This window comes from Leptodactylus fuscus, chromosome 6 (assembly GCF_031893055.1).
Source record: "Leptodactylus fuscus isolate aLepFus1 chromosome 6, aLepFus1.hap2, whole genome shotgun sequence".
In the NCBI taxonomy this organism is placed as follows: Eukaryota; Metazoa; Chordata; class Amphibia; order Anura; family Leptodactylidae; genus Leptodactylus; species Leptodactylus fuscus.
Window position 1 is genome coordinate 144,683,537 of NC_134270.1, and position 144,179 is coordinate 144,827,715.

At 44.7% G+C, this 144,179-nt stretch overlaps 4 protein-coding genes across 8 annotated transcripts; 1 reads left to right on the forward strand and 3 right to left on the reverse strand.

The window, feature by feature from the left end:
* Positions 1 to 12,702: 12,702 nt before the first annotated feature.
* BLCAP (BLCAP apoptosis inducing factor) lies at positions 12,703 to 19,534 on the forward strand. 2 transcript variants are annotated; one of them, XM_075277449.1, is made up of 2 exons: positions 12,703 to 12,798; positions 18,597 to 19,534. In XM_075277449.1, the coding sequence occupies exon 2, from the start codon at positions 18,624 to 18,626 to the stop codon at positions 18,885 to 18,887; it is 264 nt and encodes an 87-aa protein (XP_075133550.1). In that variant the 5' UTR covers positions 12,703 to 12,798; positions 18,597 to 18,623; the 3' UTR covers positions 18,888 to 19,534. The 2 variants fall into 2 exon arrangements, with proteins under 2 accessions (XP_075133550.1, XP_075133551.1); XM_075277450.1 differs by having other exon boundaries at positions 12,781 to 12,802.
* A 7,865-nt stretch (positions 19,535 to 27,399) lies between these two features.
* Positions 27,400 to 63,221, reverse strand: SRC (SRC proto-oncogene, non-receptor tyrosine kinase). Of its 2 annotated transcripts, XM_075277451.1 has the most exons (13): positions 62,945 to 63,221; positions 44,649 to 44,886; positions 42,318 to 42,417; positions 41,135 to 41,149; positions 40,926 to 41,024; positions 40,246 to 40,349; positions 35,496 to 35,645; positions 32,175 to 32,330; positions 31,018 to 31,197; positions 30,860 to 30,936; positions 30,625 to 30,778; positions 29,445 to 29,576; positions 27,400 to 29,369 (listed from the first exon to the last, which is right to left on the reverse strand). In XM_075277451.1, the coding sequence occupies exons 2-13, from the start codon at positions 44,884 to 44,886 to the stop codon at positions 29,161 to 29,163; spliced, it is 1,614 nt and encodes a 537-aa protein (XP_075133552.1). In that variant the 5' UTR covers positions 62,945 to 63,221; the 3' UTR covers positions 27,400 to 29,160. The 2 variants fall into 2 exon arrangements, with proteins under 2 accessions (XP_075133552.1, XP_075133553.1); XM_075277452.1 differs by lacking the exon at positions 41,135 to 41,149 and having other exon boundaries at positions 62,945 to 63,220.
* A 13,359-nt stretch (positions 63,222 to 76,580) lies between these two features.
* On the reverse strand, positions 76,581 to 84,300 carry MANBAL (mannosidase beta like). 2 transcript variants are annotated; one of them, XM_075277486.1, is made up of 3 exons: positions 84,250 to 84,300; positions 81,783 to 81,939; positions 76,581 to 78,204 (listed from the first exon to the last, which is right to left on the reverse strand). In XM_075277486.1, exons 2-3 carry the CDS (start codon positions 81,930 to 81,932, stop codon positions 78,097 to 78,099), a joined length of 258 nt encoding a protein of 85 aa, XP_075133587.1. In that variant the 5' UTR covers positions 81,933 to 81,939; positions 84,250 to 84,300; the 3' UTR covers positions 76,581 to 78,096. The 2 variants fall into 2 exon arrangements, with proteins under 2 accessions (XP_075133587.1, XP_075133588.1); XM_075277487.1 differs by having other exon boundaries at positions 84,283 to 84,295.
* Positions 84,301 to 110,447: 26,147 nt separating this feature from the next.
* Positions 110,448 to 136,717, reverse strand: RPN2 (ribophorin II). 2 transcript variants are annotated; one of them, XM_075277465.1, is made up of 18 exons: positions 136,661 to 136,717; positions 132,338 to 132,531; positions 131,596 to 131,691; positions 131,337 to 131,512; positions 122,411 to 122,486; positions 121,522 to 121,656; positions 121,255 to 121,431; positions 120,218 to 120,336; positions 117,837 to 117,942; positions 116,247 to 116,338; positions 116,041 to 116,155; positions 115,258 to 115,452; positions 115,081 to 115,167; positions 114,855 to 114,950; positions 114,578 to 114,653; positions 113,354 to 113,483; positions 112,979 to 113,048; positions 110,448 to 110,902 (listed from the first exon to the last, which is right to left on the reverse strand). In XM_075277465.1, the coding sequence occupies exons 1-17, from the start codon at positions 136,668 to 136,670 to the stop codon at positions 112,997 to 112,999; spliced, it is 1,932 nt and encodes a 643-aa protein (XP_075133566.1). In that variant the 5' UTR covers positions 136,671 to 136,717; the 3' UTR covers positions 110,448 to 110,902; positions 112,979 to 112,996. The 2 variants fall into 2 exon arrangements, with proteins under 2 accessions (XP_075133566.1, XP_075133567.1); XM_075277466.1 differs by lacking the exon at positions 112,979 to 113,048.
* Between the last annotated feature and the right edge of the window lie 7,462 nt (positions 136,718 to 144,179).

Sequence of the window (144,179 nt, forward strand, 5' to 3'; positions counted from 1 at the left end):
GCTAAGCACACACATTCAGCTCTACTTCATCGGGCTAATAGAATGCATTGGCCAGCGCTGATTGGCCAGAGTACGGAACTCGACCAATCAGCGCTGGCTCTGCTGGAGGAGGCGGAGTCTAAGATCGCTCCACACCAGTCTCCATTCAGGTCCGACATTAGACTCCGCCTCCTCCAGCAGAGCCAGCGCTGATTGGCCGAATTCCGTACTCTGGCCAATCAGCACTGGCTAATGCATTGTATTGGCGTGATGAAGCAGTGCTGAATGTGTGTGCTTAGCACACACATTCAGCTCTACTTCATCGGGCTAATAGAATGCATTGGCCAATCAGCGCTGGCCAATGCATTCTATTAGCGTGAACTGAGTTTGCACAGGGGTTCTAGTGCACCCTCGGCTCTGCTACATCAGATTGCTACATCTGATGTAGCAGTGCCGAGTGTGCATCAGATGTGTAGTTGAGCAAAACTGACTCAGCACTGCTAAGTCTGCATTCGCATAGGAATGCATTGGCCAGCCTTCGGCCAATCAGCGCTGGCTCTGCCGGAGGAGGCGGAGTCTAAGGTCGGACCTGAATGGAGACTGGTGTGGAGCGATCTTAGACTCCGCCTCCTCCAGCAGAGCCAGCGCTGATTGGTCGAGTTCCGTACTCTGGCCAATCAGCGCTGGCCAATGCATTCTATTAGCCCGATGAAGTAGAGCTGAATGTGTGTGCTTAGCACACACATTCAGCTCTACTTCATCAGGCTAATAGAATACATTGGCCAATCAGCGCTGGCCAATGCATTCTATTAGCTTGATGAAGCAGAGTGTGCACAAGGGTTCAAGCGCACCCTCGGCTCTGATGTAGCAGAGCTGAGGGTGCACAAGGGTTCAAGTGCACCCTCGGCTCTCCTACATCAGAGCCGAGGGTGCGCTTGAACCCTTGTGCAGCCTCGGCTCTGCTACATCAGAGCCGAGGGTGCGCTTGAACCCTTGTGCACACTCTGCTTCATCAAGCTAATAGAATGCATTGGCCAGCACTGATTGGCCAGAGTACGGAATTCGGCCAATCAGCGCTGGCCAATGCATCCCTATGGGAAAAAGTTTATCTCACAAAAATCACAATTACACACCCGATAGAGCCCCAAAAAGTTATTTTTAATAACATTCCCCCCTAAATAAAGGTTATCCCTAGCTATCCCTGCCTGTACAGCTATCCCTGTCTCATAGTCACAAAGTTCACATTCTCATATGACCCGGATTTGAAATCCACTATTCGTCTAAAATGGAGGTCACCTGATTTCGGCAGCCAATGACTTTTTCCAATTTTTTTCAATGCCCCCGGTGTCGTAGTTCCTGTCCCACCTCCCCTGCGCTGTTATTGGTGCAAAAAAGGCGCCAGGGAAGGTGGGAGGGGAATCGAATTTTGGCGCACTTTACCACGTGGTGTTCGATTCGATTCGAACATGGCGAACACCCTGATATCCGATCGAACATGTGTTCGATAGAACACTGTTCGCTCATCTCTAATAAAAACCACTGTGTAGACATGCCATGATTTCCAAAACCGTCACTGTAACAGAAAGTCCGCGGAGGAAAACTCAATGAACTTTCTGTCTAAAGCTCTGCGGGAAGAACCATGATGCATTGCCACGGTTTTTCCCGCAGTGCTTTATTGCTGCAGGACGTCCCGTGGGGCCTTAGCCTTAAGGTAAATTTACTATTGTGGTTGCAAAAAGACACTGGCATAAATGTGAGGTATCTACTCTGCCGATTTTTTTTTACAAAATGGCAGGATTTACCAAAAAATATAAAACATAAAGTTGCAATTACTGGTATAAATCTGGTGCGCCAAAATTTTCTGACACTAGATAACTGGTGCAGTTTGTATCAAAACTTCTTCATTACATCTTGATCCTATCACAAGGATCTAAACTGAATGCTGAAATGGTTAAGTTGGTGCAGTCTCTTCCCTCCCACCTGGAGAGCTGCTGAGGTAGAAAATCACAAAATGTCACTCTCCGCTGTCGTATTGCAGGGAATATACCGCAGTCCCTAGACTTCTAAGTCTGTGTCCAAGTGCCAGCGCCTGGAGATGTAAGGCTAAGGCTACACAGCGACTATGGCCAGTGGCCACGACTCTCATCGCCATGTCAGTCCTCCATTACCAGTGACTCCAGTTACTTGCTTTGGTGACAGAGTCGTGTGGTGACATGATATCTAACCTAAGGCCCTATTCACACTAGACGTATGAGTTGGATCAAAAAGAAATACCAATGAAATCCATCATTGAGGAATAAATAGCTACCAAGCTGGACAATGGAGACGGCTGTAATTATACGACACCAGAAGCCCCATGGCGGCCATTGTTATTATGCCATTGTTAGGTCCTGAACTGGGTCAGTTAACGGTAATAAAGAGTGATCCAGTGACATCAAACAATACAACGTTCATTGCAAGTTTTCCAATTAGCCTGGAAAATGGCGATCATCATACAATCCTTCTACATATAAAATAATAATAAAACCCACACAACAGAAGGCAGTTTAAGGAATGCCATCAATTTAACACACGGACCGGAATGGAGGCGTCTTAACAAAAGGCACTGTACTAAAATTGATGACTTGTAAAGCAATTTACGTAAATACGCCAAGCAATTTACTCCTGTAGAGAAGGAGTACAAAAGGAATAATCAAAGCCAGTGTAGTTTACATCAAAGGAGGCGAGAAATAGGTGAAAAGAGAGACACATTAAAATCTAACTCACAAGCTTCATTTATTACTTAGAAGTAGGGCAACGGCAAGATCAAAATGGCAGCGCGGCTGATCCTCAATAACGCAGAATTAAACACAAGAAAAGGGATTCATTGCCAAAAATCATTATTAGAAAAAGAACAGAGCGAGCTGAGCTGTGAAAAGTTGGTGTGATGTTCAGGCTGTGCCAACTACCGGGATATTCTGTATTCCAGGATGCCCAAAAAGAATGGCACATGTGACGCACTATAGGTAAAATGTAGCCCCATTAGGGTACTTCACATGTTGGAATTTGCTAGGGATTCTGCTCCGAAACTGCGTCCCTTTTTTTGTTTTTTTCAATAGGAGACAGAGATTGCAGCAGGAAGCTGAAAAAAAAAATTAGGATACTGCTCTATCTTGTCATGGATTCTGTGGCTTAAAGGGGTACTCCCACGTCGCATACTTACCCGTCTTCGTTCCTCTAAAATCTTCTGTCTTCCGGCTTTGGCTCGTCATTGGTGGGCGGGGTCACATATGCAAAGCCAAGCGGCGAGATGCTGCCGGCCCTGCGTGTGCGCTCATACACCAGTCTACCCTTCACAATGCAAATACAGACCCGACACCCTGCGGGTCTGTATTAGCATTGTGAAGGCTAGACTGGTGTATGAGCTTGCACGCAGGGCCGGCGGCATCTTGCCGCTTGGCTTTGCATATGTGACCCCGGAGCGGAACAGCATCGCTTCTGCCGCTGCTGGCTTCATGCAGGGCAGAAGCATAGCGATGTGCCTGTGCCGGCGTCTAACAGTCTCCAGCATACGCCTATTACAGCGGATGCCGGGGAGTTAGATGCCGGCATAGGTGAAGCCAACAACATCGCTATGCTTCTGCCCTGCATGAAGCCAGCAGCGGCAGAAGCGATGCTGTTATTCCGCCCCCCCCCCCCCCCCCCCCCCGGAATAGCAGCATCGCTTCTGCCGCTGCTTGCTTCATGCAGGGCAGAAGCATAGCGATGTTGCTGGCTTCACCTGTCCCCCCAAAGGGTAAACTACCCCCCCCCCTCCAGGCTCGCTCCCGTGCACTTAGCCCCTCCTCCCTCCCCCCTGAGAGCAGCAGATACATCACTTGACTCAGGAGCAGCTAGGTCAGGGCTGTGGCCACAAAAAAATGAATAAAGTGATATAGTGGCCAAACAAAGCAGTTTTGCTGAAGCATTGTATTTAGGAAAAGTCTTACATTCACATTTACAAGCATTATAGATAGGATCCTTGTGACGGGACAACCCCTTTAAGACCCCCTTCTGGTTAGGACCATTCATCTAGGCATATTCAACGGTGAAAGCCACGATGGAACGCCAATCCGTCATGGCTAGACCACGGCTGAATACAGAGGCAGAAAAGCTGAGGAGGCGCCTTTAAGGGGTATCTGGCTCTGATTTTAGGCAGATTACACCATAAAGTCAGGCCCTGATTCCGCCTCCCCTTGTATGTAATGGGAAGTAGAGATTGCAGCAGGACACTGAAAAAATAAGGGTCATGTTTAGAGATGAGCAAGTACTATTCGAAACTCCCGTTTCGAATAGCACGCTTCCATAGGAATGAATTAACGCAGCCGGCACGCAGGGCATAAAGCGGCTGGCCGCTGGCAAAGTCTGCGTTCCGGCCACTTCCATTCATTCCTATGGGTGTGTGCTATATGAAATGGGAGTTTCGAATAGTACTCGCTCATCTCTAGTCATGCTCGATGTGGCCACAAATTTCACAGCTTGAAACACCACACTGGCTAACCCCATATAAGAAATGAAAGACTGGAAGTGGAAAACTAAGAGGAATCTGAAGTTAATGTTCGCCTCAAATTCCTTCACATTTTATGTCATGTGTACAAAGCTTTAGAAATTTGATGCTGAATTTGTCATGTGAAAAATTTCAGGAATTTGAAGATTATTTTTAAAAAAACAGACGAGGATTTGGATGCTCAATTTTGCTTTTATTGGGCAGGGACAAATTCCATGTCAAATTCTGCATCCAATTCCGCGCAGACGGTAAGACTGAGGCCCCACGTTGCGGAAACGCAGATTTTTTTGTTGCGATTTTTTGAGCCAAAGCCAAGAATGGCTACAGGAGGAATGGGAAATCTATAAGAAGATCTTATACTTCTACCTTCTGCTCAATCCAATCCTGGCTTTGGCTCAAAAAACTGCAACAAAATCTGCAACAAAAAAAAGCTGTGTTTCCGCACTGTGGGGCTTCAGCATAAAGCTCCGTTCCCACAAAGTAACGCACTGCGCATTCAGACACATATACATGTATACACATTCAGAGCCCTCAAAATGGATCCCATTCACTTCAATGTGTGCCGGCTCACGCGCGCTACACATTGAAATCAATGGGTTAAAAAGCCTCCCATTGATTTCAATGTGTAGCGCCTGTAAGCCGGCACACATTGAAGTGACTGTGATCTGTTTTGAGCGCTCACACTCTGACACGTGTATACGTGTCTGAAGGCGCGGCGCGTTACTCCATGGGAACAGAGCCTAAAGGTGTATTTTCTCTTCAAACCCCGGGGGGAAGTGTAAAAAAATAACAAATATTCATACTCCCATTCCTTCACCTCTTCTGGGTCTCCTTGAGGCATGTGCTGCTCTCTTGGTCCTCATCTGGCCTGTTCCGGCCTCCTAGGTGATGTCACGTGCCCAGGGTCACTGCTGACGCCTTTGATTGGACTTTAGCGGTCACATGATGGTTGAAGAGACGCCAGAGTATAATAATTTCACTTTCTGTCCTATATGAACAAGTTGAATCGAGACAAACCAGAGGGTCAACTTGTCCAAACCCAAGATGAAGCAAATCTGTATAGGCTCGCCCATCTCTAAATTAGGCTCAAAAGTGTCCTGGCAACCAGTGGTACGAAATGTCCAATAACCTCGGGCAACGGAAGAGTTAAACCAAGACAATGGTGATAAACACAGAGAAATTTGAAAAAGAGATACAGAATGAACCTGTGGAAAGTCAAACACATTGTGTCTATCCAAATAATGGAGGAGTTTCCCTCCCTCCCCGTAGTAATCTAACTCTCCGTAATTCAATCATATTCATTCTGCACAGCTTATTAAAGCTGCACCATGACCAATGGCATTTCACATCCAGTAATAAGACTGTAGCGTAATAACCATGTTATAGAAAAGACGTCGGGCGTAATGAGCCTCCGCCAGTTATCTAGTCAATTGGTGGGAGCTCATGGGGAAGGACGGTGTAAACACTTGGCTATACACATCAATGTATCCCTGGCCCTGGAATTTCTATTACTTTCTTTACCGTACCAAAGATTCTGCAAAGTAAATGCCATAATTGGAGTTGTAGCTAGGATGTCCATCACCTGGGGCAAAGAATTTGTTTGCTGGTCACAACTGTATCTAAATACCCTGGACAAGACAGATGCTTATTGCCCCCATTCCTTCTAAGGGTAAGTTCACACGGGGTTTTTTGGATCAGAAACTGAGGCGGAGGCCGGCTCAGGTTCCGATCCAAAAAACGGGTAGCCACGACTGAAAGCCGGTGCACTGCACCAGCATCCAGCCGCGCATTCTGCTCCGGATTAGCCCCAATGAATGGACCTAGTCTGGAGGAGGGTGTGTCTTGAGGCCGAATCGCGAGGCGAAACAGCCTGAAGAATGCGAATCTCGCTGCTTTTTTTCTGGGAGCCAGAATAAACTGCTACTGGAAAAAAGACCTGAGCGGCTCCCGTTGATTTCAATGGGAGCCGTCTTTTTGGTCAGGGTTTTGAGGCAGATACGGCCTCAAAACCCTGACCAAAAATCTCCGTGTGAACTTACCCTAACAGAAGCATACGGGAACAAAAACTTGCCATGCCAATCTCATGCCTCCCAGTTAGGGTAAGTTTACACAGGGTTTTTTGGACTGGATTTTGACGCGGAATCCACCCCAGAATCCAGCTCCAAAAAACGCCTCCCATTGACTTCAATGGGAGCCAATTACTTCTTTTTTACGCTAGCGTTTTTTTGCCGCTCGTGGAAAAAAGAAGGAACCTGGGCTTTCTTGCCGCGGATTCCGCAGTGGAATCCGCCGCAGCGTGCGCGGTGCGAACACTCCTTCCTGGGCCTAATCTGGAGCGGAATGCCGCGAATGGATGCCATTGCACTGGTATCCTTTTTGGACCAGATTCTGAGGCGGCCTCCGCCTCAAAATCTGGTCCAAAAAACTCTGTGTGAACTTACCCTTATATACCCCTAAGTACCTGCCGCAGTCATCTCCTTGCCATGACCCTGAATGCCTTGTCTGGGGTCTCAACAGTCCATCCCCAATAATCTAAAGGGTTATTAAATTTTGTGTATTGTACTCATTGCTCAATAGCAGCATACTTACTAACACCAGGTCACACTAGCAGTCGTCTCTCCATCATTCTGGTCCGCATGGAGACCTGAACGATGGAGAGCCTGTCCTCCATAGATCCGTGGACCTCATAGACGATAATGGGGTCCACTGGGTATCCGTTGGGTTTCTGCCACTTTTATACTGAAATCAGCGGAGAGAAAAGCGCAGGACTTTAATTTAGTATACAGGGCCTAATTGGGGTCTGAATTCAGAGTGTCTGGTCTGAGATCTGTGCCTATTTAGGGGTCTGGTCTGAGCTGTGTATTTATTTGGGGTCTTGTCTAGGATCTGCATTCATGTCATGTTTTAGATTGGGTTCTCTCTCTATCAGCAGGTCTGGTCTGGGGTCTGTATTCATTTCAAGGGTCTGCTCTGAGGTCTGTATTTATTTGGTGAGCAGATTTGGGGTCTATAGTTAGACATAAAGGGGCTATATGTGTTTACGGGTCTGGGCCTGTATTTATTTAGTAGCTCTCATCTGGGGTTCATCTTTGTTAAGGAGGTCTGGCGATTCATATGGATGTCTCTCCTTCCTTCCCTCTAGATGAGGATAGCGGAAGCTATAGATTCTTCCAGAAGAAGAATACATACAGATATCTGGATGGATCAGTAGTGTATTCACTTCTACAGCCTGGGCCGTGCCTGTCTACTTGACCGGTATATATTGTTCTCTGTGTGATCAAGGAGGCACGTGAACAAATAAAACACAATTCGCCACGACACATAAGGGCTCATTCTCATCTGCACCCGGGACTCCGTTCTGCAGTTTTCCGTTTCCTGCACAAAACAGGGGCAGGAGATGGAAACCTGCTGGCATCTTTCAAACTCATTCACATACCTCCCAACTTTTGAAGAACAGAAAGAGTGACGCCGCAGCAAATTTAACTCCGCCCACTTTTAGGTTGACTCCGCCTATTTTCATTCATTTTTCATGTGCCCCTACACAGTAGAATCCTCCTACAGTCACCTGTACATTATATGTCCCCACAGTATTAAGTCCCTCTCCTGGTGCCCCTGTTTAAACTGGCGGAAACTAGAGGGGACATGAAACTGGAGCAGCTGGAGGGGGACATTAGCAGTGGGGGTAGCTGGAGGAGGACAATAAATTAATGGCAGATGAAGTGGGACATTAAACTAGGGGCAAGTAGAGGCAGACAGGTCCAGCTACCTTCATGGTTTAATGCCCCCTCCAGTTGTCCCCAATTTAATGTCCCTCCAGTTTAAAGAGGACCTTTCACCATTTTTCACACAGGCAGTTCTATATACTGCCGGAAAGCTGACAGTGCGCTGAGTTCAGCACACTGTCGGCTTTCCCGATCTTTGCCCGGTGTGAAGAGCTTACGGCCCAGTACCGTAGCTCTTCTATGGTCAGAAGGGCGTTTCTGACAGTTAGCCAGAGACGTCCTTCTGCCTCGCGGCGCCAATCGCGCTGTGCAGTGTGAGCGGGGAGGAACGCCCCCTCCCTCCCTGATAATGCTCGTCTGTGGACGAGTACTGCGAGCAGAGGGAGGGGGCGTTCCTCCCCGCTCACACTGCACAGCGCAATTGGCGCCACGAGGCAGAAGGACGTCTCTGGCTAACAGTCAGAAACGCCCTTCTGACCATAGAAGAGCTACGGTACCGGGCCATAAGCTCTTCACACCAGGCACACATCGGGAAAGCCGACAGTGCGCTGAACTCAGCGCACTGTCAGCTTTCCGACAGTATATAGAACTGCCTGTGTGAAAAATGGTGAAAGGTCCTCTTTAAGTGCCCCCTTCATCTTCCCCCAGTTTCATATCCCCCCTCCATCTCTCTCCATTCTGCTTAAAAAACAGTGAGACAAAAGGGTTTCCGTTTTTAAGTGGATTGGGTTTCTGTTTTTTAAGTCCACAAGTGGACCCAAAGAACGGAATGGTTTTGAAAAGTGTCCGGGCGTGAGCGCCGGTGAGCGTTTTATGCTCTCCATGGCGAAACCGTTTTTTTTTAAACTGGACACAAAGTCGGACATGCAGTACTCTGTTTTTAAAAAAACGGTTTAGCTGCAGAGAGCATAAAACGCTCACCGGCGCTCATGGCATGACAGGTTTGCATGCAGAAGACGGAAACCTGATAACCCAGCGTCAGTCCAAGTGTGTCTTTCCAGAGAAAATGGAGACTAATAATGTCTGTAAACAGAAAACCGTTAGTCTTGAATCAGGAAGTGAAGGCATGTACAGAATTAATTAACTGCAGGCTGCCATACAAAAAAAGGACAGTAGGTGGCAGCAAAGATTACAAAGAATACAATCTCTATGAACCGTATGATTACATCTAGGTGAAACGGCACAATCACAGGTGTGAAGCTCGTGTCCCTTGTACACCACATCCATACATCTAATTCCCCTACCTTTCACCTGCCTATACACATACTCCAATACAAGGGAGCATTCACACGGAGTAAAGTGGCACTGATTCTGCCATGATAACTCGCGGCAGAATCAGCGAATAAAGACTCCCATTGACTTCAATAGGTTCCGTTTTCCATGCGGAACACATTGAAATCAATGGGATTCTTTTTATCAGCGCTGATTCTGCCGCGAGTTATCATGGAGGAATCAGCACCACTTTACTCTGTGTGAATACCCCCTAATTTCCACATCCCCGCACACTACACATGTATAGCTTCACTTTTTCCCTTTAGCCACCTCCCAATTTGCAATCTCATGTAAAAATCATTACCCCTCTCCCCTCCCCCACCTACAACATGGGACTGCATGCAGACAGCACTATCCTCTCTGCCTGCTTCAGCTCCATCCTGCAGGCAGTCCCATGAATAAAGCAGCCCTACAATTTATGCAATCCCATGCATTTTAATATAAAAAAACCCCACACAAAACAGGACTAAATATTGTCACGTTAGCCGCTGACTGCTATTTTCAGCGCTGAAAAAAAAAAAAGCCTCCCATTGACTTCAATGTGTCCGGTTTAAAAAAAATGGTTTTGCCGTGGAGAGCTCAAAACGCTCACCGGAGCTCACAGACGGACTTGGCATGACAGGTTTCCGTCTTCTGCCAGTGGGCCCTATGGCTGGGGGGTCCCCATCATCTCTTCTCAGACTCAGTCGACATGTTTCGATTTCATCCTCAGGACACAGGTAGAGTTCAATACGATGGTAAAGCGGGAAGACATCAGCTCACTTCTTCACCTTTCACCCTGCTGTGCCAAAATGGACAGGACAAGACTTAGGAGAACTACAGACACATACCTCCCAACCGTCCCGATTTCCGCGGGACAGTCACGATTTGGGTGACATGTTCCGCGGTCCCGGTTGGAGGGAGGTATGTCCCGATTTCAACTCAGATCTGCGTCCAGAGGACGCAGATCTGAGTTGAACACATATGCGGCTGAAGCAAGGAGCTGACACAGGTCAGCTCCTCGCTTCGCCGCTGCCCGCCTCTCTCACTGACACATGCGGCTGAAAGAAGGAGCTGACACAGGTCAGCTCCTCGCTTCGCCGCTGCCCGCCTCTCTTCCTGACACATGCGGCTGAAGCTGCTCGCGTGCTCGCTTCACCGCTGCGTCTCTCTCTCGCTGACACATGCGGCTGAAGCGAGGAGCTGACCTGTGTCAGCTCCTCGCTTCGCTGCTGCCGCCGGCTCCTGGCTTGTAGACGCGATGTACAAGCCAGGAGCCGGCGGCAGCGGCGAAGCGAGGAGCTGACACAGGTCAGCTCCTCGCTTCAGCCGCATGTGTCAGCGAGAGAGAGAGACGCAGCGGCGAAGCGAGCACGCGAGCAGCTTCAGCCGCATGTGTCAGGAAGAGAGGCGGACAGCGGCGAAGCGAGGAGCTGACCTGTGTCAGCTCCTTCCTTCAGCCGCATGTGTCAGCGAGAGAGGCGGGCAGAGAGCGGCGAGGGAGCAGAGGAGAAGGTAAGTTTAATGTGGAGGTGGAACGTGAATCTGGGGGCAGATGAAGGAGAGGACGGCATGACACTGGGGGCAGAGATGGAGAGGACGGCATGACACTGGGGGCAGAGATGGAGAGGACATGAATCTGGGGGCAGAGATGGGGGACATGAATCTGGGGGCAGAGATGGAGGGACATGAATCTGGGGGCAGAGATGGGGGACATGAATCTGGGGGCAGAGATAGGGGACATGAATCTGGGGTCAGAGATGTGGGACATGAATCTGGGGGCAGAGATGGGGACATGAATCTGGGGGCAGAGATGGAGTGGACATGAATCTGGGGGCAGAGATGGAGGGGACATGAATCTGGGGGCAGAGATGGAGGGACATGAATCTGGGGGCAGAGATGGGGGACATGAATCTGGGGGAAGATAGGGGACATGAATCTGGGGTCAGAGATGTGGGACATGAATCTGGGGGCAGAGATGTGGGGACATGAATCTGGGGGCAGAGATGGAGAGGACATGAATCTGGGGCAGAGATGGAAGAGGGACATGAAACTGGGGGCAGATGAAGGGTGTATATGAAACTGGGGGAGAGATAGAGGGGGGACATATAATTTACGGGTGACTGTAGGAGGATTATACTGTGTGCGGCACATGAAAAAATTAACGAGTGGGTGGAGTCAACACAAAAGTGGGCGGGGCTAAATTTGCCGCGGCGCGCTACGCACGCCGCACATTTTGTCCCTCTTTCGGTTCTTCAAAAGTTGGGAGGTATGCAGACACCTCTGTGGGAACAAGGGCTAGGGGAGTTGCTTTTTTTTTTTGTTTCTGACATGACTTTTGCAGGGGGACCACTAAGGTAACATTATACTGCCTGGAGCCATTAAGTGGTATTATACTGTGTGGGGTCCACTAAGAGGGCACTATATTGTGTGTGGGACCTTAATGGGACATGATATGATGTCATCTCATGCTAACTTTATAGGTCCAAGCTCCATCCACATGTTAAAGGACACGACTGTTGATGGCTCATAAAGTCTTATGTTTGTGTAATGACAGTCACCTCTATTACAGAAGTGTCTGACCTCTGCATAAGCAATACCGCCCCTGCTACCTCTTCTGTCACCCCCTTTACCTCATAGATTGTAAGCTCTTGCGAGCAGGGCCCTCAGTCCCAATGTGTGAAATGACTTTCTTTGTAATGTATCTTTCTGTCTGTATTTGAACCCTACAAATTGTACAGCGCTGCGGAATATGTTGGTGCTATATAAATAAAATTTATTATTATTATTATTATATGGCGACACAAATATTTATTTTTTCTATTTTCCAAAGTTTTAGATTTTTGTTAAGGTGTTAAAAAATAACAAAAGCTACACAAGTTTGGTATCGCCACAATCGTAGCGATCCACAGAATACAGTATATATAACATCATTTTGGCTGCATAGTGAATGCCCTAAATATAAAACCCGTAAGAAAATGGCATCAATGCAGTTTTTTCTATTTTATCTTTGCAGCTTCCCAGTACATTGTGTAGAATATTAAGTGGTTCCCTTAGGAAGTAAAGTTTGACATGTAAAATGTATGTCCTGACATGGCTCTATGAAGATGATGGCTTTAGGAAGCAGTCACAAAATGAAAAGACTTCAGGCTCCAATTGGGTTCACTAACTTACTGCAAGTTCCTCTGTGTGGACAGCAGGTGGCGCAGTCGTCCACTAGTAAGCAGCGGCGTGAGCTGTGACGTCCTGACGCAGGAAGACGAATGACGTGAACTTGGAGCGTTCCGTCTGCTGCGTGTGGGAGCCGCGGCCTGGACTCCAGTGAGTGCGGAGGTGGCATTTATAGGGTTAATGCGGGGATGTGATGGGGACCCGGGTGCGGGGCACAGGGCGGGATCTCAGGGGCTGGGACAGGACGGAGGGCTCGGGCGGTACATGCTGGGGGAGGGGGATGTACAGGGAGGGCAGGAGATGCTGAGTGACAGTGGCTGTAAGGTATTGGGAGACAGGGGCAAAAGCAGAAGTTGTGAGGGGTGTAAAGTATGGGGGATGGAGAGGTCAGTCACTGTGAGGAGGGGAGAGGAGAGGTGTAAGGTATGGGGGAGACAAGTCATGGCCGGAACTTATGGGGGACAGATGGTGGTGGCCATAAAATATAAGGGAGGGGGATGAGGAGCTGTAGCTGTAGGGTGGAGATAGATGGCGGCTGTAAGGTATGGAGGAGGAGGATGAGGGTTATCAGTAAGAAGACGGGTGTCTGTGGCTATAAGTAATGGGGGGGCAAGTGTCATCGCCTGTAAGGAATGGGGGGGGGGGTAGGTGTTGGCGTCTGTAAAGAATTGGTGTCGATGACTTTAGTGTATGGCGGGGACAGGTGTTGGCTCCGCAAAGAAATTGGGGAGGTAAAGGTATCAGTTCCTGTCAGAAATGCGGGGCTAAAGGTGTCAGCGAACATAAGGAATTGGGGGGATGGGGCAGATGTCGGCGTCTGTAATGTGTGGAGCGGACAGGTGTCGATGGCTTTAATGTATGGCGGGGACAGGTATCTGCTTCTATACTGTATGGCGGGGACAGGTGTCTGCTTCTATACTGTATGGCGGGGACAGGTATCTGCTTCTATACTGTATGGCGGGGACAGGTGTCGGTGTGTAATGGCGGGGACAGGTATCTGCTTCTATACTGTATGGCGGGAACAGGTGTCGGTGTGTAATGGCGGGGACAGGTATCGGTGTGTAATGTATGGCGGGGACAGGTATCTGCTTCTATACTGTATGGGGGGGACAGGTGTCTGCTTCTATACTGTATGGGGGGGACAGGTATCGGTGTGTAATGTATGGCGGGGACAGGTATCTGCTTCTATACTGTATGGCGGGAACAGGTGTCGGTGTGTAATGGCGGGGACAGGTATCGGTGTGTAATGTATGGCGGGGACAGGTATCTGCTTCTATACTGTATGGCGGGGACAGGTATCTGCTTCTATACTGTATGGCGGGGACAGGTGTCTGCTTCTATACTGTATGGCGGGGACAGGTATCTGCTTCTATACTGTATGGCGGGGACAGGTATCTGCTTCTATACTGTATGGCGGGGACAGGTATCTGCTTCTATACTGTATGGCGGGGACAGGTGTCTGCTTGTATACTGTATGGCGGGGACAGGTATCTGCTTCTATACTGTATGGCGGGGACAGGTATCTGCTTCTATACTGTATGGCGGGGACAGGTGTCTGCTTCTATACTGTATGACGGGGACAGGTATCTGCTTCTATACTGTATGGCGGGGACAGGTGTCTGCTTCTATACTGTATGGCGGGGACAGGTATCTGCTTCTATACTGTATGGCGGGGAGAGGTATCTGCTTCTATACTGTATGGCGGGGACAGGTATCTGCTTCTATACTGTATGGGGGGGACAGGTATCTGCTTCTATACTGTATGGCGAAGAACGGTATCTGTTTCTATACTGTATGGCGGGGACAGGTATCTGCTTCTATACTGTATGGCGGGGACAGGTATCTGCTTCTATACTGTATGGCGGGGAGAGGTATCTGCTTCTATACTGTATGGCGGGGACAGGTATCTGCTTCTATACTGTATGGGGGGGACAGGTATCGGTGTGTAATGTATGGCGGGGACAGGTATCTGCTTCTATACTGTATGGCGGGGACAGGTATCTGCTTCTATTCTGTATGGCGGGGACAGGTATCTGCTTCTATACTGTATGGCGGGGACAGGTATCTGCTTCTATTCTGTATGGCGGGGACAGGTATCTGCTTCTATACTGTATGGCGGGGACAGGTGTCTGCTTCTATACTGTATGGAGGGGACAGGTGTCTGCTTCTATACTGTATGGGGGGGACAGGTATCTGCTTCTATACTGTATGGCGGGGACAGGTATCTGCTTCTATACTGTATGGGGGGGACAGGTATCTGCTTCTATACTGTATGGCGGGGACAGGTATCTGCTTCTATACTGTATGGCGGGGACAGGTATCTGCTTCTATACTGTATGGCGGGGACAGGTGTCTGCTTCTATACTGTATGGGGGGGACAGGTATCTGCTTCTATACTGTATGGCGGGGACAGGTATCTGCTTCTATACTGTATGGCGGGGACAGGTATCTGCTTCTATACTGTATGGCGAAGAACGGTATCTGTTTCTATACTGTATGGCGGGGACAGGTATCTGCTTCTATACTGTATGGCGGGGACAGGTATCTGCTTCTATACTGTATGGGGGGGACAGGTGTCTGCTTCTATACTGTATGGCGGGGAGAGGTATCTGCTTCTATACTGTATGGCGGGGACAGGTATCTGCTTCTATACTGTATGGGGGGGACAGGTATCTGCTTCTATACTGTATGGCGGGGACAGGTATCTGCTTCTATACTGTATGGCGGGGACAGGTGTCTGCTTCTATACTGTATGGCGGGGACAGGTATCTGCTTCTATTCTGTATGGCGGGGACAGGTATCTGCTTCTATACTGTATGGCGGGGACAGGTGTCTGCTTCTATACTGTATGGCGGGGACAGGTGTCTGCTTCTATACTGTATGGAGGGGACAGGTGTCTGCTTCTATACTGTATGGCGGGGACAGGTATCTGCTTCTATACTGTATGGGGGGGACAGGTATCTGCTTCTATACTGTATGGCGGGGACAGGTATCTGCTTCTATACTGTATGGCGGGGACAGGTATCTGCTTCTATACTGTATGGCGGGGACAGGTATCTGCTTCTATACTGTATGGCGGAGACAGGTATCTGCTTCTATACTGTATGGAGGGGACAGGTATCTGCTTCTATACTGTATGGCGGGGACAGGTATCTGCTTCTATACTGTATGGCGGGGACAGGTATCTGCTTCTATACTGTATGGAGGGGACAGGTATCTGCTTCTATACTGTATGGGGGGGACAGGTATCTGCTTCTATACTGTATGGCGGGGACAGGTATCTGCTTCTATACTGTATGGGGGGGACAGGTATCTGCTTCTATACTGTATGGCGGGGACAGGTATCTGCTTCTATACTGTATGGCGGGGACAGGTATCTGCTTCTATACTGTATGGCGGGGACAGGTATCTGCTTCTATACTGTATGGCGGGGACAGGTATCGGTGTGTAATGTATGGCGGGGACAGGTATCTGCTTCTATACTGTATGGAGGGGACAGGTATCTGCTTCTATACTGTATGGTGGGGACAGGTATCTGCTTCTATACTGTATGGCGGAGACAGGTATCTGCTTCTATACTGTATGGAGGGGACAGGTATCTGTGTGTAATGTATGGCGGGGACAGGTATCTGCTTCTATACTGTATGGCGGGGACAGGTATCTGCTTCTATACTGTATGGCGGGGACAGGTGTCTGCTTCTATACTGTATGGCGGGGACAGGTATCTGCTTGTATACTGTATGGCGGGGACAGGTATCTGCTTCTATACTGTATGGCGGGGACAGGTATCTGCTTCTATACTGTATGGCGGGGACAGGTATCTGCTTGTATACTGTATGGCGGGGACAGGTGTCTGCTTCTATACTGTATGGCGGGGACAGGTATCTGCTTCTATACTGTATGGCGGGGACAGGTATCTGCTTCTATACTGTATGGAGGGGACAGGTATCTGCTTCTATACTGTATGGCGGGGACAGGTATCTGCTTCTATACTGTATGGCGGGGACAGGTATCTGCTTCTATACTGTATGGCGGGGACAGGTATCTGCTTCTATACTGTATGGCGGGGACAGGTATCTGCTTCTATACTGTATGGAGGGGACAGGTATCTGCTTCTATACTGTATGGCGGGGACAGGTATCTGCTTCTATACTGTATGGGGGGGACAGGTATCTGCTTCTATACTGTATGGCGGGGACAGGTATCTGCTTCTATACTGTATGGCGGGGACAGGTATCTGCTTCTATACTGTATGGCGGGGACAGGTATCTGCTTCTATACTGTATGGCGGGGACAGGTATCTGCTTGTATACTGTATGGCGGGGACAGGTGTCTGCTTTTATACTGTATGGCGGGGACAGGTATCTGCTTCTATACTGTATGGCGGGGACAGGTATCTGCTTCTATACTGTATGGCGGGGACAGGTATCTGCTTCTATACTGTATGGCGGGGACAGGTATCTGCTTCTATACTGTATGGCGGGGACAGGTATCTGCTTCTATACTGTATGGCGGGGGCAGGTGTCTGCTTCTATACTGTATGGCAGGGACAGGTGTCTGCTTCTATACTGTATGGCGGGGACAGGTGTCTGCTTCTATACTGTATGGCGGGGACAGGTGTCTGCTTCTATACTGTATGGCGGGGACAGGTGTCTGCTTCTATACTGTATGGCGAAGAACGGTATCTGTTTCTATACTGTATGGCGGAGACAGGTATCTGCTTCTATACTGTATGGCGGGGACAGGTATCTGCTTCTATACTGTATGGCGGGGACAGGTGTCTGCTTCTATACTGTATGGCGGGGACAGGTATCTGCTTCTATACTGTATGGCGGGGACAGGTATCTGCTTCTATACTGTATGGGGGGGACAGGTATCTGCTTCTATACTGTATGGCGGGGACAGGTATCTGCTTCTATACTGTATGGCGAAGAACGGTATCTGTTTCTATACTGTATGGCGGGGACAGGTATCTGCTTCTATACTGTATGGCGGGGACAGGTATCTGCTTCTATACTGTATGGCGGGGACAGGTATCTGCTTCTATACTGTATGGCGGGGACAGGTGTCTGCTTCTATACTGTATGGCGGGGACAGGTATCTGCTTCTATACTGTATGGCGGGGACAGGTATCTGCTTCTATACTGTATGGGGGGGACAGGTATCTGCTTCTATACTGTATGGAGGGGACAGGTATCTGCTTCTATACTGTATGGCGGGGACAGGTATCTGCTTCTATACTGTATGGCGGGGACAGGTATCTGCTTCTATACTGTATGGCGAAGAACGGTATCTGTTTCTATACTGTATGGCGGGGACAGGTATCTGCTTCTATACTGTATGGCGGGGACAGGTATCTGCTTCTATACTGTATGGCGAAGAACGGTATCTGTTTCTATACTGTATGGCGGGGACAGGTATCTGCTTCTATACTGTATGGCGGGGACAGGTATCTGCTTCTATACTGTATGGCGGGGACAGGTGTCTGCTTCTATACCGTATGGCGGGGATAGGTATCTGCTTCTATACTGTATGGCGGGGACAGGTATCTGCTTCTATACTGTATGGCGGGGACAGGTATCTGCTTCTATACTGTATGGCGGGGACAGGTATCTGCTTCTATACTGTATGGCGGGGACAGGTATCTGCTTCTATACTGTATGGCGGGGACAGGTATCTGCTTGTATACTGTATGGCGGGGACAGGTGTCGGTGTGTAATGTATGGCGGGGACAGGTGTCGGTGTGTAATGTATGGCGGGGACAGGTGTCGGTGTGTAATGTATGGCGGGGACAGGTGTCGGTGTGTAATGTATGGCGGGGTCAAGTGTTGGCGGCCATAAGGACTTGATTTTGAGGGATAGATGGCACAAGCTGTTACCTTGCCAGGGCCAGTCTTGGGCTATCGGTGACTCCAGACTTTGACAACCTTCTCTTATTGTCTCCTCAGGTCGTAGATTGAGTCTCCACCGCCATCATGTACTGTTTACAATGGCTGCTGCCGGTTCTCCTCATCCCCAAGCCTCTAAATCCAGCTCTTTGGTTCAACCACTCGATGTTCATGGGCTTCTACCTCCTGAGCTTCTTACTGGAGAGGAAGCCTTGCACCATCTGCGCCTTGGTCTTCTTGGGGGCCCTCATCCTCATCTGCTACAGTTGTTGGGGCAATTGCTTTTTGTATCACTGTAGTGGCAGCCAGCTACCAGATGCTGCCCATGACCCGGCGGTGGTGGGCACCTAGATAGGCCTCACCCTTCCTTTGCCCACGGATTGCTGCTTTTTGCCAGGGGCATGACACAGCTTGCACCATTGTGTCTTGAGGACTATACTGAGACTACAGGGACATCATGTTAAATGAAGGTTTTTGTGCGATGGATCTCCTTTTTTCCTGTTATCATGCACATGGAGGTGGGCAGAGACATTTGCATTACCATCCCTTGGTATTATCTGGCTGGGGAGACTTTTAGTTGTATTTTGGGGGCTCCTCCAGCTCTGGGTCTTCTGTCCATTTTGCTGACAGCCATTTTCTGATACTGCCCTGCTCATCCCATCTCACCAGTGTACATATTCAGGTGGCGTTTTGTGGGCTCCTGCATCGGTGGTGTTGCACATTTTGTAGTGAATTTAATAGATTTGCACTTGTGTATATCGGTCCGGTCCACAGAATGGCTGCCACAAGCGGAAGCAGGACACAAGTACACGTCAAGTCGCTCTTTCACCCCCATAGACAGTGTATGTGTATTCATGGCAAGGCTGCCCGCTGTTTTTGGCTGCCAGTACACTGTATGCGAGGTTGCTGTAGTCCTGTGGGTGTGTATGGACCATCAGATTTTATCCTTTTGTGTTGGGGCGAGACAAACCTGAATAAAGCTTTATTAATCATGACAACGACCTGTGTATGACAATCACTGCTAGCTATGGTCCCTCCAGAACACCCGCTCATGATGGAGATTTTTGTCTAACTTCTGCTTTCGGCCAACAGGGTATTGGTTATTATAGTTTAGGGTTATTTTTATAAAGCACAAAATTGCCCCCTGACAGGGCAGTTTATTTGTTGATGGTGGAACGGACCTCCCCTACCTATGGTAATGCGTGTTAGGCTGAGGCCCCACATTGCAAAAACGCAGCTTTTTTTTGTTGCAGATTTATTTAGGCCAAAGCCAGGAGTGGATTGAGCAGAAGGGAGAAGTAGAAGAACTTCCTTTATATTTCTCATTCCTTTTGTAGCCATTCTTGGCCTTGGCTCAAAACAAACAGAAAAATCTGCAACAAAAAAAGTGGCATTTCTGCAATATGCGGCCTCAGCCTAAAAAGCTGCTTTTCCAGGAGGGTGTGGGGTAAAGTGTGACCTGTTTGGGCATTGTCTCCTCTGTTCCATAGGGTACTGGCCTGGATGGAAGTGTAGAGGCTCACGTGCCCATTGCAGTCACCTGATGGGTACTGGTGATGTCTCTGCTAACCGGAGCTTCCTCATTTCTGGCCCTACTGGTTACAACACCAAATGGAACAGAACAACAGACAACAGGTTGTCTTGATCAGTTGCGAATGGATATGACAATGAATGTGATCTGGGCTTATCAGCTTAGCCATGATGTCCTTATCGTGGACAGGCTACCAGGCATATAACTCGGCCACCATCAGGACATCATGGCTAGGGTTGACTAAGATGCAATTAGTTTGTGTGATCAGGGTCTGCATGAAATATATTTCCATCATTTGCTCCCTAAGGGATTTTATTCAGCTACGAGACCAGTGACGTCCAGGATCTGCGACTACCCGAAAAAGTCTCAACCAGATCACAGCCACCTCTCCATTAAAGTGAGTGTCGTAAAGTGCAACCTTCGGCACTCCAACTGTTGTAAAACTACAACTCCCAGCATGCATACACGCTCTGCTGTTCTTGGAACTCCCATGGAAGTGACTGGAGCATGATGGGAGTTGTAGTTTCACAACAGCCGGAGTGCTGAAGGTTGCTGACCCCTGTCTTATAGGCATACAACTCATTCACGTGTCTGGGCGGAATCTAGATAGTGCTAAGTATGAAGGAGCAGAGCACCCCGAATTCCCCTCTCCCACGTGGTCACTATAGTGTAATGAAGGAATGTTCAAGGAAACTTCCACAATCCTAGGCACGTCTTCTCACCCCCAGAGATGACACATCACTTGGCCTCGCCGTGCCCTGATCTGCTTGGCTTTACAGGACGTGATGCAATTTTTCTGGGGGAGGAACAGAAAAGACTTGTAGTCATCGCCCATGTTCTTGTAAGACACTATCATTACCTTGTATTTCTCTAGTACATTTGGCTGATATGTAACACGTCTTCTTGGTTCAGTTATATAGTTTAGAATTATATTATAGAAATTGCTGCTGCTTATTGGAAACCGTCAACAAGTTGCTTTTAAAAGATTTATGGCCACTTAATACATTGTATATGTGGTGATGTATTGCTGTGGGATGTTCCACAGTAAAAACTTGTTGTCACCTGTCCACAGACTAGATAAGTGTCTGATATATATTATGTGTATGAGCTGGCAGGTGTGAGTATCGCTGTACTCAGATGGACACCATGGTTCCCCTTTACTCCTCCCTCACAGGACATGTTTCCCAGAGTATATATAAGTTATGTGCCAACTCCTTCAGGCTAGTATGAATAGGGTGCAATGCGCTTTTGATAATTCCGCTTTCTTTTATTCTCTGTTTGGATGACACACAACCTCATTCACTTTTCTGGTCCTGTAAAACACAGCGCTGGTGTCTGCCTTCGCCGAAAGGGGCTTTTCCCACTAATGACACTTATCCCCTGTCCTGTGGATAGGGAACAAGGGTCTACATACTGGAGGGGTCCCCACTGCTAGGACAGGGGTCCCGAGTCCCCTTGCAGACCTCCGTTCCCATTCCTTCCATTCTTTTCCTGTGGGTAAAGGGATCCCTATGAGGCCGGAGGCCCACATAGCGAAAACACTGCAGGAAAATCATGGAGTTTTACAGTCAGGGCTAAGTGAATGGGATTCTAGCAAACCCCATGCCCACTTTACAGTAAAAAACGTGGTGTGATTTTGGAAATTGCAGCATATGAATTGTACCTATAGGGAAACCGCTGGCGTCTCCATAACTGAAACAGAAAGTCCGCAGAGAACTTGTCTAAAGCACTGCAAGAAGAAGCGCGATGTGTCACCGCCACGGTTTATCCCGCAGCGCTTTTGTTTTTGCTGTCGGGCCTGTGCCTAAAAAGGATTTTCCATGTGATACATCATCAGTATGCAATCAATTGGGATCTGACATCCATTTTTTTTTTTCCCTCTAGCTGTAAAAATCTGCTACTGACTTCTATTGTAATGAATTCTGCCTCAAAATCCTCCTGAAAAAACAAACAAACAAAAAAACATACCCTATAAGTAAATAATAGGCACCCTGCTCCTCAGACCTTATATTTAACTCAGTGTTTGCTTTCACTTTGTAGGATCCTTATCAGGAAGCAAAGTTCACAAGGGCAATAAACTTTGTGTTAGAATTGGCACAAGGGTTACACAAGTGAAACTAGCACGAGGGGTTACTCAGAACACCCGGCCCTGGCACAATCCATTCCCATGATATAGATTTGTATAGGAGTGCACGTCAATGTGATGGCCGCTGCTGGGGGCCTGTTACATAGTTTGCAGATTTTCCAGCCATTATCACGTTGGTCAGCACATGTGAGATCACTTTACCTGCTGCAGCGTGGCTTAAGGGTGTATTCACATGCAGCAGATTAGTTACAAATATCCTATACATTCACTGCACCATAAGGCCTGTGAGGTTCATTACCACAAGTATTCCGCTGAGGGCGGGTTCACATCAGCGTCGGGTTTCCGTCTTCTGCCCTGAGAAACTGGACAGGAGACGGAAACCTGGCGGTCAGTTTTCAAACCCATTCACTTGAATGTGTTTGCAAAGTGACCGCCATGAGAGTCTTGTGACTCTCCGGCGAAACAATTATTTATTTATTTATTTTTTTAACTGGACACTAAGTCCTGTATGTCCAACTTTGTGTGCGGTTAAAAAAAAACAACCAGTTTCGCCGCGGACAGGCAGAAGACGCACACGGGCGATCACTTTGCAAACCCATTCAAGTGAATGGGTTTGAAAACTGACCGCCGGGTTTCCATCCCCTGTCCAGTTTCTTGGGGCAGAAGACAAAAACCCGCCGGATGGGCTGAAGCGGAGACCGGGCGCAGGTGTGAACCCCCCCCCCTTTACACACTGCAGATGTGTCGTGACTGTCGCACTTGTATGTATGGATCTGGAAATTCTCCATAGCTGGCGCTGACTGCGGTTATGTCAGTCAGCCGGGTCTGGCAAAGGATGCAACGGGAAGGAAGGTGAGCAGTGTAACATCGGCCACTACCTGGGGTATTCCCATGACGCTTGTTCACTAACCTGCAGGCTGTTGTGATCTCTTCACTTCCTGCAGGGTTTCACTTGCACGGGATTGGTTGTAAATGAATTACCACAGTGTGAGGCTGATGTAGCAGAGCTGGATTTGAGTGCGTTTGCATTACATACAGAGGTAATGGACTCCCTATCTCAGCCCTTATCAGCCAAATTAAATTAAACTGACTGATAAAAGCTCAGAAATCCCGCAGCTCTCTCCTCCCCATCTGTGTCATTTAAGTAGCAGAGCTTCTCAAACAGCTCAGAGCTCCCAGCCCCTCCCCCCTGAGAGCAGGCAGCTACATCACTTGACAAATGAGCAGATAATCCCAAGGGTCATAGAAACGGAGTGTAAACAATTAAGTGAATAAATTAAGATAGCGGCCAAACAAAGCAGTTTTGATAAATCAATGTATTTAGGAAAAGTCTTAAATCCACATAGACTAGCAGTATAGATAGGAGCCGTGTGATGGGACAACCCCTTTAAGGACTATAGAACAGACATCCTGGTGTCTTTCCAAGTGTCTCTCATTCTGCAGACTGTCTGATACAGCAGTATACACTCACCGGCCACTTTATTAGGTACACCTGTCCAACTGCTCGTTAACACTTAATTTCTAATCAGCCAATCACATGGCGGCAACTCAGTGCATTTAGGCATGTAGACATGGTCAAGACAATCTCCTGCAGTTCAAACCGAGCATCAGTATGGGGAAGAAAGGTGATTTGAGTGCCTTTGAACGTGGCATGGTTGTTGGTGCCAGAAGGGCTGGTCTGAGTATTTCAGAAACTGCTGATCTACTGGGATTTTCACGCACAACCATCTCTAGGGTTTACAGAGAATGGTCCGAAAAAGAAAAAACATCCAGTGAGCGGCAGTTCTGTGGGCGGAAATGCGTTGTTGATGCCAGAGGTCAGAGGAGAATGGCCAGACTGGTTCGAGCTGATAGAAAGGCAACAGTGACTCAAATAGCCACCCGTTACAACCAAGGTAGCCAGAAGAGCATCTCTGAACGCACAGTACGTCGAACTTTGAGGCAGATGGGCTACAGCAGCAGAAGACCACACCGGGTGCCACTCCTTTCAGCTAAGAACAGGAAACTGAGGCTACAATTTGCACAAGCTCATCGAAATTGGACAATTGAAGATTGGAAAAACGTTGCCTGGTCTGATGAGTCTCGATTTCTGCTGCGACATTCGGATGGTAGGGTCAGAATTTGGCGTCAACAACATGAAAGCATGGATCCATCCTGCCTTGTATCAACGGTTCAGGCTGGTGGTGGTGGTGTCATGGTGTGGGGAATATTTTCTTGGCACTCTTTGGGCCCCTTGGTACCAATTGAGCATCGTTGCAACGCCAAAGCCTACCTGAGTATTGTTGCTGACCATGTCCATCCCTTTATGACCACAATGTACCTAACATCTGATGGCTACTTTCAGCAGGATAATGCAATGCCATGTCATAAAGCTGGAATCATCTCAGACTGGTTTCTTGAACATGACAATGAGTTCACTGTACTCCAATGGCCTCCACAGTCACCAGATCTCAATCCAATAGAGCATCTTTGGGATGTGGTGGAACGGGAGATTTGCATCATGGATATGCAGCCGAAAAATCTGTGGCAACTGTGATGCCATCATGTCAATATGGACCAAAATCTCTGAGGAATGCTTCCAGCACCTTGTTGAATCTATGCCACGAAGAATTGAGGCAGTTCTGAAGGCAAAAGGGGGTCCAACCCGTTACTAGCATGGTGTACCTAATAAAGTGGCCGGTGAGTGTACATCTCCATCCACATATAGGTGTCCAAAAGAAAGCCTGGCCTTAGGCTGGAGTCATACAGGACTTATCAGCTGCAGGGTTATCTAGTTTTTAGTATTGATGGCACATCAGATCCTCAAGGCTCACCGGTGATGGACCTGCCCCAAGACAGTGCAGTTCTTGGTACTGCTTACATACCAGGAGCTGCGCTGCACAACCTATACTGGTGAGTATCAGTACGGCAGCACCATGGTCTATGGGACAGCACTGCAGTACGGTGAGTGAGCCAGGCTGACTGGGTGCAGGTGACCTGTGGGAGTCCCAGGATTGGCCATCTATACTAAACCGCACAACTCCTTTACCTTTAGGACACCTGCTGATCTTGGTCCCGAGTGAGTCTTCTCATTCCTCTAAGGAAATGTTTCACATTTTCACTGCAGAATCCAACCATTAGCACATATAGGTTAGGATCTGTAGCATCTAAACCATGTTCGGTCTGGATTTGTCACTGGGCTCAGCTGGACTGAAGCCTCCTGCACTAGTGTAGTTGCGGGGCAACCAAGTAGACATTCAGTTATTGTGTGGATAGAAGTTATTGCGACATCCACTAGATCGCAGTGAGGAGGTCTCCTGTAATCTAAGGCCTATCCTCCCACAGAGCCCTGCTCACCGATTTCTGTACAGCCTGCCCTGGTAGTCAGAACTTCCGAGCTATTACTCCCTCCTCAGCAGAGATGGAAAGAATCCTTCAAATTACATATTGCCATAACTTTTAGGTAACTGTCTAGGCCTATTGTGGCACCGCAGTAGTTACAGGCAATGTGACGTAGATTTCTGGAAAAAGCCTACCATGGAATAATTGTGAACATACGCATTGGGGTCCTGGGCTCAAATCTAGCCAAGGATAATATCTGGAAGGAGTTTGTATGCTCTCCCCATGTTTGTGTGGGTTTCCTACGGGTACTCTGGTTTCCTCACACACTCCAGAGATACTGATAGGGGATTTAGACTGAGAGGCCTACAGGGCAGTGATGACAATACCTGTACAATGATGCAGAAGTAAGCAAAAGAAATATACCGCCATTTTATTTGTAATATTCTAGCGGTGACATTTGCTGCCTCCGTGTATGTTGAAGCCTTGTGTCATGTGATCCACAACGGACCACTAGGCCAGCACTGACTCTCCAGCGCCCACTGCAGTCAGCCGATCTGTGCAGGATTCCTTATTAGGCTCACTTCCAATTTAATACTATGATATATCCAAGTAATAAGTAATCACTAGTGTAGCTCCAGAAACTCTCTTTCAAGGCTGTGGACCCAGGTAGCATGAATAGCAGATTCTGACTAATCCTATCCACACGATGTGGCGCTACATGGAGTATTAGGGCTAGTTCACACGGGGGCAATGAGCAATACAGTGGTGGTCTATGGAGACTGCTAGCAGAAAAAAGAAGTGACATGACCCTTCTTCAGGCAGATTCCACCTGAGGAAAGCAATAGAAGTGAATGGGAGGCAAAAAACGCCTAGTGTTTTGGGGTTTTTTTGCAAAAAAACGCAACTGAAAACACCTAGCTTTTTTTTTTTTTTTTTTAATATACAGTCTATTCACGTGGGGAGGGGAAAACCACCTGGCGTTTTCTGAAGTAGTTTTTACCAAAAACTGCTCCAGAAAACGCCTCAAAGTAAAAAAAACCCGTTTTTTTTTTTTCGGGACCAAAATAAGCCAGGCGGTTTTTATGTGTGAACTAGCCCTTAAGCGAAGTTCACACAGTTTTTTGGTCAGGAAAAATCTGCTCAGGAAAATTCCTGAGGCGTTTTATTGAAGCGTTTTTCCGCCTGAAAAAAAAAAAAAAAAAAAATCAATGCAAGTCAATGGGAGGCGAAAAAAACGCTAGCTTTTTTCTGAGGTGTTTTTTGACAAAGACTAAGATTTTCCGCCTCCCTTTGACTTGCATTGATTTTTTTTTTTCCAGCAGGAAAACGCCTCAGGAATTTCCTGAGCGGATTTTTCCTGACCAAATAACTCAGTGTGAACTCAGCTTGAGCCTAATAATGGCCTAGACCACGTTACATTGCTGGAGCGTGCGATCCCATTAGAAGATAATATAGAAGACATTGGGAAATATTTTCTTCTATTTTCATTGGTCCAGGGATGAGCAAACAAGCTTGGCTAGTTAGGAATTTTCCCCCGAAAAATTTCAGCTTTGGTTGATCCCAAAATTTTTCGTATTTGCCACCGTCAACCTCTATTAGGCTGTGTTCACACTGAGTTTTTTGGTCAGTAAACTGACTCAAATTCCTCCTTCTAAAAACACCTTACCCTAGGACTGTATGGTGAGGCGTAATCGGAGTCAGTTTCCTGACCAAATTAATTCCTGAGCCAAAACCCTCCGTGTGAACGCAGCCTTATACTCTAAGGTTTTGATCCAGTCCAGGTTTTGGTAACAAATACTCCCAAGCAGTGTTAATCTAACCAAGAGTTATGTTTGGCCAGTAGATGGCGACACAGACCGCCTTAACCCGACCGCGTTCATCTAACATTATACAATAGAAATAAAAAGCAGGAGTCGCGGCGTCCGCCTCTCGTCTTTATTGACCATACCATCAGTAAGCATATTATTGCTATGGACATATAAGCAGTAGTGCCAGTGTTTAAGTATTATTAAAGTAAACCTACCAGATGTCCGCCCCCGCCAAAGCCATGCCTGTCCAATACTGCTGCAACGTAAGGGTTCCAGGTAGATGTCCCCTTTACTTCTAGACATTAGAGTGATCCCATGGCATCCTAAAGGGAAAGCCTGGTCCCCCATACAGATTAACCCTTCCCTGTCTCATATCAAATGACACTAAAAAAAAAGGAAAATCACTCCGATACTACAAACAGACCTGTAACACAACTCTACATACAGTGTATCCGGGCTAGTATTCACAATACGACGCTCTCCCCTTGCACTCAAGTGGTATAGAACCATTAAAAAACATGTACAGTCTATATACATATTTATCAGTAACGCAGGCAGATCTACTAGATTGGCACCTTAAAGGAGGGAGCCGCGTACCACCCCCCTGACCTGAACGGAAAAGCCAGGGCGGGTACCTAGAACGCTGTCACCTTCACCCGTCTCCCTCCAGGATTGGCAATAAAAATCCCACACCTTTCCCATCCCTGAGAAATTGGTGGACTAACCCATACCGTGCTGGCAGAGTCCACAGTTTTGCCAGTGATACAACACAGGGTCAGTCTCGAGGCTCCCATACAACCGCAACGAAATGCATTCGTACCATTATCAAAAGTCCTATCCAAATTAGGCCATTTCTAGGATTGACGCCATCAACCCCGGTCTAGTTCACCAAAAAATAAAATTAAATATTAAAAAAAAAAAGGATTTAGTTCAGCTCCCCATGAGGTGAAGAAATACATAGAGATGCCTGGTGCGGGGCCTGAGGAGGCAGTGCATGACCCAGGGATTCAAAGCCAATCCCTGTGCCAGGCCCTGCACCAAGCATAACACAATAATAAGAGCCTAAAGGAACACTCAGAACACTATAATGATGGGGGAAATAACCGTAACTTAGGAATATCTGATCTACAAATGTAACACAAAGGCCCGCTGGGCTATTCAACAATTTTCCTTTCTGAATTTCTTACTACAAGACCACCTACGAGGGAAAAAGAATAAAAAACATGGCTGCTGTGACGGTCGACAGAAATCGGTAACTGCAAGGGAGTAAGTAGTCAGCGGATGTCTCAAGTCTGACCCTATACAGGGTTAACTGGGGAGGTGGTGTAGTCACTTCATTATCAAAAACATAGCACGACGGTATGACCCCGCGTGGAAGACGGAAGTGGGACTTTGGTCCTCAGAGGAGTCTTTAAGTAGTTTGGAAGACCCCATAACCCTCCCACAAGTATATATATATATATATATAAAAACATGGAATCGGTAGTAAGAGATGGCAGGGCAGTGGTGATCCCTCCTGAGTGAGTTATTTACAAGTGTGTATGAGCGCCCCCATGTGGTGGGTCAAGTCTTATGGAAGAAACGGATGAATTTTCATAGGGGGGGGGGGGGGGGATATAGACATGTATCAGTAGGTAATGTATCGGAAGCAGCCGAATTCTCCGGAACGTGATGGAAAACTTAAGAGCCTCTGCAGAAGATACAAGATGGACATGAACAGAGCTGAGAGCTTGCCTTCTGTCCCAGTAGAAAAAACAAAAAAGTTCTGTCCCGTCCATTTAGTGTCATCAGATCCTCGACAAGGAAACGTGTCGGGTCTGGGTAGTATTGCATCTGTGTCTGCCATAGTTTGATAGGGCTGATCGTTCTCCATCTCTCCTACAGGTTGTCCCCAGGTTGGTATTGGGGCTCGGTAGCCGTGAAATAGTCTTCCAAGAAGGCTTGCAAGTACTCGAAGGTGGGCCGCTCCTCGGGGTCTTTCCTCCAGCACTGCAACATCAGATCATGGAGGGACTCTGGGCAGTCTGGGGGGCACGGCATTCGATACCCCCGCTCTACTTGATCTAGTACCTCTCGGTTCACCATTCCTGATGGTATCAAAAGTAAGAGATTAGATGAGCAAGATCAACAAGGGACACAGTACCTACACGGCTCATACTCACCAGGATACGGAACCCTTCCTTTCGTGGTAAGCTCGGTCAGGAGGATGCCAAAGGACCAGACATCAGATTTGATGGTGAATCGGCCATATAATGCAGCTTCTGGGGCTGTCCATTTAATGGGAAACTTGGCACCTACCAGACAGAAGTGTAAGTGCTTGTGCAAAACCCTGGACAAGCTGCAATTGACATCACCACCACTGGGTGGACACACAGACATCTTATGACAGAGTATCACAAAATCAGGTTTTCTTCCCTAAGTGGGTGATCTTGTGTCACATCTTGAGAGCACAGGTAAGGAAGAAGACATCTAGGTCCTGCACACTACAATGACCGCGTCAGTCCTCCTCCCTGTATTTCCAGTCACATGCAATATACAGGATGAATACATTACTGACTCATGTGACTGATGTGACTCACTGACTAAGGAAATGGCAGATTGTTAAGAGAAAAACATTGGAGGGGGAAAAACAAACAAACCTTGAGACAGTATTAAGGTAGAATTCACTGAATCCCCTACAACAGGGTTACAAGTGTTACCCATTTTTGGGCTGAACTAGGTGAGTTCATAGACAAGCGTCATAACACACAATGTCCGCCTGCAATACTCACCCTCAGTTATGGCCTGTTTTGCTGCAGTTGGGGGTTGTCAATGTATGGGATACAAAGAGCTCTGACTCCCCTTCCCCCATAGATGAGAGACCATGTACAGCTCCCCCTCCCATATATACTGCAAGCAAAATGGGAACTGGCCTGAGGGTCTCTTGTCCTCACTTAGAACAGCTGTGACGCACATACATCGGGTAGCCATATACCCCAAATAGCTCTGGTCTGTAATGGCCGGGACTTCTTTAACCCAATATCTGCCATTAGGGACAGTCACGACTTATAAAAGTGACATTTAGGGGATTTTAGAGCCGCAGTATAACTATGACCACTTTGTTCATCCCTATATTAGGCAGACCACCACCACAGCAGGTACATATACCAGCGAGCCACTGATCGCAGTCCGGCGCGTGCATGGTACACTTGGAATGTTGTTTATACACAGACGTCGGCGCGGTATAATAATACGAGTAACCAGCCGCTGGAGATAAACAAGGCGCTCCATGTAATTACATGCATTGTGTATATAATTACGAGCAGACGGCGAGGGATGAAGATTCGGGGTATGTGCCGATACCTTGCCGGGCTGTGTATTCATTATCTTCAATTAGTCGTGCCAGTCCAAAGTCAGCCACTTTACACACAAGGTTTTCTCCTACTAGGATGTTGGCAGCTCGGAGGTCACGGTGCACGTAGTTCATCCGCTCTACGTAGGCCATGCCGGATGCAATCTGTTACAAGGGTAAAGATAACACATAAGATAGATGCAGTACAAAGACTTACAGCAGGTAACGTGAAGGAAACAGACGTACCTGTGCAGACATGTCTACAAGCTGCGGAAGCCTGAGGTAGCTGCCCATCTCACTCTTTAGAAAGTCCAGGAGGCTGCCTGAGAGCGGAGACAAGGAATGGAGTCAGATACGGGATAAACACTCCGCACCGTCATCTATCTATACGTTACCATACACACCTTTACTCATGTACTCTGTGACAATGTAGATGGGCTCTTCTGACACTACAGCATACAGCTGGACAAGCTTCTCATGCCGTAGTTTCTTCATAACTTGCGCCTCCTGCAGGAAGGCTTCAGGGGACATAGTACCAGGTTTGAGAGTTTTAATGGCCACCCGTGTGGTTCCATTCCAAGTACCTGACAAGACACATCTCAAGGTTAGGAAGACACTGAAAAGCTAGACCATAGTCAACCACGTCAGAAGTGAATCGTGAGAAGAGGATGGAATGGTTTAAAGGGGTTTCTACTATTGATGGCCTCCCTTTAGGATATTAGATCTGCTGGGGTTCAACAGCCAAGAGATCACCTGTAATGAGACAACGCGGATCCCAATATGGTTTACATTCCTACACGGCTCACTTGCCTTAAGATTTGTAGTGGGTTTTAGTACTGCACCTCTGCCCCACTAAAATCTATGGGACAGCACTGTAGTACCTACACCTGCCACTAGAGTTTGTGTGGTAAGTGAGCACCCAAAATATAAACAATACTGGGAGCCATGCTGTCTTGTTAGGGTTCCCACGGGTCGGGCTCCGCAGATCTAATATTGATGGTATAGCCTCCAGTAAAAACCGGGTAACTCCCTTTAAAGGGTTAACCCAATGGAAAACTGTTTTTTAAAGCATTTACTTGGTCGTACTTTCAGTCTTGTCTCAATATACAAGCAAACTCCAAGAAATGCAACCTCAACCAATCACTTGCTGAAAAGGAAACCAAACCCAGGCAACGAGTGGTTAAGTAGGCATTTTCTGTGGGCCAGGAATACGAGATTGGTGAAGACCAGTGAAGCGCACATTGCTCCCACCATAAGACCCCTGCCTGACAACTGCTTTATAGAGTTTCCCAATGACAAGTGTTTATTAGTAGGATATACAACCATGTACTAACTGGTGGGGGTGCCGGACCCTCAGTCACTCACTAGAGAGACCTGGCCAAGGCCCCTTCAGGTTTACCCAGTACTGGAAGACTCCACTATGCAGAAAGCTGCAGCATATACGATAGGGAGGGGAGGGGGTGCTGTGCTTCACCTAGTATTGTGGCCTGCAAATCCTATTGACCACGGGGGTCATAGCCGTCCAGTAATTCTATATTGTGTGTGTATACATAAGACTCACCCATCCATACTTCTCCAAAGCAACCCTGCCCCAGTTTGAGCTCCAGGCGTAAGGAATCCCTTGGTATTTCCCATGCGTCCTTGGCTAGACCCTGAGTCTGGGGCTTCGATGTGGGACACACATTAGTCAGTCGATGACACAAACCATCTGCATGTTCTGAAGGAAAAGAAAAAAAAAAAAAATGTCAACAATTATAGAAATGTTCTTTTGAGCAGAAGCCATGACATAAGGCCCGATCTGTCACACACTGCAGTGACGGTGCCCCAACAGACCCCATTATCTTGTAATGGGATCCGTTGGGGATGGGATGGGATGTCTGTCATGCTGCCACAGTGAATAGTGCTGTATGCAGTGCTCCATATGAAACCTTGTTTTGTTCAAGGGCTATGACCTCCACTATTTAACCAAATCAGCGCCACACATTGTATAGTGGTGGTGTTTGGTATGACAGCTCAAACCTATTCATTTGTATTGGACTGAGCTGTGGCCATGTGTGTCCACTGGTTGCAATGTCACTGTCCTGAGAAGAGGAACATAGTGTCCACACAGCTAGGTGAGGGCGTATTCTTTGCCTCCGAATCCCTGGAAGCCGTGCTCGCTATTAATCATGGAGTCTGAGTATTTTCCGACCCAGACGGCTAGTTCCACAGTGTTGAAGCTCCTATGCCCACAGCATTAATAATAATAATAAATTTTATTTGTATAGCGCCAACATATTCCGCAGCGCAGCATTACCGCACCGTACTATTGTGGTGTTGAGCGTTAACTACCCTGTCGGCACTATGTAATAGTACGCCACAGAGCGCGATGGGTTAATGGATTCTTGGACAACAGATTTATTAGCTCAAGGAGTGGTCACCGATATATAGTCCCAAAAAACCCCTTCACATGTATAATAAAGAATATTTGCTTGGACTGTCATATCACTCAGGGGTACTCAGCCGAATATTATAATATAATAAGCCCCCAATACTATAGCCAAAGCAATGCCAGTGGTTAGTACTATATACACTCACTGGCCACTTTATTAGGTACACCATGCTAGTAACGGGTTGGACCCCCTTTTGCCTTCAGAACTGCCTCAATTCTTCGTGGCATAGATTCAACAAGGTGCTGGAAGCATTCCTCAGAGATTTTGGTCCATATTGACATGATGGCATCACACAGTTGCCGCAGATTTGTCGGCTGCACATCCATGATGCGAATCTCCCGTTCCACCACATCCCAAAGATGCTCTATTGGATTGAGATCTGGTGACTGTGGAGGCCATTGGAGTACAGTGAACTCATTGTCATGTTCAAGAAACCAGTCTGAGATGATTCCAGCTTTATGACATGGCATTGCATTATCCTGCTGAAAGTAGCCATCAGATGTTGGGTACATTGTGGTCATAAAGGGATGGACATGGTCAGCAACAATACTCAGGTAGGCTTTGGCGTTGCAACGATGCTCAATTGGTACCAAGGGGCCCAAAGAGTGCCAAGAAAATATTCCCCACACCATGACACCACCACCACCAGCCTGAACCGTTACCGATACAAGGCAGGATGGATCCATGCTTTCATGTTGTTGACGCCAAATTCTGACCCTACCATCCGAATGTCGCAGCAGAAATCGAGACTCATCAGACCAGGCAACGTTTTTCCAATCTTCAATTGTCCAATTTCGATGAGCTTGTGCAAATTGTAGCCTCAGTTTCCTGTTCTTAGCTGAAAGGAGTGGCACCCGGTGTGGTCTTCTGCTGCTGTAGCCCATCTGCCTCAAAGTTCGACGTACTGTGCGTTCAGAGATGCTCTTCTGGCTACCTTGGTTGTAACGGGTGGCTATTTGAGTCACTGTTGCCTTTCTATCAGCTCGAACCAGTCTGGCCATTCTCCTCTGACCTCTGGCATCAACAACGCATTTCCGCCCACAGAACTGCCGCTCACTGGATGTTTTTTCTTTTTCGGACCATTCTCTTTAAACCCTAGAGATGGTTGTGCGTGAAAATCCCAGTAGATCAGCAGTTTCTGAAATACTCAGACCAGCCCTTCTGGCACCAACAACCATGCCACGTTCAAAGGCACTCAAATCACCTTTCTTCCCCATACTGATGCTCGGTTTGAACTGCAGGAGATTGTCTTGACCATGTCTACATGCCTAAATGCACTGAGTTGCCGCCATGTGATTGGCTGATTAGAACTTAAGTGTTAACGAGCAGTTGGACAGGTGTACCTAATAAAGTGGCCGGTGAGTGTACATACCCTGTATACATATACCGTATACATACTGACAACCACTGGCAAATCCTAACAGCCAAAGTATAAAAATAGGAACAGGTAAGTATGGGATCTGACAAAGAAGTGCTGCTCATGAGGGTGCTGAGAAACAGATGTTACTCCTACAACAAAGACTACGCCACCTAAGTGCAAAGAAAACACTCCTATATGGCATTTACTTCTATTGTGTCTGGAGCCATGGGGGTGGCGGGACAACTACTACTTTATATCCACTTCAAAGGTAACATGAGACCAAGAGGAACTGTAGAGGAACGTCCCTTTAGATGTCAGACAGTAATGACCACACATAAAAGGACAGCCCCACAAAACAAGTCATCTATTCCACTGAACGGTGACAACCAGAGATCTTTATCCTAAATCATAGTTCCAGTGATCCGGCAGACGTAGAGTGTTTATCTGATTCTATAGAGACATTTCACTGCACCACAAGGTCCTGCAACAATTCTGACTTTCTCCATTGTCTATAGCCTGTGAACCAGGGATTACTTGGCCGACAGAGGAACAGCTGATCTGTGTAGGGTCCAGGTGCCAGATTCCGGCAGATCACATACTGATGACCCATCTTAATGAAAAAATAAAATAAAATTTGAGGCTGGAATACCCCTTTACAGGTACATGTATATATAATCATATGACCTACCTTGGCCTTACCCAGTGTAACATCATGTGAAATGTGGGTGCTTAAGTCCCTTTAACAAACAATATGACACAAAGTTTATCCATATGTAAAATGGGAAAAATTGTGATCTCTCTTTAAATGGTAGGACCCCTACCAAATATGAGAACAGGGGTCCCTCATGTAAATGGAGCAGTGGTGTGAATTCATTTCACAGCACTGTACTCCATCAGAGCCAAAGAACTGAATGTAGACTTGGGGACCCCCATTCTCATGATATATGGGACCCCAGTACATACAGGGAGTCCAGGTGTTTCATCTATAATATGAGCACAGAAAAGAGCACCTGCAAACAGCCTTATATACAGTACTTCGTGTGTTCCACAATCGCCCGCAGCCCCCCCACGTGCCCCTTGTTGCACTTACTGCTGTAATAAGCCACCAGTTGCTGGAGGTTGCTGAACTGAGTCCGAGAAGTAATGTAGAAGCCACCACTGTCCAGTTTCCGGATCTTGTAATGCTTCACGTTCAGGCCACGGTTGGGATCGTAGTCGGAGACAGAGAGGCAATAGGCACCTGCAGATATAACAAAAACCTTGTTAGTAGGCGACAAACACACAGAGCATTGCATTGCATACGTGTACTTAGCATGTGACGTAACACTTAAGATATCACTTTGTATTCCTATTAGCACTGGTTTGTGATATCTTCTGCCACGTCACCACCTCCTCTCATGCTATATGGCAGAGTCACATCACATACATACATATATATAGCCTTCAGAACTCTTCACAGTAGTAGAAAACAAGACAGAAGCCTGGTTTATGACTTTCAATCAAAAACTGAGCGGCACATCCATCTTGCTCCAAGGAGAGACAGACAGAACGTGTCTGGCAGAGATCCCAGCTGTAGTATATGTGAGCACTGGGACCCTGAAAGTAGAAAGTATGTGAGGGGGTGCAGGAAGTGACCCCGGAGTTATATAGTTACACACGGGGCTTGTAATTCACTTCGGAGCCACTGCTTAAATACTTTCCTTAAACCTGTAAGAAATACAAAGTTCCTTCCTGCTGTAAAACGGCTCTAGCATCACGTAAAGATGGAAGAAGAGGTTGTCCGATGCAGAAGTGGAATAACAGGGTCATGTGTGGTGTTTAGATAAATTTTGGCCAATCATTTGTGACCAATGTGAAGGTCACATTTTGTGAAGGTTGTTTTGCAGTTTTTTTTAATTTGCCAGATTTGCTGCAAGATTTGTGTCCCTGTCTGACTGGTTGGGTCTGGACCACTTCTTCTACCGAGCTACCTTCCCTACAGAGGAAAAATCATTTTCATGACATAACCCCTTTAAAAAGAGTACTCCAGAACATTTGTCTTTTTCTGTCCACTGTCAACGTCCATTCAGACGTGTACTGGGGCCTTGTTGCTGGAGGTCTTCATGTGACCGACTGGTCTCGGCGGTCACATGAGGCGCGGGACTTCCAGCAACAAGGCCCTGACATGAGCCTGAATGGAGCGTCGGGGACAAGGGAGTATGATGGGTTTTTTTGTTTTGTTTTTTAATTTTACCCTTCAGCCACTCACTGGATTGCTCCAATTTTTGGGCACCCCCTTTAATATTGTTGACCAATTCCTTAGGGTGTATATATAGGGGGGATACTTTATATCAGATCGGTAGGTATCAGACTTGTACACATGTAGTTTGGGGAAAAGGTACCACAAGCGTAGCCCCAATCTAGCGAGATGGGAATGGCAATAGTGTCCAAAGATGTGAGGGACCAGGCGATGGCGTCATGTCAGCCAGAACCTTCTATTAATGCAGCATGAAAAGAAATATATTAGAGCTGAAACTATGCAGCATTCCTCCTGGCTGAGCAATTCCTAACAGGGGTAACTTGGATACCCGCCAGGGACCGCAACAGAAGACTGAAAAGGTTGGCAACACAGTAAAAAGAAAAGGGGATGTGAATGGGGCAGAGCCTGCAGTACCTTTTTCCGCCACTACACAGTGTACAGCGCTATACTGGTTTACGGTGTACTTTAGCTTCTGCACACTGCCGATCTGATACGGATGACCTATGCCACAGATAGTTCATCAGTATTTAGGTCCCAGGACCCCCACCCCAACATAGCAAAAGAGGTATTGGTGCATGATCACAGAAGAAGTTTCCATAACTGGTGCGTTATTTACACACCTTGTCCCCAATGCAAAATGAGATTTTTCCAGGGAGTTAGATTTATTGCAATAAATACAGCTAGAACAAAAAGAAACATGTAACACTCCATCACTTCGGAGTGGCGGCGCTGACGGCGGCACGAAACGTATGAGTCACACAGACAGGCATATCCAGTATATTACCCTGCCTTGTATATGTAAAGACTAGTCCTGAACAATAATAATGTCAACTAAGTAAAAAAATAAAGAATTTAGCGTCTCAATCCGTGTAACTTATTATCGCCATTCACTTCATAAGAGCCGTCACCAAGAACAGATTCTCAAAATATCTCCATTTATTGTCCAAAGCGCCTGCTTTTTGGGCGATTACGCCGGTTATTTATGGGATTTTTTTGTTATTGTGATTTTCCCACACAGTCAAAGAGAACGAGAGTCAGAAAGATTTAGTGTGGGTGAAAAGGAGAATATAAATGTATTGTGACAAATGCAGAGAAATGGTACGTGGCCGAGACCGGGCCCCAGATAGCGACATAGGCGGAACGGAAACGTCGGGTGCACACTAGGTGTCAGATCTACTCCCCATCTAAGAGGAGACATCAAAGTAAAATAGGGTAACAGCGTGAGACAGAGGAACGAAACAAGGATGTGAGGGAATAGCCGGTGGCTTCGTGTCAGCCCCAGCCTCCCATTACTGCAGCATGAAAAGAAATATATTAGGGCTGAAACTACACAGCGTCTCCCCCTAGCATCATCCACAAGAGGGAAGAGGGAAAGCGGAGCCCCGAGGCCGCAAGCAAACACATCGCTTCTAGTTGCTACGGGTAACATGGATATTCATCTCACTGACCCACTTACTGCGGCTCCCCCCCCCCCCCCTTCCTATATGAAATGTGCCCCCTCCCCACTCTGCCAGAGGCAGGCCTGACACAAGGGTGGCGGGGAAAGAGAAAAACACAGGGGGAGATGTGTAAAGTAGGGAAAAGAGGAAGGAGACATTACACATCTCCACTTGTTTTCTAGGAGTCTGTGCATTTATCGCAGCTGCCCCCCCTTGCATCCCCTCCTCCTTCCCCAAACACAACCCACTCTGTTTAAGCTACGAAAACCCAGAGGGAAAAGGGACAGACATAAAATCTGCTCTTCCCGGGCCTCCTCCAATGCAAGATCCAGCACTGGGGTGCGGCCACCATCTTCCTCTCCCCGGCCGCTGCAAATGCAAAAATTGCAAAAGATAGAAAAACATCGAGCACACTTTATAGTGTAGATAGTCTATTCACCTTTTTAGATAATTGTAATGAATGTATCAGACCTGGTGGCCTCTCACCTGGTTTTGGTTGTGACAGCGTTCACAACTCCGTACTAAGGTGTATATGATACCAGGTATGGGGAGCAGCACGTCTCAAAGGCACCAGTTGTGTCAACCGGGGAAACAGCAGAGGAAAAGGGCAGGACGGCGCTCACAGGTCCAATAGCTGATCCTTGGTATCTACAGGGCTTTTTCCTGCAAGATACGCACTTGAGAAAGGGCGTCCAGCCCGAAACGCTGTGATTGTTTGCGTTGTGCAATTCTTCTTATTAATAAAATCTATTGGACCTGTGAGCGCCGTCCTACCCTTTTCCTCTGCTGCAAATGCAAGGGGGGTTATGAATACACACCACTAGATCCTTATCTTTCGTGCAGATCACCAATTGCCAAACACTGTCCCCATCTCATACTAGTGTTTAGGTTTGTCATACTGTTTGGCGCGTCTATGGAGTTTCTGAAACGTTAAAGAATACATAAATCATATTAAACCCCTAAAAGGGGTTGTCCAGGATATACAGAACTGATGCAGGAGGCTGGGGAAGGTAAAACATTACGAAAAAAAAAGCAGCATGATCTGTTCCGAGCAGTCTGGTGTCCCCCATTGTTGTGTGATCCACTGGGGTCTTGTTCTGGCAGATGTCCTCAGCAGTCACAGGAGAAGACCCGGAACATAACTAACATAGGTCACCATTGACATCCTGTGACCACTAATTGGCTAATGTGGTCATATGCAGAACTAGCCCCCGAAGTGGAGGACACCAGAGCACCAGGGACAGGGGAATATGTTGTTTGCTTTCCCTGCATCAGTTCTGTATGTCCTGGACAACCCCATAGAGGGAACCAGTCAACACAGCCAGCGAGGTATGGCAGGAGGAGATGAGCAGAGACGTTTGGTTTTGTGGGGAAAGATTTGGTATAATTTAGATTTCATTCATTTTAATCCCAGCTCTCTTCTATACTTACTTAGGAGTCCAGCAGTCGGTCCTGCTCAGTGACGGCCATCCCTTTAGGAGGGTGTATATGATATCGGTCACTGAGTAGGACCGCCCTCTGGACTCCTAAGCATGGAGCAGGAACTCCATTTTCAGAAAAAGTTTCAGTAGAATTTGTATCATACTTAAAAGGGGTTAGCCGTGTGCTTAAGATCTAAACCTGCTGTAAACGGCACTATAGGTTCCCTACTAATATAAGGTCTTCATCCGCTATGCGCAAGTGCAGCCCCAGTTACGCGTATAGCCTCAGCCTATGACCGTATGGCGCTCCAGTTCTATCATGGCCAGTGATGGAGGATCATGTGACCAGCGGGTCCATCAGCAGCCTCCATTGATTTACATCGCTGATGGCTCATACACAACAGTGCCATTGGGACTGGCTAGTCACATGATTCTCCATCATTGCCCATGATAGAACCGGAGCACATTATACACCAATCCTATACACATAACAGGGGACGGCAAAGGATAGAGCCTGAAGATATCATACTGGTACGTAACCTGCGGTACAATTTATAGTACATCTTGATAGATCTTCAGAAAATGGCCAACCCCTTACACACAGATTATACTAAATCTTTTCTGAACACTATATTCCAATCTTCTCAGCTCCTCCTTCTTACAGATCGGACACCGTGTGCAATGATTTTAATAAAACCTACTACTTTATTTTACTATTACATGTACAGTGATGGGCTTTACCTTTGGTGGTCTCACTCTCTCGCACAAGGAACGTTCCCCGTGGGTTCTCTTGGTTCAGCAGGAGACGTTCCGACTCTCTACGCGTAATCTTTCCCAAGTACCATCTGCAGAGGGGTAAAGTCAATGTGAATGTCTTGACCAAAAAAATAAACGCCAAACTATAATTATTTTCTAAAGAGTATGCAGGGGTAAGGGTGCAAAGGAAGACGTAGGGAGTCCCTGCAAATAATATTAAAGGAACACTGTGGGCAGACGTGATCCACTGGTTTATGTGTACTACGAGAGGGATATCGCAGCGTCATGGGACCTCAGCAGCTCTACATTAGGTTTATCAATTCTGCAAGGAGTCCTCATGTTAAGGGATTATATGGCGAGCAATGTAAGATCCTACAAATTCCCTTTTGCCCTGATAAGAACCTGCATTGCTACCACATTCCCTCCGCTTGCCCTGCTGACCCATAGCAATAAACAACCTGGATCTGCACAAGGTTCACCAAGACAACCAAGGGGAATACTCCCTGAAGACATGCCGGACTATTCGCAGATGCCTCCTACTGAGAAACTGCAATAAGGAAAAGGAGTGGCAATGTAAGCCATTATTATAGTATTTAGGAGATATTAAAAAGCGTATACAAGAGGGTGGGGGTAGACCGGAGAGAGCCGCATCTCAGATCACTCACTCTTCCGCCTGGATGGAGTCAGAAGGAGCCACATAGTTGCTGGGAATATAGCCGGTCTGTCCGGAGCTGAGGGATCGCGCCAGCCACCAGTCACCTTCCCTGCAGGACAGAAAATCTTATTCCTATACGGTGCTTGTAAAAATGGTTACGGGACACAAATGACGCACAATGAACAGACGGGACAACCCAAAACCCATCTAGCCACCTACCTGATGTCTGGCCTCCTACGGTGCAGCATGTGAGAGAAAGATACGCAGGATCATACATGGTGACAGAGAGAAGCGAGAAAAGAGACAGCGAGAGAAAGCGCCCAGAACATGAGCCAAAAACAGGACAACTGGTTAGAAACAGGAAGCAAACACCAATAGACAGGACTGGAATCGGGGAAAATCGGCCAACATTGCATATGTATAAGAGTGGAATACTGTGCGTCCGTATTAAATACTACGTCTACATCGCAACCATTTTTATCAAATGCATCGAAATATATGAAGAAGAAACTTCATAGAGAGGCTACATAAAAAAAAACATGTATTTGTACAAGGGAACCCTGCCCAGTCCGATCCTGCAGTCAGGTGTGACTGGGCTATGTCCTAGTATTATACCAGATACAAAGTGCAGGGAAATATGGAAGGGAAAAGGATTGCAGGATCAGACTACAAAGGGCTTGTTTGCAGTCTGTATCCATGGAGACACATAGCTCTGCATAGTTCTTGCAGCGCTGGAGTCCTGAGTTCGAATCCAGCCAAGGACAACATCTGCAAGGAGTCTGTATGTTCTCCCTGTGTTTGCATGGGGTTCCTCGGGGTAGTCCAGTTTCCTCCCACAAGACATAATGATAGGGAATTTAGATTGTGAGCCCTATATGGGACAGTATAAAGCGCTGCGGAATATGACGGTGCTATATAAGTAGGTAAAATAAATATCTAGGGAGCTTGTAACAATCTTAGACATCAGACTGAGTGCAGAGGACTCACCAGGTACCTGTCAAAGCTGGTCCATCATGTCTCCTATTCTACTTCTAAGGGCAATGTAGTATAGGGTGCGCCATATATGCAGCCATATGGAATTTCATGCTATACTTTACATTAAGTCTGTCCAACCTCAAATTGAACTATGAGTCCATTTTTAATCTATATTGTCTTCATATATAGGACAGTTATCAACCCCATGATCCATAGATCTGCATTACCTAAACACAGTGCCACGCATACACAAGTGGCTGTGCCCGGTACTGCAGCCTTGTTCATTCAATTGAAATTGAGCTGCCTGATCTTAGAAAAGCAAAAAGTAGCCACAAAAATGTTGATGCTGCCACGTGGCGTAGGAGGCATAGTCACCCGGTCAGACTTGATGTAACAATGATAAGGTGGTCATATGTGTCCCACTCACGTGTTGTTGACGATCTGTAGCCGGTCCCCCTTTTTGAAGGACAAGTCTGTTTCCGTACGAGATTCATAATCATAAAGGGCTACGAAGGTGGTGACGCCCCCTGGAGAAGGAAGGAGAGAAGGGAAAGTGAATGGACAGTATTGTGATCGCAGACTACTCCACTGGAAAATCCTATACTTGGTTTACAGCTTTACATTGCATTTAATCAGTAATGACAAGAAACCATTAGTGCAAGACCTGAACCGGTTACAACATTAGGAAAATATTTCCGGTCCTTGGAACCAATCATGTCACTCCTACTCACATGAGACAATCGACTCTTTCAAGCCGGATCATTAACTTTTATTGTTCTGTCTATATTCAACTTAAGTCCACCGAAAGTCTGGAAATTCAGGTTTCAGCACAGCTAAAGGGCTTTTCTGAGAGGTAAATATTGATGTGCGATCCATAGGATAGGTCATCAATATCTGATCAATGAGGGGGGGTCAGAAACTCAGACCTTGTTCAGAGTGCTGCTTCACCACCACAGGCCAGGGCGTCATGTCCTCAGTCGTATGATCCGTTTGCAGCCCTTTCCCATTCCAGTGACTTGGGGCCAAGTTGCAATACCAAGCACAGCCACTACACAATATATGGCGCTATGCTTGGAATTGAATGAAGAGGCCACAGCGCTCACCCAAATGCTGTGGTTTCTTCCAACAGATCTGTGGGCGGTCTTGGGGGTTGGACCCCACCGATCTGTTATTGAGGTCTTGTCCTAAGGATCGGTCATCAATATTTAACTGTTGGAAAACCCCTTTACAAGGCTTCTATGCTGAGACGTCAAGGAGGCGGGGCTATCAGTGATTGACAGATCTCTATATACACAGTCAGAAGGGGCGGTCAATCACTGATGGCTCCACCTCCTTGACTTCTCAGCATAGACAGATCAGAGAAATTCCAATGGATAAATGACCAGTTATAGTTCATCATTCCCTACAAAGCTACTGTATATACCAATTTGCCCATGGAGGCGCTATGGGTGCCAAGCTGAAGACATCACTACAGCCGCACCCTGCAGGCAAATCCATAGGAATTTTTTAATTTAATTTATAGTTAATATATTTATTGAGGGGGTCACAGGGTTTTATGTGGAGGACACTATATTGTGTATAGCCCCACTAATGTTAAAACGGCTCGGGTTGGCAGTATAGATTTTCAGAGCAAGAACCATAGATAGCGAGATAGACAGATAGACAGACAGACAGACAGACAGACAGACAGACAGACAGACAACCAAGTAGTCATGTTAGGTCAGTAATATTGCCCCCACACAATGCAGCTCTAAAAATATAGAATATATTCGGGAAGTGAAACAATTCTTGTTCCCAGTGGGACTGATCCTAAAATACAGTAACAGCCACAGAAGTTTAGGAAGGATTATCTGGGAACACAATGAATTGCAAATAACAGCAGTGGGTCACCAATAGGTGCTTTGTACCCGTCTGCACAGAAATAATCAGCCAATTGTTTACCCTTCCCCCTGCGGTGTGCGGCTGTAGTGTAGAGCGGGTGACTAACAGTGCTACCTTGTACATTACACCTCCTTACTATCTCTGTACCGTCTATGTTCCAAAATGGACTAAAGAGCAGCAAAGATAAAGTAAGACCCCATGCACATGACGGAGCTTCTCATGTGGGGCCAAATTTAAAGTGGAATAGACTGGGATGACACTCAAGTGTATTCCATTACACACTCACCTCTATGGGGTCTTCTGATTCCTTCCATTCTGACGACACGGAGATGGATAGGACCTGCTCTATACTCATTTGTGTCATCAGAACAGAATGAATCACAACTCCCATAGACGTGAATGAATCACGGAATTTACTCTGATGTCACTTCGAGTAGTTCGCTCTAAACTTGGCCGCATATGGGAAGCGCACCCAGTCATGTACATGTACAGGGGGCTTATACTTGGGCACATACATTTCTCAGGTGACTGGGATCACTTTCGTATGGGGTAATAAGCAAACACTCATTTTTGCCTGATTGGATCATATAGGAGAGCATGAAAGCACTCGTACGTCATATCATTCACATCATTGAACATATATAATAGGGACCGATATAAACTGACCTATATGGCTGTATCCGCAGAACTATTATTAACCAGATGATCGCTCACACAATGGACGCCCAACCACCAATCTTTGTCGATCTTATATGTGGCCAACTATACTCAAATATCCATACCAAATATCTCTAGATTCTCCTGATATCTCCACATGTCCTAGATATTTTGTGCCTCCACTCAAGTCAACATTATTAGCTTAAGCCCATGTACACACCTGATAATGGTCCAGTCCGTTGCGGCGAGGTGACAGTGTCCGAAAAGTTGACCCCTCCAAATGGTGTCAGGTCACAGTTGCCCCCAAAAGGTTGGTTCGAAGGACGATGTGAGTCAAGGCTTTTGCTGGGAGTTTGGGAAGCAGAGAGAGAAGGAAATGGTGTATGCGACCCTTCTGCAATATCCAGACTGCGGCTCCGTGGCCCACCTTCTCGTGGCTTGCTTTTCGTACCGCCCATCTGTTACACGGACAAAGAAGTGTGTGAGAATTAAGACAAGGTGCTACGACCTACCCAAGAACGCATCACATGACGACACAAACCAGCCCAGAAGACAGGAGGTTAATTTTCTTAAGAAAAGCCACTAAATTGATATTATTTGAAGTAGTTGGGCATCTCTGGAGCCCCTAAATGAGGTCATGACCTGCCTGGTGAACATGCTAAATGGGATCCACTCCCTCCCACCCCTCATAAAGGAGAGATGTGGAGGTGGGGGAGAGTTAATTGAAAGTCTTGGAATGTGCTGTGACGGCAAAAGCAGAGGAAGAAAGAGAAAGAAAGAAAAGGGGGAGGTTGGCATGGGAAGGAGAAGGGCGAGAGGAGGAATGAAGGAACAACAGGTGGTAAAATAGACGTGATCAGCGAGCAGAATGGAGATGAACAGTGAGTTATTGATCGATAGTGAACGCAAGAAGTCACGGCAAGAGTGAAAGGAGAAGACGTCTGGGAGAGATCAAGGGTACGACACAAAGGACATAAAGGAATCCAGTATACAGAATCAGAGAATTGATTTATTCATTCACATCAGTTCCTGTCCCCGTGGAGCTTACAGTCTCACTTCTCACAGAGACACACTGAGGCAAATCTAATGTGACAACTGTACCAGCTAATCGTGCCCCATCAACCATGCCATGCGCCATCTGTACCAGAGCCGACGATTAAAGGTACATCCACACCGGGTGGATCCGCTGTGCGGGTACTGTGATACGCCGTGGATATCCTGCCCTTCAATTTAGATGGCAGAATATTACGAGAAAGCGGACGAGATTTCACCAAGTCTCATCGACCCGACACAGAAAAAAATATGTGCAGAATCCTAATTCTCCTAATTCAGGCTATGCCTCAGGCCAGGATTGGTAAATTCCCACCAAAGTTTCCAACAAGTCAAATTACGCCATGTATGAATGTACTCTTAAGCTATGTGCCCACAATCAAGTGTGCAGGCCGAGATAGAGCCGATTTTATGGTGGTTTTAGGATAGAACCTACTCAATGATCAATGGACCCTCCATTGGAAGAGCCTCGGCCTGCACACTCTGTTGAGTGTATGAGGCCTAAGGCCAATGTAGTGTTCACTTTCATTTGCAAGAAAATCGGCGCCAGAGAGCCACGGCTGGCCCTCAGTTTTCTTCTGCGAATTTTCAGTTCAGATCAACACAAAGATTTGTCCTGTTCACTGGGACTAGTCTGAAGTAGCCATGTGGATTTTAAGGCCGTGTCATGTGAACTATGGAGAGAATTTGCGCTCTAAACAAGGACAGGTGGAATCATCTCCGGTTATAGATGGGTCAAAGTGTGGAATATGCCCTGAAATACACAAATGTGCCACACGCGCATATCCAGCGTAGCTGAGGATTATTCATCGTAATTACCCATTTCTTGTTTTTCACAAACTGATCGCAAATGATGACCACAAAAGCCAGAGAAAAGGGGAAGTCTGCCATTAAAGAGTTATCTGGGGACAAACAGTCTGAGAAGGATAACCCAGTACAGGCTGAGTAATATATACAGGATAGATAGATAGATAGATAGATAGATAGATAGATAGATAGATAGATAGATAGATAGATAGATAGGTAGGAGGTAGTAGAGTTAACCCAAAATTCTGCAATTAGTTAAACTGCTGCTGTGTGATATCTTATCACAGAAGCGAACAAAACCCAATGAAGAGTCACTGTTGTCTTCTGAGATAAGATATCACGCTGTAGAGGTTTAAATGGTCACTGACTTTTCAGACAACTTGTCTAATTTCATAGAGCATGTGATTCTGAACCAACATATAATGCACTTTAAGGCTGGGTGCACATCTGTACAGAAGTCTCCATTGGAGATCTATAGCGGAAATCTACGAAAATCGTCAAAAAGTCCTGCACAAAGCACCACAACACCAATGAAGTCTGCGTGGTGTCCATATGTAACCGTTATTTTAACACTTAGGCTCTCCATTGTTCAAGTTCCCCCCATGGACCCGTACATTGGAGAGCAATGGTATAGTGTGAACCTAGCGTAAAATTGTTGCTGCTTACAGGCTGCCTGTCCGGAACCTCTCCTGGTTGGAGTACCACCAACTGGCTGCCCTCTGGCATAAGTTTTCGTTACCGCCCCACCTCTCCAAGGTATTGGAAAGTTTGTTAACACAGGTTGAGACTCCTCACCATGCAATATCCCTCCTCTATGACTACCTCCTAAAAACTGCCACCCCTGGATCTCCACCCTATATTAGGTCTTGGGAGTCTGACTTGGGTGTCTCCCTCTCTTGCTGATTGGGACTGATGCTTCCTCCTGTCCCACAAATTACCTTTACCCTGTAGTGCACAGGAGAAAAATTACAAGATCCTGACCCTCCTCCACAGAATCTACCCTGCGGTCCCCGATCTCTGCTGGCGCTGTGGAGCTGCGGAGGGTACCTTCTTCCATGTGTGGTGGGAATGCGGCAGGATCCAACCATTTTGGACCTCAGTGCTCTCTCTGTATGGCAGGGTTTCTGGTCACACCCTGACCCCAACTCCTCAAGTGGCCCTTCTTTCCCTCATCCCAGCTAAATTTTCAAAGGTTAAAGGGGATCTCCTGCGTCACTTCCTCACGGCCGCCAGGACGGTTATCCCACGCCACTGGTGCAGCTCCACATCTCCCTCCCTCTTGGAATGGCTCCAAGAGTTCCTCCTTATCTGTAGCATGGAGGGCCTGGTTGTGAGGGACTCGCCCGACCCTTCCAGGTTTGAAGCCCTCTGGCGGCCGTGGGTGGTGTTTCAGGAGACATCGAAATTCTCCTACCTGTTTGGTTGATGGCCCCATTTTTGTTGCCCCAAGACATCCAGAGCGTGTCCTTTCCTGTTTTGCCTCCCCAGTGACCTCTCTCCCTCCTCTCCTGTTTCACGTGTCTTCCCCCCTCCCATGTCTTGTGATTGTTCTATGTGTTATCTGTCCCCCCTTCCCCTCTAGTTTTTCTGGAGTTGTACCCCTGCTTCCTTTTACACTATTGTTTGGGTGCCCCGTATACGCTCTGGGGGGGGGGGGGGGGTGTTCTTTTTGTTGGAGCCTTGGGCGTGTGGCCCTTTCTCTCTTTGTTTTGCATTAATTCCTGATTTATGCCATGTTCCTTTTATCTCCTTTGAAAAACTTAATAAAATTTGATTACACCTAAAATTGTTGCTGCTTTTTTGCCTGAAAAACCTCCCTTCTAAATTGCAATTGACCACTTTGTTACCATGAAAGTACGTTCCTAGTGACAAGACAGACAACGAGTGCAGATTGGAGGGGCCGATTTTCCTCACAGCCTCAAACGTCTGCAACCTGTCAGGACTGATTCTTGACATCTCACAGCTTATAATGTAATCTTCTATGTACTTCTGGCTGCTTGTGAGGTTACAGATAGGATTTTATTCACAGACAGCAAGCAGCTTTACTGACTGTTCTCATAGATTGCTCTTTTCTTGTGTCTTGTATGGTAGATACTAGAATGAAGGGGGAAACTGCCCCATATCTGCAGCTCAGTGTTTCTGAATCTCCAATGTGATGGTCAATTGGGATTTTCGAAGCCATTTGTTTGCTCTTATACAGTTACTCCTGGAAGAATTACATGAAACCAAACTAGGTATAATAGACAGGGGAGGGGGAAGACTGATCCTTATTTTATACACTGTGGGAAGGTAACAGGCAGAATGCTGAAGTCCGGCTATATCAGCCCCAGATTTCTGACCATTGTGCGGTCCAGGGCAGGTCTGGAGGCCTCAGCTCCAGGTGTGGGTACTGGGCTATAAAAGGCTGAAGAGCCTTACTAAGGTATGCTTTAACTTATTGCAGAAGATCGCGTTAACTCTGCTGCATCTCTATATGGTACAGTATATGGTCCTAAAAATGAGACATTATGTAGGCAACATGAACAGCATTCCAGACAGGTACGGTCTCGCTGCTGCATCTGTCACTCCAGGAAATGCTGGGGGTGCTGTACACTCATACACATATTTACAGGTGAGACATAATTCAGCCATAACGTAATATAGGTTGCACAGGAACACTTATGAAAGCAAAAAGATTCAATCTACCCTCCGCCACTACTGCTATGGCCGACCTTCAGTATAGCACTAGTTCAAGAGCCACCCTGCTAAATTTGGAAGCAGTCGGAAAGACTGGCACGTGTGATAAGTGCAGCGAGGAAATGGACATCACAGCTCCAGAATTAGCACGCCGTAGCTTTAAAGCTGGGAAAGCTTTGTGAGCTGCTATGTGAGAAGGCAGGAGAGCAGGACTAGGCGGGATTCACACACTGCAGTTTTCTTGTCTTTGATATTTCCTAGCTGGATTTTATCACAGATGGCTGCTGCGGATCTCACAACAGAGTAAATGGGATTGTGTGAACATGGCCTGAGAGTCACTATTCTATTACATATTGCTCAGGGAGACTATTTTTCATGGAAAATCTTATTTAGAGATTCATTTATAGATCACAGGCGATTTTATCTAGCGTTTAGCAAACTAGACATACGGAACTACCAAATGCACCGTATAATGCTGTACCAAAGTATTAGGGCTAGTTCACACGTGGGCAAAGGGGAGGTTTTTGACAGCGGAATTCGCTTCAAAAACCTCTCCTTTAACATGGTGGTCTATGTAGACCACTAGCTTTTTTTTTCCTCCTAGCGTTTTCCGCCTGAAGTAGTGACATGACCTTTCTTCAGGCGGAAAACGCCTGAAGAATTGCATAGAAGTGAATGGGAGGCGAAAACCGCGCGGTAAAAAACCGCGCGGTTTTTTTGCACACAAAACCGCGCGGTTTTTTGCAAAAAACCGCGCGGTTTTCGCCTGCAGTTTCTATAGCACATATAGAAAAAAAAAACCCTAGCGAAAACCGCGTCAAAAACCTCGTCAAAAACCGCGTGGAATGCAAAAAACAGCGTCAAAAAAACTCCGAGGTTTTTTACCTCGCACAAATAAGCTAGGCGGTTTTCACGTGTGAACTGACCCTAATGGGGTGGTTTAGACCTACTGACATTACGTGCTATGGACAAATCTGTCACAAAATGCATTTGTCTTAGGGTATGTTCATCCTAAATTGTGCCTGTCCTATACACATAAAAAAAGTGGAAACCTGCAGACCCCATAAACTATAATGGGGTACGTATGTTTTCTGCACATTGTACGCTCGGAACATGTGGAGATCAAACTACTTCATGAACTACTTTTCTCTCCGCGTGACTCGTGTGGACACCACACAGAAAACACATGGACCCCATTATAGTCTATGGGGTCCGTGTGCTTTCATAAGCTCACCGCTTGTCAATGCGTTCAGTATTCCGTTCGGGAGGTCTCCAAGCAGACTCCCCAAACGGAATACCGAACGCAGATGTGAACCAGGCCTTAGCCTTACATGTGATTACTACTACGGATTGCTTGGGGTTTCGACCCTTGCACCGCATTGCATTATGTGAAATCTGTAGCAATTCTGCAAAGACTTGAAGATTTGTCCATAGCATCAAAATTCTAGAATATGTGAAAAATCAAAAAGACTGGCAGAAAACAATTGTGAATGTTTTTCATTGTATTTTGCTAATTTCTGTAATGAAACCACGCACTGCATTTTTGCTGAGTTTTCTCCTTTTTGGCTGGTTTTACACAACCATAATGTAAGTCCGAAATTGAGGGTTTTCAATGGCGGACACATTATATTCAATGTGGCCTCTTACACCACCGGATATTTTATCCGTGGTGTGGCCGGGCCGCAACCGTGGTCCGCAATTTATACAACATGTCCGTAATGGCCGTGAATTGCGGCACTGCACGGACTCGCCCATAGAACTCTATGGGCTAGTGCGGCAGGACACGGACATCTGCGGAGGCTATGTTGCCGATCAGCAACTTGCGGACCGTACATTCAATACAGTCGTGTAAGACCAGTCTTTATGCAGGTAAAATTCATTTACTAGATTCGTAAACTCTCCACCACTACATTAGATGCAGATTTTCCTACGTTCCTCCAGCAGTTTCTTCATACTAGACCTGGAGGTTCAGGTATGGTTGATCAAAATCAAGTCACATCCTTTCATGTCGCTCCGATTCCTCCCTCCTATCCTGACTATAGTAACCAACCCCCATAACACAGGTAACTAGTGGTAAGAACAGGAGAGGAAGGAGTAGGTGGACAGACCTACAGGATTGGGGCTGATTCTTATCATGTGACCCAAGGTTGGACCCAGACCAGAACCCCCAGGGCCCAGCATGAAGAATCCACCAGAGTAAGGAACGTAAATTTAATTTAAAGCTGACCTTGTACGTCCTCTATGGCACGTTATACACCGCAACAAAGCGCCAAATTCAGTGCCTTGTCAATTTTGAAGGTATATCCCCAGTATTGTTAGTTTCGTCTTGGTCAGTGGCGCCGGCCTAATGGCTCCGTGTGAATCCAGCCTCGAGTCTTTTCCACTACCTTTTTCTGGTGGGCACATATCAGTGACTAAAGTTACAGAACCTGAAGCCCCACAGCTGCTCGGCCCCAGTCTGCCCATGTCAACACCTATAACAGGACACCGGGACGCCCTGGTCAGATGTGTGGGGGGTATTATATCCTCTAGCTGTGAGTATCCTGGGCGTCCGATGTTCTGTAGAAAGGGCATTTTTATATGTAACTATGCCAGAAAACTAATAGTTAATATCACAAATTTCCATCTAAACCACCATATAAAATAATACATTGTACTTCTATGTGTCGCCTCCTACTGGTCTCTAATGCATGTGGAACATGGGAACCCTCCTGAACACTTCCATCACAGCACGGCTACGTTCATACTGGTTGGAGACTGTCACAGCGTGCATCCAAAATCGCAAAGTCCAATTCAATGGATCCCATTAATAGGTTAAGGGGGTCCTTCAAACTCCATATTTGACTACTTTTGTAGCCGCCCGCCTATTTGTTGTTCTGGTCCTCCAAGGCCAACACTGCTGTGCCCAGTAAAGATATGTATAACGAACAGGAGGTGAAGACGACTTCTGGACTGACCAGACAAGATTCCTTGGATGTATTCACATGCTGCAGATTTTTGGCATGAATTGTATACAGATTTGCTATACAAGCTCCAGCAGACACCTGACTGTACGGTAGTAAATAAAGCATAGTAGCGGTAACGTTTCAGGTAGTGTAGTAGATTGGAGCCCCGGTGTCCTCATCTGACATGTCCATGTGACGAATTAAAGAAGTGATGTCTGTGGGATACGGGAAGAAGCGGCTGTTCCCCTTTTGATAAGTGGAGCAGGAAGTTTAGAGAGAGTGCTATAAAAATGGCCTCTAAACAAGGTACACAAAAAACTAGGCGGCTGTTTTTCCACCATGCGGCATTACATAGATATTCTTCCCCACAGGCCGTGCAGAGGCGCCATATGGCGGCACACGGAGTGCCTACAGCTCTGTACTAAGGAACCGCAGGGGCTCCGTGCCTTACAGCGCGCCTAAACTCCTGGACAACTTTAGGTTTTCTGGCAGTATTTGGGTCATTAATACACGTATAATATACTTTATTAACAGATTTTGACTCATCCGGAGCTGAAGTCCCCAGTAGTGAGCGGTGCAATGTATACTGAAATGGGGAGGGGGCAGCGGCTCATGTCCCCATCAACAAAATGTCAACTGAACATGCCAAAATCTACATGTAAAAGCGTACAGGCTGCTTAAAGGGGTATTCTGGTCAAATGTGATCCCCTATATGACCGCTGGGACCCCACCAATGACGTGAACTGCGGTGTTTTGAATGGAGAAGCAGGTCTGAAATACAAATGGCTGACACCTCAACGGGAACGAGTGTTGTACACCGGACACCTCCAGCAGTCCCCACTGAAACGAATGGAGCGCTGCCAAATATTTCCAACCTGCAGATCCTTTGAAAATGAAGTGCAACACCACCCACCAGTTCTCAAGATCGGTGGGGGTACCAGGGGTCGGATAATTGGTGTGACCGCAATACCCTGTGTACAAAAAAACCTTTCTAATACTCCTTAATCCACATTTTAAAGGGGTATTATGGTCACAAAAAGGTAGCCCCATAACTGCAAAATAGCCCCAGTTAGGGACTAACTTTTTGTGACCATGATATCCATGAAAATATGGGTGGACCGGACTGAGAACACCAACCATGGCATTGCAGTCACAAGTTACCCTATCTGACCCCCACGCCTCTCATCGCTTCTTTATCTACACACAGCACTTGACTTGCCCGTAAAAATATGGCCGTTATATCCCACAAACCTGGTGGGAACAAAAGAAAAAAAATTACCATATCAGATATTATTTTAGAAAGGATGGTTTTGTGACAACCACACACATACAATCATTACAGATCTTACAACGGTTTGTATGAAGTTAGAAAATTATACCCACTTTCTTTAAGAACAGCGCCCTCACTTGCCCACAGGTTGCATGTGGTACTGAAGCTCCAAATAATTCATTGGATAGGATAGAGTTGCAATACGGCACATTGCGTGATGGCTTCATTGTGTATGTAACTTGTATACTGTGAACGGCTTTACAACAGGACTTTGCACTTTACATATAATTTCCCTATATGTCCAGTGTAAACATACGATACATTCCAGCATGTATATAACACATCACTATATAGACAGCTCGTTATTCATCAAAATCCAGTGACACAACTTTTTGTCACGAGGTGTGACTACCGTAATAGGCGATCTCTTCCCCCTCCGTCACAACACACACATGTTCATACAGAAATTAACCCTAATATAGCCTGCTAGACACTACACCATGGACCGGACTGGGGATGAAGTGTCATGGTGCATATACCAACACAAGGGTCATCTTCTAGTGACCATGCACTTGATAAGAGGTACTTTCATAGACACAAATAGAGTGCAAACCAAAAAACAATGGCACCATCAGCCATAGGATAAAAAGGTTTCCTGAAACTAGGACACATGGTAACTACTCCTGTGTCCATCTCTGTCTTAGGTTTCCAAGAAATAGGCAAGTAAGCCCTCCTTGATGGAAAAGGAAAACTTGCTCTAGCGCCACCTTTAGGAATGTAGCACCCTATAAATCAATGCCTGGTTTTCCTGAAACCTATCTGCATAACCTGGAAATAAAGCCAAGCTGTGATGGATGGCTTCCTCTTGGATGGAGGTATTCTACCTTATTCTCAGATTATGTCACTAGGTTTCAGGAAAACCAGGCATTGATCTATAGGGAGCTACTTTCAAAAAGGTGGTGCTAGAGAAAGTTCTCCTTTTATACCAAGGAGGACTTATTTGTATATTCATTTCCCAGAATTCTTACCAGGGCATGTATGGCGTAATACAATCCGGTACACCCTATGGTGGCCTCAAAGAGGCAACGTCTTCGTACTCAAGACATGTTAACCCCTTCTGACCCTTAGTAAGGCCATACACTTTAGATTTCGGATGGTTGTCCAATTGATGATGGGTAAATTCACACAGCTGATAGCTGGCCAAAAATATCCAACATGGCTGACCTGTTCTCAGCACATTAAAGTCCATGGATAGAATGCTAATGTGTATGGCTGGTTTTAGAGTTTCCCAAAAAGATTCATTTTGGTGTTTAACCAGGGTGTTTTTAGCATGGTTGCCAGGCAGTGCTGGGGGTCCTGGGTGTGAATGTGGCCCAGAACTATGCCTGCCAGGAGTCTGTCAGTTTACCCGGCGTTCACATGGGAGGACCACGTCCCAAAGAAAAAGATCCCAAGTGGTAAATGGGCTTCCTATAAAGTTGATCCAAGTGGGTATAAGGACGCACCTATAGAAACCTTCATCTGTCACCAAATTGCAGCTCTAAACAACTTGAACATTGTCTGGACCAATTTAGGATAAGTTTTGACCCCCCTTTAACAGACTGCCAGATACAGCACATGGCCCTATTTTTACAGTATTTAAAGAAACGTAGCAGGTGCAAACAAGACGACTACACCTACATGTTCTTCACAACTCTGTTCACATCCGCCATGAGATTCTCCATGAGTCAGAACTAGCCAAAAACATTCAGACCCCTACAGGAACCCGGCAGGACTTCTAGATCTTATCTTCATGGTCTTGGATCCAACAGTTTCAAGTCCTTCCTCTTCCTATGAATCATGGTCAATAACTTTTTGATAATGATACGAGGAAGTTGCGATCACCTGACTTCTCATAAGTCAATTCCTCAAAGCAACAGTCACCGGCACATGGGCCAAGGAGTTTCCAGACATTTATCATCTGGTCACCAGGTTCCATGAGCTGAGGAAACAACCCTGTATACAGGGATTGTATATAATGATTAAGCCAAGGGTGAATTGTCCTCGAAGACTGGGATACCCGTCATCTTATTCTCCATCAATACCATTCATCACTATGCCAATTCCTCAAGACTAAAGCATCAGTCACGTATAGCAGATGACTTTTACATGGGTATATATCCGGCCATAACCAGCAACAGTCGAATTTGCATTCATTTAAAGGGTCCTTTTCGCGGCCCAATGCAAACAGTATAGGGACAAACACCTTCATTTACCTCCCCCTTCCCCATTTAGGCTGCATACTATTGGCAAGATGTTACGCAAACAATGATGCCCAAACTGATGATCAATCCACAGGCTAAGGCCACACGTTGCAGCATTTTGTGCCGCAGATTTTGCTGCCAAGAGTGGCTTTAGAGGGATAAATAAAAATGCAGAAAATTCTGCAACAAAAAGAAATATGCAGTTTTTCCCACAACGTATGGCTAACAATGAACTTCTGCAGAGCTTTGCCATGTCTGGCCACAGCCTAAAGTTGCGTCTCCCACCTGAGCCAACATTACGTAGAGAGGTAGAAGCACACTGGGCAGTCATCCAATGCCGAGTATTGGGGACGGGTCCTATTCTAATTCATGTGACCGCTACGCGATAGTCACTGGGCTTTGGACAGTTATCCGGCAAAGTGACAGCTCATGGGGATAGATGTGTCAGTCACGTCAGGTAGGGAGGAGAAGCCGGCCAGCCAACACTTTGTCCTGCGCTCATCCCTTCCTAAAACCTTATTTTCTTCAAATCTCGGCATGTCAAAGTAAAAGACCGTTCTTGGTATAGAGAAAGTCGCTGTTTTACGCTTCCCATAGTTAGGACAGAATGAAACTGATGACAAGGTCCCTTTAAGGAAGCGGGGGAGAATCTGCATTGTTCTTTAAAATAAAGCCATCCATACACATTACATGCCGGTAACCAAACTTGCCGATTTCAGCATTCGGCCAACTATCTCAGGCTTGGATCAGATCTGGTGTGGTTTCTGTTCTTCTAGTCCGGAAGAAGGACCAGCAGTCCGGAAATAGCAAACATGAACGGAGTCCAACAACCCCCCCCCCCCCAAAAAAAAAAGTCATGTTTAAAAGGGCATTTTCATCCAGCGATTTTACACTGGGTTCACACCAGCACCAGGTGACCACTCCATGGGGTCCTTCGGGGTCCGTTCATGTCTGCTATTTTTGCAGTCTCATTTTCCAGGTGCAGACATGAACCTAGTCGTAGACAGATCTGCAAACAAGATCATTGAGCTTTGACCTCAACAGCATAGCCAGGATGTATATTATGTATAGAATCTGTACCAAATACCTGGTCAATGTCATGGTGAGGTAACACTATAGTTATTCTGTTATCAGAGTCTGTTGCTCTGATCCTATCACGGATAAGAGCAATGGACATTAAATGACAGATGCAGACAGAATCATCTCCGTCCAGTGTTTATCTGCGTTCACCTTCATGCAAAAAAAACATGACAGGAGTTTTCTTCCGTCATGTTTTTTACTTTTCTACAGATAGAAAAGGTTTTGCATGCAGGAAGAGAGTGTCCATCTTTTTTATTGCAGAATCAATGGGAGCAGCCACAGACCTAGGGGGTTACAACACTGACCATTACTCTACTACTGTTAATGTCCATTGGTGTTATCCAATGATGGCGACAGACATTAAAGGGGTTATCCAGTTTCTATGATCGATGGCCTGTCCTTAGGATAGGCCATCAATATTAGGTCTGCTGTGCGCTGTTCACTTGGCGTACAAACTCTAACAACGCATGTAGATACTACAGTCCTGCCCCAGTGAAGTCTATGGAGAAACACTATAGTACATATATGCGCCGCTAGAGTTTGTATGCCGAGTGAACAATGCAGCTCTTCCTTGCTACTAGTGAGCTGCTGGGGTCCCGGGTGTCAGACCCCCACAGATTTAATCCTAAGGATAGGCCATCAATCACAGAAACAGGATAGCCCCTTTAATAATGGTAGCGTGAATTTAACCTAAATCTCATATCTATAGTAGATATAAAGTATTGGTGACAATCATCAATTCTCAAGATGTAAGCAGAGTCTCACTGGTAAGACCCCACAAAATGATGTAATGCCACATATGGGAAAGAAGCTTTGACAGGGGTGACCACACAGTCCACCAATCTCTGGTTTATCTGTTCTTATTCCCTTGTCCTATAAACCTTGTATAACATTCAGATTAACCACACGAGGAACAGATTTGGTCCCAGGCATTAGGACAGGGAACTGCGACTTCAATGCCATATTTATAGGGTGCTGTGTGGAAACTAAAATCTGTACCGTTTCCTCTACGGTGAGCCAGACGCAAACCACAGGAAAGGGGAAGAGAAGGGCACTATTCACATTACCAGCATTTATAACATATATGTATGATGAAAGGACACACTGCTCAACATAAACCTGGGGCAGGAGCGTGCAGGACTCCAGCTGTTGGGAAACTACAACTCCCAGCATGCATGCTTGCTCCGCTGTTCGTGGCACTCAGTGGAACATGCTGGGAGTTGTAGTTTCACAACAACAGGCGTACCAAAGGTTATATACCTATAGAAAGTGCAAGCCTGTATACAGTCCTAATGCCATGCAACTGAACGATGAGGTTTTGCACTGGGCCCAAAGGACATGGGACAAAGCTACAATACCTGGTACAGCCTCTAATACAGGGGTCTCAAACTGAACCTAGCAAATGGGCTGCACATAGTAAAATAAATGTAAGTTGACAGGCCCCGTTCCTGAGGTTGGCCCCCAATACAGTAAAATGGCCCCCCCACAAGCTGTCCACCATACAGTGGCCGGGACTCATCACAGCCCTCATACCTTACTGCTATAACATGTCACGTGGACCCGATGCAAAAGAGGCTGCAGAGAAGAACCGCACTCGCAGGTACTGGAAAACCCCTTTAATAATGGGGACAGTGTACACGGTCAAAAACCAGGACAGAAGACTGTAGCCATTTGTGACAAAAGCCATGAGGTTTTACTATGTGGTGCTTGACCAAGCAACACGTCATATATAGAGACCCATATAGTCCACGGGCGCCCTATATAGGTGCTAAAGGAATATCACCACACAATAGATACCTCATGAATCTTCATGGCGCATTCCCGTGTCATTTTACGACAGAAAATATTTTCTGCAGGCGTTTCTACACGTGAACAAGAACTTGTAAGGAAAGTAGAAAGTTAGGACGCTAGTTGGGGATATGCTTTTAGTTTTCAGTAGGTCTTCTACAGAAAGTTACAAGGCTGCGGAGTCAGTAGACCAATAGCCTACAAGTCAGGAACATAGCATGCTATACATCTAAGCCCGGTTCACATCTGCATATGGGTTTCTGTTTGGGGGTCTGCTTGGGGTCCCCCAAACGGAAACCTAATCCGTGTAAAAAAAAAAAAGCAGTTACCTTAGGAAACCTGCGGACCCCATAGACTATAATGGGGTCCGTGTGGTTTCCGCACGAAAAATGTGGAGAGAAAAGTCTTGCTTGAAGGGAAGGGGAACGGGGTGACCTGAACGCAGACAAGAACCGGCCCTAAGTCTGGGTTCACACTACTGATATTTAATGTCACCTAATTCTATTCATCTACAAATGACTGTATATACATAAGGCCACGCAGTCCTCGTGTATCTGTGTATGCCCTAGATGTATACAGACAGCCTCCGCCTGTCATCCTGTCCCCAGGATCTATTACATTGTGTGAACCCATCAGGGACACAATTCAATCATCCTAATGTAAAGCGAGATCCCCATTAAGTGCACATTCAGACGGCACGTACATTTCATGCAGCATCTACAGTACAGGTCAGGACCCTTCAGTGTCGCCAGACTTTGGCTAAGTGTACGGCAAATCACTTACATGAGAATCCTCTAATATACTTTAATTAACCAAAATGTTCCCCTTGGCTACAAAACCAATTCTAAAGAAAGATATATAGGCAATTGTCATAACACAAAGCCGCCGTATCCTCGTCCCATCGTGACCGCAGGCTAAACGGGATATGAATAGACCCAACTAGAAGTCAGCTGACTGTTAGGGTGTATTCAGATTGGGAGGTCGGGTGTGGTTAAAAGTCTACAAAAACTGCGTTGGAAAAAAAGAAGGGAAGAGTTGTGCATTTACTTTACCTGTAAAACATGAGAAATGTTTTTAATCTGTAAAAACTAAAACTGTAGAGGAAAATGCATGAGGCGGTTTCAACTGCACTGTCTGAATACACCCAGAACGGTACCAAGATATCAGGACACAGGTAAGACCATGTTTGCACCTTGGAAAAACAAACCTATGTCAAGCCATATTTCCTGGACCCAACACGGTGTATGGACCCGGACTCCAAGCATCAGTCATGTATGATCTGGGAGGCCTTGCAGCTCCAAGGAACTACTGTCATGTACAGTCTCGTCTTGATCTAACAAGACAGAATTCAGCAGAGATTTCAGAGTGAAAGTCAGTGCAAGGGGAGGAAAAAAAAGAGAAAAAAAAAAAAAGGAGAAAAAAAAAAAATGGAGAAAGAAGCATTATCTTCCAATAAGATATTTTACATGTTCGTGTTCTCACTCGCACAACTGATATATGCAAATTTGGTTGAAGAGTCACTTAAACAGGTGTCCTGAATAGATGTGTGTGTATAATACATACATTATCGATATACGGCTGCTGTATGCACTGCTCGATAACATCTAATTTGAATGGCAAACTCATGTTTCTATCTATGAACCGAAATGTGACACATGCACTGGCACATACGGCAAATGGACGTCCATCTATTTGTATTGTACGCTAAAAAGCTTCCAATTTTGAAAGCAGGAGTTGGCATCAATAAGTCATGATGTGAACATACCCTAGAGGTCTTCAAACTCTGCCATAGACAGCCAAACTTGGCATCCAACTATCTAATGTGTATGGCGACCTACCAACAAACAATGTCCAGGGGAATGAAGGATTGTTGAATGGATGCCAGAGCAATTGGTTCTCCCTGGAGAATTCCAGTCTCTTCACCAAAAACACATGCACACTTGGCTGAACTGATAGTGTGTGTGTACTGGATGCCTGCCGACCACTTGTTGTAAATGTATGTGCACCTTAACCCTTAAGTACTATCAAGGTGTCTATCATAATGATGTGGTGTATGATAGACACCATGACAGTACTTAAGGGTTAATAGTGCTGCTCAATGGTCAGCTTGTGCCGGCTTTAAGCTAGTATGGCAGCTTTACACATTGTACGACTGTGCCGCCACAAGCACGGTTTTCAGGAACCTCATAAAAATTGTGTTTTAAATACAATAAGGTGAGGACGGGTACAGATAGATTTATAGGTTGTAAACTTGTCCTTGCAAAGATTCCTACCAAGTGTCCCTAAACCCATTTGTTGCTTCCTTTTGTACTAGTTACAACAACAGAAACAGATGGCGCTATAGGGTAATAAAAAATAATAGTAATATATAAAAAAAAAATACTCAAAGTGTGTGAAGAAGATGGAAGGAGTTGCTCAAGCGCTGCCATATACAATAAGGGACTGTATATGGCGCCATACTATAGACTTTACATACTTGATCCTTTGGATTACATTTAATGGCAGACATGGACAATATACTTTTTGGAGATTTCAGGGCAGTCTTCTAGAAATCCCCCCCCCCCATGGCCTGCAGCTGGGAGTACAGGAGAGATATGTGCAATACTTCCAGAGAAAAAAGACAAGCCGCAACCTGCCAGGAACACGTCGCTGAGGGGGAGGTGGTACATGGAATATTTTGGCCTAGATAATATCCACAGACCTAAATATCAAAAATTTGGCAGAAATAGGAACCTCAGGTTAGCACAAGGAAATGGAGGGAAACCTAGTACATGTTGACTGTCAGCTCCCGTGCCAAGATGGAGAGTCAGTGAGAGAACGCAAATGACTAATATAATACCGACACGTCATGTCCTTACATCACATACGTGTGCATGAACAACAGTACTGACAAGTCAGTCACACTTCCACATGACATAAAGGGTTGTCATTTAGGACATGGCGCACAGAGCGACCGTGACTGGTGAAAGCGAAGGCGACTTTGTTGCAACAGGTATTGTGCCTACCGTAGGCATGGCAGACGAAGGTGTGCGCAGTGTGACGGTTCTCATGGAAGGAAACTTTGGCGTCATTTGACATTACAAACTTTGTAATGCATTGTATTTCTATGAAAGCTTCAGTCATGAAAAAAAAAGACTAACGTAGACATGCCAGATTTACCACGATTTACCACACATTTTTGGTGCATGCCCGACTGTGCCAATGATGCGCCATTTTCTCCATTTTTCGGAGAACAGCCGGGACACCTCAACCACATAGATTTACTACTGGCATGAACTATATCTGAGATCAATGTCAGTCCTTAACTGGTGAAGATTTTAATTTTAGCGCATGGACCCCTCTACGGTGCACCCGTGTTATATTAAGAGGAGCGTCTCTTGATAATTCAGACACGTCTCGCGCCAGCGGGGAAATGAAAGAGACTGGTGGAGGAAACGCCAGTTTGACGCTGTTTTCACATCTGCCTTGGAAAATCTGTTCCTGTGGTCCAGACACAGAGGAAAAGGAACTGTGAAAATAATGGGCACAAACAGAGCCCTAGGGACCCCCGTTGACTATAATGGAGCCTTTGGGTGTACATTTTTTAATAACAGAAATTACCAGACGAAGACGCTGGTCAGCAATTTGTCATCCAGTGATTTCTGACGGATCTATGCTGGACGGACACCTGGCCCAAATGTGAACCTAGGCTTAAAGGAGTCCCTGCCAAACAGGCTAGAGCTATGACACAAATGGCACGGCCAAAGATCATAGTGTCACACAGTCACCCTGCAAAGAATGATAGAGTATGTAGTAGTGTCACGACCATTGCAAAAAAAAAAACCCAAACCAAATGGTAGTTTTGTGACCACCAAAATGCTATTCCCTTTCATTGGTTGTCAAACAGCGGCCAAAGTCGCCGTACAGCCCTTAGTGCAACAGCGTCAGATTTAACCATCGAGAGACACAAAGGCTTCAAGTGGACTTTGTGAGTAACTTAGACTCTGTGCAGACTATGTCTGATCCCCGCATTTAGCATGTATGCAAGGGCAAAGCTACCGCTATATATATATATATATATATCTCCATTTGCCCATCCAAAGCCTCCGTACATAGGAATATCTGCACTTTCCTGCACCTAGGCCACCTCTATATAACGCATACTTTTATCTTACAGGAGCTCTTTACATGTTACACATATTAGCGTGTACATCACATGTGCGAGCGCTACATACAATCTGTATATCTACAGAACTCACTGACGTATATATGTACATTAGTAAGTCACATCATATCTTGTGTAAATAACGTATGGTTCTGATAGACGGGACGGATCCGTGAGCGCCAGGTATATACAATAGAGAATACCCAGCCATTGTGTCCCCATCCCTGCTGACATATACATAGTGAGGAGCCTCCAGCCATCAGCAGCACTCTCAGTATGGTGAAACTACAACTCCCAGCATGCTCTCCCAGTGTGAAGCAGCCAGGGCATGCTGGGAGTTGTAGTTTTCCCAAAGAGTAGTACTGTACACAGTAACATGCAGCCTGTCTGACAAATCCCACCCTGCCCTGATGAATAGGAGCACAATACAGGGTCTCCAGAGGATGGACAGACACGGGCAGTGACCCCCGGCTGCACAGGCTACCCTCACCCACTGCTGCCCCCATTACTCACCTTGCTGTGACCCACAATGGGGTAGAGGTGGGTGTCCTAGTCTCCGGGGACCCCCCTCACTTAGAGGGGGGTAAGGAGCGCTCGCACGGAATCAATCTCTGCCTGCCTCCCTATCACTTTCCCATTGAGCCCCTGATGCTCGGCCCGGGAAGTTTGTGCCTCTCCTTGGATTGAGGTTCACGCCCGGCCGGCGGTGTCTCCCTCCTCCCGACCGACTGCGCTCAGCCCACCCCCGGGAGGCGGAGATGAGCCAGCCCGTCCCTCCATGTGCCTGTATGACTCAGTCTCTCCCGCTCCCCCTAGTGGCCGTCGCTCGCTGTCTGTGTGCTCTAAGCTATAGGCGGATTTAGCGCGTGTCACTCACATCCAGGCCCCGCCCCTTCCACAGCATCCCTGTGCTGGGAGCTTTCTTTATGTCGTGCTGCTCCTCCCTGCTGTGCCCCTCCTCATCCTCCTCCTCATCATCATCCTCCCTTATCTTCCTCCTCCTCCCCAGCCTCAGCCTCTCTTCCCTCCTTCCCTCATTCTTTCCTAGTGAATAGAAGTGTTGATTCATTTTGAGGCTGACACATCCGCCCAGTATGTAGGCACACATAGGCATCACACTGCTGACACATGACATACAGAGAGGAAGTGGCATCATACAGTCACCTATGTATACATGCCTTATACAGAGAGGAAGTGGGATCATACAGTCACCTATGTATACATGCCTTATACAGAGAGGAAGTGGGATCATACAGTCACCTATGTACACATGCCTTATACAGAGAGGAAGTGGGATCATACAGTCACCTATGTACATGCCTTATACAGAGAGGAAGTGGGATCATACAGTCACCTATGTATACATGCCTTATACAGAGAGGAAGTGGCATCATACAGTCACCTATGTACACATGCCTTATACAGAGAGGAAGTGGGATCATACAGTCACCTATGTACATGCCTTATACAGAGAGGAAGTGGGATCATACAGTCACCTATGTATACATGCCTTATACAGAGAGGAAGTGGGATCATACAGTCACCTATGTACACATGCCTTATACAGAGAGGAAGTGGCATCATACAGTCACCTATGTACACATGCCTTATACAGAGAGGAAGTGGGATCATACAGTCACCTATGTATACATGCCTTATACAGAGAGGAAGTGGGATCATACAGTCACCTATGTACATGCCTTATACAGAGAGGAAGTGGGATCATACAGTCACCTATGTATACATGCCTTATACAGAGAGGAAGTGGGATCATACAGTCACCTATGTACACATGCCTTATACAGAGAGGAAGTGGCATCATACAGTCACCTATGTACACATGCCTTATACAGAGAGGAAGTGGGATCATACAGTCACCTATGTATACATGCCTTATACAGAGAGGAAGTGGGATCATACAGTCACCTATGTACACATGCCTTATACAGAGAGGAAGTGGGATCATACAGTCACCTATGTACACATGCCTTATACAGAGAGGAAGTGGGATCATACAGTCACCTATGTACACATGCCTTATACAGAGAGGAAGTGGGATCATACAGTCACCTATGTACATGCCTTATACAGAGAGGTGGGATCATACAATCACCTATGTACACATGCCTTATACAGAGAGGAAGTGGGATCATACAGTCACCTATGTACACATGGCTTATACAGAGAGGTGGGATCATACAGTCACCTATGTATATATGCCTTATACAGAGAGGTGGGATCATACAGTCACCTATGTATATATGCCTTATACAGAGAGGAAGTGGGATCATACAGTCACCTATGTACACATGCCTTATACAGAGAGGAAGTGGGATCATACAGTCACCTATGTACACATGCCTTATACAGAGAGGAAGTGGGATCATACAGTCACCTATGTACATGCCTTATACAGAGAGGTGGGATCATACAATCACCTATGTACACATGCCTTATACAGAGAGGAAGTGGGATCATACAGTCACCTATGTACACATGGCTTATACAGAGAGGAAGTGGGATCATACAGTCACCTATGTACACATGGCTTATACAGAGAGGTGGGATCATACAGTCACCTATGTATATATGCCTTATACAGAGAGGTGGGATCATACAGTCACCTATGTATATATGCCTTATACAGAGAGGAAGTGGGATCATACAGTCACCTATGTACACATGGCTTATACAGAGAGGTGGGATCATACAATCACCTATGTACACATGCCTTATACAGAGAGGTGGGATCATACAATCACCTATGTACACATGCCTTATACAGAGAGGAAGTGGGATCATACAGTCACCTATGTACACATGCCTTATACAGAGAGGAAGTGGGATCATACAGTCACCTATGTACACATGCCTTATACAGAGAGGAAGTGGGATCATACAGTCACCTATGTATACATGCCTTATACAGAGAGGTGGGATCATACAGTCACCTATGTATATATGCCTTATACAGAGAGGTGGGATCATACAGTCACCTATGTACACATGGCTTATACAGAGAGGTGGGATCATACAATCACCTATGTACACATGCCTTATACAGAGAGGAAGTGGGATCATACAGTCACCTATGTACATGCCTTATACAGAGAGGTGGGATCATACAATCACCTATGTACACATGCCTTATACAGAGAGGAAGTGGGATCATACAGTCACCTATGTACACATGCCTTATACAGAGAGGAAGTGGGATCATACAATCACCTATGTACACATGGCTTATACAGAGAGGTGGGATCATACAGTCACCTATGTATATATGCCTTATACAGAGAGGTGGGATCATACAGTCACCTATGTACACATGGCTTATACAGAGAGGTGGGATCATACAATCACCTATGTACATGCCTTATACAGAGAGGAAGTGGGATCATACAGTCACCTATGTACACATGCCTTATACAGAGAGGTGGGATCATACAGTCACCTATGTACATATGCCTTATACAGAGAGGTGGGATCATACAATCACCTATGTACACATGGCTTATACAGAGAGGTGGGATCATACAGTCACCTATGTACATGCCTTATACAGAGAGGAAGTGGGATCATAGTCACCCATGTACACATGGCTGGACCTCATCACAAGGGCATCCTGCCGATATACATATATACACTAATGTATATTTCTATCATAGGATCTCACCAGGGAGTGCCAGGCTGCCACCGCCTAAAATTATTGGACCATTTGGTATCTAGATCACCTATTTCTAATATCAAGCTTGTAGATAATATAATAATAATAATAATAATGTCAAAAAATCTATAACACAGTAAAAAAGATACAATCAAAATAATATGTAAACATACAGTCAACAATCTATAATAAAAAAGTGAAAAATACATAATAAAGTAAAAAAAAACAAAAAACAATATACAGTGTTGGTCAAAAGTATTGGCACCTCAGCAATTCTGTCAGATAATACTCAGTTTCTTCCAGAAAATGATTGCAATCACAAATTCTTTGGTATTATTATCTTCATTTAATTTGTCTTCAATGGAAAACCACAAAAAGAATTGTCAAAAAGCCAAATTGGTTATAATTCCACACCAAACATAAAAAAAGGGGGTGGACAAAAGTATTGGCACTGTTTGAAAAATCATGTGATGCTTCTCTAATTTGTGTAATTAACAGCACCTGTTACTTACCTGAGGCACCTAACAGGTGGTGGCAATAACTAAATCACACTTGCAGCTAGTTGAAATGGATTAAAGTTGACTCAACCTCTGTCCTGTGTCCTTGTGTGTACCACATTGAGCATGGAGAAAAGAAAGAAGACCAAAGAACTGTCTGAGGACTTGAGAAGCAAAATTGTGAGGAAGCCTGAGCAATCTCAAGTCTACAAGTCCATCTCCAAAGACCTGAATGTTCCTGTGTCTACCGTGCGCAGTGTCATCAAGAAGTTTAAAGCCCATGGCACTGTGACTAACCTCCCTAATGTGGACGGAGAAGAAAAACTGACGAGAGATTTCAACGCAAGATTGTGCGAATGGTGGATAAAGAACCTCGACTAACATCCAAACAAGTTCAAGCTGCCCTGCAGTCCGAGGGTACAACAGTGTCACCCCGTACTATCCGTCAGCATCTGAATGAAAAGGGACTGTATGGTAGGAGACCCAGGAAGACCCCACTTCTTACCCAGAGACATAAAAAAGCCAGGCTGGAGTTTGCCAAAACTTACCTGAGAAAGCCAAAAACATTTTGGAAGAATGTTCTCTGGTCAGATGAGCAAAAGTAGGAAAAGGCATCAACATAGAGTTTACAGGGGGAAAAAAAAGAGTCCTTCAAAGAAAAGAACACGGTCCCTACAGTCAAACATGGCGGAGGTTCCCTGATGTTTTGGGGTTGCTTTGCTGCCTCTGGCACTGGACTGCTTGACCGTGTGCATGGCATTATGAAGTCTGAAGACTACCAACACATTGTGCAGCATAATGTAGGGCCCAGTGTGAGAAAGAGGGGTCTCCCTCAGAGGTCAGGGGTCTTCCAGCAGGACAATGACCCAAAACACACTTCAAAAAGCACTAGAAAATGGTTTGAGAGAAAGCGCTGGAGACTTGTAAAGTGGCAGCAATGAGTCCAGACCTGAATCCCATAGAACACCTGTGGAGAGATCTCTTGATGGCAGTTTGGAGAAGGCCCCCTTCACATCTCAGGGGGGACCTGGAGCAGTTTGCCAAAGAAGAATGGTCTAAAATTCCAGCAGAGCCTTGTAAGAAACTCACTGATGGTTATCGGAAGCGGTTGTGCACAGTTATTGTATCTAAAGGTTGTGCTACCAAGTATTAGGCTGAGGGGGCCAATACTTTTGTCCGGCCCATTTTTGGAGTTTTGTGTAAAATGATCAATGATTTGACTTTTTTTTTTTTCATTCTCTTTTGTGTTTTTTCATTGCAAGCAAAATAAATGAAGACATTAATACCAAAGAATTTGTGATTGCAATCATTTTCTGGAAGAAACTGAGTATTATCTGACAGAATTGCAGGGGTGCCAATACTTTTGGCCAACACTGTAGCTCTTCACCCAGGGCACAGATCAGGAAAGCCAACAGTGAGCTGAATTCAGCGCACTGTCGGCTTTCCAGCAGTATATAGAACTGCCTGGGCCCCAAACCATGAAAGGTCCTCTTTAAGGGACAAGTTGTACTTTTTATTGGTACCAACGTTTGGTAAGTATATCTATTTTTATCACTTCTTATTGCTATTTTTGGGGAAAAGCAAGGTGACCAAAATACATTAATTTGCGTATTGCAGTATATTTTGGCTTGTTGTTGCAGTGTATGGGATAAATAACACCGTTTATCAATAGTGGGGACTTATTCACAGATGGAGATACCTAACATGTTTCTTTATTTTTTGTTTTTGTTATGTAGGTTCCCTACACGTGACAGGAAAGGCAGCCAGGAGGCCGATGCTCAGCATGGCAACCTCTCAGACCCTGCGATCTTATTGCAGGGGATCTGCGCCGTGTCAATCTTGCCCCCGGACCCCTACATGTCATGATTGTTATTGATGGTGCCGTACTATTAATTACTAATTAGTAATAGCATGGTGCGGATCAGGAAGGTGTTAAAGGGGTCTTGTCAATCCCCAGCAGATTTTTCTATACTGATGACGTATCCAGAATCTGATACACATAATGGGGACGTTAATGAAGACTACGTTTTCAACTCCGGTCTTCATATAACCTGCCCTGGTGGAGATTGCACCTAATTCATGGCCCCAGAAAGTGCAAAGAGTGGCGTAAAAACGCCGGTTCCGACAATTTTTGTTACAAAAAGTTGCATATGGGATGCATTTATTTTTGCAACCTGCTTTTTACTCTGTTCCTGTTCCTCCTGCAGACTTTTCTAGGCCACTTCCTTGGATTCGTGTTACTGGGGGAACTAAAGTCTTCGCTTTAAACAATGGCTGCTTACTTGATTTTTCCTAAAATGAAAAAAGTCCCCGTGAACAAAGGGGAAGTGTATTAGTGTTACTTCCCCATGGAAAGATTCTTGCAGTTGTGTGAAGTGTGTGAATTATTCGGAAGTCCAGGTTAGTAAGGTTTGCAGGTTGAGATGTTATAGATGCCAGGATGACAGCTGCCAGAGATAGGAAATTCCGTCTGGAATGTCATTACTTACGTCTCTGGAATTTTACCCAGGGATTAGTAAACCAGTAAAACTGAGTTGCCCAGGTAGCTACAGACACAAATATGCACCATAAATCTTAGCTGCCACAATGACCCTATTCACAGGCTAATCCACCACATTTCTCAAGGGTTTGCTGAAATCTCACACTAAGGGTGTATTTATATGTGATTGTCACTAGAATCTGTTCCCGGCAATCATTGCTATATGCTAAGGGACTGTTCACTTGGAGGAATTTACAACTGATTTTGAGGCACACTTCAAATTCACGTTGGAATCCGTCTCATTGTTTTCTATGGGAGGCAGGGGTGTATCTATAGTGGGTGCAGTTGCTACCTGTCCTAGACCCTTAAAGGGGTTGTCCCATCACAAGGATCCTATCTATAATGCTTGTTAATGTGAATGTAAGACTTTTCCTAAATACACTGCTTCAGCAAAACTGCTTTGTTTGTTCACTATCTTACTTTATTCAATTCATTTTTGACACATCCCTTGACTTATCTTGTCAAAAGTCAAGTGATGTATCTGCTGCTCTCAGGGGGTAGGGAGGAGGGGCTAAGTGCACGGGAGCGAGCCTGTGTCTGTAGCTATTCCTGTGTAGGGGGGTAGTTTACACTTTGGGGGGAAGGGGCCCAAAGTGACCCGGCATCCGCTGCAATAGAGAGGCGGTTGCCGGGGAGGGTTAGACGCCAGCACAGGTGCCTGCAACATTGGGCTACGCTCTTGCCCTGTATGAAGCCAGCAGCGGCAGGCGTTATGCTGCTATTCCGGAGGGGGGGGGGGGGCGCGGAGGAGCAGAATAGCAGCATAGCTCCTACCACTGCTGGCTTCATACAGGGCAAGAGCATAGCCCAATGTTGCAGGCACCTGTGTCAGCGTCTAACCCTCCCCGGCATCCGCCTTTCTATTACAGCGGGCGCCGGGTCTGTATTGGCATTGTGAAGGCTGGGGAACTGACTGGTCTCACCATCTATTCGCTGTACGTCCGATCAGGGCCGGCGTCAGCGCACGGCATAGTCGCCTGTCCCGATATCAGCTCATCGGCGGACGCCGATGAGCTGAATTAAATACATAAGCGATTAAAGCATTAAAGCAGGAGCTGTGTGTGAGATCAGCTCCTGCTTTAAAGCTGTGGCCCGGCGTGCGTGTGTAGGCGCACGTTCAGAATCAGCGCGTACAAAGCAGATCCCATTCATTTCAATGGATGCTGGCATACGAGCACTCCCCATTGAAATGAATGGGCTGCTTTTTTCCCTATTGGTGTCAATGTGATACGCTCCGTTGCATTTATCTGAGGCTGATCAGTGGGTGAAATTTGGGGCAAAAAGCCAGAAGGGCAGAAAGGGGAAAAGACTTTAAGGTGGAAATCGGCCTTAAATTCCTCTTCACTCTCCACTATATCAGCTAACCGTACACTCCATTATTAAGATGAATATATAGTAAATAAAGGCAGGGTTATTTGTCGTGTACAGAGGGAAGTGTCCGGGCTTTATCCTCCTGGTATTACTCCCACTTTATTCTCACTATATTGCCGTCATAGTTCAAATACAGAACAGTAGGTTAGATAATATTTTACCATCAATATCTTGTTTTACAACAGAAAGGAATAAACTCTGCTACCGGTTTCATATGACATGTGCAGGCGCCTCTGATACAAGATGGTAGGACGTGATCACGTGTGGCTATAGGGCCCCTCCAGTTCTAGGGAAAATTTTCTCTTACAAAGGCTAAAATATCTGGTGGCCTCCTTTTTAGTATTTCTACGTATGCTCCAGCGCCATGTTTTATCAATGGCAGTTCGCGAGCGCTGGAAGAAGACAGGACCCGAGCACATCGCTGGAAGAGGAAGCGTGGCTGAAGAAGACGTCAGACCCTGAATGCCCGCCCACCATGCACGGTAGATAAGATTAACATATTCGTTTTTAGGGTTTTATTTTAAAACGGGGGGGGGGGGGGGGGGGGGGTAGTTTAATATAACTTTAGCGGTGCCTGAATAGCCTTTTCAAAGGCTATTCACGCATATGTGGGGCTCTATCAGCATAATTTTGTTGATAGAGCCCCTTTACGTTTCCTACAATACACAGCCAGTCACTGTCACCTTCATTTGCACTGGTGTCATGGATAGGAAAACTGGGCTGCTATAGATTGGAATTGTATTGTCTTTAGCAACAAATCCAGGTTCTGTTTGGGATCCAACAATGATTGAGTTTGAGCATGGAGGCCTTGAAGCTGAGAGCTTCAATCCTGGATTTACTGAGGACTAACATAGTACCCCTATCGCTGGTGTGATGATCTGGAGAGCCATCGCATATGACAGTTGGTATGGGGGACACTAACAGCTCAGGAATATGTGCAGGACATCTTGCACCAACATGTGTTGCCTCTCATGGCAGGGTGGACAACTGTCAGTCTACCACTCACCCACACAGCAAGGGTTTCCCAGGAATGTCTCTGCCAGATTACAACACGTTCTTGGCCTGCCCGGTCATCAGATTTATTGACAGCATTTATGGGGCGCGCTGGTATGTCAGCTTCACACCTATGCGTGTGCTGGATCTGCTGCAACATCTGTGGGCAAATGTGCAGCAGGATACAGAATCAGGGAGACTTGTATGTTGGCCCTATACGAGTAGCAGATCTTCTCTCGAAAGTAGTCACCTACAAGTCTTATTCACTGAGCTATTCATTCAACTGCCTAAAGATGAAGGGGGTATAATTCTAAGGATACATAAGGGGGGGGGCCATGGCTTCCCTATGAGGATGTTAATGGTAGGGTAGGTTAGTTTTTATGGGTAGTAGGGTCAGGATGATGTTGTCCACATGGCGGCCAATGCCAAATTGGCTGGGGAAAGGTAAGTCTTTTGCTCATCTGGAGGGCAATGTGGCGGGAAATTTATGGAATGATAAGTTAGGGGAGCATCTGGCAGAGATATAAAGAGTAACCAGGTAAGGAGGTCAGAAGATACCTCTGAGAAGGGCAGTGACGGGACAATAGTTACACAGCAGGTCCCCACGATGTTTTTAGGACTTGGGGACAACTGCGGTCAGGCTTCTTCCTGAGCTGTCATCTAGTTGCTCGTAAATAAAGCATGGCAGATGACACAAACTTTTGCCAAAAATTGTTGTCCAATGTCTTATTGCTAAGGCTTGTGAGTCCCTAGGGGGTTGGCATGTACCCACATTCTAAAATTAGTGTAGAATTGGTGAACTCTACACATTGTCGAAGGACAGTTCAATCTATTATCACAATGGACAGCTTTTGTTTCATTTACGACCGTATTTTTTCCATCTTCTTGTTGTTTTCGGCACTTTGCACGACTTTCATTAGCAGATAATCCGCTGCTCACAATGGGTAAAACAATTTTGTGCACTGTTGGAAAATCATTTAAGTAAAAGATATTACTCATGAAATGGCACAATTATCATTATTCTCCTCTAAAATGGATTTTTAAGTGGCTTATAAAAAAACCTACTATGTCTAGTATACTATAAACTAATTGCCTAAGTATTCCCTTGTGGTCAACCTGATTTCATGTCATGTATTATTAATACCGCCAGCTTCCCGACAAACAATCTTCTTGGATTATAAGAATAACATGAAACACTTTACTAACGGCAAGGAAACAATACAGCCAGCTGGCATGGGGCCCGAGTAACAGAGGGGCCCATATGAATCTAACCATAGCCATTTTTTATAGGCGTCATACACAAAGCAAAGCAGCATGCATAGACCTTGTACTACAGTATATAAAGCCATACAAACTCAATATACTGCCATACCATGCTCTGACAGGTGGCTGTACTGGGCTATTCTCCCCTAGAAGCAATGCTTTGACTTTGGTGATTGGATTCCTTCTGCTCTATATCGTACTCGATTTCTAGCAAAAAGTATATAAAATTAATGTGGTTGTTCGAGGAGATTAATTTAACTTACTTATGTGGGCCTGAAGGTTCTGGGTTGGTTCTTCCCCCGGGTCACATGATCGGGCCCGGTAACCCCAACACTCCAGGTAGTTATCAATATTATTGGGGACAGCTTTACTATAGTCTGCCAGCCCTACATGGCTCCCATCATGTGACCTGGGGTCAGAAGCAACCAGGAACCCCAAGGCCCAGCTTGAATAAATCCCCGGACACCCCCTTTAAAGGGATCCTATCATTAAAACTAAATATATTGTCCCTAACACGTCGGAATAGCCTTAAGAAAGGCTATTCTTCTCCTACCTTTTGACGTCTTCTCCGCCACGCCGTTCGGTATATAATCCAGTTTTCATCGTTATGCAAATGAGTTCTCTCGCAGCACTGGGGGCGGTTCTCAGCACTCAAACAGCACTGGGGGCATCCCCAAAGCTGCGAGAGAACTCTCCAGCGCCGTGTCCATCTTCCTCAGGAACGGGTCTTCTTCATGGCTGCAAACTTCTAGGCCTCAGGCTTAGAACAAATCCGCCTGTACATGCCCGCCGGCCACAAGAAAATGGCCGCTTACACAGTATTGTAAGCGGCCATTTTCTTGTGGCCGGCAGGCATGTGCAATCGTCTGCCCGAGGCCTAGACGTTTGAAGCCACCGCCAGAAGAACACGCGAAGAAGATGGAGGTGGTGCTGGAGAGCTCTCTCACAGCATTGGTGACGCCCCCAGTGCTGTTTGAGCGCTAGGGACCGCTCCCAGTGCTGCAAGAGAACTCATTTGCATACCATCATAAACCGGATTATATACCGAACGGAGGCCCAAAGAAGACAAAAAACAAAACAAAAAATTTAGTTTTAATGATAGGATCCTTTTAAATTAAGAAAAAAACAGTCTTAACACTGTATGGCCATTCCGGCTATATTCATGCCCAGACTGTCCCAGTCATCTGAATGAGGCTTACAGAAATCCATGTGCTTGCCGCCAATACAACCCTATTCAGATGAATAGAACTGTTTCTCATTCATAGGTATTTCTCCAACAAGTCTGCTACGTGTGAACATACTGTTAAATAGATCAGAAAAAAATTGGGTGAAACCAGGACAAAATAATTACCCATTGCATCCTCGCTGCCCCAGTGCCTCCATGCCAATCCTTCCCACCATTGCAGTGAAACAAGCACATTGATGACATGGGAGCACTGTAGCCATTCATCGTATAGATTAGGACAAAGCTGACCTATGTCATTGCTATATACTGTATGATTTTTATATACATAGGTACAGGCCTGTCTCTTATGGGTGACAAGTCATGAGTATACACTCACCGGCCACTTTATTAGGTACACCATGCTAGTAACGGGTTGGACCCCCTTTTGCCTTCAGAACTGCCTCAATTCTTCGTGGCATAGATTCAACAAGGTGCTGGAAGCATTCCTCAGAGATTTTGGTCCATATTGACATGATGGCATCACACAGTTGCCGCAGATTTGTCGGCTGCACATCCATGATGCGAATCTCCCGTTCCACCACATCCCAAAGATGCTCTATTGGATTGAGATCTGGTGACTGTGGAGGCCATTGGAGTACAGTGAACTCATTGTCATGTTCAAGAAACCAGTCTGAGATGATTCCAGCTTTATGACATGGCATTGCATTATCCTGCTGAAAGTAGCCATCAGATGTTGGGTACATTGTGGTCATAAAGGGATGGACATGGTCAGCAACAATACTCAGGTAGGCTTTGGCGTTGCAACGATGCTCAATTGGTACCAAGGGGCCCAAAGAGTGCCAAGAAAATATTCCCCACACCATGACACCACCACCACCAGCCTGAACCGTTGATACAAGGCAGGATGGATCCATGCTTTCATGTTGTTGACGCCAAATTCTGACCCTACCATCTGAATGTCGCAGCAGAAATCGAGACTCATCAGACCAGGCAACGTTTTTCCAATCTTCAATTGTCCAATTTCGATGAGCTTGTGCAAATTGTAGCCTCAGTTTCCTGTTCTTAGCTGAAAGGAGTGGCACCCGGTGTGGTCTTCTGCTGCTGTAGCCCATCTGCCTCAAAGTTGGACGTACTGTGCGTTCAGAGATGCTCTTCTGGCTACCTTGGTTGTAACGGGTGGCTATTTGAGTCACTGTTGCCTTTCTATCAGCTCGAACCAGTCTGGCCATTCTCCTCTGACCTCTGGCATCAACAACGCATTTCCGCCCACAGAACTGCCGCTCACTGGATGTTTTTTCTTTTTCGGACCATTCTCTGTAAACCCTAGAGATGGTTGTGCGTGAAAATCCCAGTAGATCAGCAGTTTCTGAAATACTCAGACCAGCCCTTCTGGCACCAACAACCATGCCACGTTCAAAGGCACTCAAATCACCTTTCTTCCCCATACTGATGCTCGGTTTGAACTGCAGGAGATTGTCTTGACCATGTCTGCATGCCTAAATGCACTGAGTTGCCGCCATGTGATTGGCTGATTAGAAATTAAGTGTTAACGAGCAGTTGGACAGGTGTACCTAATAAAGTGGCCGGTGAGTGTATATTATGACACATACACATATGAGAATGGATGCCAATTACTAAATAGCTTCATGTAATGGGGGAGGATACGGCTTGTTTATCACCATCATAACTAATGTAACTTATAGACTTTTTGCATAGAAACAAACATTAACCCTGATATATACTGAAAGTCTAAAAATATGTATTTCCTAGAAATACTCAATAATACAAAGAGCATTAGCAGAGAAAGAAAAAATTAACATGACAATTATTACACGTACCTAAGTGGTCTCCTGCCATCTGCCATGCTTCTGCTTACAGCTATTGTTGCTCTGAAGGTCTCCAGCATTAGTAGATTTCTTCCGGAACGCGGTAAAATTGCCATCTGCATTCTTTGTCCTATTCTTCTGATAGACAGGTAACAACAGTCCGTCAGGTATCAGTTCCGTAACTGCATCAGAACCTGTATTCACATGGTGCAGGTTCAAAACCCACTTTGCGCTGCAGGTTTTAGTGGCAATGTATAGATGTGATGTGCTATTAAATCTCATTCACTACACTAGTACTGCACACATTGCATCAGGTAGCCTGCCATGCATTTTGCAACACCCTGAGAGTACACCCTGTGCATCCCCAGCCTTAAAGGGGACGCAGCGTTGTGACAGTGTGTGTGTGACTCAGGTCTCAGAGTTATGTAACGTCAGTCAGGAGGCCTGAGCAGAACAGGGAATTGCGCTAAAGAGGAGAGCAACAGTGTTTTTTAGGTCTGATCACCTCCCCCCGGACCTCCACTTATTATACCTTGGGGCCTGAATAGACCCCAAGGTATAATAATAGCAGCTTTGGTTCGGACGTGTTCAGGTAGAACATCACAAATATTGTAATAACCAAACCAACATGAGCAAAATCACTGTAGGTAATCCAGACTGACGTTCGTTTCTTATTTTTCAATTACTTGCCCATCCCTAATATTTCTTATCTTATATCACTCCCTATCTTTGCCCAATTTTTTTTTTATGAAATTAGGCAAAACCTTGAAGCCAGTGACCCAAGACACCAAATAAAACTCAAAAAAAGCAAAAAAAAAATATTTATTGTTCACAATTAATGAGCTAATGTATAAAAAAAGAGAAGGCGAGGGTATCAAGAAGAACAAGACATGGCTATATACATGAATACGTGTCTTAGTTAAGTTGATGTAGACTAAAGAATTGCATCCGCTGAAGCCTATAGAGATTTCTGCTTTTGGCTGAGGCCCTACGTTGTGGAAACGCTTTTTTTGTTGCAGATTTTGTTGTGTTTTTTTGAACCAAAGCCAAGAATGTCTACAAAAGGATTGAGACATATATAGGAAGTTCTTATACTTCTACCTTCTGCTCATTCCACTCCTGGCTTTGGCTCAAAAAACTACAACAAAAAAAGCTGCGTTTCTGCAACGTGTGGCCTCAGCCTTTCTTGGTTATTTGTCACTGACCGGCCTTAATGCTTCTGACTGACAATGGACATTTTATGAAGAAGTCGGAGTCGGAGTTCTGGGTCATACAAATTCCACTGACTCACATTAGATTCCCGGCGTGCATGCCATATCCATTTGAGATTGTCACCCCAGATTTTATTTAATGCTATGCAAAAAGCAAAATCTGAAATGAAATCCACATTTGATACAGATTTCAGTGCTGATGTTTTGACCAGATCAACAGTGTCATTCACTGTCTGCATCATATCGGGACCACCACCAGTAATAGGAACAGTGAACCCGCTATTATTTATGCCTGTGCTGTGACACTGGGATGTGACAGTGCAGGGATAAAAAATACAAAAAAAAGAAAAACATCACGGAGCATTGTTCTAAATTCAATCTGATCACAATCCATTGAACTGCACTTTGTAGCTTAAAGGGGTTGTCCAGTTTCAAACCAATATTGAGAGACAAATGTTATTGTTTATATGATAGAAAGTTGTACAATTTTCCAATATACTTTCTGCTTGCTGTCATTCATTCTGCTTACTCTCACTGGATAAAAAACAGTCCATGGTCATGTGATCTAGTATATGGTCATGTGATCTACTGTCCATGGTCATGTGATGAACACATTAAACCATGTCTAATTACTGTGCTGCGACTATAACAAGCCGTGCACCTTTGTGTCCATCACGTGACCATGGACTGTACATCACATGACCATGTCTGGTTTTTTTTTTCTTATCCCCTGGAAGTAAGCAGAGATCTATAAAACTGTAAGGAATTGATACAGAAACTATATAGGAAAATTGCAGAACATTTCATTATACAAGCAATAACATCTGTCTCCATATTTGTCTAAAAACTGGACAATCCCTTTAATTCAACAGCTGAGACCTGCGACCTGTAGTGTGAATGATGGCAGGAGTAGTTAAAGCATTTGTTACTCCTAAAGCCATAAAAATGTGTGTAGTGCATCCATGTGGATGGTTTATGTACACGCACGCGAGTGATATCAGTAACACCAAACAGGAAGAGTTGTCATAGGAATAAAGCGACTGTCCATGTTTGATCTATTCGGATGAGAACGTAATAAAGAAAACTGAAAGTCTGGAGTCTTTTCTTCTCTTTCACCGCTTTTTCTTGGTCTCTTTCTTCTGCTTTTTCCCCACTGTCAAAGGAGCCATCTTGGGTTTTTTCAACACTTCATTGCTTTTTGCTTCTGAAGCCTCAGTATCCTGTAGAAGCAGCAAGATAACAAATGTTAGTAACATGTTCCTCCCGGCTTACTTTTCGGGTCAGGTTCCTCTCAATGAATCTATTAGTTATCATATGCACACAAGAAAGCCTGTCAATCACTGTGTAGGACCGCCCACTGGACTCCTAAGCATAGAAAGAGGAATTTAGAGCAATGTATTCCATATTATACTGATTTTTTCTAATAAAACTATATATCAATGTGCTCAGCTCCTCCTGCTCTATAACGTGCCGCCTACAGACTGTATTTTCAATGTGACATACTTGCTATAAGATTTCCTTTTACTGGAATTTAGGGGTCTAAACCATGAAACGCAGCCCGATATTTCGGATAATTATTCCTCCTCCGCCACACTTTACAGCTGGCACAGCTCACTCAGACAGGAAGCATCTGCCAGGCATAAAATCATCTGTCAAAGTGCCAGATGATTCAGTGTGATCCGCCCTCCACCAAAGAACACTTTCCACTCAGCGCTGGCAATGCTCCTTACTCCTTCAGTGGACGCGTGTCACGGCATATAACAATTGTAGGATCGAACATGACCTCTCGGGCATGTACACTCTATGACCCGCATGATACTTCTAACCCTGGCTAGAGAAAGCGTGCCATCAAACAGAGACACTAGGAATCAGTGACTTCTATATACTACTCCATCTGTGGGACTGCTGTCTAACATATACTGGTTGTACTTACGCTATATATGAGTAAATGGTCAATCAGGGGTTCCCAATACATAAAGGGTCACTAACTTTTCACAAAACTTATGTTCAATTCATACAATATCCCTTCCTGAACATTATTAGAAATCACTTTCTTTAAAAAATCTGATGTTTTCTATCCTAAAAACGGTTTTGAGAGTCCGACCACTAGAGGGCTCTTATCTTTTACATCTGACGTCCACTACCTGTTACTAAGTAAATTACGTCCTTAGCAGCAGAGGCTAATGAGATGGGAATGTGAGAAATAGGTAAAGGGACCTGCCGCTCCTTCACAAGCACAAGCTCTGCAAAGGCAATTCTCTGCTCTCGGCTCTGTGCACTGCCCTCTGTATATACTCACAAGCACAGAGTCTCTTCACTAGACAGTGAGATATCACAGCAGAGAACTGCACATGTGATAACAGAGGGAGCAGGAAAAAGACATGCAAGTTAGTAAACTCTTCTGACTCAGCATGGGGATGAGAGGAGAAAGGTGCTTGTGAAAAGATTACGCTTCTGTACGACTACAAACATTATATAGTGTATATACAGTGCATATATCTGCATAACTGGCATGTAAATATATAATATATAGACAAATGAGCGATCCTCATGCAAAGTGTTGCTCAGTAACACCTACTGTCAGCGGTCCACACTATGTATCTGTCCTCTTGCTAAGAGTGAACTGAAAATCAAGGTATAAACAAAATGGGGAGAATATTCTCAGAAAAAAAAAAAGAATAAATGAACACGTTTGAAGGGTCAGACATCACCGGAGACTATACAGGATTTGGAATCTCCATTCAAAACTCAGGTATCCTTTGACATAAAGCAGATTAACACTTTCACTGCCAGGATAAAAACAGTACTAACTCCCTTCACCCATTTATTTTCTGAAAGTAAACACCTAGCATATACAAAAAATGCCCCTCAGTACTTTATACACTTAGGCATGTATGAATCTATGAAGCTGAGCTTTAGGGCTGAAGCACCTGCGTATAACAGAGATAGTGACCCTACTATTATTTATCCCTGTGCTGTGATATAGGGATGTCACAGGGCAGGGACAATGAACACATTGGTGGCAGTGACAAAAAGAGATAAGACTCCAAAGGGTAGATTTGTAATGGGGCTGGCGCCAGCAGTAGCGGCGACTGTTCCATTATTATTATTATTTTTCCACCAATGTAAATACCTGCTATCCTGTACTAGGCCAATATTGTATCACATCACAAGGATAATGATTGCGGGCCTCAGCTTAAAGGGGTTATCCAGCCCCAAACTTAATTTTGATACTGTTGTCCTATCCACACAACACCTGAACCCCGCACCAATCTTCTGTATCGGAAGCTTCTACTGGATGGGCAGTGCGTGCAGCACCATTCCTATTCCACAAGTCCAGTCTACAGCGTAGTGGTGATTCTGGTGAGCTACAGTACCACTACTATTACTTGGTGCCTGCCCCGCTCCTCCATTAACAACTTCCTTTGACCGAGGCTGCTAGTATAGAGGATCTGTGTGGGGTTCAGATGTCAGACCCCTATCCTGTGCATAGGTCTTCATTATGAAAGTTTTGCATGAGGCCAGGCAACCCCTTTAATTGTAAATCCTTAAACCCGAGCCAATCTAATTCTGATGAACCACAGAAGATCCAGGTTTTGAGTCTATAGGATCAATGAGCAACCACCCTACAACTACCTGCAAGCTGCTCAATGCTGATTTTTTATTTAATTTAATATTTAATTTAATATTTTTATAGCGCTGATCAGTGAGTGAAAATTTCTATTCTGACTAATGGAAAGTTTTTGTCAGACATTCGTCTCTAGTGATATCGCTATAGCAATTACTACAGCATGTAATAGATATCGCTAGAGAAGCGATCAGCATATTTTACCCTAAAGGATGAGCATGGAGAGGATCGGAACAGTGTAAAATGTAAAATTTATTGATGTGTGTGTGTGGATAAGATCGAGAGCGGAGTGTCTCAGAACACCAAAGCGCAGTGTAGTCTGCAAAGCTGGAAGCCATTTTATAGACATGAAGACGTGGCTGGGAATAGGAGGAACCACACCAGAAAGATTAAAAAGGAGGGCACCAGATACCCATACAATATGTATTTATTGTGAATAGAGATGAGCGAGTACTATTCGTAACGGCCGTTTCGAATAGCACGCACCCATAGGAATGAATGGAAGCGGCCGGCAAGCAGGGGGTTAAGCGGCCAGCCACCGGCAAAGTCTGCTACATCCATTCATTCCTATGGGTGCGTGCTATCCGAAACAGGAGTTTCGAATAGTACTCACTCATCTCTAATTGTGAAATTTTTAATGTGATCTTGAGCGTTCCTTAATGGACAGAGCTATGCGCAGAATAAGGCTAGGCTCACACTATTATCATTTAATGTCTGTAGCTCTCATCTGTCACAGGATGAGAGCAACGGACATTTAATAACAGATGAAGACGGAGCCCCCTCCTTTGGGTATCCATCTACATTTACTCCAATGTATAAAACATGACAGATTTCTTCCATCATGTTTTTTTTTACTTTTCTGATGGAAGAAGTCATGAACGCAGGACTTTTCCTTCTGTTACAAAAGTAAACAAACATGACAGAAGAAAGTGTCCTTCATGTTATTTACAACAGAGTCAATGGGAACAGACAGAGGGGGCTCCATTTGAATCCGTTGCTCTTCTACAGTTTACGTCCGTTGCTGTCTTCGTGTGATGGATGACAGCAATGAACATTAATAGTACTAAGAACGTAGCCTTAAACAGTTCACTACATCACTGACCCCAGTGCAATATTCTCTGGGATTTGGTACTAAACACCCTAACAAGACTCTTAGTTCATGTAACTCACCTGCTCCTGTGACTTGCTTCCAGGGAATATTATAGCTAAAATGCAAATGAGTTGGAAAATTGCTCCAAGGAAGAGTCCATAGCGAAGCAAGGTCTCTAGTAAGCTTGGTTCTGGGATGTCAGGTGGTGAGAGATCCAAAGGTTCTGGCATGGTACACCTAAGAGCACGAAAAGCGATACGTTAACCCTATATTTCTTTCTATTTAATACATAACCACATTTACTGTATTTTGCCACAATTTTGTGACTATCATTGATGGCAAACACCACAAAACTGGCATGTGTGAACACAACTTTCATGAACTATGATCCATCGTGTCTCATAAGTTTCTGCTACAGGTTACAAAGTCAGGTTGGACCTTGTGCAAATGACTGACCCTTTAACCCAATCTTGTAAGCACTGGACACTTGTTGCAGTGAACTAGTACCCACAATGAGAAGTCCCAAGCCGCAAGGCAATGCATCGTTGACGTCTACCTTCAGTATTGCAGTCATTCTGGTGCTCCAACAGATGGTTAAAAATCTGATGTCAGGGGATGAAGCTTACAAAGTGTGGTACTGTTGCCAAAGCTGCTATGCAGACAATCTTCAACAAGAGGCGCAGCGGATTCTAAATAACACAATGTAACCCATTACAGGTTTTGCACAGGGGTCCAGGAGCTTCAAGTTACGCCTCGACCTCTACCCACAGCCATTGCACAACTACCTAGCGCTACCTTCCTACATCAGATTTAACGCCTTAAGTGTCAGGCCAATATAGGGCTTACAAGAAGACAATTTTAATTTTTTTTTTAATCTTGTATATTGTGGCTGCATGTTAAGTCCAGGGCTATAACAGCCCTGATCGCAATGTGATTCTAATCACTCATACTGCTCAAGGAGGTGCAGGACGACATAGTGACACACTTGGGTTGTAGCCATACTTGCCGTTTAGACCTAAGCCTTATGGGATCGGTGTCTCTGTTGTACAGTCCTGCGAACATTTGCTCACAGCACTGACTGAGCTAACCTTTGGTTGTTATAGCAGAAACGCATCTATGTATTATAACCCGGCTCCAGCCGATCATCTCATGGCTACTGTAATGACAATATATGACCTGGTGCAAGACCTCGTACCTAAACGTGATGCAGTTCAAACGTGGGCAAAGAGGCTGATTTTGACAGCGGATTTCGCTTCAAAATCAGCCCCTTTACAATGGAGCCCTATGTGAACAGCTAGCTTTTTTTTTTCTGTTAGCTTTTTGTTTTCTGCTAGCAGAAAAAGAAGCAACATGACCTTTCTTCAGGCGTTTTCTGCCTGAAGAAAGCAATAGAAGTGAATGGGAGGGGAAAACCACACGTTTTTTTGCAAAAATAAGCGACGCTTTTTTGCAAAAAAACGCGCGGAAAAAAACGCTAGCGTTTTTTTCAGCCCATTCACTCTATGGCTTTTTTGGAAGCTGTTTTTACAAAAAAAAAAGCTCCAAAATAAGCTTGGCAAGGTAAAAAAAAAAAAAAAAAAAAGCTTCCTTGGGCTCGTTCACACGTGAACAAAGGGGCGGATTTTGACAGTGGATTTCGCTTCAAAATCCGCCCCTTTACAATGGTGGTCTGTGCAGATCACCGGGCTTCTTTTTTCCACTAGCGGCGAGCTGCTGCTAGCGGAGAAAAGAAGCGACATGTCCTATCTTCAGGCGGCAGCCACGGCGCGCTGGACCACGGCTTCCGCCTAGCGGCAGCACCCTCCTATGTCGGCTCATTCATTTGAGGCAACATAGGAGGGGAAAGCCGCGACCGCGATGGTCGCGGCAGGCGGGTCTTGACCAGAGAGAGACGTGGCGCCCCACGTATGAACTAGCCCTAATTAGGAAGCTTTTTTTTTTTCAGGACCAAAATAAGGCAGGAGGTTTTTACGTGTGAACTAATGAGCCAATGCTGCGGCCATGATGATCTGTATTTAGAGTCTCTGTGATCCAATAGTTTCCCTGACAAAACAACGGATACCACATTGAAACCGGACAGACCCCAGGTCCATAAGGTACTGGTGGTATCTCTCACATGACGGATCCGGTAAAACACTGCAGGTTGCGTTACGTACACAAGCTTTAAAGCAAGTGTGAATACAGTCCTATAGATGCATTTCTTGATGAAATTTATCATCAATGGCATAAGACGCAGCATCGGGCAGGACAGTCCAGTTGCCGAGGAAAGTGCACTGAATACATATTAGCTCCGGCCCTAGTAACGTTACAGGTGTTGTCCCACCAGTATAGGAGCCATTGTTATATCTGTTTGTACAGCGCGTTGGAATATGTTGGTGCTATAAAAATACCATTATCATATAACCAGCTGAATAGAGATTTCAATAGTACAAAGTAAGGACAATAGAGCAATGCAAGAGGGAAGTATACAGAAAGCCTGCTATAGACAACATGTCCGCATAGGATATCACTAGCACATCTCTACGTACACTGTATCATAATACTTACAGACAAAAGACAGCAGCAGCCCCGGCAGCTCACCTGGAAGGGATTGTACAACTGCAGGATATGACGAGATTCTAAGGACTACAATTGTACAGGAACGGAGCGGCCATCTTGCCTGCGCTCATTCCATGCGGGTCAATTGGTAATTGGTCTCCATAAAAATGGCGGCCGCTCTTCACACGCTCTATAGCCTGCGCTGTGTAGTCTGCAACCAAGGTTACCGAGCTGTACAGATTCGGGGCTGTAAATACGGCAACCTTGGGTCTTAGCAGTAACCGACTGTGAGGAGGCTTGCTGGGCGTTGTAGTGCTACTGAATCTCTACTATGATAGCTAAATACAGATTCAAAAGTGAACATTTCACAAATGTGTATAATGAGTAATATCTATTAATAAACTAAAAGGTGAAGCAGTGACATCATCTATTACCCATATTATATATGCATGATACATTTCCATATTTAAGAGACTGTGACAGTAGCGTCATACCGCCCAACTTTTGAAGAGGAGAAAGAGGAATAAAATGTGCAAAGCACGGCGCTGCAAATTTATCTCCGCCCACTTTTACGTTGACTCCGCCCACTCGCATTCATTTTTCATGTGCTCCCACACAGTATAATCCTCCTACAGTCACCCATATATTATATGCCCCCCCCCCCCCCTCCATGTCTCGCTCGGTTTCATATACACCCTTCATCTGCCCCTAGTTTCATGTCCCCCTCCCTCCATCTCTGTCCCCAGTTTCATACCCCCCCAGCTTCATGTCCCCCTGTTTCTCCCCAGTTTCATGCCGTTCTCCCTCCTTCATCTGCCCACAGTTTCACTTCCCCCCTTCATCTGCCTCAGTGTCATGCCGTTCTCTCCCCCTTCATCTGCCTCAGTGTCATGCCGTTCTCCCTCCCCTTCATTTGCCCCAGTGTCATGCCGTTCTCCCCCCTCTTCATCTGCCCCAGTGTCATGCTGTTCTCTCCCCCTTCATCTTCCCCAGTGTCATGTCGTCCTGCCCCCTTCATCTGCCCCAGTGTCATGCCGTTCCCCCCCCCCCTCATCTGCCCCAGTGTCATGCCGTTCTCCCCCCCTACATCTGTTCCAGTGTCATGCCGTTCCCCCCCTTCATCTGCTCCATTGTCATGCCGTCCCCCCCCCTTCATCTGCTTCAGTGTCATGCCGTCCCCCCCCCCCCCTTCATCTGCCCCAGTTTCATCATGGGCCCCCTACAAACACTTACACTCACCTTCCAACGCTCCCCCGCAGCTCTCTCCGCTCTCTCCCTCATACACATAGTTGTAGGTGCGATGTGACATCATCACATCGTGGCTACAAATGCCGGAGCGCAGCGTTAAAGCAGGAACTGAGCTGTGACAGCTCCTGCCATAAACGCCTATGTATTCAGCTCATCATGAGTTGAAATCGGGACATATCTCCTGCCGACCAGGACCACGGGACAGGACACCAAAATCGTCAGTGTCATCGGGACGGTCGGAAGTTAGCGTATATGGCGCCATATTGCCTAAACGGCCAGATTGTAGAATTTGGTGGAATGGGCTAAAGGCGCAAGACGCTTTAATGCCAGCTCATATGTTCCTTTACATCCTGCAGGTTCTATATAAGACAAGCCAAGGTCTCTGGGCACAATGTAGTAAATGTATTTATGACATGAATTTATGGATGATACGGAGATGTAACAGATCAAACTCTATCTCCAGCCAGACTCTCAGCATTTGTAGCAAGAAGGAGGATCCATTGGAAACTCCCATCAGGGTTAAAACAGGATGGATGGAAGGATGTTTTGCTAAAATAAAGCCTCTCCAAAATACCACCTCTCTGAGAAGACCCCTTTATCTAAACTGGATTTCATATACGGTACATGTTCCTTTTCATTATACTATACAGACTCTTCTATGAGAGCACCTCCTAGAAGACCATTTTTATGCAGTGATGGGTGATTGTCACTGTTAAATATCCTAAGGCCTGGTTCACATCTGCGTTCGGTAATCTGTTTGGGGAGTCCGCATGGGGCCCCTCCGAATGGAATATCAAACGCATTGGCAAGCCCTGAGCTTATGAAAGCACACGGACCCCATAGACTATAATGGAGTTCATTTGCTTTCCGCGCAGTGTCAGCACAGAACATTCGGACAAAGTTCTTCATGATCTACTTTCCTGTCCGCATGACTTGTGCAAAGACCATACAGAAAGCACATGGACCCCATTATAGTCTATGGAGTCCGAGTGCTTTCACTGCTCACCGCTTGTCAATGCATTTGATAGTCCGTTCGGGGGGGTCCCCATGCAGACGCCCTGAACAGATTACCGAATGCAGATGTGAATGAGACACACTGCTAACATATACCATACATATACATATAGGTTATGTCTTGGGTATATAAAGGATATATTGGAATTTTCCCAAATAAAGATCATTCAAGTATCTAAGGTTGAGCTCACATCTGCATCAGAGCCTCTGTCATCGTGTCTGCCTAATAAAAATAAAAATCTTACATGAAAAAAATTATCATCTGCTGCTTTCAGTATAAAAACAATGGACACTCGCTGGACCCTATTATAGTCAATGGAGTCTGTTGGGCTCCGTATGTATCCACTATTATAGCGGTCCGCCTTTCCGTTGTTCTGGTCCTCTAATGAATGTCTGATACAGATCTGAACTGAATGTTATTGGTAGATATGACAGACAATCTCAGACATGGGGGAAGATATGGACGACACAGAGAGGCTTGGGGAGGAGTCCGTGACCTCTAACATGACACCTTCAAGACAGGCACATAGTCGATGACAGCTGATACAACTATTCTGTATTTTTTGTGAAGACACTTTTATGAAGCCTTCAATAAATCTCCAACTTTTTATAAGAAACCTTCAGTTCTATATATTATAGAATATATTATTATATATATATAACCTATAATATACATGTGGGTATGAATTACTGACATCATAAGTTTTTACAGTCACATATCTGTTTCACGTTAGGTTCACTCTAACGTTTGGGTCTCCAGCATTAGGGACTGCACGGGGACCTGAAAGAGAGAGAGTCTGTCTGCTTAATAAGCAGTTACCTGCAGACACCCATGGACCCCCATTGACTATAACGAGGTCCTCCAGGTTTCCGCCCTTGCAGGACTTACCGTATCTCTCTGCTACAATGCAGATGTGAACCTAGCGTTATTGTATATTAAATTCCTTTAATTTCTTTGCTCTGCAAAACAGTCTAAAGTTTCCTAAACTAGAGTTTGCATTAGTCTGCCACCATATTGGCTTTCTGCTCACATGTAATGCTGACCAGACAGTGCTGAGCATAGTTTTTGAGCAGATGAATCAATATTGGCATATTGATAAGGCCACTGCTGTGTGCGTCTTCTTATTGATGTCAAGAACCTCTTTAGCCTACGTAGAAGTCATAGTTGCCTGTTCTGTGCCCTCCATTTTGAGGATATCTGGATGCCAACAGAATTTTATTTGCTGTAGAAGTTGTTGACTGTACTATAAATATATACTGTACATACCACATGGATATGTCCTTCATTTTTTAGTTGGCGCAGTGCTCTTTCCAATCTGACCACACACCTTATGAGGGCCTTTTTCTCATCTTCACCACCTGCACATACAGTTTTACTTATCTACTGTAGTCTGATCAGAGACACAAGTGTTGGACATCCCTGCTTTCATTTGGGACCAGGATTTAAAGACTATGATCTTACCACAAGAATGTAAAATCGGTGCAGTTTGCCCGCTGTCTTGGGTTGTATTTGACTTGAATCTCTCCTTCAGCACATATATTCAGACCCTTACAAGTTCTGGTCACCTGCACCTCAAAAACATCTAGTCTCACTGTGGGGACATCAAAATCCTTCATTGTGGCTCTGACTCTCTCTCATCCTAATTATTACAAATGCAATGCATCTACCTTGTGCCGGTCACTGCACTGGTTGCCCATCCACCACAGAATACAACATAAAATCACAGTCACCCACCAATCCATCCATAGCGCTGACTTCCACACATCTTCTCCCTCGTCACTGTCTACCGCCCTTTACCGTGTTATGTTCTGACAATGACTTTAGACCATACCACCCAACCGTCCCAGATTCAATGGAACAGTCCCCGATTCTGGGTACTGTCCTGCTGTCCTGGTTGATATGTCCTGACTTCAACCAATCTGCCCCTTGTGTGCTCTGGCCCCAGGAGCTATAGGTGCGATGTGGTGACCCACAAGAGGTATGTACCAGCTTCAGCTCCTGTCCTGTACAAACATATTAACAATGTACAAGACTTTTGCAGTGTAAAAAAGGTTGCAAACCTGGATTTTTTGACCTCTTAAACTCAGCTTCAGAAGTGGCATTTTTTTTACTTCGACCTTGCTACTTTTCTGAAAGGAGTCCTGACAAGTTGGCGTAGGTTTTAGTACAGACCGGTGGAGGTTGCACCTGATTTCTGAGGAGGCATGTGCTTTATCATAAATGAGTTGTATCCTCTGCCGGTGCAAGAGATATGAAGACTGGTGTTGAAAACACGAGTCCACAATAACCGCAAGATGCTCAGGTCAGTTGGCTGCAGAAGAAGCCCATATCATTAGCTCGCCACCATAATGGCTTGAAACTTGGTATGCGGTACTTGTGCTGATATGCTGTGTTTGGCCATAGTGCACATGACGACATTTGGCAAAAACCAATCATCACCACTCTGGTCTCCTCTGTCTAAAAGTCATGTTCGTTCAGATTCAACTTGAGGCGTGCTGCCATGTTCTTTTCAGAAAGAAAAGTCTTTCTCCTGGCAACCCTTCCAAAAAAAACCCCCAAACTTGTTTTGTCTTTTTCTGATATTACCGTTATGAACTTGAATATTTAACAATTTAACCCTGTATAGTCTAGGTGTAATTTTTTGGCAATTTCTCTGTGATGTCCACTCCTGGAAAGATTTTAAACTGTCTTGAATATTTTCCACTTTCCATTCCATTCTCCATTTTCCATTCTTACAGTAGAATAATAATTCATCCCAGATTGATGAGTAGAAACAATTGCTTTTCTAAGATCATTGCTAATGTCTTTCCTCCTTGGCATTGTTTACACTTGAATGAATGCTCCAGACCAGCAAACTGCCAAACCTTCTGCTTTTATAGAGGTGGTCAAACTTGCTGATGATCGGTTAATCCAGGCCATTTTATTACTTAACCTTTTAATTCCAATGGAAGCAGTAAGGGTATACTTCAGTTTTCACAAACTGCGTCTAAGTTTTGGCCTAGTTTTTGCTAACTAAATAAAGATACAACATCATTTCATATGCGTTATTGTTCATCTGAGGTTGCATTGGTCAAATTTTAAGATTTTTTATGGTCCAGATGTGTTTTTTCTTTTATTACATCCTGATATGTGAAACCAGAAAATTCAAAGACTGCTATAGATCTTCTGAAGATGGGAAAGATATCAGTGTCCCCATAAGAGTGTAGAGAGAATGCCCCGCTATAGTGAGACGGCCAGAAAACCCATATACATGCGTGTTCAGATGTATCATGCATTCATGTATTTTTCTATAGGAAAGAGAATAAAGTCACTGCCAAACATCTAAACATCGTGGTGGTGGCTTATCTCCCTGCAGAACAATAGGATCGGGCATGTTGAAATCTACCAACCTGATCCTATCTACCTTGACGTTTGCTATTGGGAAATAGTTGTCCGCTATTAGATATTGCTTATACCACAAAAATAGAACTTGATCTTAATGTAGATTAGTAGTAAGAACTTTCTTTAATTGATGATGTAGCATTAATACTAGGGTTGAGCGATTGGGAAAGATCGTATCCTGATCAGCGAATGAGCAAATTTCACGATCACAATCGCGTTCAGTTGGAAAATGATCGAAAATCAGATTTTGATATCTGATAATTGGCTCAACCTCACTGCATATATAATATACAATTAGGTTTGAGCGATCGGGATCGGGTAGGATCGGATCCCGATTGGCGATTGAGCAAATTTCACAATCGGGATTGGGAACAGCTGGAAAATGATCGGATTTTAAAATCGATCCTGAAATCTCAAGATTGGCTCAACCCTAATTAATACACATAGATCCTACTATGACGTCCAATGGCACCGACCTACTCTGTAGCACTGTACAGCAGCAGACTACGTACATTGAGATGAGTGAGTTTGGTTACAATAATACTAAGTATCAATTCACATCACTCTGCTGTAGATAGTTATTATAACTAGAGCTTTTTACAATGAGTCAGTGACAAATATATACCTATTTAATGCTATAGTGAAAAATAAGAGTATTATACCTTGATGGTGAACGTGGCGTACTATATCACGAGATGAGGATCTGTCGCAGGGTATTGATCACAACGAGATGTTTCATCACCTTTCACTGTCACGTCTCTTGTGGCTGAGGCTCGTGCAAGTGGATAATAACCCTATAGACGTCACCCCCTCCTGTTTGATCTCACTCTTCCAAGCACCCCATTCTCCTCCTACCAGGGGACTCCAGGTATATAAGAATGTGGTTTATAACTTGGATATACTAAAGCACATCGACTGCCACGTATTTCATGTGCAGTGAATAACTAAGCAGCTAAGTACCCGGAGAAGAAGAGCAAGCAAGAAAATCACTTGTGCCGAGAATGTAAGTAACTACAACACTTCAGACGTATCTGTCACTTATATCAAATTCTCAATTTTGCTTGATTTTTTCCCGTTGGTAAAGGTATTGGATAGAATCTGAATTTTTTTAGGTTATCCTTATGATCCTAAAATGTGGTCTCTGATAGTTTAGTTTATATATTAATACTAGATCAAAAATCTATAATCCTTATCAGATATTAAATATATGGGGGCAAATCTGTTGTATCAATGGTTAGATTGTAATTGGATATTACACTTCATCATTTTTTTTACTACTTTGGGATTACAACTATAGAGGAGCATCAGTATATATAGGTTCAGTATATATAGGTATAAGGTACATAGGAATAAGGTATATATACTCTATATATCTTATACCTTAGTAAAGAACATTTTTGTAATATATCACTGAAAGATGTCAAGGGTGGGATACCAGTTTATGGTCCCCTTCTGGAATAAATCAGTCCAAAAACTGTCACCTAAACTTCCCTATAGGTCTAGTGGAGCTTTGCCTTTATCTCCTTTATCGTACATCCAGTTCCTGAAGACATTGTGACACCAGACGTACCTGTTGAGACACACTTAAAGGAGCGTTACCTCTATTATGTATCATATGGTGCTGCTTTATTTAGGTGTTAGTCACTGTTCCCTGTTATCACCCATCGTGGTGCCCTTCAGTAAGATTATCCACAAAAATAATCTGTTCTGATGAAAACTACTTTGTCTCACTTATATCCAAGGACCTAATACCTAAATGTCCACATCTTAGGTACTAAGAGTGAATATTTTTATTGGATACCTCATTCTCTTATTTCTATAGTATGGAATCTAAATAAGAACAATATTTTGTTGACATTTTATATGGAAGAAATGCACAAAATTTGTATAAATTATAATTTCTCCCCAATTTTTCTACAATTTTGTAATACATTGCAATCGGTTTAACCAAATATATAAAAAATAGCCTTCCTGCTCTCCTATAGATGTGTACTTTATATAATCTGTGGGGTCGTACACTGATACCTTTCTAAAAAAATCACCTCTTTGAAAAGACCACCCCCTTATCCAGATCAGATTCTCAGTTCTGTAATAAATTCTACATTTAAGCCATCTGATTTGAAAAGACCACCCCTGTTGGAGACTACTTTTAAATACAATTTTGGGGGCTTGTCTCAAAGAGGTTTCACTGAATATATATGTCATATTTACACTGTGGATGGACACTTAGGCATATATATATATATATATATATATATATATATATATATACTGACCTATACTGGTGGTGGAAGTGAAGGTCAATATTCTGTTGTCTGATTGATATATGTGTATAATATACATATATATATATATATATATATATATATATATATATACAGATGTTAATATTTACAGGTTACATATACTGTAGGTATTCCCGAAAAAATACGCAATCTATGAAATACAGGTTACAGTGTAGACCTCACATTCATTGTTACTCATGAGATCCTTGGCGTTCTTATATGAATAACAGGAAAAGAAGGGTTAACAATAGAGATATGTACTCTATCAAATTCTGTTGGCTATAGCTCCGCACTTTCTCTCTCCCGTAGCTGGTAGGTATCACTCACAGGATATTAGTCACTATACATAGGAGCTTTGGCAATTATTTGGTAATTATTCAGACAATTTCTTTGAGAATCTCCCACACATCTGCTTTTGTTTCTCAGGGTGATGCACAGATTCCTGTATCTTGTGTTGCTGCAATTTGGGTTGTATGTTCACTGCTATTTGCTGCATCCCAACTACAGGTAGGTAATTACTAGTCATTGAGAACTGATATCGCTGGCGTGACTTTCTCGAAAAGGAAATTCTTCCCTCTCGATGTTATGTCTGAGATTGGCTGGATCAGATGCCTCGCTGTCCATGGCGGGGTAGGAATTAACCCTAGTCATCTGCATAGAATTACAGAATTGTTTAGCTAGCCTGGCTTTCCTCCACCTGGGGCAAAAGTGGCTTTCGCTGACCTAATCCTGTATTTAAATACCCTGATCACAGCACATTGCTTTTTGGCACACCCAAGACTACGGACACATGCCCACTAGTCCCTGAAGCTGAGCCTCTGTAATAGAATCAAGCTCACATCTGCGTCAGTCTGTCCATTGTTCTGATTTGTCAGAGGAAAGATGGACCGCTAAAATAGTGCATACGTACCAACCTGGTGGACTCCATTGACTATACCAGGCTCTGTTGTGGTTTCTAAACTCAAAGCGGCGGACTATAATAGGTGGGTGTAGGTCTGCCAATTTCAGCTAGACATTGCTACAGAGACTCCAATGCAGATACAGATGTGAACTTAGCCTAAGCCCTCAATTTTAACATCACAGCTGGAAACATGGATCCTCTGTTTAATAATAGGTAGGTCCCCACTTTGGTGATATTTCAGAGTGTTATTGTTAATATTTTTCAAAACATCCCTTGAACACCTTAAAGGGAGTCTATCATTAGAAAATGACCTTTTGAAGTAATGGCACTTTGGAATAGCCTTTAAAAAGGTTATTCTACTCCTACCTTCCATTCTCTTCTTCTCCCCACCGTTTCTGCAAATTAACGTCAGGGAGCACAGGAGGCTTTCTCCCTGTGCTCCGAGCACATCCATGTCATCACCTCTTGCTGCCCCTTAGTCCATTCTCTTCACGCCCCCCTACATCTTCTTCTTATTTTCTGCCTTGCATAGACATCTGATGCTGTTGAAATCCCGCACATTCGCAATCGGCTATGCCCCTTCAGGTTCAGGCAGAGCTGACTGCGCACGCTCACGCTGTTCATGATTTACAAGTGTGTAACAGACCACTGCAAAATGGCAGCTGGAGCATGCGTAGTCCGTGTATAGCACAGTGTGGGATGCCTACACAAGGCAGAAGATCAGGAGAAGATGCAGGGAGGGCGTGAAGAGAATGAACTATGGGGAGGCGAGAGGTGATGATGCAGAGTGTGATTGGAGCTTAATTTTCATAACTGGATTTTTATAGAAATGGTGGGGACAGAAGAGAATGGAAGAATAGGAGTAGAATGGTCTTATTAAAGGCTATTGCAATGTGCCATTACTTCAGAAGGTCACTTTCTAATGATAGACTCCCTTTAAGTACTCTAGACCACCAGAGATAACACCATTAACCATGAGCCATAACCAATGCAAAATATGTAAAGGAGCCACCACTTACCATGTACTATCTATACTGGTGTCTCCTTATGTTGCAAAAAGACTTGTGGGCCCCCTCAGACTCTAGGGCTCAGTAGTGATTGCTGCCTCTGAACCCCCTACAGCTTCGACTCTGCCATCAACCCTTTAAAGGGGTTGTGTAAGATCCAGGCATAATGGATACTGATGAGATGACCTATCCACAGGATAGGTCGCCAGTATCAGATTGGTGGAGATCTAATATCCGGTTCCTACTTTGATCAGCTGATTCAGTTGTCGGATGCCATGTAAAAGGTATATATTGGTTGCTGTATGACTACTTTTTGGGCACTAAATAATCTGTCTGTCTATCCATGAATATGGACAAATATAGGATAGGATATGTGAATCCATCTTAATAATTAACAAATTTGTCAAAAAGTGGACATAAACGGTTGCACAACATATTCCATAATCTGCCAACTGGTATCTGTCAAAAAGCTGTTCATTTTCTCCCCCCATCTTCATTCTGAGCATGTGCAGAGAAGAATGAAGAGGGATAAACAATTGCACAATGGACACCAATGGATTACCATTCATTGATAATCCACTTCTGTCTGCCTTCCATAGACCTCAATGTTAAAAAAATGGATACATTGCTGTCCGTCATGTATTTTTTGGGCAGAGCAAAAATGCTACAAGTTCGACTTCTGTCTCTGTTCAAAAGATCAGATACGTGGCGGAAGTTCTCCAAATGTAGCTGCGGATTTCACCCAATGCATTGTAAAGTTTGAAGTCCATGATGAAAATCTGCAGAAAGAGTTAATATGTTGTGGATTTCCAGTCCTTACTACATCCTTTTACTCATGGATATATTTCTGCAGCATGTGGATGAAGTTTGTTCAGATCTCAAACAAATGAGATCTCTTCTGTCCCAAATCATGGACATAGAAGTTTTACTATTAGAGATAAGCATTCTACATATTGCAGCAGGTAACTATTTATCTTGGAATTTCAACAAAGTATTTTACTGACACTTGTCAGGAGGCTTTGGGACAATAAAACAACAAGCGTTATCCATACAAATGGCAATAAGAAAATTGAAAATAAATTTTAGAGTAACTTTGCACAGTATTATTGTAATAGCAACCCCTATGTAAAGATCTATGTGTGTCATTCAAGTGAGACTTTTGTTAGCCATGCATGTCTAGTAGAATACAGTACAGCTTCTGCTGTATCCTTAGAAGTAGGGTGTAAGGGAATTGCTAGTTGAGCAATTCCCCCAGTGCTACTGCTAAAACCTAAAAGGAAGGAAAAGACAGAGACAGTGAGTCCTAAACTCGACCCTGCCCCTCTCCCTATCTACTTGCCACAACTGTCCTAATGACAGGGACAACTGGGCGACAGTCCCTTCTCTAGATAAGCGTAAACACAAAACGCAGACAAGACGACACAACACAGAAGAGGAGTCAGCAAGCCAAGGGTCAAGGCTAGAGAGACAAAGCAATACCAAATCGTAATCCAAAAGAGTAATCACAAGAAAAGCCAAATGTCAGAAGTCAGTAAATACAAGACAATATAATAGCAAGTAGAAAGCCTAGCAAGTACAGAGTCACTAAAGCTAGCAAGCATGTGTGGGCAGATGACTTGTTTAAGGAAGTCCAGAACCCACCCCGAACTTGATTGTTAGACAGGCTGTCAATCACACAGGTAAGACTAAGACTAACTATTAGAGGAACAGAAGGAAACCAAGGTGAAAGACATGGGTGTGGTGGAAAATAATTACAGATGTGAGGGAATAGAATAGTGTTCAGACAATACAAGAAGAACCTAAAGCAAGGAATCATAACCTGACATGCCTCCTGCGCCGTAGCATGCAGCCAGAGGATGGCGCCGAAGCTGATAGAGGCAAGAATGTTACATAGGGACATTGTTTAGGTTGGTTATAGGCTTTCTTCCTGCTTCTCAGAGAGAAAGACCTGCATAGGCAGTAACATTTATAGCAATCGGTGTATAATGTCTTGATACAATGTCTACTCCCACCTGAACAATCTTTCTTATCTTTGTCCCTGATAAGGAGGAGAGAAATGCAGATATATATAGTATATATATGAAACACACACACATCTATATACATATATGAAAAAAGACTGGTGACATCAGAGGATTACTACACTGCAAAGTCTCAGTATGACGACTGTACCAGAATAGGAGGGGTAAAGGTGATATTAGGATTCCTGTCCAGCACTTGTACAACTCTCCAGAATCTGTCTTTGATGACTCTGTAGCTAAGTGCATCCTCATGACACAGGTCATAGTGTCTTCTCCTGGTCTGTATTTTCTGACCATTGTCGGTTCCTTTCATCATCTGTGTTGAGCCATAAAAAGGACAAACCAATCCAAACCTATTATATGAAGTTCTGGACAGTCATCCACCATATCAATGTTACGGTGCATCAATGGTGGGAAGTACAGAGGTGGCTCATCCAGAGCAATAGGTGAAGGTATCTCTGTTGTGAGAGCTATCGCTTGGTATAAATGTATTCTAGTCAGTTAGTACTATAGGAACCAGGTCCGCAGTCCTTTTATCTCTGTTATAAAGAATATATGGCACTATACACACCTGTATGTAGGTAATAAGCAGAGTTCAGTATCAAAGCCGTTTTTAGAGAACTTTACCAGGAATAGCGGTTCTGTCCCTTGATCTGATGCTGATGACCTCTTCTAAAGATTCCAGGACATCCATATCATTTGCCCAGCAAACCTCTTTAATTTATTTTCTCCCTAGTTGATATTCACACATGGCAGATTTGTTACATGGCACATTTCTACAACTAACAGTTAGTTCCATTCATCTGGTTTTGGTGGATTCATGCAACCCTAACACTTGTAGGATGATCAGGTTATATGGCTGGACAGATGAAGTTGCGGAGACGCTCACAAGCCGAATGTATGACATGTCAGCGCTTTATATGCGGTTTCCATAAAGAAAGTTGTGCAGTCAATGACGTATTATATTAATCCACTTTAATAACTACAATACTACATACATTTACATAACAATGACCCTATATGTTTGCTCTGCAGTTATGACCAGACCTCTAGGTCCAGCAAAAATGTCAATCTTCCAGTGCTGCAGAGCGACCCAATGCAAGACTGGTCACTAGATGAGGCGCAAGGATTTGTTCGAGGTCTTTCGGAGAAAAGGTGACTTCATGGACGAGGGGTGCATGTACTAGATGTCACGAGTATTATATATGCATAATGTATGTAGTTTGGTGTCTTACCTATAGGATGGAGAGACACGTAGATGCCATATTCACCAACACCTATAGAAAATTCCTGGGACAAATTTCAGCCAGGCGATACCTGCAGAATATGATGGGGAAACGACTAGGGTAAGTGTCATAGAAGGCTGGGGGAGGCTTGGAACGCCAAGGATTGCTAACATGTACTGTCTACATACAGGCAAGATGACTTACTATACCCCAGTGAGGGCGAGCTAAATGACAGGACCCTGAGGGATACACTCGCTTCATTTCTGATGAACCTGTAAGTACATACAAGGTTATTAGATGTTACATTGGTGAACATCACGTTAAAAATAGCTCATGGATTTATTAGGAAATTGGAACGTAAAGGGATATTCCAGCAAGTCAAAAATTACTCTTCACTTTCCACCGTGTGACCCCAAGTCTTAAGATGTCACCAGATATATCATTCTGCTCCAGCCACTGGTGCATTTATCATTCAGCATCAATCTGGTCTAAGGCTGCGCTGTCTAAAATGTAGACCCAATGGAAGTCAATGGTAATAATATTGGTATCCCTTACTTTCCAAATGCAATAAAAACCATGTATCAACTGTGAGGAAGACAACGTGGTACGAACCCAACCTAACAAACTCAAGAGACAGAATTTATTAAGACTGGCCGGTCTTCATATTATGTGTGCTGGTGGCAGATGTGGCAGAATTATTAAGAAGTTCTGTCTTAATAATTCTGGCCATGACCATGGAAGGTCCAGTGCACCAGAATCAAAGTCTACGCCAGTCAGGAACTAGCGTAGAATTCAGATATAGCTGACTCCAGTAAATCTATTGGATTGAAGCATCCCTACCATGTTTGGTCTACCTTGATCCCTACCCTGTTTGGTCTACCTTGATCCCTACCCTGTTTGGCCTACCTTGATCCCTACCCTGTTTGGCCTACCTTGATCACTACCCTGTTTGGCCTACCTTGATCCCTACCCTGTTTGGTCTACCTTGATCCCCACCATGTTTGGTCTACCTTGATCCCTACCCTGTTTGGCCTACCTTGATATCCAACCCTGTTTGGTCTACTTTGATCCCTGCCCTGCAATGCCACGTTTCCAACCCCCCTTTTTTTTTGAAGAATTTTTGGTGCAAATGGCCATGGACTAAAAACATGCCCATGTTGTACCATAAAGCAGGACTAGCAACTTTAATAAATTCCCCTAGGAGTCCATAGGGGCACAATTACATGGGTGAACGATTGATCACTGGCCTGTATGATAGACTTTAAGCGTGTAATATATGCTGTACTTTAATGTATGCTGGTTTACACTCTTTATGGACGGATTAATGGAAGTGCTGTTGTTTTTACCCTGGGGCGAGCCGTACTTTGTCGTAATTTTATGTAAACATCCATTAAGAGTATAAACTTGGAATTATTCTCGGCCCATTACCTTTCTGTTCATGACCACATGAGATTCCAAAAATAATAGGAATTGTGAGAAAATAGAAAAAAATGGATGCTTTCTTCAAGGACAGTGCTACTCTTGTCTAAGTGCTATGTCAGCCACATCTCACTAAGACAACACTCTCCATGTCTTATATGGACTTATTGAGTGTCTTACTGGCCAGTCTGTTCTCTGGCTGTATACGCCTTCATACACAATGTCCTATCAGATTTTCTGCTGCTAATAGCCATATTTTGCAATGGACGTGATAATGCAGATAATAGTCTGACCATTAACCCGTTCATTATAACTACTACTGGTATCTTCACATGGAATTCTGCCAGAAGTAACCCTAAAATAGCAAACAAATAGCTGAGAAGAACCCAAGTGAACATAATACAGGAGAATCAGGGTCACTGGACTGCAAACCCAGGTTATAATACAGCTACAAATATCCCTGAGAAATCTGAGCATAATCCAGAAAGCTGTCAGTAAGGGTCGTTTCACACTAGCATTACTAGCTTAAAATAGGTGTAAGCAGGACTTTTCTCTCTGTCAGTTTCAGATTGAAACCGGTTGGAAACCCACGGACCTCATTATAGTCTTCCATGGACCCGTAGAACAAAAATACAAATATTAGTATGAACCTAGCGTCACTAATATCTCATCGGTCATAACACAAACAGCTATTCAGAAGTAGATAGAAGTACATAGGCTCTCCTTACGCTCACTTCTGTAGAGCTGCTGGGGCTGGAAGAATCTGCAGTGTACAGGCAAGGAGCACACAGCACCAAAAGCTGTGAAGAGGGACCCTTGCACCCTCCATTTCCTGTGTGCCATCTTGAGCCTGCTGGTTTCTAAAGACGGATGTTCCCTAGTAACAGGGAGTGAACAGCAAATTAGCTAGAATGGGGACACCTAGTAGTAGCACTTTAGATTTTTCAGGCAGAAAACATCAACATTTTTAAATAAAGTGCATTACATTTTGGTCAAGTATCACATGTTCTGATGAATGGAAGTAAGTCGTCTATTTAAACATATGTCTGGATAACCCCCTTCATAGCAGAGGCTGTCCTGTGGTGACATCCCCTTCAAATATGGAGTAAATAATTTGCCAACAGGAAATTACACCAAATTAAGGGGATTATCCCATGAATCATTTTCAATGCCAAAAGCACTTAAAGTCTTTATATAGCGGTTTCTAGCATATAAATACAGTACTTTATTCAGATTTTTTTGTCATTGGTGCTGCCGCTAGTCTCTGTTGGGGGTGGACTCTGGACAGAATCAGTCCCTTTCTGCTTCCAGCAGCAGATAAATAGTCCTTCTTACTTGCCTCGCAGAGGAAGTCTTCTCAGGTATACCGCCATGTTGGTGCGGTCTTTACTACGTCTCTGACGAGCAGGGTAGAAGGCTATTTCTATTGGTTACTCTGCTGTGAACAGAGGATCGCTATGCGGAGACCTGGCTGTCGGAGGAGCAACTGAGCATTCATGTCCACTAACACTCTTAGTAGGTGGACGTGCACATTGCTATATGCTTTGAACACTAGGTGGTGCCATACTTTGTAAGTATCATAACATGTAAATAGCAAAACTGTTCATTTGTTATGATCTGTACAATGAATGTGATATTTTATGCAAGGTCAGCCCCTTTAAACATGTTGAATTGATATGTAATAACATACATTAAGTTTTTTCAATTGCAATGTACTAAAAATCATAGGTGTGAATTATGTTTCATATTATTATGTATTTGTAACATATTATATTATTATCATCATCATATCAATAGAAAAAATCCAGAATGGAGGGCAGATGAGCCTCAGCCTTTATAGTGACCTGCGTGGATTGCATTCTCTCAAAGGTCCCTTTAAGAAGACGACTTGGTCATGAACATGGCAAACACCGATACAAGGCTTGTCTGAAGCAAGTGTTACGTTTCCTGTGCAGCTCTCTCCGTCACTTTTTTTCCACTGGGTTTTGTTTCACGTGTAAATTTACTTCTTTGTTAAATAAAAGGAAATGCTTTATGAAGACGTCTGTTATTGGCCTCTGGGTGAAATGAGAGGTCATGAGATGATGATAAAAGAGCCCAAAATCATATATGTTATGTTTCAGCAATGCAATGCACAGCATCCCGTCGCGGCTCTCCGCTCCAGAGTAGGCTCAGATGAATGGGCCTAGTCCGGAGGGGGTGTCGCGAGGCAGACACCTGTCTGAAGCAATGGCATGTCGATTCTTTTTTCCGTGAGCGGCAACATCGACCTCCATTCTGAGGGGGCGGATTATGATTCAGCGCCATAATCCGCCCCCTCGTGCCCCATGTAAACTTGCCCTAATAAAACATCCATGGTACTGAGTATAAGTCACACCAATCCAACACACATAACTCTTTCTTATTCCCTTGGCAACATACTCAGTTCAAGATGGACTCATCATTCTTGGTCCCCTGCTTGGTATCTTTCTAAATCTTTCATCCCAGCATGGCTTTCCTCTTGTTACTAGTTCTCAGTATCACTTCCCGCTCATTTCTGGTTCACAACATGGTATCCTTATAAATTATGGTCTTTAGTATGATTCCCATTTTATTTCCAGACCTTACATTGTATCCCTTTAACTCTTGGCCCTTAGCATGGTTCCCCTCTCATTCCTAGTCCCCAGTACGATATCCCTTTAATTAATGGTCTCTCTCCAGTACCCCAACATGGCTTCCCCTATCATTCCTATTCCCCTCCATGACTCCTCTTTCCATATTCCCCCTTTACTGCTATCCTTGACAATACTTGCTGACATTTCATTGTCCAAAATTTGAAGTATAAAGCCTCTCTGGAAACACCTGAAGAATGCCCATTATGGTGTGGGGTATATCTATCTCTTTAGTGGCCCAGTTCCTGACAAGTATGCTCAGCACCTTGGTGACAGATTGAAATGACTGTGACATGGGCTCTGTCCTCCATGGTGACGCTAGTGACTTTTCTCCCATGATGTCCCTTGCAAAGTCCAGTGATGCGGGGCAGCACAAAGCTACATCCATCTTGGTCTCATCCTGTATGTAAGTCCAATATGTGGTCTTTTCAACATGGTTTCTACTGAAAAATTTGCTAAAAAAAATGTTCTATGGTCTAAGGCGGCTTCCATAGAGTATAATGGGAGAAACTGTGTCCATTGAAGAATCCGTCATTAAAGGGGTTTTCCTATTTAAGTCCTGTGGATAGGAAATAAGCGTCCAATCACTGGGAGACCAATGGCCAGTTCACTCGGTCCCCCCTGAGGCCTCCTTGTGAATGGCACACCAATGCGCTTGCGTGACTAGTGCTCCATTCACGTCTATGGGGCCGCCAATGCTGTAATCTCCAGTAGTGTCTGTAGTCCCATAGAAGTGAATGGAGCACTAATTATGCAAGCGCATTGGTGCGCCATTCACAAGGAAGCCTTAAGGGGGACTTTTTTGATCTTTTCGGGATCCAACAATTGGACCCCCAGAGATCGGATGCTTATCCCCTGTCCTGTGTATAGAGGATAAGTGTTCATAACAGGACAACCCCTTTAACATGGCAGATCTTCTCAAAAGAGTCTTCTGGAGATGTTTCATTGTATCAATCTGCTCCGCTCCCCCTGCTCTATAACATACTACCCGTAGAACTGACCACATTTTTAACCCTTAAGCACTATCATGGTGTCTATCATAATGATATGTGTATGATAGCGGTGTATGATAGACATCATGATAGTAAGGATTAAGATTTTGGTATGAGCAACCAGATTCCTGAAACAGATCATCTACTCTTTCTGTTATGGTATCTGAGAACGTGCGTATCAAAACTACGGCCATATATGCTCCTGGTATTCCCAGTCACACCTCGTATTACTAGTGCGGTATAATATACACCGGTATATTCCAGCAGGCAGCATATATATGACACACGGCTGAGAAAGGACATTTCACACCAAAGTCAAAATATTTCCAGGAAACATAAATCCTGGATTTGTCAGAGTCTTATAAAGCGGAGCTGTCAGCAGGAGTGTCCCGGCGGCAGAACTGTAGGTAGCGGTGGAATATGGTAATAGGGGCAGAGAAGACGCCATGACTGGATTTCCTGTTTACATCAAAACCTAGGATGAAGGTATGAAATTGTAAAATAAAATAAAAATTTGTAGCTTTACTCAGTAAACTGAACTGTGCGCCATTCTGGAATTTTTCGGTAAAACAGATCCATGTGCGAGAAGTGGAGATGGGATTAGTGATGTCTTGGGTTACATTACGTGTACGCACTTCTAAAACAGAAAAATGAGTAGAGAGCTATTCACACAGTATGCAAACACCTTTTTTTTGGCCCCCACTTAGTACACAACCTCGGTATTTGGGCCCCTTCCCAGTATGACACAATTTTTTTCTCCCCCTCAATATATGACTAATTTTTTAGGCCCCATACAGTATATGGCTCCCCTTTTTTGTCTCCCACACTATATAATCCCACTTTATTTTCCTCCCGAACAATATATGGGACCCCCTTTTCATGGTGCCCACAAAGCATATGGCTCCCCCCCCTCAGTATTTGATCCCACTGTTTTATGGCCCCTCAACAGTATATGACCGCCAAGGTGCACCCCTGATCATGAAAACATCCAGACTGGCTTGCTTGGATAAATCCCGTAGAGGTGATGGAAAGAGCCGTGTGGTCGCTCCTCCATTCATTCTCCAAGCAGGACAGGGGTCAGGGGAGATAGGAGCGGGTCCTTGAAGGGGAAATTTCTAAGTGTGGGATCCTAATTAACCCTACATAAAGAGAAATGTAAATGAGGAGGAAACTGCCAATGAACTAACACCCTGGGGCAGATTGATGAAGACTGGTGTTACTAATGCCCGAAGCCGGTGGAGGGTGCGCCTCTTATATGACAAGGGACACAACTACTCATGAATGAGGCGCTCCTGGGTGGCCTAAATGAAGGCAAATCTGGTGGGGTTGATGCCCAGCCATTTTCTCGGAAAGGGAACACGATGAAGACGCCACAGATTTTAAAAAGTCGCAATTTTTTGCATAATACCAGAAAACTGATGTACAAGGCATTGTAAATATTGACCACTATTCATGGATTTTATTATAATAGTGTTTGCGCTAAATACTTCAGAATTGCTTAAATTGGAGTATAAAAGTAACAACACTACCCTCATCTTATCAATCTAGGGAACTGCGTCAACCCATGGAATTCATCAAGACTGGTGTATCGTATGGCGGTCATGATCATGCAAATAATAGCATAAACCAATGATGAATCCCCTACTGAGATTTTGTTACTTTTTTTTGCTTTTGCACAGATTGTTTTCTTTGTATCATAATTTAGAATAAGACGCTGCTCCCATCTAGTGGCTTGAGTCTCACACGAGGCTCCTCAGCTCATCGTCCCTTCATGTCAATCGTCCTTGGAGTATTATAGGTTTACTAAGTAACGACACTGGGGTAAAATCATTGGACCAGCCGTCTTGATGGGACAACCCCTTGCCATATGGCTTGTTAGGACATCGTAGAGGGGTCCGTCTCCCCTTTGGTTCATATAATACAACCATATATTCTATGGCCACTTCGTAATTCTACATTTGCCCTGCAGAGATAACAGCTGACCGTCACAGGGCTGGATTCACAATGTGGTATAACTTTATGTCATCGATGAATCCATGGCAAAATCTGCATGTCTTATGTTCATATAATGGAATTTGGTGCTGAATTTGAGGTGGATTCCACCTCAAAATAAGCCCCAAATTCTGCCTGAATCCATCAATGTTAGGTAGACGCTGATTTTCTCCTCTAGGTAATTTTCTTTCAGCAAGCATCATCATTGATCTTCATACGGATTCTGTCTGACAATTGAATGGGAGGTGGAAAAATACCCGACAGGTGCGGAATTGGACGTGGAATTTGGTCAAGTGGAAAAATTCAGCTTCAGATTCCTGAAGCTGAATTTTTCAGCTAGGAAAAATTCTGCCATGAGGACAAGTTCTTACATGGAAAATTCAGCCATGTAATATCAGACTTGACCATGGTCGGTGAGATTATCTCCGATTGTCTCATCTTGGGTCTGTACCATATACAATATAATATAATACCATATAATGATCATTTGTACCACCGTTTGCAATGTAGAACTATATTTGGCACAATCACAATATTAAGAAATGTATTTTCAGAAATTGCACTTGATACATCATCACCTCAATACTTGCAAGTCTGACAGCTAAATCTTGGACTATTATCCGTGACTATATTTATAGACGGTAACTGGTTCACAAGTACAGCAGAGGACAGCACATCCGGCATCTTTATTCCTAAGGGTAACCAAAGCCTCTGAATCAGTCCTTCTTGTTTTTCTAAATCCTCTTGAACTATTTTTTTTTTCCATAAAACTTTGCCCAACTTCAGAGATTAGGAGTAACCCCGAATTTATCCTATCAGTACATTGGGTGTCACATATGGACCGTGCTTGTGCGTGACAATGGTGCGACTTTCAGGGGTCAATTTACTCCACTAATTCAATCTTGTACTCACCCTTCACTCAGGCAAACTGAGAGCAAATTGAATCCCAACACAGTCCACACAGCCCAAATACTTACCACCACCACCTCTTGTATTCAGAATCAATAGGAATCCCAGACATGGACTACTGCTCCCAGCAGTCAGACGCAAACACGTCTTCAAAGAGGTAATGGGTTCAAAGAGCAAACACAAAGTAATACCTGAAAGGGTTCAGTTCTATATATAATAAAAAGTTGATAAGCAAACAGTTTTTAAACTAAAAGGAGAAACACAGAATAAACCTGATAACCTAGAATCCTTCTGGTTCCTTGGAATTTGGAAGATCTCTTTGATGGACTGGACACACCCAGTTTGCTCTAAGATATGACAAAAGCTCCCGGGTATTCACAGCCTCTTGTACGATGAAGCTTCTGGCTTGTGCTTCGCTATGCCCGCTTCCAGAATGCCCCCTCCACCCCTTTTCAACATCTTGAACAAGCTGGGAAATGGCTGCGTCTTGGAAAGCGAGATAGAGGTCTTTGACTGCCAAAGAAGTTGTAAAGCAATAAACTTGCCTTGGCTGTATGTCTCGTCTTGATGGCACGAAGAAACATTTTCAACCATGACATTACTTGTATACACACATACTAATAATAAGAACTCTATGTATACAGCGCCAATATTTTCCTCAGCACTTTACAAATCAAAGGACACCTGAACAGACAATGTGAGCGAGAACTTACAATCTATGAGGAAATAGGGAGATACGAGAGGTCAGAGGGTTTGTGTGATACAATGATCCCGCCATGTAGTAATAAATAAGGTCATATCAGGGCTCGTTCACATCTGCGTTCTGCTCTCCGTTCTGCAGGTTTCCGTTTCTTGCATAAAACAGAGGCAGGAGACGGAAACCTGCAGGAGTCTTTCTCACTCATTCACGGGTGAGAAAACTGTGCGGCGGTGAGCGTTTTATGCTCACTGCCGCGAAACCGGGTTTTTTAATCCGGACACAGAGTCGGACATGCAGTACTCTGTGTCCAGATTTTAAAAAACGGTTTTGCGGCGGAGAGCATAAAACGCTCACCACTGCTCACGGCCGGACCCGGTCTGTGCTTTCCGTCTTCTTGCATGCAGAAGACGGAAAGCACAGAACGGAGACCTGAACGCAGGTGTGAACCTAGCGTAACTAAGGCTGGTCGCAGACGACCGTGGCCGTGTTCAGTGTACTATCCATGTATTCCACCAATAGCACAGTGACCCATTCATTCAATGGGCCCGTACACATGACTGTGAATTTCACGGCCGTTTGAAGTCCGACAGTCTGGGCCACAGCAGGTCTATTCCTGTCCTATTTTCTGGCCCTTGCTTCTGTGGCTCCGGAAAGAGGACCGAGGAAGCATGATCGGTGCATGGGCGGCACACGGGGAACATCCCTGTGGTTTTAATTCACGGCCGGCTAGTTGCAGCACAAGTCATTTGCAACCGGCCTAAAGCTGTATAAGCCATCGCCAGCCAGTATCTGTGAATATACAAATACTAAGTGCATGGGGTGCAGGGTAACTTCTAGGTGGACAGGTCTGGATCTGGGGAATAGAGGAGGAAAGATGGAATGCGATAAGAAAAGTTCTTAGTTGCGAAGGTTTGGAACAATGTGACCATCCCATGTGATAAGACTGACAGATGCGGTTTTGAAGCTGCTTTAATTGGGAATAATCTGATTGTCCGAGGTAAAGCATTCTAGATCACTGGTGCAGCTCAAGAAAAGTCTTGGAAATGGGAGTTGGATGTTTGGCTAAAAGAAGGTGCAAGTCTAAGGTCATCAGAAGAATGAAGAGGACAGTACGGGTGGTAGACATCAAAAGAGAGGAGATGTAGGGAGGTGCAGCACTATGGATGGATTTGTGGGACAGTGCGATAATTTTATATCATATTCTGTGGTGGATTGACAACCAGTGCAGTGACGGAATAACGTAACAGACTGATGACACGTGTATAAACAATACAATTACTAAGGATAGATATCTATACATATGAACAATATAATTCAGTAATGCTCCATACACAAATGGCCTTCGTTCATCACACTGGATTTATTTTCTAGTCATCTTCTATCACAGTCAGCGACGGTCTGCCGGCACTCCGAGCATGTGTCTGAGATAATAGCTCCCAGACCTTAGTAAGGTCATTACAGAAATGGGGCATTTAATGGAATTTCAGACAATTTGCACCCTTTAGTGACATCTCTGGTCAGAATTTAGTTTAAGCGTGCCTAAACTTTCAGATCACTTTTCAGAATAAACTGCCATGTGTCTGTTCTCGAGGAGTAAAAATATTTCTGGCCTTTATACGACTTGTACTCTGTTTTTTAGCAGTTTTCCACTCTGAGCCAGTGATGTGATGATGTCTCCTATAGATAACACATGTAGAACAAAGCAATCTCCGCTCCATTACACTCTCTCACGCAAAACCAACACTATATAAGACGTGACAGAAAAGTACAGAACAGTCTTGATGTGAATAAAGTACAATTATTATTGCGATACAAGACGTACAGTAATTTCCAGGAGCCTCTATCTTCGTCTCTGCATCTGCTTCACTCCTTTCCCCAACGCCCTATCGACTTCCATGCGCACACATATAATCTGATAGTTCAGTTAAAAAAAAAAAAAAAAGTCTGTCTTGGGAGTCCAAGACAAATTTAGTACAACTAAATATCAGGAGTAAGAGGAAGGAATTAAAAGAATTATCTGCTAAGATATAATACAAGGTTTCTTATATTAATTTGTAATATACATATCCAATTATAACGATCCGCCAAGATAACATAACCAAATGCCTAATATTGCAGATTCCCCTTGTGTTGCCAAAACAGCTCTGACCCATCTCTTAAGGAGCTCTGTGGTATCTGGCACCAACATATCAGCAGTAGATCCGGTGTCCTGCAGATTGGGTTGGGGCATCAATAGGTCAGACTTGTTTTTCAGAGCAGACCATGTACGGTCTAAGGTCTATGGTATAAATGTAGGGCCTAATATCTGAGGAATTTGGAGATTAAACCAACAACTTGATCTGAAGCTTGTGTGTTCATGGTAGGCTTAGTCAGTGTCGGGCTGGGGGTCAGCATGGATCCAAGCAAAGCAAGTTCTGATACTACGTGTGGCCGGTCGCCTTACTACCATACTAGACTGGCCAGCCTTAGAAGTGAGCCTTGAGCACTCATGACCTTGCAGTCGGTTCACACTCTGTCCTTTCTTGGACCACTTCTAGTATATACTAACCACTGTATATAGCAACCTAGCCTTCCGTAAAACTTCTAACCCAGGCATGTACCCATCACATCTTGGCTCCTATCAAAGTCACTCTAGCATTTACGCTTTACAAGTCAACCTCAAGAACGAACTGTTCTCATCCAGCCTAACATCACACTCCATGACAGGTGTCACCATATTCTGTTCAACCCAGTGGTTAAATGTTATGGCAGATATACAGTACACATAATATATATTGTGTGCATAGTGTATATTATATCAAACCACCCACTCATGAATGAATAAAAAAAATAAATATAAATGATATAAATCTCCATCATAGTTCACCCTTATGCTAAGCCCCATACTGCGGGACACAGCAACGTGAGGTATTAGCATATAGCTGTAGGATGGGGTTGAGGTCAGGGCTCTGTGCGGGTCATCCTTTCATAGGTTCAAATCAGACCGAGTAGTTTGTATGTGCTCCCTGTGGTTTGTGGGGGTTTCTGCCAGGTACTCCAATTTTCTCCTCTGCTCCATAAACATACTGATAGGAATGTAGACTGTGAGCCCTATATGGGTCAGTGAATGACGACATCTGTAAAGCGCTGCTGAATATGATGGCGCTATACAAGTCAGCCAAATAAATAATGAAGCTTGCTCTGTGCACTGGGACAGTCATTCTGGAATAGAAAAAGACCTTCCCAAAACTAGTTTTAAAGTTGAGGGCAAACAGTTGTCCAAAATGTGCTGGTATGCTGAAGAAAGAACATTTTCCTTCAACAGAACCAAGAGGCCAACGCCTGATAAACTCCACAGCGCCATCTCTCGCTAACAAAGTGGGTACAATACAGTCATGGAGGTGACGTTCTGGCATATTCCAAACCAAGACTCATGTTCCCAGCAGCAGAGATTGCTTTACCCCACTCGTAAGACTAGTATGCATCCGCCCAGTCATGGAAGCCCCCGGAGGGGCAGTTTCGTGCTGAAGTTAATGCCAGAGGTTTACCGAGTCAGCCAAGTATTGTTCCCTTACTCATTATGCACCTCAGAACGCAGTGACCGCGGTCTATAACTTCACATGGTCTGCCTGAACATTGTGGCTGCAGTTCCTAAACACTTCCACTTTCCTGTAAGACCACTCATGGGTAATGGCGAAATATCTAGGAGGGAAGAAATCTCATGAACTGACTTGTTGCAGAGATGACATCCTATTACAGTCCCCCGCCTGTTATTCAGCGAGCGCCGGAGAACCAGACATTTTATCACTAATGTTTGTAAAGGTGACAGCAGGGCACGAGGCTGGATCTTATATACCGGCCTGGATTTAATAATTAACCCCTAACAATCACATTAAAATTGCAAGAAAAAAAAAAAAAAAAAAAGGGGGGGGGGGGGCACACACAGTAGCTCAGTGGTTAGTGCTGCAGTCTTGCAGCGCTGGAGTCCAGGGTTCAAATCCCGCCAGGAACAACATTTGCAAGGAGTTTGAATGTTCTCCCAGTGTTTGTGTGGATTTCCTCCCATTCTACAAAGACATACTGATAGGGAAAAAAAATATACATTGTGATCCCTATATGGGGTTCACAATCTACATAAACAAAAAAAAACCCCAAAACCTGAAAATGTCAATTTTCTCCCCTCCCTGCACTGTCAACTGCTCCATGTTCTCCTGCATACTGGTTAAAGTGAAGCTATGAGTTAATGCACCTCCACTTTAACCAGTGATATCTAAATCTATGGGCCATAGACATGATCTACTGTACGTCTTATTTTAAAGCCAAGATTCTTAGAGGAATTGAAACTTACCCTGGACATGTCCTCAACTGTGGGGGGTTAAGAGAAGATTTCCAATACCTGCGTACATACAGTGTACACTATATATTTCTATATGTGTGTATGATAATTCTATATCTCAGTACAAGGAAACACAACAAACCAGTCCCATTCACCTTCCATTTTATTATCAACAGGGAAAGAAACTCTCATAAAGTTCCATTTAACCTTCTCCCAGTTTCATTCTTCACACTGCCCCCTCCCCTAAAACAACATGGTGCCACTCCCCAGGCCACCCAACACTATGGTTGTCTGTAAATGTGTGAAGTTGCCCAGGCGAAGGACTTGCCAATAGCTGGTGTGCAGTCCGTGCTTGTGGCAGTAAGATGTCAGCGTGCGTAACGTCTGGAATGGATTTCACAGTGGTTTCAATAAAGAGGGGTGTCTCGGGGGCTGTCACATCACAATCAGTGCAGAGGAAACATTTTGGGCACATTAAAAAAAAAATAAAAATAAAAATAATGGACTGCAATTTTGAACATGTACAAATGAACAGACGCTGGCATCTTAGGGTGTTTTTTTCAAGTCTGGTCTTGCTTCACTTCATTTCACTTTTGTGACCTGTAGAAAAGCAGATGGATGTGACATCATTCATATAATCTGCAATAGGTATACAAAGATCTTTCTGTGTTCCAAGATAGACATATAGACCAAAATCTCTTCTCCACCACTTATATGATGCTGTAGGGGCACGTCGTGACATAATCACAGCTTTCACTTTACGGTTTCCACCCAGTTCCATCTACTAACAAGATTAGTAGGTTCTAGGAAATCAGACATGATCCCTCATACCCTGAATGCCAGGAGATCACTCTCCTCCTCCCTGCCCTGAGTGTCTGTAAGATAACCATCTGGAGCAGGAGCCTCCCTGCTGTGCCCCTCTGAGTTGGACATTATTATACCATGCCTCTGGAGATCAATCCCTATAATCTGTAGGATTTTTCTGGCGGTCTGCTGCATTTCCGCCATGATCCTGACATACTGAGGACAATTCTTGTTGTACTTTAGAGAATCAGATTAGGATTTATTCCTAGGTTTCGGTCTTCCTTTAAAGGAATTTCCCAGGCTAAAAATATTGATGTCCCTTGTAGTATGACACTCGGCACCCCCATCAATCTGATGTCCTCAGCAGCTGATCGAGAATGGAGCAGGAAGCCGATAGCGCTGTTCTTTGTAGTGGTGGAATAGAGTCACTGCAGCTTAGCTCCTATTCAAATGAACGGCCAGAACTTGGTCTGGCCACTATATAGAGGACGGCGCTGTCTGCTTCCCGTTCCATTTTCTGTGTATTAGTTGCTAAGGACAGTTGAATGATGGAAGTCCCGAGTGCTGGATTACCACTAATCTGGTATTGATGACCTACCCTTACTACAGACCATCAATGTAAGGGGCAGTATTATATATATATGGGAAGATTTATTATTCCTTGTACACCTTTCTGCTACACAAGGCATAAAAAGTGATATTTTTTTCTCTTCTGAAGTGTCTTAATTTCCCCAAAAAGTAGGAGTGGCAAGGACGGGGTCATCGGAGTAAATGTTGTGGAAAAGCTATGAGCTGGCATACATTTCTCCTCCAGGGTGTGTATCATTCATGAGGCGGCATGGGTTAATAACGCAAGTCTTGATAAATGTACCCCACTAACATCTATGGACCCAACTTGCTATGGACAAGTATCAGATATGTAAGTGAACATAAAGGATTTTTTCCCCTTTGTTGTAGGGAATTATCTGAAATGCTTTCAGGCTGTCGAATGTCTTGAAATGTCCGGCTGGTCCGCATACAACTCTGCTGTGATAATATTCGACATCTTTGCATAGCCTGCACAAGAGGGGTGCTGGTTGTCTTAGGCCCGAATCACATCTCTGCATTTTTCGTGCGGAAACCACATGGCTCCCATTATAGTCTATGGGGTCTGCGGGTTTCCTAAGGAAACCGCTTTTTTATGCGGATTAGGTTTCCGTTCAGGAGGAGGTCCCCAAGCGGAGTCCCCGAACTTAAATCCATGCACAGATGTGAACCGGGTCTTAGGCAGTCACTATTAGCCCAAAATGCAACATCAAGCCCCACCAATAACCAAAAAATAATCTAAAAATAAAGGGGGACTCCATTTAATCACATATTTTAGATGCTTTTTGCGATACAAATGTGAACCAACATTTTTTTTTTTTACATAAAAAAAAAACCCCAGTAATAAAACCAAAATAAAAACGGATATATTAAATGGCACACACACAAAAAAAGTATCATAGGAAGAAAAAAAAAAAAATTAATAGCTTCAAGATCGCATGCAGGAAAATGAAAACCTCAAAGTAAAATCTAAATAAAATGTCCAATTCCATTAAAAACATGGGGGGAAAAAAAAAACAAAAAAATCTTGAAATGCAGGTGGAGTAGAATTTGTGTTAGCGGTGCAGGTTAGTAGGGTCGCTGTATGGAGGAGCATTCGCTGCCTGTGAGAAGATGAAAGCCACATACAAGGGCAGTGAACCTCTTAGGAGCAGAAATGTATCTGCGGTCAGTCACATGCTAGTGAGGGGTTAAGCATGAACACATGAGGCGCAGGTTCTAGGTAATGGAGTATGGTGGGCATGCATGTCGGGCGGGGGTTAGGATGATTTGGTAAGGCAGCCTTACTTCATAGGAGGCCCCAGATTACCGAAGTGTCCTATACTTTGCCAACCTACTGCTTTGTTCAGCGGCAGTCCTGAGAGGAAGGAGAAAGAGGCAGGAGGGGGGGAGAGAAGGTAAAAGCCTGGCGGTTATAGAGACAGCTCGAGACAAGATTACAGCAGCAGAGAAATCAGATGAGAAAGGAACAAATGACTTGTATCTACAATACAGCAGAAGAGAATTGGAGTCAGAGCTAAGTGTAAGACTAAAAGGCTCCTGAGAGCACCACAAAGCCGCTCTGATAGCAGCCGACAAATTCACACCGTTTTACGTTAATCTGGGCAATCCGAGTTCGCCGTTTGGTCGGTCAGTTTCACCCTAAATCTCTTATTACTTTACCTCTTGACTGCTTTATGGGCAAGCATGCGGTTTCCAGCCAGGAACGTGACGACTCCCAAGATGGCCAAATATTTCAGAGTCTGGAACATGTTCAGCTGAGTCCAGTACACGTACATCAGGCCCAGCATAGCTAGAAGAGGCAATAAATAAATTAGATGTCTACGCTGGTTAAAGTATACAACAGTTAAAGGGGGCTTCAATACTGATGCCCACTCCCTGAGATGGGACAAGTGATATCAGATTGGTTGGGATCCAACTGGTCTCCCCTCCTGATAAGCAGAAAAGATTGCAAAGCTCCGATCAGCCCTTCAGCCCTCTGCATTGTTTACCAGGCACAGTGCCATACAAATTGTGGTAGCCGTACACAGTACTGCAGCTATGTCCCATTCATGTGTAATACCGTACTACATACAGATGCTGCAGAATGTGCCTGACAATAAAGAGGACCTAGTGCTTGTCCTTCAAACAGCTGATCAGTGGGGGTGTCCAGGATCAAACCCAGATTACTCTGATATCTATGATCTATCCTAAAGGTGATCCAACACCATCAAATGGTCCAAAAAAACCCTTAAGGCTAAAGCCCCACATTGTGAAAATGCAGATTTTTTTTGCCGCAGATTTTGCTGCGTTTCTTTGAGCCAAAGCTAAAAATGGCTCCAAAAGGAAGGGGGAAATATATAGGAACTTCTTATCCTTCTCCCTTTTGCTCAAAATCTGCAACAACAAAAAAGCAGCCTTTCTGCAATGTGGGGCCTCAACCTAAAGAGGGTTTACCAGAACCCATAACAAAAACTTTCTACATTCACCATTGTATCAACTGGAAGGTGAACAAAAGGCAACAATGGCCACTAAAATTCTGTAAAATGCTCAATTATGTGTATCTGCTAAAGTGTTTAGTTTTTAACCCTTCGAAGGGCCCATTCACGTTGGAAAATGTCAAGGAATTTGTGTCAACCTTCTTTCTCAATTCCATCTCCACCCCAGCTTTTCCTAGCTGATGAGGCGCAGATGTATCAGAGGGTCTTGTGCTGGGGGGTCTGCGCCAGATCAGCCATGGAATCCAAAGCAAGATAAAGCAGGACACTTATTTTTTCAGTGTCCTGCTCCGTTCTCTACAATGGGTGGCAGATTCAGAACAGAAACTGGAGCTGATTTTGGGGACGACTGCACCAAATTCCTCAATGTGAACCATAATTGAACTCGTCCCAACAGCCTATAACATACCTGCATGCCCCAGATGGAAAACCAGTGTGCTTGGAGAAAAGCTGAAGTTGGAAATATTCACACCAATCTTCACCCACTAGAAAAAAAACAAGGGAACGTTAAACCTCAGGTATATTACACAATAGCCTTAGAAAATCTAGATTGGAGTGATGAATATAGCATGCACAAAAAGAAAAAAAAAAAAAAAAAATCGCATTCTACAATTTCATCAATGTTCATAATATACGGGGGGAATAGTACATGTCAGACCGAGTGGGAACAGAATTCTGTAACTTACCAGAATAAAGAGCAGGAGCAGCGGCGCCAGGACCAGGGCGGTGAAGGTGTTAGACACAACATTAGGCGGCCTCTTCTCAGGCTCCCGGAATAAGTGCTGCACATACATATTGGATAAGTCACAGTACACACAAGAGCAGTGGTTCAATGTATTCTCACAATGCTAACACAGCCTCAGTTTTTCTTTAATTGTATAGCCAATAGGTGGCAGTAGAGGTTTCACTTACCTGAATGTCTGGTTTGGGTGTGAACAGGTTCTTGCTCTGGATAGGGGTTGGCGTGTCCTCCTCAGGGAATTTGATGACCACATCGGCCTAAATCAGGATTTAGTAGAAACGTTTGGTTTTTGAAGAGATTAGACATACTTTACAAAGGCGTATCTGCAATTCTCCCATTGTACATACCACGTCCCACAGGAGGGGATTCTCCAGAGTGGCATCTCCTACGATCAGGTACAGCGTGTAAGTCCCGGACGCAGAGTCAAACTCGGACTTCCTTTCAGATGGATCAAGCTCAAACCTATATGTGCCTTTAGTGTCTGGCTCTGCCACAAACACTACTTCTTGGCCAGTCTTCTGGTTGTGCAGGCGAACAAATGTCTGGGGAGGAAGAAGGAAAAGGACTTTTACCATTGCCAACTTATCAATGGACATAAAATCTTCTTACAGAATGTAAATGATTGGGATTTGTAGGACCCGACATCTCCACTGAACATGTCCTATGGGCAACCTATGACTATAAGAGCCATTGTCCTTGTCGACGGGATTGTCCATACACAGTGTCACTGCTAAGTAGGTGCTCTACTGACCAAATGGTCCCCCAAAGCTGTGTACATATTTTCACTTTTGTAGGATTAATTTCACAATGCAATAACATAACTGTGGCCCTGTTTATGGAAGGAAGCAGTTATGGACAGCCCCTTTAAAGAGTCATCTGTGTATCAATGACCCAGTCTGTCCAGTTTAAACTAGTCATTTACTCATTTAGAACCTCTCCATATTTTGGACGTAGGAGTCCAGTGGGCGGTGCTATTCAGTGATAACAGTTTTTGCTTTTTTTTGTAGACAGAAGGCCATCAAACACCAAGTAGGACCGTCCACTAACATGAGGAAAAAGTAAGCCCATTATTGAAACCAAACAGGTGGTGACATAAGTAAGAAGGGGTCTGTTATTTGTAGGAAACCTACCTGATGAGGGGTCAGGCTCGCTCCTGTGTTCACATCGGTAAGCTGGAAGGACAGTGCAAAATTCTGGTGGCTGTCAGCAGTGAATGACCCTTTGGCTTTAGAGGGGAATGTCACTCTATATAAAAAAATAAAACAAAATCAGCCCTTTAAGCCATTTCCAGTTTCTCTCACAACAGAAATACAGTCAATTGAAGTCATAGAGTTACCTGGTAGTTTTGGGAGAGATGCTCTGGTCTTTATCCACAATGGAGAGATCTACATTGCTGATCCCAACTTCTGTGGACACCTTCACCTTAATCTGTAAATGGGACAGATGACAGCCCAATTTATTTACAAGTAAGAGGCCATGTCTACATCTATGCACCATGGACCTAGGCTGGCTAGGAGCCAGGGGAACTCTCAGCTATGATTTATGCCGAATTCTGCTGTAAATTAGGGTAAAACTGTCCGACTGCAGATGCCCCGTGTCGCTCTCTCCAAGCCCTGCTGCACCCACTTTTCAGTATGTATGTATCTCCCGAGGGGTCCCAAGTTGCTTCCCTAAGTAGAGCAGCAGATGTGCATGCATATTTCTAAAGAATTTTTGGTACAATTTTTAAAAATTTTCCATGTCATTATCAATACTTAAAGGGATCCCATCATTCACACGACATTTTTTCTATGTACCACGCTGGAATAGCCTTAAGAAAGGCTATTCTTCTCCTACCTTTCGTTGTCTTCTCCGTGCCGCCGTTCGCTTACAATCCCGGTTCTTGTCGGTATGTAAATTAGCTCTGTCGCAGCCCCAATGCTGCGAGAGAACTCTCTCCAGCGACGCCTCCTCTTCTTCAGCAGTGCCATCTTCAGCCTCTTCTTCCGGCGGTGGCTTGTAACTTCTAAGGCCTCCGACAAAGCAGACTGCGCATGCCCATAGGCCACGGGAAAATGGTCGCTTTCATAGTACTGTAAGCGGCCATTTTCTCTGGGCCTCTGGGCATGCACAGTCTGCTCTGCACGAGGCCTAGAAGTAAAAAGACACTGCTGGAAGAAGAGAATGAAGAGGCCGTTCTTGACGAAGATGGAGGTGGCGCTGGAGAGAGTTCTCTCGCAGCATCAGGGCCGCCCCCAGTGCTGTCTGAGCGCTGGGGCCTGCCCCCAGTGTTGCGAGAGAGCTAATTTACATACCGACAAGAACTGGGATTGTAGGTGAACGGCGGCACGGAGAAGACGACGAAAGGTAGGAGAAGAATAGGGACAAGTGTCGCACCAGCGCAGCCACCGCTCCATTCAAACAAAGGGACCCAACATGAGCCTTCTCATGACTTGTGTAATTGCTAGGGGGCCAACTACTACATCAATCTCCTTATTTTGTGGCCAAGTGTTTGTGGTGCAATCCCTTTAAATATGACCTGAATGTGAACCAATCGACCACCGACCAATATTAATCATTTCCTTACACGGCTTCCATGGCTTACAAACCACCTACATTTGAGACAAAACGCTGCCTTGGACTTGTCTAAGATGGAAGAATGAGGGCACAATGTCCTACAGCATCGCACAATTTCACTCAAGAGTCTCTTGCTCATCTCAAGGGGCTCAGAAATCGGGCAGAGTAAAGACTCAGAGCCATCATTTTTTTGCTTGTGCCTTTCATATGCAGACATAGTAAGTGGATAATTAAGATAATTGGAGCTGAGCATTAGGAATGAAAGGTCTGTGGAAAGCTCTACATCACATTATACGGCACGGTTGCTGGATGAGCTGACATGATTCATTATAGGTCTCTGTGTCAGACAGAAATTTCCGATCATACGCACCTCCACCTGGCTTGCCAGGAAGCGGCTGTCGCCCTCCACGCTCACGGAGAAGTCGTAGTAGCCACTTGCCGGCTTGGAATCCATGAAGTTTAATTCAAAAGAGTCTCTGAAGGGAAGAAGGGGGAGAGGCGTAGTTATAGTGCGAATTATGTTGTAGGAGCGTGAATACATTGTGCACTTGATGGTTGTCGAGCAGGCAGATGTGCGCAGATCAGCAAGTGACAGCGGCAGAATGAAAAGTTTCCTTTATGAGAATATAACGCGGATTATCCTATACTTGTGCCTTTAGAGTCAACAATTCCAATAATATAAAAACAGGCTGTAAATAATGAAGCCCCCCATTCCTGCCCCTTTATAAATATATACTCTACTGTATGTAGATTAACCCATTCCCGCGATGGCATTTTTGGATTTTCGTTTTTGACTCCCCTCCTTCTAAACCCCATAACTTTTTTATTTCTCCGCTCCCAGAGCCATATGAGATCTTAATCTTCGCGGGACAAATTTTTCTTCATGATGTTGCCATTAATTATTCTGTATAATGTACTTGAAGCTGGAAAAAATTCAGAATGGGGGGGATTTGAAGAAAAAAATGCATTTCTGCATTTACGGGGTTCACTGTGCAGCCAAAATGACATGTCCCCTGTATTCTGTGTTTCGTTACGATTCCGGGGATATGTAATTTATATGGTTTTATTTACATTTTAACCCCTTAAAAAAAATCCAAAACTGTGTTAATTTTTTTTTTTTTTTCTAAAAGTCGCCATATTCCAACAGCCGTAACTTTTTTATACGTCCGTGTATGTGTAGGGCGTCTTTTTTTTGCAGGGCCGGGTGTACTTTTTAATTCTACCATTTTCGGGAAATGCTTTTGCTTTGATCACTTTTTATTCAAATTTTTATCAGGATTAAAACAGTGACAAAACAGCGGTTTGGCACTTTTGACTATTTTTCCCGCTACGGTGTTTACCGTACAGGAAAAATATTTTTATAATTTTGTAGAGTGGGCGTTTCCGGACACATGGATACCTAACATGTATGTGTTTCACAGTATTTAACTACTTTTATATGTGTTGTAGGGAAAGGGGGGTGATTTGAATTTTTAATACTTTTTAATTTTTTTTTGCATTTATTAGACCCCCTAGGGGTCTTGAACCCCAGGGGGTCTGATCATTAATGCAATGCATTACAATGCTAATGCATTGCAAAAAATCATCATTTCTTTTGCAGGCTGCATAGACCAGCTTGCAAAAGGAAATCACTGCAGACAAGCCGGGAGCCTTTACAAGGCTCCTCGCTGTCATGGAAACGTGACGTCGGCCCTGGAGCTTGCTCCAGGCGCCGGAAATCACCGGCAAAATGGCGGCGCCCATGCGCCACCGGGAACATGGCGCCTCCGGCACCTTTGACCGCAGCGCCGGAGGGGCTAATGCCTCCGATTGGTCCCGGAACCGATCGGAGGCATTACTGCTGGCTGTCTACTGTGTAACACAGTAGACACCTGGCAGCTATGGCGGCTACCATAGTTAAACACCAGACATGCACCGTACTAGTACGGCGGATGTCGGGAAAGGGTTAAGAACTATTTGGACTACCCCTTAAAAGGTGTCTGTTCATAATGGGTATTTATCTCCTATCCACAGGAAACATGATAACTGTCTAATCGCTGGGGGCCCCAAGTACCCAGTTCTGCAGCGAGGAGGAATATGAATGGAGTGCAGTCAAGAACGCAACGTGCCCTCAATTCAGTGTCTACAATGCCACTGGAAACAGCCCCACAGACAATGAATGGATTAGCAGTATGTATGACTGGTTACCAAAAAAAACCCTCTTAAAGCTACATGCACACGACAACGTGCATGTACTGGGTCCATAGCTGGACGGCACATGGGTGATATCTGGGCCTTCACGACCCCTATTCACTGCCTTGAGTGAGACTGGGCTACAAAATGGACAGGTATAGTAGCAGTCCTAAGTTCTGCCCGGTGTCTGACCGTGAGCGTTTTATGGTCTCCACGGCAAAACTGTTTTTTTTTTTTTGTTTAACCGGTCACAAAGTTGGCCATGCAGGACTTTGTGTTCGGCAAAAAAAAAACAAAAAACTGGTTTCGCCACAGAGACCATAAAACGCTCACGGGCGCACACAGTCTGGTTTCCATCTCCTGTCGGCAGAAGACGGGAACTGAAAGCGGAGACCGGGGTGCAGATGTGAATCTGCCCATACTGTGCTTATGTAGTAAAGAGGAACAGTGGGACCTGAGAATTACCATTCTACTTATCAGTAGGGTCTACTGCTGTAGCTAGGTGGTAAATCTCTATTTTCAGATAGGTAACTGAAGACTACAGGGGGCGTGTCCAAGAAAATGAAGACGTTCTCTCACCCAGAAGCGGTAAACGCTGCCTGCTCCAGTACTGTGGCTTTGGTGCTGCTGGACTTCGCCTGATTCAGCTTCACTTTGGCATCGGTCAGTCTCTGGGACAGAACGTTGGTAACCAGAAGCTATGCAGAAGGAAAGAAAAAGATTACTACAAAATAGAAACAAGGAGAAAGCAACTGTTAAGAAAGTTTAGGTAAAATGTAACTTTTATGGGCATTTTTATGGCCTCAATGCACCCAAAATAAAAAATTAAGGAAATTTGCTAATCCTGGTGTGTGAGCCATGGGGTTACTATGGGACTCCGTAGTTATATACCAATCCTGGGTAGTCTGACATTGCCATGTCACCTTTCCTCTGACTGTAGGATCACACTACACAGGATTTGCTTGCATAAGTATCCATTTAGACAAATAGGCCATCAGCAGTCTGAAGAGGATGCGGCATTCATGTGAGCCTTTATTGCTTACCAAGCACAGCGTCGTATATTTGTACAATGTCTATGCTTAGTATCACATCTCATCTCAGCCCATTCACTTGATTGGGACTGAGCTGCAATCAGGCCATGTGACCAATGAACATGACGTCTCATGGCTTGAGAAGTGGAAGCGGCATGCAACCAGACGCTAAAATGGAACCCGTCAACATGTTTGGGGTCTCTACACCAGCACCATGCCCCTGAACTTAGGGAACCGAGCCCTGTCTGTTGTGCAGTTCGGCAGCTTTGGCAAATTTCAATCTGCTAGAGATGAATTCTTGACTCATCTTGTATCCTCCAACATACATTCACGTGTTGTACCATTCAAGCCAAGTAGGGAACACCTTAGGTGATAGCACAACACCCAGGAGGATCCGGAGAGGAGTCAGGGACTTACATTCGGCAGATTCAAACTTCCAAAAACTGCCGAATGTTGCATCAGATGGGACAATGGTCACAAGGTTTAGGACACGTTGCTGGCGGTTAGGCCTCCAAACCTGGTGAATACAATCTAGAATTCATCATGTGACTACTTCTAGCAAAAGTATTCAATAATACCACGTACTCTTAGGAGGGGCTGTTTGTGAGACACAGCGGCAGGTCCATCGGGCACCACGATGAGTGGAACGTGATAGCGATTGTGGGACAGGGCAGAGGCGGCAAAAGCCACACTGAAGGCTTCAGAGAGGGAATCAAAGCTCTTCCTGCTGAAGATGGCATTTACCAGCTGGACAATCTGGTCCTGGGAAACAAAGAGTTAAGGATGAGAAATACAAGATCAAGGCTTAAGCGATCTTAGAAATATGATGGGAAGACATAGAGCTCTTCTTACCTCTTTCAAAGCAGGCTCCACCCCAACATGATCTGACAAGCTGTATGTAGCGGCCACAAACAGGGCGGTAGTTTCCAGACCCTCCTCAAACTGCAGGTATTGACCGCCCAGGTCATCAAGTCGGGCCACCAGGTCCTACAAGAAGAAGAAAAAGTCAGTTGCTAAAAACAGACAACCTGCGATACGCAAATGACCTTTCTGGAGCAACAAGGGCACCCCCAATGATCCAAAAAGATAGGGAGCAACTCCTTTGTTGCTGCAAAGAGTTCATTTACATATTGGTAAAAATAGCGAAATTTCAGCAACCTATCGATCTCTGGGGCTCAGTTGATATGTTGGCTCCCTTTATAATCAATGGGAGCAGATGTGCAGTTGCCCCAGATCAGCTGATCGGTGCCGGTTCTGGCTATTCAATCCCCACCGATCAGAATGGTCTTTCCTGGATACACATGAGATCTTGGACAACCCCTTTAACAGCCACCCCCTCGCTTCATTATCTGCCAGATGTCGACAAAAAACCTGTTTGTGGCAGGATCGTAGAGACTGACGTACCGTGAGGGAGAATATATTTCTTGCTTCTCTTAGGATTCTTTTCTACATTTAAGGATCCCTTTAAGGATTTTATTACACGAGAATATGAAATAAAAATCACATGGCGTGACAAACTTAAAAATGTGCAAGGAGGGCTTCAGCCTATGAAGTGCAATAAAATGGTGATATTAGAAACGGGATAATGGAATTCACATAAAGGGAATAAAACTTTTTATTTTCCCATAAAGACATGCTGCTTTCCACAGGCAAAGCCTCAATATTCAAAAGAAAAAATGTATTACAGAGACAGAACAGTAAAGCTTTGCCACATAGCTGTGGGAAATGAATATGCGGTTACCTCGATCTCCTCCACGATCCCTCGCAGGTCGGCTTGCTGGGATAGCAGAGAAGCGGTGAGGAGAGCTTCGATAGTCCTGCGGAGAAAACATGGAAGAGGAAATATATGGTTAGAGGGTTGTAAACTATTGTGTGGTGTAACAAAGACAACCAATGCAAAGAAATGTAGACACTGAAGCCTACAGACACCCCTTTAACATTGCAAACACACTCTCCCCCCAGGACAATTATAATGAGGCAGTGGGTGCACTGGGGGCGGAGCTTCAGCTCCCTGGAGCACTAGTCTTGGAAGTGTCACACCTAGGACGTGTGACAAAATAAAAGTGGAAGGATCAACTCTACCTAAACAGGGTGGCACAGGTAAGAGATGATAGGGCTCTGAGTGGAAAGAGTAATGATCCCAGGGTTTAAAGGGATCCCATCATTGGATTCCCTTTTTTCTGACTAACACATAGGAATAGCCTTAAGAAAGACTATTGTTCTTCTACCTTTAGGTGTCTTCTCTCCACGCCACCGTTCGGTTGAAATGCCGGTTTTCTTCGGTATGCCAATGAGTTCTCTCACAGCACTGGGGGCAGGCGCCAGCGCTTAAACAGCACTGGGGGCGTCTCCAATGCTGCCAGAGAACTCTCCAGTGACGCCTCCATCTTCTTCTTGAACGCTCTCTCCCTGCGTCTTCTTCCGTCCTGGGTTTCAATCTTCTAGGCCTCAGGCCGAGCCAGCTTACTGTGTAAGCGGCCACAAGAAAATGGCCGCTTACACCATCTTATTGTGTAAATGGCCATTTTCTTGTAGCCCGGACATGCGCAGTCAGCTCTGCAAAGGCCTAGAAGATTGAAACCCAGGATTGAAGACGACACAGGGAGAGAGTGTTCGTTTCAGAAGATGGAGGCGTCACTGGAAAGTTCTCTTGCAGCATTGGAGACGCCCCCAGTGCTGCGAGAAAACTCATTTGCATACCGACGAAAACCGGCATTTCAACAGAATGGCGGCCCAGAGAAGACATCTAAAGGTACGAGAAAAATAGCCTCTCAAGGCTATTCCTACGTGTTAGTAAATAAAAAAGGGGAATCCAATGATAGGATCCCTTTAAGGCCCGTCCCCAGTGCTCCAAATGTCTCATTTGCTTAAAACTTCAAAGTTGTTTTTCTCCAAATTTATAAAAGTGACCTACATAATAATGTGAGTGACAACTGAATATGCTTGGGGGAGGTGACAGACTTAGTTTACCACCAACTATAAGGTTACAATATAGTGATATAGTGGAGACAGTAAGTGTTCAGCAACAAAACGTGGAGCAACTTAGGCATCAGGGATGTTATCCGCATCATTACAACTACTGATTCTGAGCATATAAGGTTTTACCGAGGGTTGGAATCTGGAGGTATGAAAAAGGGGCCCTCGGGATAGGTTGAGGGGCTGACACCTGGCTCTCCGGTCAGCAGTTACAGCTGCTATATAGTGTACAGAGCCAGAAGAGGGCCCCTACATTGCATAGTGACCGTGCAGTATTACTGCAGGTCTGCTCCAACTGAAGTGAATGGGATCGGAGCTGCAGTAATGTTTATTCCCCATACAATACATGAAGATCTATGCAATGTATACTATCAAGTATGGCAACAAATTGCTGATCTGTATAGGGGCTGGTTGCTAGCCCCCTACCAATTAGATATTAATGACCTATCCTGAGGATAGGAGAAGGATAAAAACAAGTCCCGAAAAGCCCTTTAAAGCCATGAAGGTACTTGCAAGACAAAAACAGCAAAAGCTACCTCCCCCCTTCCTTTGCTACAAGTGCATGTTATGCATATGCGACTCCATCACCACAAAACTTCTGTTTACTAGAAGGAATGCATACGACTTATGTGGGAAGGATCCCATCCCAAAAGGTATATCTTCCTGTTCTAAACATGACAGCCTCATTTCCATAACAAATGTAGTGGGTTTCCCGTGGGAAGTGAAGGGGCAGAAGAGTTCAGAAGCATTAGCTTGCAAAGCAGCAGAATGACAGACTTCTCCTGATCCGTACACCAAGAAGAAAGCCGCTCTGGCGGTGACACTTCTCTCCTGTCACTTGGGACTTGATCACACTACGAGGTGCATTTAAAACCATCTTGTAAATTGCTTTTTTTTCCCATCCTTGTACAGAATTAAGCTTGTTGTTAGCATTGCCATTTATATGGAGATGAGCGATTTACATTGTACTTCTGAATCACGCTCTCCTACAAAGTGCCTCCGTTCCATCACGGCTTTAATGATGTGTTCTCCGGGGATGAGGATATGACCCTGTGCTGTATTCACAGAATATAGGATCCATCTGTACAACTTTGCTGTGATGTTACAGGAAGAAGTATTACACGAGCCCCGTCCTGACTCCTAGCCTGTTATACACCACCATAGGGTCATAGAGACGCAGCTCCAGTAATAACCAATTTTCCAGAAATCAATAGTGCAGATGACTATAACTAATACTGCAATATACAATATCTGACTAAGGAGATGGGTTTCCTTCTCCACTTACTAAGCTTTCTCTCGTCCCTCATCTTCAGTCTTACTGTGTGCTTACATTATTTTCCTCTCCATATTCAGCTCTACAGTAATGGTGGAGAAAGAGTCTCCTTGTTCTGTGCACCATCAGCCTCTTATCTACAAACCTAACAATGTTAAGAGTTCAGAATAGCAGAGTGAAGCCGCACCAATTATTCAAGAGTCTTTTCTAGCTCCTCTTTTCATAGCTTAATATGTAGAAAGTAACTCTCACTGGAAAGTAGAGAAGAAAGTAGATCGCTTTAATAAGATATATTACAAAGTTACTTATATTCACCCACTCTATTCATTTCTGAAAAGTTGTTCATAACTGGGAGGTATGCTTTAATAGAGAATCTGCTGATAATAGATTGCTTCATACCAGGGCACGCATTAGACTAAAGAAGACCTTTCATGTCCTCATCAATGTGCGGTATTATATACGTCTAGAAAGCTGACAGTGCACGGAATACAGTACATTTCCCCGTATGTGCCCCGGTTACACCGATATCTCCCCACTGTCAGAAGGGCGAGCCTAACAGTTGGTTGGGGTGGCGTTGCTCATACCCCAGATATGACGTTAGGCTATAAAGCCTGCAATTTTGACAGTGGAGAGAAATCAGTGCCAAAATTATTGACACACATCTACAGCACAGGGCCACATATCGGGAGGCTCGATAGGGCGCTTCTTTCTGGTGGTATACAATACCGCACATCGATGAGGACATGAAAGGTCCTCTTTAAAGGGGCTCTATCACCAAAATGTTGCTGTATGAGCCCCCCGACGTCCTTCTGTCCTGGCTCTTCCACGCCTTCATCTTCTGTTCTTCCAGAATGAAGAGGTTCGCAAGCGTATTGCGCATGCTCGCGTAGTTCTAAGGGAAACTTAGAATTACTACAAAAATGGCTCCGGAGCTTGCGCAAATTGAACCAAATTCACCGTAAGAACAGAAGGTCAAGGCGGGGAAGAGCCAGGACAGGAGAACGTTGCTGGAAGAAGAAAGAAGAGGAAGGCGTGACAGCAAGATGACGTCGGACAGTGCAGGACCGCCCACCGCAAGTATAATTTGCATATTCGATTTTAGGGTATTATTTTAAAATGGGGAGGTTAAAATAAGATTAGCGGTGCCTGAATAGGCTTTTTAAAGACTATTCAGGCATATGTGGGGCTCATACAGCATCATTCTGCTGAGAGAGCCCCTATAAAGTCTTATAGTGACTGCTGTCTATGTGTGATAGTAATTTCTGAAACCATGAAGGTCTGTCTGTCTTTCTTTATTCACCTGGCCTTTTTTTTTGTGTCTTTTTTTGATGGATTTTTCTTCACAACACGAAGCTAACATTTTTTATTGTTTTTTTGGACATAAAGATAACCCTGTGAATAGACCAATAGATTTCCATGAATTTTAAAACAGCCATAACATGTACATTATTCACCGACATGTGAATAAGCCTTCTCCAGGGGCTTCAGTGGACTGACACGGCCAATTTTCACCATGTTCCGTCCATGAAAAACAGCACTGTCGTGTGAATAAGGCCTATAGGTGGAGCCAAAACCAGATCTGGATCGTAAACTGAGCAAATATATAGAAAACAGGCGCTACTACTTGTTCAATCTACTCCTTGTTTTGGCATTCAAGACCCTGAACATGTGACCCAATCCTAACCATGATGTGCTACAGTCACGCACATGGCCGCCATACATCCTTCATACACTAGTATTCTTAGTAGTATGACTTGTACAGAAGAGCTCAATGGCTGTAAAGTGAAGATGCCACCTATGCATCAAATAAAAAAGTTTGTGAGAACAGACTACTGTAAAATTTGGCTAGGAGGGGTGATAGTATGGTTGCCATTTCCAGGGCTGGATTAAAGTTGAAGGGATTTTCTCCACAGGTCAGATGGGTGGAGGTCTGACACAGAACACCCACGCTGAACAGCAGTGTAAAGAGATTGCAGATTTTGGTAGAATGCAGCAGCCTCTTCACATCTTATCAGACACAGCACCATACATTGTATAGTGGCTGTGCTTGGTATTGCAGCTGAGCCCCATTCATTTTAATGAAACTGAAGTGCAGCCAAGTCTTTTGACAGATGAAAGTAGTCTCACAGGCCTAGGAAGTGGAAGCAGCACTTTGCTATGACCACTTCAAACAGCTGATCTGCGGGGGTCAAGGGTGTCAGACCTTCAGCCATCTGATACAGATGACCTATCCTAAGGAAAAGACACTTCATACAATTTCCTTTCCCACCATGGAGTGATAAATGAGGTGTGGGGGAGCCTTCTCATCCACCATTAGTGCCTAACATCATACAGGAACGCTGGGGGTCATGGGCGCAAAATTCACTAGACTCTCAAAATAATGGCAGTTGTAATAGCAGCAACAGAGGGCCCAACTCTACATGGACACCAATGAATTTAGAATGGAATACGTAACAAGCCCGTAATAGGTGGCCATACAGTGTATTATAACCCAATAACCGAATAGGGTGTAATGGTGAAGATGATATCTCTGTGGGGTATACATGAGCCATTTACACCCAAACTACCCATATAGCTGTATACAACCAAAGCACTAAAAATATAAGTATAACAGATCTGCTAACAGCACTGCACCCGCCGCTTCCAGGGCAGATTAAAAAGTGAAGAAAGGCATAAAAACCAAATGAGAACCCCCAAAAAAACCTCACACAAAAGGAAATTGCCAAGGTAGAATATAATAAGAACAGAAATTTAGCCATATAACTAAAGTTATATAAAAGAGTGAGATTCATAGAGAAGGAATGATAATGAAGTTAAAGTAATCCTTAATGGTGTGTTTTGGAACTTAAATATTAATCACCTATCTTTAGGATACAACAGCAATATTCAATCGGTGACAGTGACAGCGCCACGCATAGTGTAGTGGCCATACTTAGTAGTAAAACTCACCGCATTCACTTGAATGGGACTGAGCTGCTGCTGTACTATGTGACCAATGACAGTGATGTCTGCAACACTAGAACGTGTGAGCACTGCAGCCTCTTCACATATCTTATCTGTGCAGTGGTACAACAGGGATACAAAGAGGTGCCAGTAAAATAAAGCCAAGTAATGGCCGCACAAGGGAGCAGAGTACTTAGTACCGCTGTGGATGTACTTGTAGATCATTTCTGGAAGATGGATAACCCCTGTCAAGGGAATCTATCACCTCCAGCAAGCAGACTCAGCCATCAGCAGCATTATAGTGCATATTACAGTGATAAATAACAGACCTTTGGGATTTATGTCCCTCTTATAGATTTGGAGAAAAACAACCTGATGCAAATAGGCTGTTGGTGCACTGGGGGGGGGGGGGGGGTGTTCAGCCCCCTGGAGCATTGAACTTGCTGCTCGGGCCCCTATCTGCATCACCACTTGCTGCTATGATCCCGTTGCTGCTATGACATCATCTATCCGACCTAAGCAGCCCCCAGTGCACCAACTGCATAAGACCTCAAAGCAATTGTTCTCCAATTCTACAAAAGTGACATACACAACAGAGCTATGATGTTTAGCAGTGTAATGTGCTCTGTAAGGCTATGTTCACACGGTGGAAAATGAAGAGAAATTCCTCTTCATTTCCCATTTGCGGCATTTTCGCCGCGGTCTAACCGTGACGGGATGCTGATATGGTGCATAAGCATTCTGTCGTGGTATCCTACTGCTGATTAGGGCCGATGAATGGGCCTACTCTGCAGGGAGTCTTGAGCTGCGGTGTCCGTGGCAAGATTGAGCAGTATGCTTTTTTTCCATGTCTTGCTGCAATCTTGAAAACAATGAGAGGCAGATTTTGGGGGGAATCAGCCCCAGATTCCAAAATCGAAATCCACCCCCAAATCCGTGGCAAATTCCTTTGTGTGCACACAACCTAACACTATGGTGGCAGTTGAATGTGCTTGGGGAAGGTGATAGGCTTGCTTTAAAGGGGTTGTCCCATCACAAGGATCCTATCTATACTGCTTGTTAATGTGGATGTAAGACTTTTCCTAAATACATTGCTTCAGCAAAACTGCTTTGTTTGTCCACTATCTTACTTTATTCAATTCTTTGTGGCCACAGCCCTGACTTATCTGCTCATGAGTCAAGTGATGTATCTGCTGCTCTCAGGGGGGAGGGAGGAGGGGCTAAGTGCAGGGAGCGAGCCTGTGTTTCTAGCTATTCCTGTGTCTACACCACATGACCTAGCTTCCTGTTAGCAGATAGGGGAGAGGAGCTGCTTTTATTTCTTCTGTTCTCCCAGTTATCAGGCTAGCTAATTCAGGTGTGTTCATTATGGCAGAGACAGGCAGTACACAGAATGGAGACACAGAATGGAGTTGCTGCTGCCTGTACTTCATAGTCCAATATGGGTGGGTGGAGCTACACGCTAATCTGGGGGCGGAGCTAAACGGCAGGTTGCATGTGAAACCCCGTTCACCAAATGATGCAAGAAACCAGGAAGAAAGAAGATTTTACAGCAGTAAAGACTGATGAGTATGTGAGCTGGGAATACCCCTTTAAAGTGTTTAACAAATTACTGGTTTTGGTTTCTGCGTTCCTGGAGTCAGGGTGTTTTTTTTTTATTAATTTTTTTTAATATATATTTTTTTTTTCAGGGGGCCACACGGTGGCTCAGTGGTTAGCACTGCAGCCTTGCAGCCCTGGTGTTCAAATCCCGCCAAGGGCAAAAAACCATCTGCAAGGAGTTTGTATGTTCTCCCTGTGTTTGCATGGATTTCCATCCCATATTCTAAAGACATAAGGATAGGGAAAAATGTACATTGTGAGTTCTATGTGGTGCTCACAATCTACATTAAAAAATAAAAAAAATATTTTTTTTTCAGATGGTGTCCCCATAAGGTCATAAGAGACCTTTGGGGACATCTGATCACTTTTTTCTTTGTTAAAGAGGCTGATTTCTCCTATAACTGGGGCTGGTACATTTAGCCCCAGCTGCAGGAGGAATACAGCCGCCTGCACGTTGTATACACAGTATACAGAGCTGATCTGGGTCCTGTAGGACCCAGCAGCTCTTGCAAGACACTGATCCCGGCGGATCACGTGACCGCCGGGTCAGAGGGCGGCCGCATCATGGCGGCGCCCGTAGCTGTGTAGACAAAGCTCATTGAGGGCTGTATACACAGTGATCAAGATGGCAGGGAAGGGAATAAACCTTCCGTGTCTTCTCTCTGGGAGCTCCGGCTGAAGTTACAGCCAGCTCCCAGTGTCAGCAACTGCACGATCTCCGTGCAGCTACTGTGTTCTGACTGGACGTACCGGCACATCCTGTCAGAACACTGCAACCACTATCCGGTCGTAAATAGTCTATGGGTGGTCCAGAAGTGGTTAACAAAAACATAGCTTTTTAAAAAAAAAAAAATTTAAACAAACATTTAAAGAGAACCTATCAGCAACAACATGGCCTGTGCTTTGTATGCAGTGACGAGGCTGCAGCTTCTCGTCTCTTGAAACAGTTGATCGATGGCTATACCGGGTGTCAGACCCCACTGATTTGATATACATAACCAATCAAAAGGACAGATGTGGTATCCTCTTGAGACCTGGAAAACTCCTTTATTACTGGTTCCATGGTTTATTTTTATATACTGTGGGTAAATACAGCCTTACCCATGGATATATCAAAGGAATTAGTTTCAACCAGTAGTGTTGCAGATAAAAAGACACCCTATGTATCCAAAAAGAGAAAAAGACATGGCCCGCATATCCCCATCCTTATACATTGATTGATCTAGTGCTCAGCAAATTCTACAATACTGAACATCAGGTTCTTAGTATACATGTTGATCAAGGTGTATAAGCCCACTAGCCACTTCACAGCGACCTCTTATTGTGAGTCCCTACCCTACTGGGTGCGGTGTTGCACAGCGACTTCCACAACCGCAACACGGCACCCACAGGGGGAGCGACCCAGTGGTTTGGCAACACCCCTGCCACCAGACCAAGCCCCCAGGCTCTGGGCTGCCCCGCCCCATGGGCACAGCTCCACAGGTGGCAGGGGTGTTGCCAAACCACTGGGTCGCTCCCCCTGTGGGCGCCGTGTTGCGGTTGTGGCGGTCACTGTGCAGCGTCGCACCCAGTAGAGTAGGGACACATTATAAAGAGGTCGCCATGAAGTGGCTAGTGGGCTTATACACCTTGATCAATATGTATACTAAGAACCTCATGTTCAGTATTGTAGAATTTGCTGAGAAGCGCTAGATCAATGAATATAAGACTGGGATATACGGGCCATGTCTTTTTCTCTTTTTGGATATAAAAAAACCCCCCTAATTGTCTGAAATTCAGGGATGGAATTGAATACGGTCAATTCAATGTCCAATCTACTCACTACAAGAAGATAGGAAACTTTACTAAAAAAAATGCTGAGCGATATACTTACGCTAAGACGTTCTCTTCTTTACTGAGCCTGGTGGTCAGGGCACTGACAACTTCCTGTGAGGCCAGAGGAAGGCCAAATCCACTGAGCGCGCCAACGGCATGGTATATCTGGGTGACTGAAGAATCCTCGCTGATGGCACCGAGCAGCAGGTCTCTGGTTTCATTAGAGATGGGCACCTGCGAGGGGAGGAAAGGTGAGCGGATAGAAAGACGCACACAGCAGCAAAGCACAAGAGTCCATGTCACCTCACATGACCTACCTCACAGTTGGAGAGGGCTTGACTGGACTGAGCAGCATAGAACAGAGAGTCCACATTACTGGTATCAACATTAGAGCGAATGAAGCTACAGGCCGCCTGGTGGGGGGAAAAGAAATAAAATAAGTGCTGAACATCGAAAGATTAAGCAAACTACTGCAAATACTGGTTACTCATGTAATCCATGGGCATTGGACAGCACAATGTAGCGAAACAACTATGATAGAAAGATATAGTGCGTCCAGGGGCAAGGACCATGGTCTTATCTTACCGAGATGAACACTATACTATACACTCCTATACCTCTTATCTGCCCAAATGGAAAATATAACAGCTTTTGTATTGGCCTTTCCAAATATAACATTATATTACCCAAAAAATAACAATCATGGCGCAGCTTTTCCTATGTGTTGTTCCTCTGTTATTCCTCCTTGAAATTCACAAACAAATTGACAACGGGTTTTCAGGGTGAACAGGGACACCCCTCTCCAAATGGTAATTCAACTGATTCATAAACTTCCAGGAAGAAAAACAGAGGAACATGAAGCTCCTGTATTGTTCTATTGGCAAATATTGTACAAGCGTTGACTAAAAGAGTCAGGTCAGAAGAGCTTACAGATCCTCTACCACCAATAGGCAAATACACATCTCACACAGACCAAAGAACAGCCTTGATCCAGAAGGGTCAGGCAAGTTTCTTCTTAAGACTAACACAACTGATCTGCTCCCAATTCCACAACCTCACCTTTTCATCTGCGACACTGGCCCCGAGATGGTTAAAGCCTACAATGTAGTAATATGCGTTCTCCAGGTCGGACAGTGGGTGTTCCAAGGCATCTTTAAGTCTCTCCACGTCTGCCTGGCTCAGATAATGGCTGGGGGTCAAGGCATGTATGATGGTCAAGAGTCCGAGTACTAAAAGGACCGCCGACTGTGGAACTGCAGGGACAGAGAGCGACATTCATTAACAGCATGAAATAGAATATAGAAACCACAGTAATCCATTTGTCTTCACTGAGACATAGAACGTACCCCCCCCCCCATAAAATAAAAAAGCACCATTAAGTGTAAGTGCTAGAGTTATTCATATCTGGCATGTAATAAAACAGAAGGAACTGAGCAGAGTGATATATAGATTTCCCAGAAGGGATCCACCACCGAATAGGACATCTAAGTAATCCATCATTCAGCTTTCCAAAGCTTCTGAACAGGACCTATGAGGTCTGCAGTGACCAGGCGTGCGGCGCTATACCAGCAGCCATATTGGATGTCACTCAGACTAAATTACACAACCTTCACTTTGCCATCCTGACACACGGCAGCAATTCAAGGCCTTAAATTTACTGACAACTTGGATTTTTTTCTTTTACTTTAGGGGCAAAGTTTGATCCAAAATAATGGGTGTACATAGAAGGTGCCTGCAATGAGTATGAACAGAGCCATAGCATGCTGGGATTAGTGACAACACGCAAGGTAGGAAGACTGGCATTTTATGATGGTCCTACTCTATGGCCCGCCGGTGCGGGTCTGTCACCTGAACCCAGCATAACAACCCAGCCCCACGGATAGGTAGGTTAGGGTCACCTGAATAAATTGGTGAGCTCGTGATTTTGTCATTAACCCCTTCCCACCACAAGCATGTCTCGATTTTAGTTTTTAAACAGCATCAGATGGGTTGGATGTTATATCCGGGCCCTATCCCGGATACCTGATTCAGCCGCTGGAATCAGCCCTGCTCCTATTTAAAGAGGGCCTTTCATATCCTCAGGCACAGGCGTTTTTATATACTGCTAGAAAGCAGACTGTGCCCTCAATTCAGCTCAGGAGATATCTGTGCTGGTAGTTTCGATACCAATCTCTCCCCAACTCGCCCATCTCCTTTGACTAACACGGGTACAGTGAGGGAAACAGATACATGGACGGTGTTGTGCCGGTGTTATTCAATGGAGGCCACTGATAGATGGGTCAGGCCACATGACAGGCCTGTGAGGTGGGTATAATGAAGGACATGTGGTGGGTGTAGTGTCCTAAAACACCCTGACAGGTTCCCACGTTGTGCTTTTACATCATCCACAAACTGTATGGGATTCTGGCTAATCCAATCCACACAATGCAGGTAAAAAAAAAAATCTGTAGCGGAAAATCCCAGCATGTCAATTACACCTATACAAACACTGGTGTGGTTCCATATAGGTGTAATAGGGGCAGAAAGTGCTAAAGCAAACGCTGCAAAATCATAAAGGAAAACGCTGCAGGAAAAACATGATCCGAGCCAGTGTACTCCAGGCTTTATTAACTGACGCCCCATAGATCAGGAAATGAGGAGCAGCGGGGGGCAACACTCGGGACACCCACAGATCAGCTGTTAGATAAGCTACCCGAGGATCATTGCACTTTTCAGGCCACATATCATGTTCATCAGTTACATGGCCGACTAGAGTTCAGTCCCATTCAAGTGAATGAGGGTGAACTGTGATACCAAACACAACCATTATACAATGCTGTGCTTGGATTTCGGTGAAGAGGCTGCAGTGCCCCCCCCAAACATTAAAGTTTCATCAAACAGGCGACCAATGGGCCATCAACTGATAAACCTGGAAAATCACTTGAAAGGGATTCTATCACTAGAATTCCCTTTTTAAACTAAATACACGTAAGGAATAGCCTTAAGAAGGGCAATTCTTCTCTTACAGTTATTATTCTGATCCGCTCCGCCGTTCCTGAGAAATATAGTCTTTCTTCCTTATGCAAATCAGTTTTCTCGCAGGTCTGGGGGCGTCTTCTTCTCCGCCTCTTCTTCTCGCACTCATCTTTTCTTCATAAAGTGCCGACTGCACATGTCCATCAGACATTTTTCTCTGTGGCTGAATGGGAGAAGCCACAGGAAAATGGCCGATGGACAAGCACAGTCGGCACTTTATGAAGAAGATGCAATGGGAGAGCGAGAGAAGAGGTGGAGAAGAAGACCGAGGTCGTCGCTGGAGAGTTTTCAAGCAACAGTGGGGCCGCCCTCAGTGCTGCAAGAAAACTCAATTACATAAGTAAGAAAGAAGATATTTCTCAGGACCGGCGGCGCCGAACAGAATAATAAAGACAAAAGAAGAATAGCCCTTCTTAAGGCTATTCCTACGTGTATTTAGTTTAAAAAGGCTTTCTAACGATAGAATCCCTTTAAGCTCAGGTTCCACGTTGCGAGTAAGGGCTCGTTCACATCTGCGTCGCGTACTCCGTTCTGTAGGTTTCCATTTCCTGCCCGAAACTGGACAGGAGACAAAAACCTGCAGTCATGTTTCAAACCCATTCATTTGAATGGGTTTGAAAAGTGTTCGGCTGTGAGCGTTTTGTGCGCTCCGCAGCGAAACTGTTTTTTTTTTTTTTTTAACCCGGACACAGAGTCAGACGTGTGTCCAGTTTAAAATAACCGTTTTCGCCGCGGAGAGCACAAAACGCTCACGGCCAGACTCGGTCTGACAGGTTTACGTCTTCTGCATGCAGAAAACAGAAACCTCATAACGGAGACCCGAACGCTGGTGTGAACACAGCGTAAACAGGTTTTTTTTGTTACAGATTTCACTGAGGTTTTTTTCAGCCAAATCCAGGAGTAGACTGAGTAGAAGGCAAACATATAAGAGCTTTCTATTCCTTTTGTTTGTAGTCATTCTTGGCTTTGGCTCAAAAAAAAAAAAAAAAAAAAAGAAAGAAACTGTAACAAGGCTGAGGCTCCACGTCGTATAAACGCAGCTTTTATTTTCCTTCTTTTTCTACTTTTTTTGGAGCCAAAGCCTGGAGTAGATTGTGCAGAAGGGAGAAGTATAAGCTCTTCCTATATATTCCCATTCCTTGTATCGCCATTCTTGGCTTTGGCTCAAAAACAAAAGAAAAGCTGCATTTCCGCATCGTGGGGTCTCAGACTTGAACGGGATGTGCCATTACAGACAATGTATCCCCTATCCTGTGGGTAAGTGTCAGATCGTTGGGTTCTGACCCCTGAATGTCTCCTTGTGAATAAAGTGCCAATGTGCTTGCATGACTGGTGCTCCATTCACTTCAATGGCGGGGACTGCAATTTCCATTGAAGTGAATGGAGCACAAGTCCTGCAGGTGCTTAATTCACAATGAAGATTCTGGGAGGAGGGGGGTCCCAGCACTCAGATCCCCCCCCCCCCCAACCTGTGGACAGAGGACACATATGTACATATGTCTGTAGTAGTACAAACCCTTTATAAGTAGTCTATGACTTCCTCAGAGCAGACAACACTCATGTCACAGAGCACGTTACCCTAATAAGTGTGGGTCACTTTTATAGATTTGGAAAAAAAAACTTGGTGCATTGGGACCTCCGGCCTGCGCCACCTCGTGCCGTGAGCTGATCCTCACACTGCTATGACATCAGCCATATTACCTGAGCAGCAAGACCAAGGCCCGCCCCCAGTGCACCAAATGCCTCATTTGCATACAACTCCAAATCTACAAAAGTGACATAGTAATAACTTTATATAGTGCCAACATATACTGTGGCGCTTTACAGATAACAGAGGCATGATGCGTACCCATGTAAGATGGCGGTGACAGGTGAATAGACATAGGGGAGGTGACAGATCCCTATAGAGTACATAGCAATTACCTGTCACATGACAGAATTCACACAAGACAGATTTGCTGCAGAAACTGCAGTGATTTTCCCACTGATCTCAATGGGACTTGCAGAAATCCATGCACATGGTGGAAAAATAACTCCACTCAGGTGCATGATTTTTAAATGTAGTGCTGCAAGAAATCTGTCACGTGTGAACGAGCTCTAACACAAGATAAATCCTATGCAATATATTATATATATACACTACAGTCACCTGGCTGTATATACATAGCTATATACTATATACCAGGTGACTGGAGACAGCTGAGGTGATGTCGGTGTCTGCACTGACTGCCGGCCTGTCACACAGCTGAGTCCCCGCGCACTCAGTGCACTATCACCCCGGCCAGTCCCCAGTCACATCCCCTCCACGTCTCCCCCTCACACATAGCCATATAATTCATTGTCTGCCAGCCGGCCTGCTCTACTCACTCGCTGCCATGTTGCTCGCTCCCGCCCCTCACAGCGTCACTCTCACAGACCGCTCACTATTTCCGGCGCCTGCCAGACGGACGCATAGACTCGGTACTAAAGGGGTGCAATAGAATTTCAATGGGAAAATTGCGCAGACGAAACACCGTCCGCTTGTGTAACGCTGCAATACCTTATAATAAATAATTATACTATTTAATATTATGTTATCGTTATGAGAAATACTCAGAACATCTACGCTATGTGAATGAATCAAAGCACGGTATCCCCCTTTCCGGGTTGAGAAATGGTCTCTTCCAATTGAGGCAGGGAAGCGACGCTCATGTGTCTGTGATTCATTGGCTGGTTCTCCTGTCATTATACTAGGGGGCGTGGCTTTCTGAGAGTGCCATCGTCATCGGCTACAGTTTGACCCATTCATTGCTGGGTTGTAGCCTTGAGTGACGGCTGGTGTGACCAATGACATGAGTGAGGTGACAGCCCGCTCTGTCTGAGGCGCCTCATACATGACAGGAGTTGTGTGTGTGATCAGGGGTGAGGGCTGAGCTGGTAAATAGAGTGGAGACCCTGTGTAATAAATGGCGGCATAGATGAATATTACACCTCTTATCCTTATACTACAGCTCACACGTGTCACAGAGGGGAGAAAACCTGCCCAATATAGATTGTAATCCCTGCCCACATCTACTGGGGCCCTGCTCAGTCCCATCCATGTCTCTCTGTGCCCCCCCACAGTACAGTGCCCCTATAGTGACCCCGACATGGTATCAAATCCACTTATACTACCCACACAGTATAATGGCGCCTTCTAGTCCTTGTCATTGTATTATAATTTCCCCTGTAAGTGTTATATCCCCCTTAATACAGTCCTCACAGTATAATGCCCCCCTGAATATGCCCACACTTTATAATGTCCCACAAATATATCCCCATGTTATAAACACCCACATTATATACACCTACATTGTATACCCCGACATTATACTGTATACCCCCACATTATATACACCCACATTATATACACCCACATTATATACACCTACATTATATACACCCACATTATATACACCTATATTATATACACCCACATTATATACACCCACATTATATACACCTACATTATATACACCCACATTATATACACCCACATTATATACACCTACATTATATACACCCACATTATATACACCTACATTATATACACCCACATTATATACACCTACATTATATACACCCACATTATATACACCCTACATTATACTGTATACCCCCACATTATATACACCTACATTATATACACCCACATTATATACACCCACATTATATACACCTACATTATATACACCCACATTATATACACCCACATTATATAAACCTACATTATATACACCCACATTATATACACCCACATTATATACACCCACATTATATACACCTACATTATATACACCTACATTATATACACCCACATTATATACACCCACATTATATACACCTACATTATATACACCCACATTATATACACCTACATTATATACACCCACATTATATACACCTACATTATATACACCCACATTATATACACCCTACATTATACTGTATACCCCCACATTATATACACCCACAGTATATACCCCCACATTATATACACCTACATTATATACACCCACATTATATACACCCTACATTATACTGTATACCCCCACATTATATACACCCACAGTATATACCCCCACATTATATACACCTACATTATATACACCCACATTATATACACCCTACATTATACTGTATACCCCCACATTATATACACCCACAGTATATACCCCCACATTATATACACCCACATTATATACACCCACATTATATACACCCACAGTATATACCCCCGCATTATATACACCTACATTATATACATCTATATTATATACACCTACATTATATACACCTACATTATATACACCCTACATTATACTGTATACCCCACATTATATACCCCCACATTATACTGTATACACCCACATTATAATATCCCTGAATGTGCTGCACGTTATAATATCCCCCTACATTATAATATTATCCCGGATATACTCCCACATTGTAACAACCTCAAATAACCTCCACATTATAATATACCCTTGAATATGCATCCATGTTAAAATATTCTTCTGGATATGCCCCCACATTATAATATCCCCTTAAATATGGCTCCACATTATAATATGACCCAAACCATACAGCCAAGGCAACAAAGGACGGGCTCAAAAAGAAGTACATAAAGGTCATGGAGTGGCCTAGCCAGTCTCCCATAGAAAGTAATATAGTAATAGTAATGGAGGGAGCTGAAGCTCCGAGTTGCCAAGTGACAGCCTCAGAATCTTAATGATTTAGAGATGACCCGCAAAAGAGGAGCGGACCAAAATTCCTCCTGACATGTGCGCAGACCTCATCATCAACTACAAACACCTCTGACTGCTGTGAGCGCCAACACACACCAAGTATTAATTCTTGTTTGCCAGAGGGATGAAATACTTATTTCTCTATGCAAAATGCAAATACATTTATAACATTTATACAATATACAATGGGATTTTCTGGAGTTTATCTTTGATATTCTAACTCTCACTGTTAAAATGAACCTCCCCTTATAATTATAGACTGGTCAGTGGGCAAACTTACAAAATCAGCAAGAGATCAAATACTTATTTCCTTCACTGCAATATCCCTCCAAACATACATCACATTATTCTATTCCTCTGAATATGGCTCCACATTATAATATTTCCATGTGTATGGCCCAAGAATATGCTATCCCCCTGAATATAATAATAATACATTTTATTTATATAGCGCCAACATATTCTGCAGCGCTGTACAATATGTAGGGTTCTTGTACAGGCAAAAAGAGACATTACAAAGAAATAGTCATTTCACACACTGGGACTGAGGCCAAGCTCGCAAGAGCTTACAGTCTATGAGGTAGCAGGGGTGATATCGGAGGTAGCAGGGGCGGCATTGCTTATACAGACAGACAGTTTTGTAATGGAGGATTACTGTCATTACACAAACATAAAACTGTATGAGCCATCACTAGTGGTGTCCTTTAACATGTGGATGGAGCTTGGACATATAAAGTTAGTGTGAAATGGCATCATATCATGTGGGGTAATGTGGGAGCGGGGACAGAGGAAGGTTAGTTTTAGAGAATCTAACTGCAGAAGAGTTTACATTAGGAATTGTGATAGGCCTGTCTGAAAAGATGCGTCTTTAGTTTGCGCTTGAAGCTGTAGAAATTGGGAGTTAATCTGATTGTCCGGGGTAGAGCATTCCAGAGAAGTGGTGCAGCTCAGGAGAAGTCTTGTATACGAGTGTGGGAGGTTCTGATAATAGAGGATGTAAGTGTTAGGGATGCCCCCACATTGTAATAATACACCCCCTGAATATGTCCCTACATTATAATATCCTACTGAATATGCGCCCACATTATGTTATCCCTCTGGATATGGCAACACATTATAATATCCCCCTGAATATGCCCCCACATTATAATATCCTCCAGGATATTGATCCACATTATAATATCTCCTGAATATGCCTCACACTATAATATTCAAAAGAGGATTTGAAGTTGTTAGGTACCTTCCTCCGCCCAGGAATCTGGGATGGTTGGAGGTATGCCAGGAGCAGGGAGTGTTCTGGGTGTACCCATCCCTATCACCTCAGTGCGACCCCCTCACCACTGCGCCAGCCTGAGGCCTGTAAGAAGATTTGGCGATGGGACAGAGGCCTCCATCTTGGACCTACTCCCAACCACACCACCTCCACACTGGTAGCTCTGGGTTGTTGCTCATCCTACGAATAGGTCATAAAGTGAAAAAGCCCAGAAAACCACTTTAAATTACAAAGCCAGAATTTTGTCTGATGTGCAGGGACATAACTACAGAGGGAACGGTAGTAGTAGCCCTGAAGCCTAAGGGGGCCCCCAAAGGTCCCTCTGCCATATAAAATAAATCATCATTCTAAAAGGTGCAAGGTAGGAAGGGGCCCCAATACAGATTTTGGGAAATGTTAACTTGTTCAGCAGGGGCAGTTCTTGTTCTTCCAGTATGTAATAATTCGGTCAGAGTCGGGACCTGTCAGGATTGTTTCCATCTAGCACATTTGTCCCTGTCCTAATAATCCCGTCCCTCTGTTCTCATTATAGATCTCATGGTGAACACTCTTCTCCAGATATTCTGTAATATGGGGTTTCACAGTGAAAGTACGTATGATAGAGCTATTATATAAAACTGCTGGGGATGGAAATGAATGCCACATGCAGCAGCTTTTTTTAATGTATTTTTGCTGAGATGATCTTTAGCTGTTCTTCTCACAATGTACACTAGAGGGCACTGATGTTCTCTGCTGTTCACAGTCTGCACAGGCCATTGGTAGTGGCTTGAATCACACAATGCAGTTTGCGGCCCTGTTCTTGATGCAGTTTTTGAGGCAAAGTGCAAAGTCGGTCCAGAATAAAGGAGTAATGGTAGTAGAAATCCCATTTATATTTCTATTTTTCATTACTTTTGCATTTCCTCTTGGCTTTGATTTTAACCAATTCATGTCAGACCATTTTCCCTGGTTCATGACCGGACACTTCTTTTTTAGTTCATGTGCGTTTAAGAGCTATAACTTTTTTTGGAAGTGGTAGTGGTGGCCTTTTTTTATTTGACTTTATTTTTTGATTTTTTTGTCTTAATTTTTAATTCTTTTTCATTTTTTTTTTACACATCGTGCCCCCCTTGTAGACCTTCGGGGGTATTTTTTTTGGCTGATATCCCCTATAACTGGGGATGATGTATTGGCCCCAAATAAAGGAAGAATAAAGCCCTTAGTACTTACTGTACAGATGATCTGAGCCCCCCTAGAACCCAGTAAATCAGGTAGTTCTCCGACATCCGGTAGATCATATGATCATCGGTTCGGGAGGACGCTGCATCATGGCGGCTCTTGCAGTTATATATACTGAGAGACCAGCCGCTGTCTGGATGGATATAGTCAAAGGCATACTGCTAGGGAACGTAGATTGTGAGCCCTATATGGTATAATGATTGACGATGTCTGTAAAGCGATGTGGAATATGATGGCGTTTTTGTGGAGAGGAATTGCTCCATGTGAACTTGCCCTTAGTCTATCTATACAAACATGGCTGAGTCTTCAGTGAGACAAAGTAATCCTATGAATTATAGCTATGACTTTAGGGAGAACCTACCCTAACCCACCATGGTGACAGGTTGTTGTGCACTCATGTACAGTAATATATACAGTGTCAGGGTCTGGGGGTGCTAGGTGGGGTGGCAAAGACACACAAGTCCAGTTTCTTTAGTCCAAAACAAAGGTAGAGTTTATTTTCACTCAAAAAGGTAGTGCAGCAACAAAAGGAAACAATACAAAAATAAATACCTGCCCGGCTAGACTCTAACTAAACATAGAATAGGTTACCTCACCTAGAATAACAGAAATCCAAAAAGCAAGTAGAATCATTCAGGACACAGCTCCAAAAATATGACCTCTCTGTCAGCTCTCCAGCCAAGCTCTGCCCAGAGTCTGCTGCTGGAGCAACTTCTTAAGCCTCCTTGACGAGGAGACTCTTTACAGCTGAGTCGCTGCCGGAACATCCCCAAAGTGTGGACTGGAGGGGGGTGGAATGACAGGTCCCACTACCAACCTACCTGCCATTCCTAAAAATCCAGCCCAGTAACCGGAACTCTGAGCCTCCTGACGAAGCCGAGTGAAGGCGAAATGCGCGTCAGGCGTTTCCCATGGTCCTACCAGTCTCTGACTGAGTCCCCCCTGCTGCTTTCTTCATTAATACATTGGTATTCACAGAGAATATGTCGACACCTACGGGTATGTATTAAGGTGACCCTATTTGGGATGCCTCTTTACTTGGGAGGACATGTGTATTTTAGTCCCCTGGCCTATGATTGGTGTGTAATACTAAGTATCTAATTGGGGATTATATTCCTCTTCTTTGTGACTTTTGTTCTTGTATTTCTATATTATTTTTGGGGTTAGACTCAGTCTTTGACTGGTGGGAGGGTTTTTGGTATTCCTCCGCTACTCTATGGGGAAATTTATCTTTTTCCCTATGTGTGTCTCCCTTGTCTGTTTATGTATTGTTTGATGTGATATTTATTAATAAAGTTATGTAATTTTTACATTTTGTGTCTCAAGTTGCTTGAAAAATACCTCACCTAGAATAACAGAAATCCAAAAAGCAAGTAGAATCATTCAGGACACAGCTCCAAAAATATGACCTCTCTGTCAGCTCTCCAGCCAAGCTCTGCCCAGAGTCTGCTGCTGGAGCAACTTCTTAAGCCTCCTTGACGAGGAGACTCTTTACAGCTGAGTCGCTGCCGGAACATCCCCAAAGTGTGGACTGGAGGGGGGTGGAATGACAGGTCCCACTACCAACCTACCTGCCATTCCTAAAAATCCAGCCCAGTAACCGGAACTCTGAAATAACCCTCAGCAGACAACAGTTATCTGCTGAGAAACATTCCTCCTGGAGTTTTCTCATCTCACCCACCTGAGTAGTCTGGGTGAGACGTATACCCCCTCCATTACCTGACCAGCCATCAGCTTACAACAGGTAATATTTACAGCTCAACATTGAAACAAAAAAACATCAAATTGAGAAAGTAGCCAATGTCGCTAAGATCTGCAAATGATCAAAATTTCAAGCTCTAATTTGTGGCAAGTGGGAGGGGCATAAAAGCCAGATTGAAAGCAAAGGTTTTTTTTTTAGCCATGTGAAACCTCAAACATTAGAATAAGCGGTGTGGCAGGCTTGTGCGATGCTTCCTGTTCATTGACATTCCAGTTATCACCACTCGTTGCAAACTGATAGAGACAAAATCCTTTAACTGGGAGACCTTGGTATTTCATCCAGCAGATCGCCACATGCCTAGGCCGAGATGTCCGCCCTGCTCAATGTTGTGTGTCTCAGTGGTTGGGAGAACGACATCAAACTGGAATGTTCTGTGAAATTGCTCCCCACATCCCAAGCCTAGGGCAGCAAATAGTGTTAACACTATCAGAAGGTCTTTGCACGATATTGGGCTAAAAGTCAGACGTCCAACTACAGATATTGTATTGACCTCTCAAAGACTATCGTGGTGCACAGAAAGACGGCAATGGAGGTTAGAATGGAGGTCTATCCTCTTCTTTTGTCTCAGGTATTACGGAGATTAGTATGGTGACTACGTGGGTAACATTTTGAAGAGGCCTTCACAATGGAATATCACACTCGTCTTACTTGAAGAATTAGGTTTGTATGGTTACTGGACCCCTTCAGGTACACTAATAGCTTGGCATTATTGATTTGGTTGTGAATCCGGTAGTACGGACACTTCTTCAAAGTGTCCCAGGAACCATTTTTTGACAGGTCAGTGTCAGGCTCCACGTTACTCTTGCTACTGAGAGCAGTCTGTGAAACCTAAACATACCATCATGGCCTGCGGCATCTCCACACTTG

Coding starts and splice junctions, on each gene's coding strand:
- BLCAP (XM_075277449.1), top strand. CDS start 18,624: ATGTACTGTTTACAATGGCTGCTGCCGGTTCTCCTCATCCCCAAGCCT.
- SRC (XM_075277451.1), bottom strand. CDS start 44,886: ATGGGCGGTACGAAAAGCAAGCCACGAGAAGGTGGGCCACGGAGCCGC. Junction 42,418..44,648: donor ACGGACTGGACCATTATCAG/GTGTGTACATGG, acceptor TTCCTTCTCCAG/GGGGCGTCACCACCTTCGTA. Junction 35,646..40,245: donor AGAGAGTGAGACCACCAAAG/GTAAAGCCCATC, acceptor TTATATCTGCAG/GTGCCTATTGCCTCTCTGTC.
- MANBAL (XM_075277486.1), bottom strand. CDS start 81,932: ATGCCAGAACCTTTGGATCTCTCACCACCTGACATCCCAGAACCAAGC. Junction 78,205..81,782: donor GAAGCAAGTCACAGGAGCAG/GTGAGTTACATG, acceptor CTGCTTCTACAG/GATACTGAGGCTTCAGAAGC.
- RPN2 (XM_075277465.1), bottom strand. Junction 131,513..131,595: donor AAGCCCTCTCCAACTGTGAG/GTAGGTCATGTG, acceptor CTCCCCTCGCAG/GTGCCCATCTCTAATGAAAC. Junction 122,487..131,336: donor AAAGAAGAGAACGTCTTAGC/GTAAGTATATCG, acceptor TTTTCTCCGCAG/GACTATCGAAGCTCTCCTCA.